The sequence below is a fragment of the Lissotriton helveticus genome, chromosome 8 (genome assembly GCF_964261635.1).
Source record: "Lissotriton helveticus chromosome 8, aLisHel1.1, whole genome shotgun sequence".
NCBI classification, from domain to species: domain Eukaryota; kingdom Metazoa; phylum Chordata; class Amphibia; order Caudata; family Salamandridae; genus Lissotriton; species Lissotriton helveticus.
Window position 1 is genome coordinate 1,169,719,212 of NC_136069.1, and position 144,179 is coordinate 1,169,863,390.

General features: G+C 43.0%; 1 protein-coding gene across 1 annotated transcript; it reads left to right on the top strand.

Annotated features, from left to right (window-relative positions):
• The first annotated feature begins 18,538 nt into the window (after positions 1–18,538).
• On the top strand, positions 18,539–110,157 carry LOC144771909 (protein-lysine methyltransferase METTL21C-like). Its single transcript, XM_078656146.1, has 4 exons — positions 18,539–18,640; positions 83,553–83,707; positions 100,599–100,716; positions 109,154–110,157. The coding sequence occupies exons 1-4, from the start codon at positions 18,586–18,588 to the stop codon at positions 109,564–109,566; spliced, it is 741 nt and encodes a 246-aa protein (XP_078512272.1). The 5' UTR covers positions 18,539–18,585; the 3' UTR covers positions 109,567–110,157.
• Positions 110,158–144,179: the final 34,022 nt, after the last annotated feature.

Genomic DNA, 144,179 nt, shown 5'->3' on the forward strand with positions numbered 1-144,179 from the left:
GGAACAAACCAGGCAGGCACCCCGGCAGAAATAGGAGGGGCAGACAGCCAAAAGCCAGCCCAGGGGGAGCCAGCGCAGAAGCAGCCAGGCCAAGCACACAGAAAAGCCCCCGGACAACACCAGAAGCCCCAAGCGGGAGCAAGGGAAGCCCACACCAACAGGAAGACCCAGGCAGGCACCAAGCAGGGAACAGACGAGAACAGGAGCAGGCAGGGCCAAAGCAGAACCGCCGAACCCAAGGCAGCACAAGCCCCCCAAGCGCAGGCAGAGGGGGCAGACCACCCCAAGAGCCCCCGGCAAGACACAGGCAAGCACCCATGAGCGGAACCAGGCACAGCCTAAGGGACGGGAGGAACAGGACCAGGAACCAGGAGCCCCAAAGGCGACCAACCACACAGAAGCCAGGAAGCGAAGAACCAGGACACCCAAGCGGAGCAGAGGCCACAACAGCCAGCCCGCAGCTGAGGCAAGGCCACAAAGGGAAAACAGCACGGCAGGCCGACCGGAACCAGGGGAGCCCACAGGACCCCACCCCCGCATCGGCCCGAGGAGCAGGAACACCGACCCACCACCAGGCGGGGTAGGCATCCCGAAGCAGAGGGGGAAACAGAACGCACCCCCCCACAGGCCGTCGCCAAAGAAGAGAGGAACGCCACGCAGCAGAGAGCAAGGAGCAAGCAAGCACGCAGGAAAACCCCAACAACACAGGGAACCCCAGGAGCAAGCAAAGGCAGAGCCAGCGAAAAAAAGGAACCAGCCACCACAGAGGCGACCGGAACCCACGCCAACCCGAGGCAAGCCACAAACAGAAAGAGTGAACGCCCACAGAGCCGCCAAGAGCACAGGCACATCCAGAAGAAGAGTACCAAAGGGAGCAGACCCCGGAACGCCTACCATTCAAAAACAGCAAGACCCGGGGCGGGCCAGCAGCAAGGCCGTCGACCAGGAACAAGCCACACAGGAGGCAAGCAGCGTGGACTCCAGAGACAGCAGCAGGACACCCCAAAAAGCAATACGGGACGTAGCACAGCGCTGAACGCAAGCCCCCAACAAACCCCGGCACCCCCAGGAGGCACCGACCCAGGGACAAGACACACGCCAGAAGGCACACCCGTCATCACCCCAGGACCGGCACCAGCAGGCGAACAGAGGACCCACCAACACTGGACATCAGGAAAGCAGCGGCCGGACCCGAACCCACGGGCAGGAGCGCCAGCGACACCAGAGGCACAAGAAGAACCACGGAGCCCAGCGCCTCGCAGCACCTAGAAGAAAAAAAGTGTGGGTGAAAACAGCCAGAGCGGGGGCCAACAACACAACAAGGCCCCCACCGCAAATGTAAACGTGACAAAAACACATACACAAGCAGCAAAGGGACAAGACACCCCAGCGCTCCATGCCACACAAGCATGCCACATACGCCCAAGGCAAAGGAGAGGCATAGGGGCAGCAAAGGCACCAGGCGCGACACATGAGGACACAGGAACATGCGTAAGGCCATGGGAATAGCAAGTGACCCGTCCAGAAGCACAGGACGCAGCGTGTCACCGCCGAGACCCAAACCCGGCACACAAGACAGGAGGGGGACTGCACCAGCTGAGAGGCGAACACCACACCCCACAGCAGATGACACAGGCGGGCCAGCAAAGGGAGGACCAACACACAGCAAGAATGGCGCCAATACCCCTCAAAGCATCGGACCAGAGGGCAGGTAACAGGACCAAAAGAAATGACCCACACACAGAGCCCACAGCACCACAGGGACGGAAAAAACACAGCCCCGGATAGCTGTCATAAACCCTCCAAATGAGACAACAGGAATGTGAACAGGAAACACCCCAGCGCTGCCAGCCAGGTGCCTGCTGCATTAAAGTAAAGGGTGTCCGTTCTGAGCTGAATCAAAGCAATTATGAAATAAGAGTTCTGTACTCTGTGAACTGTCAACACTGAATCTGAAATAATTCAGTGCAGGAGCTGCCGTGATTGCGTTGCTGGCAATACAGGACGAAACACAGAAAAAGCACAGCTTCCCTCAGCTCTAAAATAGATTTCCACGACGATATGGGGAGAAAGAAATAATCACATAGCATGAAAGGTACACGTACAAGTATTTCCAAATGTCACTTCAGGGCCCCTGAAACAGAAAGAAAACGGGTCACGAGCGCCAGGCAGAAGAAAAAAGGGACCCCCAAATCGGGACTCACCAGGAGTGGGGGCCAACCCCAGGAACAAGGCCCCCACAGCACCGCCGAGCAGAAGACCATCAGGAGCCCATCCAGCAAGGCACGGCACCCCGGCCAGGCTCGGGAAGCCGAGCCCGCGACCCGGAAGCAACCGGGAACTCCAGCACCAGCCACAAAGGGCTGGTAGGTGCAGGCAGCACACAGCAAAGCCGGGAACTCTCCAATCCAAACACTGGCTCCAGAGAAAGACTGACTCCAAGCAAGCCCGGCAGGCCAGGAGGCAGTCCAGGGAACCCCACGCCCACACAGCCAGGCAGCAGGGCGGGGGGAGAAGAGAAGCACCGCCACTCAAGCCCAGCAGGAGCAGCACCAGCACACCATCAACTCTGTCGACAGACAGAAAAAAAGAACAGGAGGTTTGCTGGGTAAGTACTGCTTATGTACTCCCGGGGGAGGGGCAGTATTAGTGTCCCAGCATTCCTCTTGTTTTTTCTGTCGGGAGATGGTCATCTCCACTTGTTAAGTATGAAGGTGTCGAGGACGGAGGGACCTGGGGGTAATTAGCTATCACTAGAGCTAAATGACTTTTCCCTGATCAAATGGAAAGAAAGAACAACCAACTTTTAGAGGCTTTCCTGAACTTGAGGATGGCTGGTTTGTATTTCAGAGAGAGTGGACGTTTGTTCCATCAGTTTGTGTCAAGCATACTCAAGGATTTACCTACCCAGGAGGCTTCCTGGAATTTTTGGACAGTCAGCAAAAATGGTCAATCAGTATGCTTTTAGTAAAATACTTTTAAAAAGTTGCCAAATATCTTACGAGCAATGGTCAATAGCTATAGAACTTCCATAAGGTTGAACAAACAGGAAGTGGGTCAGAACCACGTCAAAGACATGAATCAAGGAGGCTACATGTTTTCGTTCACCAAGAGCAGTCATGGCACTCGATGTTAATGGAATTTTCTACACATAAATCACACTCCAAAGGTAGGACAGAAAGTGATTCACAAAAATTGGATGCAATTTGGTCAGTAATATTATTTTCTTGCATATAGCTGCAACTTATGCTTTTTGTATTAAACGTTCTACTTTCCAGAGACTGGTGGTAATACACCAGCGAAGATATTCCACTGTGGCAAAGATTGTTATATGAGGAAGCACTGTGGCATTATGAAAGTTAAACAGACATTCCTCTGTTGAGCTGCTGACAAAAGTGAAATATGGAGTAAAATGTGTGGACATGTTTACCACATGATTAACTACAATTACTTACATTTGTTAGGATTTGAAAATTTGGCTAACCAAATCTCCAGTAGCAGTGTTTCAGATAAACTGTGAGGTATAAAACAAAACATTTCTGAATGCAATGAGAGACTGGAAATAGAGGAAGGCCTTTTAAAGTCAAGTAACACACTTGATAAGCATTACGGCTAGTTTGATGGACAACCAATGAACCTAACTCACCTATGAGCATTGCCAAGGGCATCTCCACCAAAGCAAGGTTTTTGAAGTGGAAATCATCTGAATCCGTTCTACTACTGTAAATGATCACCAACAATATTGTTGTACAAGAATATCAAGGACAGAATATCAAGGGCCAAAATATCGAAAGGTCAGTGAATATAGGAAAGTATATATTTCCTATTCCTAGGTCCACATCTAAGTACCTTGAAGATATATGTATGGGTAGGTACATACATCAGGAATTAGGTATAAAAAATCTAGACTGCTAACTGTCAATGTTTTTTTCTCAATATTTTGATTCCGATATTTTGTCACATCGATATTGTGGATTTGCTATTCAGGGTGCACACCATCCGAATCACCTTCAGTGACTTTCAGGGCGGGATATTTCCACTATCCTGAGAAGCCCAAATCCACAGAAGTGAAGCTGGACCCCCAATCTCCCAAGAGGTAGCACCCCACTGAGCATATATATAATATCAGGCGTTAGTTGCTCCCCCCCCCTGGAGAGAAAGGAAATGTGTGAAGAACCACCAAAAAGGCAGAGGAGACTGCAAAACTATCTTCACTGCGGGACGGGTCTGAACTCTGCACAAACAAAAAATAATAAAGGAAGGAAAAGAACAAACAATGTTTTAGTAGGTCACCAAGAATATGAGCGGCTTGCCTCTAAGTTGTTACTATCCTTCCTCCCCCTACACGTGTAAAACCAAATACTCACAAGTCAGGCTCTTTCCCAGAAGCGGGCAGTATCTGGAGTTAATGTCACTCAAAACAGATGGTGGCACACGAAAGTTCAATCAAAATTTAGAGAGGCTTTTCTCCTCTGAAGGTTGAGTTTACTTGAATTCACCAAAGCAAAATAAAGAAATATGTCTTCATCAGTGCAGTGACCTGATACATGATATCTCTCGAGAAAGATCAGGAGCTGCAATTTCCCTCAATCACAGCTGTGAATAATTGGAACGTAATACAAATGAAAATACTGAGGTTCTTGGACAAGGCACAGTTTCCTGAGCAACCCTTGTGAGTTTAGAGTCATTTTTCTGCCAGAAATTGGTCGAAATAGAAGGTTCTGAGTAGGAGGAAAAGTCTGTAAAACTGGCAATTTTGGTCACTGTGGGTCTTTAAAAAGTGGTTATTCAACATGAGGCACAATCCAATTGACATTTTGAATCATTTTTTTTACAGTTGAAAAAAATCCATTTTTTGATGAAAAACGATGACCCCGGACCTGTCAAAATTTCTCCAGATGGTTAGAAATGGTCATTTTTTAATGTTTTCTCATTTGACTGTAAATGACTATTAAATGTGAATTATCTCTTTTGGAACTAAAATAAGTGTGTTTAGAGTCATTTTTCTGCCAGAAATTGGTTGAAATAGAAGCTCCTGAGTAGGTGTAGAGCTTTGCGAGTTAGCCAACTCGATACGGGTAGGGGCGTAACACAGGCCTCCGCAGCCCACGCGGTGCGGGGGTGCCCGAAGCTCTAGGAGCCCCCTCTGCACTGCACTCTGTCCGGAGAGCTCCTAATTGAGCCCGGAGGGGAGCCCTCTACATACCTTGCTGGGAGGCCCTCTCAATTTTCGTTACGCCAGTGGATACGGGATAAACCAAACGCTGGTGGGTTGATAGGCAACGGGGAACAGGGGAACAGTTCATCGGCACAGACGCTGAGTACAGGAAATTACGTCACTCTGCACATTCCTTTGTGAAAGGAAAGAACAACTAGACAATACACGGCTTGTCCGGTGAACAGGATTGCTGGAAGGAGGAAATGAACGTAGCTACGTAGGGGCAAGGTTCCCATAGGGGCAAGGTTCCCAGCCAAAACAGGAACAGTAAGCCAAGCGCCGATATCCAGGTGCGCCCACTTTTTATACTCTTCTCCCCAGACGAGAGCGGCAAAGCCATGTTTCTGTCAACAATAGAGGAGATCCTGGTCGTTGCACAAGGAAGGCGCTACATTTCCCTAGTGTTGTTGTATGCCTCCTTGTGTTTTATATGTGCGTGCATTATGTGTACCTGCACCAGGCAACTACACAAGCCGCTTGAGGTGTAACAGTGGCTCACCTAGATGTCCCAGCATTATGCAGAGCCTGAAACAAAACCCTACCTGGAACTGCCATGCATTTTGCCTATCTATGGATGTCGAACTCATGTATGCAACGCGGACTGGAAGTGTGAACCTAACCATAATTAGACAATACTCCCTCTAAGGTCATGATAGCTGCTCATCAGACTCTCAGTATAGTGGTAAGCCCTTCAAGACACCTGCTCAGAGGAAAGCAATCATTTAGAAAGGAGTGATTTCCATACGATGCAGACTCCCCAATGTACACTTCCTCTCAGAAGAAAACCAGTGTTTAGAGCAGGCTGGCAATAAAAGCAGCTTAAGTGAATACAGAGTGCAATGGAATATTCTAAGCTGAATAGGGAGAAGCAGAAAGACAATCATTAGAATGTTGAAACCGAAGGTCCACATCAGCCATTAGTTTCCCTCTCCCTACGTGGTTCTTCTACAGAGAGCCTACATTCTAATGTTCTGATATAGCCTTAAACTCTGCAGCCTCTGGCTAGACCAGCAATTAAAGGTCTGCTCCAGCATTTTGTCGGCCTATTACATAGGAGAAAGACCTTATTGCTCAGAGTAGGCCGCTGCGGTAGATTCTAAGGGGTTTATCTATGAGAGCCCTGCATCACTTTTGCACAACATAAAGTGGTCCAGAGCAGGCATAACGAGGAGAAATGTTGTTATTTCTCCTTGGTTTTTCCTCTTTACCTTTGTGCTTCATTCTGCATTACACATAGAAAGAGGAAAATGCCTCTCAGGGTGTTTTTTGTGCAGGAAAATTTCCCTTCCTGCACAAAACAATCCTGCATGCAGCGCTGGCACCCTTGCAGCATAGTGTAAGGGTACCTGCTTTGGCGTTAGCCAGTAAATTGTTCACCAGGGAAGGGGGAAAGAACAGACATGCACGGTATTTCCGAAACGCAGGGCATTTCTGCCATTTCACATTGGCGTATGAAAGCGCAGCAAGAAGTCTTGCGTGCTGCCCTATGCCAATTCCCCATAAATTAGGCCTTAAGGTTAGTAGAATATTCTGCTCCATCAGAGTGAAATGTTCCAACAAAAATAAATACTTTGGGCCTCATTTATGAGGTTTTGACGTAGGGCAGAGCTGCAAAGAATCTTGCTGCGTTGCTCTATGTAAAAAAAAAGGGCAGCAATGAGTTGTATCTATGTGACACGACACATTCCTGTCCTTTTCCCAAGCACTGGCGCACACTGGGCTGCTGTGCGCCAACGCTGGCACCCTTGCACCATGGTGCAAGGAAGTGTGCCTGCGTTGTGGGGCTGATTTATTTCGTGCAGTAAGGGACACCTTCCTACACAAAATCAATCAATTCAGGCAACTTCATTTTTCTATGTGTGTGCAGTACACATAGAAAAAGGAAAGCACGAGGAGAAATGTAAACATTTCTCCTCCTTGCGTCTGTGGCGTTAGGTTCTGGCGCATTACCAGGTTTACAATTTCTCATAAATCTGGGAATGTGTCAGGTTCCATGGGTGTTGTGTGGGAGTAGGGTGGGACTAGGGCTAGGGTTAGACCTTTAATTGGAAGTAGCTATTTAAGGCTTCTGGTGTGATTGGTTGTTGGACCAGTTGTGGGACTAAGAGTAAGGTTAGGCTTTCTATTGGAAGTAGGGACTAGGGCTACCTGTACCATTGGCTCCTTGGACTTGGGTTGTGACTAGTGGTGGGGCTAGGGCCTTTATTGGACGTAGAGATCAGGGTTTTTGAACTGATTGGGTGCTTTGACTAGGGCTAAGATTGGCTGCAAGGTCCTGGTCTCTATTGGTTCTAGATGTTAGTGCTAGTGTTGTGATTGGATAGTGTTAGGGCTAGGGTTCCCATTGGCTGAAGGGGTCACCTGATTACTAGGGCTACAAAAAAGGCCAGGCTAAGGGCGTCTTAGCCCGGGCGTCGAGGATAAGGGTGGAGAGGACAAGGGTAGTTGCCTGTTTGGGCCTGTTCGAGTCTGGTCGGGACAAGGGCCAGAAATGCTGCCCTTTGTCTCATTTAACAATACCCAGCCCACACCATCCACAACCACAAACAAAGCAATACACTCACACCAAATATTCACCACGCACAACACTATGCACAGACTAATGTACCTGCATGCACCACCAACCTAACCAAACCACATCTACACACCCTACTATCCCAACTACCATCACCCACAAATAGTACACAACTCTATCCTATACCAGTAACCAATACACTCATTACTAACACAACGCCAATCAACACCATAAATAACTACATCCCACTCAGACACACTCTCCCTGCTGTAATTACACCTAACAGTCCACCTTTTATCACTAACAAATATATAGTGATCCTTCCGGATCACTGACAAAATATCGAGGGACAAAATATAGACTACCCAAAATGTAGATTCCAAAATATCGACAGACAAAATATCGAATTCCTATCTACAAACAGGTAAGTACCAAAATATCGAACCCAAAATATCGTTTATATATATATACTTAATAAAAATATCGAATTTCTCAAAAATAATGTAAAATTAAAAAAATATTTAAAATAAATAGCTAAAATATACTTAAAAATACTTAAATTACCTTAAAATTATTAAATAACTAATTTAACTTATAAAAAAAATATACAATCCAGTTTCAGTTTTTAACGTCTTTATTTCGAATTTGTTATTCATAAAAGACACACATAAAAAAATAAAAAAAAAATAAAAAAAATACAAACAGTGCAATTAAATTAACAAAGTCATAAAGTTTCAAATCAATACTAACAGACAAAAAAGAAGAAATGACAAGAATTAGATAAAAATTCCCAATTAAACATACGTATACAGACGTCAAGAAGGAAAAAGACTAAAAAAAATATATTAAAAAACTTACATATATACATTTGTATAAAAAAGAAAACTGGACATCAATTCTGGTCAGACCATAGTGTAATACAATTGCATTCTATTCAAAGTTATTCAAGACGATAAGTTTCGAACTGACTTGATCCTAATTAGCCAAGCCCATCCAAGGAATTTAGCCATTCCAATGGATAACCATTGAGCAGTATTTGTTCTCAGAATGTACAAAGCTTCGCTACTCACTCGGGTATTAAGTCTGGAACATACAGGTTTCAACCACTTACATCTTGGTTCACTATAAGCAGTACATACAAATACAAAGTGACCTAGTGTTTCTCTACAGTCAGTACAACAGGGGCAAAGGGGTGATTCTGTCTTCTGCCAACCATTAGTAAAACCCCTCAGTGGCAGTGTGCCTACACGAAACTGATGGTATAGTTTCCTGTCTAATGTTTTAGGAATAACATCCCAGTAGGTTTCTATATGAGGGACTGTTTTGTGAAGCAGAAACTGACCTGTCAAGTTCTGTTTCTCCGAAAGAGCAACATGTTCTACTTTTACCGTGGTCCAGAAAAGTAATTTGAAGTCTTTTTTGTAGGGAAAGTATGAGAACCCGGCTCGGACCAGAGCAATGGAAGGCCCATATTAATCAAAGTAATCTTAATTTGCTTAAACCACGGTATGTCACCTGCCCCCTGCTGCATTCTCACATCCTGTAGTTCTCGGGCAAACATGGCAAGTTCTGGGGTAGACCAGATGCGCCTCCACAGTCTCACCATCCTGTAGAGGGCTTGATGTTTAATAGAATGCAAGCCCATATCCATCAACAATGGTAGGATTGGTGTAGAAGGGGGGAGGCTGACAAGATTTCGAAGAAATTTGTTCTGTATCCTATCTAGGACAGCCAAATCCACACAGCCCCAAATATCAGCCCCGTATAAAATGGCTGAGCTAATTTTGGCACTATAGATTTTAAGAGCCGGCAAAACTCTTTTGGTAAGAGAACATCGCTGCTCTTTTACTAGACAACCGGACAAGCGGGCAAATTTCAAACTAAGCGCCGCCACTTGTTCTTTCCATCTTAATCTATAGTCTATTGAAACACCAAGGTATGTCATTGCTTCAACCTGCTCCAAGCTAGACCCATTCATGGTAACATGACCCCTCTTTGGTTTATTTTTTGTCAGGACCATGAACTTGGTTTTATTGATGTTAATTTCCAGATCATTCTCATTACAGAAGTCCACAAATTTATTTATAGCAACCTGTAGGCCCTTCTGTGTTTTGGCCAGTATAAGAGTATCGTCTGCAAATATTAAAAGGGGAAATTTAGTCCCACCCAGTGAAGGGGCATCAGTAGGAATATCTGTGAGGAATTTCACCACTTGGTTAATGAAGAGTATAAACAGGGTAGGAGCCAGCACACAGCCCTGCCTCACTCCGCGAGTCACGGGGAAGGAGTCTGTGACCTGACCCTGCCGCCCCCATCTAACTCTGGCAAAATTTCCCTCATGCATCCTGATGGTAAGATCGAGGAGTGCAGCAGGCACACCCATCCTGCTCAAGGCTGCCCACATCTTCGCTCTGGGGACCAAATCAAATGCTGATTTGAGGTCCACAAATGCAGCAAATATCGTGCCACCTCTCAGGAATACAGTTTTCCAAAAGATCATGACAAATCTTAATATCTGATCAACTGTGCTTGTATATTCCCTAAAACCCGCCTGCATCGGAGACAGAATGTCAACTTCGGACATCCATGAGTGGATTTTTCCTAACAACATTCGAGCTATAACCTTTTGAAGGGCATCAATAAGACTGATGGGTCTGTAGTTCCCTGCATCAGTTCTATCCCCTTTTTTGTACACGGGCAGGATCTCAGCCCCTTTCCACGAAATGGGAATTTCAGTCCCTCTGGCTATTGCATTCGCCAAGACTGTTATATACGGGACCCAATGCAATTGGTCATACTTAAAAAGGTCCGCAGGGATGCAGTCCATGCCTGGGGCTTTGCCATTCTGCACTTGATTAAGGGCTGTGATCGTTTCTAATTTAGTAAAGACAATGTAATCATGAAGTGGCACAGCAGACTGTACACTGGCATCTTCCCTATTGTTATGGGAGATCCGTTCTGTGACACTAAACTGCGCCTCAAAATACTTGACCCATTGCACAACTGGGACATAGTTAACAGGAACATGCATATCACCAGTCCCACCCCATTTTACAACCTCCCAGAATTTTTGTTGATTGGATGAGGTGCTTGCCTGATATAAGTCCAACCAACGCTGGTCATCCCATTTGGTTTTAGCCTCTTTAAGTACTTTCTTGTAGTTTACCCTAGCCAACCTTATGTCCCTAGCTATTTTAGATTTAATAGCAGATAACAAAGAGCTATGGGCAATACGACAAGATTTGTCGTACCACTTAGACTTAGTTTGCACTTTTATCCTTCCTTTGACAGGTTCGATAAAAAAAGATTTAATTTTATTAAAAAGAGACTCGTGGATCATCCCAATTTGATCAAGTGAACGTCCTTCATCAAATAAGGGTACTATCAAGTTTGTAGCAGCTGTAACCTCATTAGCAACTTTATTAATAATGGAGGGGTTGTCTAGGAACCTAGCCCATCTTACCCTTCTACAATCATTCGTAAGACCAGCATCTGCTGTGACGATGCTGGTTGCAGGGTCCAAAAACAAACCCTCCTGCAATAATAATTTTATAACCAGGGGGTTATGATCACTTTCAGGTCTGGTGACCACCACCATATCCTCCAATAATTTCCAGTACTCTAACCTTATCAAGAAATAGTCAATGCGACTCGAATGCAGGGAATTGTCAAATGTAACCATTCCCATCGTATCTGATTTAGTCCTACCATTTGCTGCGCGCAAATTCCATTCAAGGCAAAGACCTAACCACTGCATAGCGGCCTCAGTGACTTTTTTAACTGGTGGAATAGATAAATGAGGAATATTCCATAACTGATCAATCTCCCCATAACCCCCATCAACAAGGTTGGGAAACGGTTCAAAAGAACAATTAAAATCTCCTGCCACCATAACACAACTATCTCTGCTAATACTGTTCAATGTAGATTCTAATTCAGCTACCACTCTCGCGGGCTTCCCTCCTGGTTGCCCTCTTGCATAAATATTAATCAGGAAAAAAACCTGATTGCTTTTGCCACATAGTTTCAGGGCCAGAATATCATTGCTTGAGGTGGGGAGGTCTGTTATTGTGAGAGCTAGAGATTGTTTTATCCAGATGACCAGACCGCCCGAGGGACGTCCCTTCAATCCTTTACAGGCTAGTTTATGGTAGTTAAGATAGCCAACTCGATAGATGGGCTCTGTTGACCAACTTTCCTGCAAAACAATTATATCGTGTAGGTCTATAAAGGAACCCCAATCAGCCTCTGACATTTTCCCCCTCAGTCCCGCTATATTCCATGACAAGACTGTCAGAATGTGAGGTGATTTCTCTCCCATAAGAACAGTTGAGCTCTTAATTTCTACTGAATTCAAAGGTCTGGGTGTGCAATTTGAATGTGTATCCCTATCTGTCACCCTCTGTACTACATCAGTAGACCTTGGGGCAATCTCTTTTCCAGGGATTTTCAGGTTATTTAGGGAGTGGTTTACTACAACTTCAAGTACCCCAATACCTAAAGATTCTACATCTTGTCAATCTACTCCTTCCAAACCTGACAATGGTGCAAACCGGTTTGCAAGGCGAGGATAAAACATTGGGTAGATCGGAGTTTCAGGTTGAAATCTACCTCTAGACCTATCCCTTCTTGTGTGGTGGAATGAAGTTTGGGGTCTAGTTGCGTGTAAAGCAGGGTAAAAATAATGCAATGATAATGTTTGCACATCTCCAACTCTTCCAAATCTTGGTTCCCTACTAATAAGTTCAGCTACCCATGGCTCTCTAAAGCTAATAACCACACAATCACCCTCAAGGTCTTTTTTTCCAAAGCCTACCCAGTCCACCCTCCTTACATTAAGGATTTCGGGTTTTAGGTCGGGGGGAAGCGTACGATTTTTATTAAGCCAAAATATGACCTTATTATAAAGATCCTTGTGTGTTTCTCTCGTGCCACTACTGAGGGGAGCCACGCCGGTTAAGATGATAGTATAAGGCACTGACTCTGGAGGGAGATTCACACAATGCTTCCTTGGAATAAATTTGGGCTGGTAACTTAAAACCTGACTCTTTGCGGAAATTGGGTTTCTCTGATCATGAGAATTTTTAGCAGGCTTGAGCCCAGAGGAATTCTCCAAAGTGGTTACTTTCTTGGGAACAGGTACTGTTATATGTTGTGCGGGTTTGGGAATGGATAGTCCCGCTTTAGAGGTATTTTTACTATTATTATCGTTATTGTTATTACCCCCTATATTGTTAACCATAGAAGTAGGCAACTTAGTGGGAAGTGCAGGGGGGATCAATCCTTTTGGCACTAAACTAGCAAGAATTCTATTAGATGACGCTATATTATCTTTCACCAACTTATCTAAGGCATCCATTTTAGTGTTTAATAATCTAGTCCTTTCGAAAAGTGGTAAAAGAAGCGATTTAAGTAGTAACTCTGTCCTGGCCAGGAAAATTTCTTCTGAAATACTAATTGTAGGATTACATTCCTCAGGGTGGACAACCAAATTAGTATTAGGTGGCTGCGGGGGGGATAAAATAAAATTTCCCCCACCCTCGGTTTGGACCACTGCATCAGGTGAGTCTACCCTTTTACGCTTCCCACGATTATGGAAAGATGTATGTTGTGAGTTGGAAGGGGAGTCCATATGTTCAGTACTGACATTAAGATTTGGCGAATCTGAGAGGCCAGATTTCTCACTAACCAGATCTAGATCAATAATCCCACCATTTGATAGGTTATCCTGTACAGTATTAAATACACTTTCTTGGTTTGTCCCCGCTACCTCCACAGGATGAATCTCGGGAGCGGTTAACAACAATGACTCCACATTAGTATCATCACTGTTTGTAGTCAACAATGTAAGTGGGACGGGAGAGATAACCGCACTAATTTTGCCAAGAGAGGAACGCTTGCCAGTAATAATATCAAGCGAGAGGCGTTTTTCAACTAAGGCAATCTCCTTTTCCAAAATGGCAGTTGAACGTGTAAAAAATTGATCGATAGTCCCAGTAAAAGTGCCATTAGAGGTGGAGACCTGAACATGTCTTTCTTTACCCGACCTTAAGGTCATATTTCAAAGAGAGTGCAAGAAACTAAAATATCACCAATCTCAATAGACAATCAACAAATGTGCATAATATATACTTCCAAATTTAAGAACTCAGCCGCCTCTTAGTCTTTGGTTGGGTAACCAACAATTATAAAAAATATAAAAACCAGATTAAAAGCCTGAAATAGGAAGGAAAGTGTTAGAAAGGTGGCCCTGCCCGGCCTCCTGCGGCCCCGGACGGCCACAGACGGTCCCGCCCTTGTCCCGGGCTTCTCCCGGCGCTCCCGCGCGCTACCGCGCAGCGGTAATAGCAGTGTTGCTTTATCTGTCTATAGGGGAAGGGGAGGAGCAGACAGGGAGAGCGGCCCAGGTGTTCGCAATTGGGTCTGGCAGGCGCTCCTGGGAACCGTAGTCCCTGCGCAGCGCCTGCACTCGCTCGCAGCCCCGCCTGTCACTCGCCTGCTGTTGCTCCCGGTGAAAGTTCTTCCAACGCCGGTAAGATTCCCCCACACGCAGCGGGACCCGCGGAGCGGGTTCCGCAAGAAGTAGGAAGGGATGAGGGCTTCAAGTGCTGAGAGTAAAAGGCTCCGTCCTAGATGCTTCAGTAGACCAAAGTTAATGTCCCAAATGCTGCCTCCAGCACGCGAGTCTTGAGCGCAGGGGAGGGGGAGGAGCAGACAGGGAGAGCGGCCCAGGTGTTCGCAATTGGGTCTGGCAGGCGCTCCTGGGAACCGTAGTCCCTGCGCAGCGCCTGCACTCGCTCGCAGCCCCGCCTGTCACTCGCCTGCTGTTGCTCCCGGTGAAAGTTCTTCCAACGCCGGTAAGATTCCCCCACACGCAGCGGGACCCGCGGAGCGGGTTCCGCAAGAAGTAGGAAGGGATGAGGGCTTCAAGTGCTGAGAGTAAAAGGCTCCGTCCTAGATGCTTCAGTAGACCAAAGTTAATGTCCCAAATGCTGCCTCCAGCACGCGAGTCTTGAGCGCAGGGGAGGGGGAGGAGCAGACAGGGAGAGCGGCCCAGGTGTTCGCAATTGGGTCTGGCAGGCGCTCCTGGGAACCGTAGTCCCTGCGCAGCGCCTGCACTCGCTCGCAGCCCCGCCTGTCACTCGCCTGCTGTTGCTCCCGGTGAAAGTTCTTCCAACGCCGGTAAGATTCCCCCACACGCAGCGGGACCCGCGGAGCGGGTTCCGCAAGAAGTAGGAAGGGATGAGGGCTTCAAGTGCTGAGAGTAAAAGGCTCCGTCCTAGATGCTTCAGTAGACCATATTCTGTTAAAACATATATATATATATTAACACATTATTAATAAAAATACACAATATTATTACCGTAGGATAGCGTAGTGGTAAAAATGACTATTCCCACTCCAAAGAGTGCAACAGTAGGGAAAGCGTTGGATAGCGTAAGGGGTAAAAATTACTATTCCCACTCCAGAGAGTGCAACAGTAGGGAAAGCGTTGGATAGCGTAGGGGTAAAAATTACTATTCCCACTCCAGAGAGAGCAACAGTAGGGAAAGCGTTGGATAGCGTAGGGGTAAAAAATACTATTCTAACTCCAGAGGGGGCAACAGTAGGGAAAGCGTTGGATAGCGTAGGGGTAAAAATTACTATTCTCACTCCAGAGAGTGCAACAGTAGGGAAAGCATTGGATAGCGTAGGGGTAAAAATTACTATTCCCACTTCAGAGAGTGCAACAGTAGGGAAAGCATTGGATAGCGTAGGGGTAAAAATTACTATTCCCACTCCAAAGAGTGCAACAGTAGGGAAAGCGTTGGATAGCGTAGGGGTAAAAATTACTATTCCCACTCCAGTGAGTGCAACAGTAGGGAAAACATTGGATAGCGTAAGGGTAAAAATTACTATTCCCACTCCAGAGGGGGCAACAGTAGGGAAAGCGTTGGATATCGTAGGGGTAAAAATTACTATTCCCACTCCAGAGAGTGCAACAGTAGGGAAAGCGTTGGATAGCGTAGGGGTAAAAAATACTCTTCCCACTCCAGAGAGTGCAGCAGTAGGGAAAGCGTTGGATAGCCTGGGGGTAAAAATTACTATTCCCACTCCAGAGAGTGCAACAGAAGAGAAAACGTTGGATAGCGTAGGGGTAAAAATTACTATTCCCACTCCAGTGAGTGCAACAGTAGGGGAAAGCATTGGATAGCGTAGGGGTAAAAATTACTATTTCCATTCCAGAGAGTGCCATAGTAGGGAAAGCGTTGGATAGCGTAGGAGTAAAAATTACTATTCCCACTCCAGAGAGTGCAACAGTAGGGAAAGTGTTGGATAGCGTAGGGGTAAAAATTACTATTCCCACTCCAGAGAGTGCAACAGTAGGGAAAGCGTTGGATAGCGTAGGGGTAAAAATTACTATTCCCACTCCAGAGAGTGCAACAGTAGGGAAAGCGTTGGATAGCATAGGGGTACATTTTACTATTCCCACTCTAGTGAAAATAAATTAATATAATTCACATAATTATCAATTAATCAATTAATAAAAATTAATTATCAATTAAGAATTAATTAATTATCAATTAAAAATTAATTAACAATTTATTCTAAATAAATACCAATTAATTAATTAACATATTTAATTAATTATAATTAAATTACTTCCCACCCTATTCCCCTATAAACCCACAACCCGCTACAGAAAATAAACTAATTTAATTCACATAATTATCAATTAATCAATTAATAAAAATTAATTATCAATTAAGAATTCATTCATTACCAATTAAAAATTAATTAACAATTTATTCTAAATAAATACCAATTAATTAATTCACATATTTAATTAATTATAATTAAATTACTTGCCACCCTATTCCCCTATAAACCCACAACCCGCTACAGAATTAAATTACGCAAAAATTAAATAACATAAAATTAATTACTTAAAATTAATTACAAAAATATATACACTTTTCACACATATACTAACATACAAAACACTTTAAAAAAATCGATATTATTAAAAATTCGATATTTTTAATAAACTATATTATGTACTTCGATATTTTGACTGTCTATATTTTTAAAATCGATATTACATTACTTACCTTCAAAACGATATTTTTGATGTCTATATTCTGTCCATTCGATACTTTGTCCATTCTATATTTTGGAGTCGATATTTAGGTTAGTCTATATTTTGGAATCGATATTTTGACCATTTACCGATCCTTCCATCAGTAGATTTAAAAAAAAATTTTTAAATCCTTCACTCTTTTATCCCTCCACTATCCTTTTTCTATCAAAATTAACAGACTAACATGTTCACTTCTCAAATTCCATATTCCATATTCAACTATACTAATATACTGCCCAAATAACTGAATAGCATATCTACTACTCAAATTACTTCATATTTATACTATACTAATTTTCAACACTAATCCTTTATGGGTTCCGGAGTGGCGTGCTACTCGCCAAAAAAGCGCTTCATCACCCATCAGGGGTAACAAGTGCTATATGAATGCTAATCTTTCTTCCCCTTTTATCCCTCCGCTATCCTTCTCACTCCAAGTAACAGACTAATATCCACCAGTGAAATTACCTCATATTTCACCATATGAATTCACCACGAATCCTTTATAGGCTCCCTGAATAGGATGCGTCAACAAGCGAGCGATAAATAAATACAAACCTTTGTCCTACTCTATCCTTCTGCTATCATTCCAAATCCAAATAACTGACTAATCTATCCATCACTTAAAATGTACTTGCATGTTTCACTATACTAATTCAACACTAATCCTCTGTGGGTCCCGGAATAGCTGCTACCCGCCGAAAAAGCTCTTCGACGCCTCGTCAGGGGTAGTAAGTGCTATATAAATGCAATTACAATACAATACAATACATATTTATAAGGCCATGAAAAGTCAGGTAAAGTGGCTTTACCTGGCATTTTAAAAATGCAGAGGCACATTGGCCACCGGAACGTCAAAAAAGTGACGTTCCAGCGGCGCAAACGTGCCTTTGTTTATTCAAATAGATAACTCTCATTTCGGGGTAAGTAAAAATAGGAATATCCGTCGACATGCAAAACACCATTGGCAATGGTTGCCGCGAGAGGTTAAATGCGTGCTGAATGTCTTCTTTTTTTTTTTTTTAAAGTAGCTGTTACCACTGGGCTAATTGGAAGTTGGCAGGGCCTCATGTCTACTCCCGGATCACCCGAGATGCACCTAAGAGATTTCTGAAAGAAGGCAGTTGCGTCAGACTTCTGACAGAACCCTCTGCCGTTGCACCCTTGTACTGCCCCAGGCATAGGGTACAGGCGCCTGCTGCCAGATAACCGCTAGGACGGCGGCATGTAAGGTAAGGATGGCCTCATACAAACATGCGTCGTACGTGTGAATGAGAGACCAGCAGAAATACAGATCACGTCACGACGCGCCTCAGAAGCGAGGACTGGCCATCTGCCTTGTAAATATTGTAAACGAATATACGCCCATATTTCATCCCCAGAATAAATTTGGCAGGTAGTGCTGTGCAGCGCTATTAATTACAGAGGCGCGGAAAACATGCCTAACTCCCCTGTGCCCACCGTTCGCCCCCACCAACCACCTCCCGGTCACAGGCACTGTGACTACTAGAGAAAAGCCCGCAGGTATTTAGGAAATGCCAGGGCTTCTGCCGCTCGACGTGATCGGGAGCAGGTGTTGTCTGCGTTAGGTGGCGAGCTATAAAACAAGGGGGGAAGCTGCGATATGGGAGGGTAGCAAGCTGAACACCCATTGGAACGGGGCACGCGCACTGGTTACGTTGTGCTCTGCCTAGCAGTTCCTGTCTGCCTGACCGGTACAGCTATCTAACGATGGATGCTCGGCGTCCAGAAGAAGAGGTGAATGGTACTCAAGAGGCAGAAACAGGTCAGGAAAACCCCGATTGTGGCAAGGAGGCATGCCCCCCAAACCAGAGGGGTAATATAGATGCAGATCTTTTACTTTACCCTTTTTGTGCCCTTTACAGATGGTTGTCATGTTTATTTATGAATCGAATATTTTACTCTATTCTCTTAATAAGATATTATAGTTCATGCAGTTTTAGGTCTGTTGCTGCTATTACTGTGCACTTCAATGCTTTGAGTGAGAATACATGTCGAATGTTATGCATGGTGACAACATTGTTCATGATAAATGCTTTAAAAAATATTAACAGAGAAAATTGACATGGATTTTACTAACTAGTTGTTGAGATAATACTCGTGTGTAGTAAGAGTGTAAATGACATTCCTGGATACTTGCATTACTGCACAGCTAGCAGTGGCAGGAGTACGTTTTTTTCACAATATTATTAGTTTTAGTAAGTAGCCATTTACGTTTATAAATTGAGTTATGAGGCATATCAACATTTACCAGTATTTCTGAACGGTTTTTCAGCCTTTGTTCCCCACCGCCGAATTTTTAAAAATGTATCACTTCAACAACGGCTTCAGCTTTCTGCCCAAAATCTACTTTCTCATTTGTCTTTGTCTGTATTTCTCGAATATGTTCAGGAGGGACAAATCGAGAGCCGCTTTAGGCCATGGACAAAGTGGGCATCTGCCAGCGGTCACCACCTTGAAAAGTGATCAGGAAGTCCCAGAAGTCCCACCATAATGAGAGCGAGCATAAAAAAGTTGGGGCGAGATGTAGCAAAGGTTTTGCATCACTCGTACACCACACATGTAAATGTAAAAATGTAAATTGATACTTGTATAGCGCACTACTCACCCGCAAGGGTCTCAAGGCGCTTGTACGAATACCGCTGTGGAACCCATCCTGGCTTTCCCTGTGAGGTGTCCACTCCTGGGCACCCCCAAGGTGGAGGCCAGGCATCCTTAGCGTTGTGGGGGCCGTTGTGGAGATTAAGCAAGCTATTGCCCAGAGTTGCAGAGTGGGACTCCATGATTGGAATAGTCACCGAGGCGAGAATTATCAGGTCCGTGGAATTTTTGAGCTCAAGTCCCGCCGAGGCGGGGAATTGAACCCAGGTCCCGGGCTAGACCTCTGCATCAGGGTCCGCCGCTCTAACCATTGAGCCACACTTCTCCACTACATGGGGACGCAGAACAATGCAAAACTTAGAAAGAAATTTACCAAGCCACGCTGGGCCACATTGCATGGCGCTGCGTGGCTTTGTAATTCTGCGGTAATGCAAGGCAGCGCAAGTCACTGCCTTTGCGTTACTCTGCCCTAGAGATGCGTTCCATGGGTAGAGCGTGGGTGTTCCCACGCTTCCATGCATGGATTTTGGCACATCCCTAAATTTACTATGAGTGGTAGACCTAAGAATGCGTCAAAATGCTACACCCAGCCAGGGGAGGCGTAACAAGGAGAAATATGTTTATCTCCAAGGAGAAATATATTTGTTCCTCCTCATTATTTCCTCTTCCTATGTGTAATGCATTCTGCAGCACACATTAAAAGAGGAAAACGCTTCGGAGGATTGTTTTTGTGCATGAAAGTGTACCTGGCTCCACCAAAACAATCCTGCCTGCAACACATGCAGTCAAGAATGACTGCATTGGCGCTAGGCTGCAGATTGTGCACCTGCTCAAGTAGAGGACATGAATGCGCCATATAATGTTAAATATGCCACATTCCTGCTTCTCCCTGTCACGCAACTCAGCGCAGCAATGTGTCTTGCTACGCTGGGTTGTGGGACATTTTGATAAATCTGTCCCCAGATTCTTATTTACATTGAAGGCTGTGCACAGTTACTTCATAGAATCTTAGAATGCATGCTCAGCTGGCCCAAAGTTAACTCTTGTACTCTCAAGCAGCTGGTGGCAATTAAGTTTACAAATATTTTTTCTGTCATGTCGCTCTACTTCACCTCACATTTTCCACTTCACCACTCGTCTTTCACTTCTCTCTATCTCTACATATCTATGTACCTACCCCTTTATGCTAATTCAACTCGGTCTATGTCTACCTCACACTCTTGAAATGCTCCTCTATGTACCCCACCTCTGTTTACCTCATTCTCATGCTGTTGCATAACTATTCCCTACTCTCTGAGCCTATTGCTACAACGCCTCCCACTACCATGTCTCTCTGCCACTATTCTCTTTCCTCTAAAGCCGACTCTCTACAATTCACAGAGGCTTGGTTAGTGTGCCATTGGCCCTAGTGCAAGTAAAGAGAATGGGCCATGACTACTCATTGGGTAGAAAAATAAATCAATATTCAGGGTTCAGTGGACCCCTCACACCACTGGGCCCTGATGCCATTGCACCTGCTGCAGAATTGAAAACTACCCATGAACTTCACTGCTATTTTCCATCTTTCTTCCATGCATTCACCCTCTTCCTCTTCACCCTTCTCTCAATTTCATCTGCCTCTTTACTTCACCTCTCTTTCTACCCATCTTTAAAAACCTCACCTCCTCTGCCTCTCTTTGAGTCCTCTCTCTGTCTCGCCACTCTGTACCTCACTTATTTACCCAATTTCTCGCTATACCTCACATCTCTTTCATGACCTCATTTCTCTCTACCCAACTCTCTTTTTCTCTCTCAATACTGAACCTCTCAACTTCTCCATTTCATTATTACCTCATCTCTCCACCTCCGCACACTCTCTTTCTACATCTGTTCCCTCTTCCTCACCTCTCTCACTACATTACTCCTCTCTTGTTACCTCTTCTGTAGCTCTACTTGTACTTTTACCTCTGCCTCTTTTCTCTATCAGTCTCTCCTTTTGCTTGTCTATCTTGCCTTTCTCTGCCGCCCTTCTATATGTTGAATCACCATTTCGAGCTAACCTCTCACTCTTCCTTTCTCATCTTATGCATCGTTCTACTTCTACCTCTTCTCTCTGTCTCAATTACCCCTCTGTCTCCCTACTTCACCGCCTTTCTTTCAGCACCTCGTCTCTGTCCACCCTTCACTAGCTCTGTATATCTTTCACTCTGGGTCAATAGTCTTTGTCTAAACTGCCTTTCTATATCCCTTCCTATTTTGCCGCTCTCACTACCTCCCCCCTGGCCCTGACTACCTTGTATCTCTCTGTACTTCTCTTACCACCTCACCCCTCTACCTCGCTCTGCCTCTACCCCTATCTAAATCACCTCTCTTTCTACCTTACCTCTTCCTATATCACCCTCGGTATACACCACCCCCTCTCTCAGAATTTTCTTATTCCTATCTGTAGCTCGTTTGAACTTTCTACCTCACCCTAAAACTTTACCTATATTTCTCCTCCTCTTTATGTGCCTCTCTCTCATTCTGCCTCACTATCTTTTCTGACTGTTTAACCTTTCTCTATTTACCCTGCGTCTCACTTTACCTCACCCATCTCTTTACCTCCTCTCTATGCCTACCCCTCTCCCTCTACTTCACCTCTTGCTTAACCACTGTCTATTCCTCTCTATTCTTCTTCTGTCCTCTGCTCCCTTCCATTTCTCTTACTCAGCAGAGCTGGGCTTCACTATCTAGCCAGATAAGTACACATAGAAAGAGCAGGAGGAGGACAAGGCCGAGAACTAGAATTAGGGCCGTTTTCAGTTCAGCCGGGTCTGGTGGCTTAGTGGACTAATGCATCTACTGTAAGTTCCTGTATTCGACCTCATGGTCACAGATTCAAATCCCGGCAGGTCTAATCAGCCTTTCATCCTTCTGAGGTCGATAAAATGAGTACCATTGAGTTTGGTAACGATAAACATCTGTTATTCAGTGCCAAGATACCCATCTGGGTAAACTTGCGCTTTAAAAAACATAAACGTTATGTTAAGGAGGAAATGATCAAACTTCACCCAAAAGAATGATGAAGATCCTAGGACCTGTGGTTTGGACTAGAATGATAGCCTGTGGTTGAGATCAATTCAATCTATCGTTAGGTCACTTTGCTGTTTGTTGCTTTGACTGATGAAGAAAGAATACAGCGGTGAAAGGGGAGTTTTCCTGATTTTGAATATCTGGTATTCAGAGCTACCTTTCAAGCTCTATGTGCATATATATTATTTCAATATGCAATAGTTCACTAAATAATCACCAAGTCTCTCCTCCTGTGCCTTTTTTTAGAACTGGAATAATAGACTGGTTAGACATTGAGTTCCAGGTAAAGTGCTATTGCCAGACTATAAAAACTAGATTCAATTTAAAAAAGAAATGGCTTTACCAATGCATGTTCAAGCTTTTTGTGGTAGTATTTGACAGATGCCAGCAGTTTGAGCCTTTGGTGCGCCTGTATCTTAAACTGTAATAATCCAAAATTGTTTAGTTTTTGCAAGGGCTTGAATGATGTGAACATGGGTAATAAACTTGAAGTTTTCCCGGACAGGGGTCCCCAAAGTATGTCCTCCCAAAGGATCCAAAATCCTTAAGGTGGCAATGTTCAAAACACATATCACAGCCTCCAAATAATGCTTTTATTCTACTGGAAAGTAAATATTGCAGTTACAAATGTGACGCTAACCCAGCGCAAAATGTTTGTAACCCTCCCCCTTTGACTCCTTAAAATCATGCTTGCCAACCACTCAGCTACCCACACAGGAAAGGGAACAGGCAGAAAACCATTGAAACCTGATAGTTTGAGACTGGTACTTGGTTGTTTATGGGCCCTGCGCCCTTCAAGGCCTGCATTTTTTGGATAAGCGAGCCAGCATTGTACCTCTTATAGAGTGAATGTTTCTGCTAGAGCATTAGAAGAACTCATCTGGTCAGCAAAGCTTTTATGAATTGTCACTGGTCTATTACAGTGCAGCTTTCTGATTGCTGTAATAGGCGGTTACGCCATATGCACATGCACCACACATAAGTCCCAGTCCAGTTCTCTCAGCCATGTTGGGGTCAGGTACTGGTACTGACATCCATGTGACAGCCATTCTGGTCACCAGTCCCAAGCGTGGCTGGGTCACTGGACTGAGACCATTAACCATCCTATTACTGCACTACCGTAATACCACTCCCCCACCATCACACGATTACTTTGTGTTAACACGCTATCTTTGTTTGTCACTGCACTATCAACTACCAACAATGTCTTCATCATAATACTACTGCTTAGCACTGCATTAACCTGCCAAATCTGCAATCCCAACCATCAGCACAACACTTTCCCATCTCAGCTCTACACAATCACCAAGTACCAAACTACTAACTCTAGCACTACACCACCAGGCACACTTCTGCATTCAAATTCCAGCATTGTATTGGCATTCCATATAACCACAGTTGGGCCATAGTATTTGTTCCACTGTTCTTTCAAGACACTCTCCAGTGGGGATCATCAGGCATCCACGATTAGCTTCACTGTTTTCAGCATCTTGGTGCCCCACTTAATACACTTATCCAGACTTTTATGCTTATGCCGACGACATACAACTTAGATCCAGCTGTACTGGGGAATTTTTTACCCTATCTCGTTGCTACCCATCCTGGGAAAATTAGTGGAAAAACATGTCAATCACACCCTTTCACAGTTTTTGGAGGAGAATAATACCCTACACAAGACTCAGATGGGTTTCCAGCCACAATACAGTACAGATAAGCTCTTCTAGTGGTCACAGAGGAGCTTAATGGATTACTAGATCATGGGGGCTCTGCTGCAATTCTGCTCCTGGAAGCATGGCTTTCGACACCGTGGACCAACCCACCCTGATTCACAGGCTGAGGGAGGTCGATATCCAGGACAAAGCCTTTCAATGGCTTACTTCCTTTCTGATTGATAGATCAGTTCAGATTACGGAATCTACCTGTCAATTAGATACACTGCCGGTTTCATGCGGGGTCCCACAGGGCTCGTCTCTCAGGCCCACATTGTTTAACATATACATGCGCCCATTCGCGGAAATTGTGCAGGAGATTGGGTTGTCGATTGTGTCGTATGTCGCTGAGGGGCCAAACTCAAACCACCTCCAACTGGTACCCTGCATGGAAAAGGTGGCCAACTGGATGGCTAGCTGTAGCCTAAACCTAAACAGCGACCAAACGGAACTGATGACCCTGGGAAACAACCTCGGGCCTTGGGCCAGGTTTTGCTGGCTGGAAGACTGGGGAACACCTCCCGTCCACAAAACATTAATAAAGAATCTGGGCATATGGTTGGACTATAACCTCTCAATGGAAATTCAGGAAAAAAACTAGCAGCAGCCTTCTTTGGTATTCTCCAAATAATCCATAAAATAAAGGACTTATCCCAGAACAGGCACGGAGAACCATGGTCCAGGCCCTGGTGGTCTCACGTCCCTGTGTCTGGGATCCCAAAAATATGTTGTCAACAGACTGCAGATTGCACAAAATGTGGTGTCTAGGCTATTCTTAAAAACACCTAGACAGGAGTCAGTGAAAGCCTCCCTGAAACAGCTTCACTGGCTGCCCATTCAATCTAGGATCAAATTTAAGTCTCTCTGCCTGGCTCATAAAGCTATGAATGTCAGGGTTCCAGCCATGTTCATGACACTCATCTCCCCATATGTGCCAAAGAGATCCCTCAGGTCATCTTCTGACTGCCTCTTGAAGTCAGTGAGTATAAAGAGGTTAAGATGGGGAGTAAAATCCTTTTCATTCCTGGTCCCGAAGTTATGGAACTCCATGACTAGGGAACTGAGGCTGCTGGAAGATTAACTTAGCTTCAGGAAAAAACTTAAGACATGGCTGCTTCCATGATGATTCCCTCAGACTCTGTCGCTAACAGCTCTTCTCAGCACTGGGAAGCCTTTTGGCCATCATGCGCTTTATAAATCTACCAAACATAAACATAAACAGGGCCACCAGCGCAACCAGCAAAAATGTCAAAAACAGCCTTATAGCCATTTCCTCACTCCATGATTCAAAACATGATTCAAAAGGCCCTCATTTAGAGTTTGGTGAAAAGGAAAATGTGTCAAAAATGTGGTGTGTATCCTGTCTGCCAAACTCATGGTTCTACTGCTCTATTTAGAGCCAGGAGAACAGGCATGTTTCTGATGGTGAAGTCTATGCTGGCAGAAGCCTTTGACCAACAGCCCATTAGATATTGGGCTGTCAGGCAAAATGTCTCAGTCCATCCACCCAAACTACAGCGGACATTCAGGAATACATTTTCCTACGCAGGGCCACCATGGAAAGCCTGGCAGTTCTGAACCAGTAAGTAAAGAAATTTTACACATCCGTGAGGGTATCCCATTCTCTGAACTCACAGTTTCCGTGTTCTATTTAGAGTTGGTGAATCACCATGTTTCGGATGGTGGAGGCTACCCTGGTTCCATCAGTGGAAACCTTTGACCGAGAACCCGATGGATATTGGGTTGTTGGCCAAAGTCGCTCAGACATTCTGCTATATTTATGGCAGGCGATCCAACACACTTTTTTTCTGATCGGGTCCAGAACAAAAAAAAAAAGTAATGACCCCACACACACAGAGAAAATTCCCAGCATGTCAGGGACACTTATATTCTTTGATTTTCCATAACAAGCTCCCCTTTGCAAGTTTGTTTTTTTAGAAGAAAAACTTTGCTGAATGGACTTATTAAACATGGTGGCCAATCAGCAAAGTTTTAGTAGTGTCTTCAGTGAGATGATGGAATACCAAAGGCACTCACCCCCAGTCAACTGATCTGGGTTTAATCCATCCCCATTCTTTAGCTCACTCCACCACCCCAGTGCACACATGGCCATATGCAAATCCGTCTGACCGTGTGCCTCATGGGAACAGTCCAGCCCGAACTGCCAAGCCATGTCTTCCCTAGACCGGAAACAAGCATCCCGGGACCGGTTTCGGGTTCATAATCCTCATCAGACAGGCTATCTTGAATCCAGTGGTAAAATGAGCAAGGGACCCACGTCTGAGCATACCCTGCCAACTTAGGGCGAACAAAGCAATACCAAAGGGGATGATGGACAGAGCGTTTAAGCAAATCAAACACTCACCCCCAGTCAACTGATCTGGGTTTAATCCATCACCATTCTTTAGCTCACTCCACCACCCCAGTGAAGACATGGCCATATGCAAATCCGTCTGACCGTGTGCCTCATGGGAACAGTCCAGCCCGAACTGCCAAGCCATGTCTTCCCTAGACCGGAAACAAGCATCCTGGGACCGGTTTCAGATTCATAATCCTCATCAGACAGGCTATCTTGAATCCAGTGGTAGAGTGAGCAAGGGACCCAAGTCTGGGAATACCCTGCTAACTTAGGGCGAACAAAGCAATACCAAAGGGGGTGAAGGACGAAGTGTTTCAGCAATTCAAACACTCACCCCCAGTCAACAGATCTGGGTTTAATCCATCACCATTCTTTAGCTCACTCCACCACCCCAGTTCAGACATGGCCATATGTAAATCCGTCTGACCCAGTGCCTCATGGGAACAGTCCAGCCCAAAATGCCAAGCCATGTCTTCCCTGGACCGGAAACAAGCATCCTGGGACCGGTTTCGGATTCATAATCTTCATCAGCCAGGTTATCTTGCATCCAGTGGTAGAGTGAGCAAGGGACCCACGTCTGGGCATACCCTGCCAATTTTGTATTGCTTCAGTGAGATGATGGCACTGCTGAAGTCCCTGAGATTTCTGCATGACCGGTAGAGATCTCTATATATGGGGTCTCTATTTTGTCAAGGCAACAGAGATCATCCCTCCGCTGACCTGGAAGAATGGTGTACTGTGTGCCATAGTCTAAGGCAATAAGTATGAATTCTCATGCAACGTATGTGATTCTTTTCAGTGCGCACTTCTCCATTTGGTAGGAGAACTGAAGTTACGAAAACATGTAAACCGCTCATAATATTGATGCCCCTCTTGACTCGTCTTCCTCCCCTTAAAATCCCATTTCTACTTGTTTCTTCATTCTTGAAGTCTTTCATTTATTTCCATCTTCTTGCTGGAAATCCATCCGGAATACAGTAGCGTCCATGGGGCAAAATTTAGTAGCTAGTTTGACTCTCCTTAGACTGCAGGACATGTATCTCCTCAAATCTGACAGCTCTTTAGTGGCTGTCCATTAGCAAATGCTGCAGTTTTAAGGGCTCGCGTCACAAATTAAATTTTAAAATCTATTTTGGTACAAACTCTGCTATGCACAGATGTAGGTTTATGACTTTTGGCTATTTACAAAACTTACCAGTAGTACATCTGGAATGCTGCTCCATTCACAACTGTACAAGCATATTCCTGGAAAAGTCATGTGTACTGCGTGCATTAATGTATCCCCAATGTGAAATATACATATAGTACAGTTCAGCATTATCGAAATACAGCACCACTTGCAACTGCACAATGTTTTGCTCCATGGGGAAAATGTTGTGCCCTGTGGAGAAACGCCATCTGCTACACTTCACAAAGTTTGGAGGTGCTATGTTTCTTTTCCCACCTGGAAATAGATTTTCTCCACCCCTTGACAGCAACACATTTATGACTATTTCCAAGTAAGAAAAGTATAGGTAAGTTTGTTACTGCTCACAAGATTTCACGTTTGTGGGTGCTCACAGAAATCCATGGTGCACCACGCCTTGGACTATTCCCTCCCAACACTTTGCAAAGGTGTCAATCCTGTGTATTACTGCCTCATCATGATGTGATAGTACCCAGGAGTAAATTGATTTATGACTGCAAGGTCACCCTATCTGAATGTCTACCAGGTGTAAACACAGCCATTTTCAATCATAAAAAAACGGAGAGCCAGACAGGCTTTTTAGTCCACTGGGAATTTCACTGGTGGGCTGGTGGGCCGGTGAAGGCTGGCTTTGACAGCCCTGAGGTTTACAGGTGCCCTGGTCTCTTCTCCAAGATTAATTGCAAAAGGAACGGGGGAGAGAAAGCAAGCAGAGAGGGAAGAAAGAAAGAGGAGAGAAGAAGAGCAAGAAAATGGATCTATTAAAAGAGAGAGATAGCGTAAGTAGACAAAGATCCTTATTATGGTGGTACATGGACCACCGTAGTCGTGGTGGCGGTCCGACCACCGCCACACTGCGGACCGCCCACAGTATTATAAGTGTGGCGGTCGGACCGCCACTGAACTTGTGATACCCCAGCAGATCAAGGATCCTGCGGCAGTCTGGCAGCGGATCAAAGCCAAAATATGGTAGCAGTGCCACAGCGACACCTCCAAGCATATTTTGAGTTACCTCACTGCTACTCTTTTCATGGCGGTCACACTGCCATGAAAAGGGTGGCGGTGAGGCAACAAATAGGACCTCTGTGAACAGAATGCATGCAGTTGGGCACATGTTGTGCCCCCCTGTAGTTTTGCACCCCAGTTCTTGCACATAAAGGAATGCACAACATTGTTCATTCTTTCCCATGCAGAAACGTGCACTTGCGGTCCCGTGGCAGTGCTGTTTAAGGTTCACAATGAGCCTTTAAACAGCACCACCGTGGGACCTCCTGCCGCATTCCCACCTGCTGCATGCCTGCCAGACCACAACATTACTTGCAATCTTGAGGGCGGGTGGTGGTGAGTTTTGGTGGTTCTGGAGCGGGGCAGTGGGGTGCCGCCTGCTCTAGGACCACCGAAACTCATACTAAGGCCCAAAGGGAGTGGGTTGGTGTCAGCGTTTTGAAAGGGCTGATTTTTGATTCTTCAGTCCGGCCCACCACTTTTGAGTGCAAATGCCTTTGCGAATTAGACCCTAAAGCCCAGCTTTACTATGATTTTATGCAATACAGCACAACAAAGAAAACTTGCTGTGCTGCATCAAATGGAGAGAGCAGAAATGTGCCATATTTAAATGTTGCCTCCAACCAGCACAGAGACCCTGATCAACTCCCGACTAGCGCCTCCCCTCCGATTACCTAGTCACCTCTCCTAGAAACTTGGGGACTTGTCTCGAGTAACTATAAAATGCAAACTGTACATACGTGTCCTCTATCCTTTATATATCCTGCCCCTGACGCTCTTTACCTTTTGTATATTATTGTGATTCCAAGCCTATTGTACATTTCTATGATTCCTGTAAAGCGCTCTGATACCCTAATGGGTCAAGTTTGCGCTCTATAAAACACAAAATTAAATAAATAAATACATATTTACCAATATATGACGCATTTCTGCTCTCTCTCTGCACTGGCGCACACAGTGCAGCCTGGCACCAACGCGGGCCTTTTGATCCATGGTGCTAGAGGGCCTGCGTTACAGGTGGGATTGTTCTTGTGCAGGAAGGGACACCTTCCTGCGCAAAAACAATCCTCAAAGGCATTTTCCTCTTTTTATGTGTACTGCAGAATGCAGCAAACGTCTAAAGAGGAAATAACGAGGAGAAATAAAGCTATTTCTCCTCATTACACTTCTGTTGGGAAGGTGTACCATTTTGATGCATTTCCAGGTTTAACTAGCCTTAGTAAATCTGGGAATGCACTAAAATACAACACCCACACATTCACCCATTCACCCATGGAATGCCTTTCCAACGCAAAGCAATGCAAGGCTGTGACTTGCGCTGCATTGTGTGACTCTAGATTTACTACGCCACTCAGAGCCACTCAAGGTGTCTGTGCATGGCTTCGTAAATCTCACTGAAGCCTTTGCACTGCTTAGCATCGCCTTGAGTGACGTAATGGCTATGCAAGGGCTATGTAAATCTGGGCCGAAGTGCCAGATGTCTGTAGGGAAAGGTTTGCAATTACCGAACAGCAAATTTCGATGATTCACTAATTTGGTAATTGCAAACACCAATGTACTAAAGTGTGCTTTACACTTTCTGCGATTCCCATTGGGTCGCAAAAAGACCTACCACATTAATTTTCATGAAGTAGGTCTAAGTTTGCGACCCATTGTAAATCACAAAAATCATAGGGATGGTGACCTGCTGGGGTCAGCAGACCACCATGTCTGTGATTTATTTTAAATAAAGCAATCATTTTTTTAAAAATGCAGCCATGTTTCCTCAGAGGAAAACGGAACATGTTTCAAAAAGAAAATGAAAAGTTTTCTTTCAATTTTTTAAAAGTAGCCACAGTCTGTGGGACCACTGCCTGCTCTTAAGAAATGTTTTTACAAACATTCACAACGGGGAAGGAGTCCCTTGGGGACCCCTTCCTATTTGCAAATGGATAACCACCTACTTAAAGTAGATGGTAAAATGTGAACATTTTGCAACCGCATTTTGGTCGCAAAACATTCACATACACCACTGCGATTTAGTATTAGGAATTATACACGCTCCTTCCTTATAACGAATAGCAAGCCCAATTTGAGATTCAATAATAGGTTACAAAATCGCAAATAAGGCTTTGTACAACAAAAAAAACGTTTTTTATGTGCAAATGGCCCGATTCGTGCGACCTCAAAAAAGCTTTGTACACCTGGCCCTAAGCTTCTCTGCTTCCGAACCTTACATGACTTATGCCCATCTTTCTTTGTCAACACTGTTCGAAACACTATCAACCGTAGCCTCAGCCAAGATCCTGTCATCCCTCATGTGAAGAAAGTCCATCTTGGCCAGCCCATCCTTTCCCTTATCACTGCCAAGGCCAGTATATCTCTTTCCACCTCCATCAGGGCACTATGTTCTTATGCACTCCTTTGAAATTGACTAGAAACTTGGGGGCATATTACCAAGGCAGGCGAAATGAAATTATCGCCGCTTTTGTGGCCGTTTTCGGCCGCAAAGCGGCGATAATTTCATCGCCCTATTAGCAAGCTGTCGCTAACATCAGTTAGCGACAGCTTTTAGGTGATAGCGAGCGGTTTGGAGCTCGCTTTGCATGTCAGCGATATTTATCGCTAATGACATGCAAAGTGGGCGTACCCAACCTGTTAGCGACTGAAAGCAGTCGCTAACATCGCTATCGCCTAATATCAACGCAGGCGTAGCGATTAAAATATTCGCGCTAAGCGCAAATAACACCTACTCAGACCACTTCTTAGCCTGTATATCCAATGGGAGGTGGATATTCAGGATAAGTCCCTATTAGCGATAATGCCTGAATATCACTGAATTTCCAGCGATATTCACGCATTTCGCCGCTATCGCCGGATATTTTATCGCTTTGGAGATAAACGTTGCTAATAGCACGTTATCTCTGCGATAAAATCCGGTGATGCACGGCGATAAAAATGTTTTCGCTAAGCCTATTTAGCGATAAATATCGCTAGTTGTTGATAATATGCCCCCTGGTGCTTTACCAGTGTGCTGTCCGTATAACGTCCACACTTCGGGCTGTTGAGGCTTTAGGTTTCAGCTTTTCCTACTTGACTAGTGAAAGAACACTCTCTCCAGGGTAAAAGCTCAGAGGCGTTTTAAAGCATGGGCAAAGTGGGCATTGCCCAGGCCCCCCACTTTCCAAGGACCCCATGGTAATTATATCTTTTTCTCACTGTAACCTACCTTTGTTGATTTTTCTGTCACACCAGAGACGTTTTAGGGCGAGGGGCCCAGGGGCCCGGCCTTTCAGGGGCCCCCTGATAGAGCCAGGTCTGTTATCCATTGTTTTGCCCCCGTGGCCTTACATAATTTATAAAGAGATTGCTTTGAATACCGTTTTCCTTTAATATATTTTTTTATGAAGATGATGTGTGAGATACTATTATATACATTTTGCAGAGAAATGTTGTGTTTATGTTTAATGCAGCATCCATAGTAACATTTCTTTTAGATTAAAACAGGACCTCACATATGAGAAATGGGAAGGGGTCACAAAGATTATTTGCAGTAATATTATTGAGCTGCTGCTGTGTTATAATATTAAAAACACACATCACAATCCCTTAATATTAATACAACACACATTTAGACTGTGGGCCAGTGTGTCTGTGCACTGTCAGTGACCTAGCCAAAGAGGGAATGAAAAAGCTGAAATTTGATCGTACCTTCAAAGTTGTTCCGAACAGAGGCCCCCCAAAATACGTTTGGCCCAGGGCCCAACAGATCCTTTAAGATGTCCTTTTTCTCTACTTCTAAATCTGTCTCTGTCTTTCAATGATCCCGAACAGGAGCGACCACAATCTGCCTTAAATTCTTATGATGTCACTGTAAAAGCGATCTCATTAGCACCAGCCATATGAAATATAAACATTTAAGGAATATGGAATTGTGCACACACTGCAGTGCTTGTGCCACAAACGTTTTACAACTTTAGCCATTCTTATTTGAATAATTAAATTTGCATCAAGTCGTGATAGGTATCATAGAATAACCACAGGTGGTTTGGCTCAGATTAGTGCAGTAGGCGCAGTTGCACCTGGGACCCCGTGCATGACGACCCACTGCACACCAAATCAGTTGTACTTACTAACCAAAAATGATGAAAGGGTGGCTCTATTTGGTTGTTTGCACCGGGTGCCACGTCACACTTCCGAGGGAACAACATTACTTTTCTTGTATTACAAAATCCGTTTAAGAAATGTTTTCAAACCAAGGTTTATAGTGGTACGTGTCCTCTTTAAAAATGCAGATGCTTTTTATTGGTCTAACAGAAATAAATAATGTCTCCAGGCCGTGCAGCTGAATAAGTGTTCTAAGTCCCACAAACTCATTCTTGGGTGGCTGGGGAGTGCTCTTGCAGTGGCGCAATATGTTTACGACTGTCGGCCATGATGTGTTCTCTCAGGAATTCAGAGGGTAGTGCCCAGTGATTTCCAGTTTAGAAGGCCGTAAATAGGCGTGCGTAATAAACTTCTACGGAGACTCCATGCACGTGATGTACTTTGACATTACGTTTTTGTCACCTTCCTGATAAAGTCAAGGTTCCCTAAGGCACGTTTGGAAAATGTTTTCTCCACAGACGCAAAGGACATAATTGTGCACACGACGGGGTGGGCTCGTCATAGTCCAGAGAAAACAGTCAAGGATGTAAACCGAGAGACCTGAAAAAATGCAGTTGTGCCTCAATTTAGAACGTTAAAGCGATCTAAAAAAATCTATGTAATTGAAGGTCAGCCGTAGTTGGCTAAGAAATCAACCATCTCAAAGGGGCAGAACCAAGCCAGACGCCAGGACATCGCAGACTAGAAACAAACGAGCATTGACAATGCCAATGTGTCTCCCCTTTGAGACCTATTGGCTTTGCCAATGGGTTTTACAGTGCGTCATCGATGCTGTGCGCCGAGGCTAAGCAAAAATGGCGCTATGATGCAGTGGGCGTGTCAGCTTGAACATCTGTATATCACTTATGCACAGCCCTAAAAAATGTCACAAAATGGGGAGCGGAGTTGGTCTAACGGCTAGGGCTGTCGACCTCGAATCTGGCGAACCGGGTTTTAGTCTCGGCAATGATGCTCAACATTCTGTGAAGAGTAGGGTAATGGGTGTTGTGGTGGGCATTCCACCACAACATCCATTGATTTTGATGCTGCCCCCTGATCATAAGGGCAGCGTAAATAGGAGGCAGCGCCATAATTAGGACCACGAAAATCCTGGTCTTAAACAGGCAAAACAAGTAGAAATGCTTTATTTCTCCTCGTTTTGCCTTGTGCAGCACATGTGGAAAAAGCAAATTGCCATGGTTTGTGTATGTACAGGAAGGTGTCCCTTCCTGTACATAAACAAACCTTTTTTTAAAATGCCATCCATTCTGTCACGTTCATGTGTGCTGCATAAGGCAGCACACATGAAAGTGAGAGAATTGCATTTAGGATTGTTTATGTGCAGGAAGGGACACCTTCCTACACATAACCAATCCTCCCCTGCACACAGACACCCTTGCACTCTGGTGCAATGGTGCCTGCATTGGCGCGAAGATGTTAAACTTCACGCCATCGCAGGGGGAAACTCAAGGCTGCACCATATCCTTGTGAATATGGTGCAGCCTTGCTTTTCCGAGGTGGCGGAGAGAGGCGTTAAGCCAAGAAGGCTTACGCCTCTCTCCGCCACTTCCTTGGGAATATACCCCTGAATCTCCCCCTGCCTAACAAAAATGAATGTGTCCTCATGTAATGCAACTTGTGCTATGTAAAGCGCTCTGATACCCGATATCTTCCGGTCAAGTTCGCACTATATAAAACTCCGTAAAATATTACTGTTTTGCAACTGGAATTCCGCTGCAAAATGGTAATACAAATCATATCGATTCGGTATTTAGAAGGGATGCCCTAAACCTACCCCTTCCAAATATTGAATCGCAAATGCAAAATGAGATTAGGTAACAAGTGACCAAATCTCTCTCAAAGTGTAAAAGACTCACAAGCCAGTGAGAGCTTTTAACATCATCATCTGGGATATAAGCAACATACTTTCAAAAGCACTTTTAGTCTCTCCTTTTTCATTTTTTCTTGTTAAATAAATTCTTAACATATGAAATCATACGCATCATTTGAAATAACATTTTACATGTTACAGTGCATACTCATACATTTTTCTTTTTTTGCTCTTTTTAAATTATTTTTTTTATAATTTCAAAAAACGTTATTCACTGTTCATGATATTACATTCATAGGAAGATGGAGCTAATACATGGAGTGAGCCTGTACCCAAACCACAACACCTGCAGCAGTAATCATCAAAACATTATTTTCTCCTATTCCCTTTTCACTATTTCATCTCCTGATGATTGTACTCTCATTTATCAAATTCACATATCATCTATGAAGGAGCCATGATTTATAAACCAGAAATACATCTCATTCTATATAATCTAACCCGCAAAAATTGTGCAATATTACAGACAAAATACATAAAAAGATATTCATATATGAATAGAAATGTATAAATATGTCTGTGGGAGATTTCTAATAAATCATTATTATATATACATTATTGCACTATGTCACACTTTAGGTATAAATAAATAAATAATCAATTAATATCTCCATTATAGGTTCACTGAAGGAAAAAACTCTCCCTGTCGTGCAAAGTACTGCAAAATGTAAACAAATACATATACAAATACAAATCCCAACATTGTAAATCTCATCCACTCAATTGACAAAGGGGAGGACCGGGCTCATTTTATTCACACCCCCCATGGAGAGTCACTCAACACCTTATTGCTTAAATTAGGACTGTTAATCCTTGTGCCCGCAAATGATAGTGAGGGCAACCCTGTCCCGACCTTTGTAGGGAGGAATTCAGCCACTGTCATAGATCACTTATTGGTCTCCTAGAATATCAGCATTCTCTGTGCTATCCCGAAAATTGTAGATGTGGCCCTTAGTGATCATAATGGCATTACTATGTCTACATCCATCTGGGGGAAGAAGGTTCAAGCCCCCCAAAGGATTGTTGATGAAATAATCCCATGTAGGCCAAATGGCTCCAGGATTAAATGGTGCAGGGACAACTCAGAGAAGTTGCTGACCAAAATCGTGGCTGCGAGTCTCCAAGAGCTGCAGCGCTGCCTGGATGTTAATGCAGGCGCTGTATGCATCCTTGCTGACTTCGTGAAAATAAACGAGTTAACTAAAAAAGATTTTAACTATTACCAAGGTCAGTAGGTTAGGGGGTATTGTGGGTTGGTTCGATGGGGCCTGTACAAAGTCCCTACAAGAACTCAAGAAAGCACTTTCTAGCCGCCCCAGGGACAAGGGAGCCGTTAAATCCCTAAGGGCAAATTATAAAGACCATCTGATACGCAGGAAGCAAGAGCTACGGGAGGAAGCTTGGGACAACCTCTCGAAAGCGGCAGAGCTCCGGGATAGCAAGCTTTTCTGGAACACCGTGAATAGCCCCTTCCTTTTACAGAAGGAGGATTTCCCAGTACTATCTGCCCAGTTTAGTGAGGAAAACTGGGTCGCCTTTTTTACTAGTATCTTTAACCCGGGGGGGGGGGGGAGCCCCTTTATGTCCACGGGCTGTAGCCTGCGGCCCAAACCTACCCCTCAATATTACAATCCCAGAGGTGGTTAACACTATTCAGAAAAGTAAAGGAGGGAAGGCCCCCGGGCCTGACGGGGTGCCGATAGATCTCTATAAAGCGGATACACTGTTATGGGGCCCCCTTTTGACTAAGGTTTTCAATGCGGCAGTCATGGAAAGCACCCCTCTAACATGGGGCGAGTCTATAATCATACCAATTTACAAGAAAGGAGATAGAGGCGAGGCCAAGAACTATCGCCCTATCTCCCTTTTAGACTCCTCCCAAAAAATAAAGAGCAGGGTGCTTTTGTTGCGACTGGAGGAGTGGGCAGAGGTTAACGGCATCCTTGCAGATTCCCAATTTGGGTTTCGTAAGGGCCTTGGTACCATTGAGCAGTGTATCAACCTAGACCTTATTATAGGTAAATACACACGCGCCAAGCAGGGCGCGTTATTCCTCTGCTTTGCGGATCTCTCCAGCACATTTGATTTGGTGGACCACGGATTATTGTGGACCACATTATTAGATATGGGTGCACCAGCTGCAATTATTTATTTCCTGGCTAGATTATATAGTAACCTGTCGGCCCAAATCCGATTTGGCCAAGCGGAGGAATGTACCAATAACATCAAGGTTAAATCAGGTATTAGGCAAGGCTGTGTCCTTGCCCCTTTACTTTTCTCCCTTTTTATTAATGCCATGGACTCTGAGCTAAGATCAGTCATCGCTGATGCACCAATTGTTGAGGGTCAATCGATTCCCGTATTGCTATATGCAGACGACACAGTCCTACTATCTAGAACACCGGTCGGTCTGCAGAGACTAATGGACAAATTTTTTGACTTTATTAAGGGGAGGAAACAAAAAATTAATAACTCTAAAACTTTTATTATGGCTTGTGGGAAGAAGGTAAGGAAACTAAGATCATTTCAGTTTGAGGACCAAAAAATCCAAGTGGTAGATAAATTCTGCTATTTGGGCATCACTTTTAACAGTAAGGGCACGTGGGCACAGGAAATGCATAATGTCAAGGCTAAGATGGGCAGAGGCATCTTCGGTGTTTTTAAATTTGCTTCTAAATTGGGAAGTCGACGCATATGGGACATGTTGCATATCTATCGCCTTAGATGTGCTTCAGTGGCACTCTATGGTTCAGGTGTTTGGGGACATTATGGTCATGGAGATCTGCAAGTGGAGGAAAACAACTTTCTAAAGAGACTTCTTTGACTTCCAACCTCTGCCTCTACCGGGCTGGTTCACCAAGAGGTTGGGTTGGAATTCTTGACTGATCTCATAGGTTTAAGACCACTGATGGCCTGGAGATCTATCTGGGTCAAGGAGGAAACTGTCTTTACCAGAAGAATCATTCAAGACTGCATCCGTCTGGAGAAATATAATTTGATCCCATGGCTTAATTACGTCATAACAACATTTAGGGATACATTCGATTTGAATGTTTTTTTGGACCCTGTTAGTGCTACTGATATTTCCAAAAAGGAGCTCAAACATGTCTATCTGGGGGCTAAAGCCAAGTTACGTAGGGATGCCACTTGCCTGTATGTAACACATCAATTTTATTACTCTAATAATCAGGCAAGTCCCGGTTATTCTAAGTATTTAAATGTGGTTACCAAGCAATCCCACCATTACGTCCTTACCAGACTACGATTAGGTATTGTCCATAATCTGGTGGCTTTCCCCCTGATAAAAAAGTACACGTCAACACCCTGCCCATGTGATGGGTTTTCAAAGCAGAGCACTGAACACTTTTTGTTACTTTGTCCTTTGTATTTGCATCTCCGTATTGCCTATCTTAACCGCTTTTTAAAAAATATTTTGTGTCAACTGTTAAAACTGCTGTGAGGCTTTTATTTGCACTTGACGAACCGGATGTGTGTTTTTTCACAGCGATATTTATTCTGAAATCTGTGTCCGCCAGGAAAAGTATGGCCTTTTAACTACAATGCATTGTTTCCAGTAAAATTCACAGCCTTTGCTTATTTCGCCGCCCCTCCCTTTCATTGATTGTATGATTTTAAATTTTACTAAATGTTTCGTATTATTGACGTATTATATGTGCTTTTATGAATGTTTTTTTCAAATGATCGAATAAAGCTTTTGAAATGAAATGACTAATCATTTTATATATCCATAAATTATTCATAAATAAGCACATATTAAGATGAATATATACAAATGGCAATAAGAGCTATGATTCATGCAATTCATAGTACACCACTTGCCACTGAAAATACTATAACCAGTAACAATTTTAAGCGCCTCAATTATACTTGTACGAAAGAGGGGACAACATCTGACTACCCACTACTGTCGTAGATGCACTTCCATTTCTTCATCCCTATTTAAGCCTGATGGGAATTTAGTGGCGGAGATCAAGAATATATTTAGTTTCTAAGCGCCTGAGTTTCATCACTCTATTCACCCCTCTCACATTGGGGGCACTGACTCTATCAACTGCAAAGTAATTAGATAGCCCTGGATTATTCTCATGTTTCTCATACAAATGCCTTGCCACAGGATAACTAAAATCATGGTTCCTTATCTCACATTGATGTTCTAACATGTGTCTCTTTAGAGGAAAGATCGTACTGCCTAGATACATCAGGGAACATGGACGAGATAACACATATACACAATGGTCCGTAATCCAGTTGTAAAACCCATTCACCCTTCTCTTTTGAACATCTGAGGAAATATACTCTGAGGTATTTTTAACCACCTTACAAGCCTTACAGTGGTTGCATTTAAAAAATCTCTTTTTTGTAGATAACTAAGTATCTAGCTTAAGACTACTTGTAAAGTAACTGTAGATTGATCATCCCCCAGTTTGTTATGGGTTGTGATCTTGGTAATTCTTCCTCTATCACTGCATCCCCTTTAACTATTGCCAGTGTCTTTTAATCACCTGACTCGCTTTGGTTGACATTGAATTGAAATATGTAATAATGATTCTTGTTACAACCTTCAATTTTTCAGATCTTCCATTTTGATACAATAACTGATTCCTAGTTACATTCTTGGATTTTTTCTTAGGCATATTCACTGTATTGGAACTATACCCCATTTTCAAAAACCTTCCTTCCATTTGCTCCAATTGTTTATTATACTTTCGTTCCTGGCTACAAATTCTTTTCAATCTAAGTATTTTCCCATACGGAATACTCTCTTTTAAATTTTTGGGATATTGCCTTTTCAAGTGCAAGATGCTGTTTCCTGCTGTCTCCTTATGATAAACCAATGTATTATTTTTCCTTCATTTACTTTCAAAGATATATCTAAAAGGGTGATCTCACAGGAACTCACAGATGCAGTAAATTTTAGATTAAAAGTATTCTTGTTCAATTTTCCTATATACTCGTATGCTTTTTTCTTAAATCCATTCCATCATACAAATAAATCGTCATTGTCACGAGTCCAAATTAAAGCATTTTGCACATATTTTATCATCAGCTCAGGCCATCTGTTTCTCCCACCAGCTCATTGCCAAATTGTCAAAGCTGGGTGCGAAGCAGGTGCCTATAGCAGACCCGACCTTTTGTTGATACAGAACTTCACTATGCACAAATTTGTATCATCTGGATAGGCATCTGATTATGTTCCAGAAAACATGCTTGTCTGCTTTTCAAAAAATATTCACAAGAGCATATCCCATATATATGGTCAATTGAATAGTACAGTGCAGTCACATCCAATGTTATCATTAAATAGGTGTCTGACCAAACTAAATTATGGATCTTTGTTATAAAATCACCACTGTCCTTACAGTATGCTGGAAGACTTTTCACAAACGGGAATAAAAAGGAATCAATGTAAATGGTAGTATTTTCTAAAAAAGCTTTCATTCCATGAGACAATTGGTATCCCGGGGGGTTAGGTAACCTTTAATGTATTTTCAGTAATATATAAAATTAGGGAATCCTAGGATGTTCTGATCTTAAAAAATTTAATTCATCCTGCTCTAAACTTTCTCCATCCATCCATTGTTTCATCCGGGATGAGTATGAACTGACGGAGGCGTTATACACCTCCATAGACATCACTGCATAACAATCAGCATCCACCAATTGTCTTATCACTTCCTGCTCTTAGATATTTGAATCCATATTAATAACATTTTCTCCCTTATCACTGTTCTTAATTAGAATGGAGGTATCTTCCTTAAGGGATTGTAATGCCTTTCTCTGCTCTCCCATGAGAATATCGGTGTGTATTCCATGATTTTTCCTTAATCTCATCAAATCATTGATTACCAATTCATGGAAAACGTCTAATTTGTCATGGGGAATAGTAGGTATGAGTTGTGATTTAGATTGAAAGCCACTCCCACCAGCAGATCTCGTATCAGACCCCAAGCTCTCTAATTTGGTCCATCCCTATCTTGGGATCCCCTCCTTCACTTTCCTGGTATACGGTCTCCAAAGCAAGGAGCCCCTCAACTTCCCCAATCTGTAAATCACACGTGGGCATACTTTTTGAAATCATACTCCATTGAGTCTTCAATAATTTATGCGTTTGTTCAATTTTCATTTTTCAATGAACAGATAAAGGTCAATCCTGACATGTGCACAATTAAATCCAGAGGATGGACAAAAAGACAGTCCTAATTCCAAAAGAGAAATTTCATCTTCGGTTAGATTCCTTTGAGATAAATTTAGCACTGTCAATTTTTCTTCTCTGTTTTCTTCTTCTGGCGTATAGTACAATTGCTCTGTGTTGTTCCTCCCATCGCCTCGTCTGATCCTGTGCCTTCGTTTGCGTCTTATTTTTTCCCCTCCCTATTCCTCGGGGGTCGGTACTTCTTTGGTTTTTCGGCTTTTCTCTGCAAGTAGTATTTGCTGTGAAAACCTAAAATAAAGATTCTTCCCGCTTGATTGTTACCACCACCATGCACTGTGCTGACATCGGTGCTGGAACCGGTGGATATGAGATCTTGCCTTCTCTGCGAATCCTCTTAAAGCATCTCCTTTCTATAAATATCAACACTTCCTTGTGAATGTTTAAATTTGTCCTTCAGCGTACTCAAGTGTATCCCTTTGGAAATTTCTGTTGTCTTTTGCTTTTACCTCGTCTTAATGTTTTCACAGGCATGCCATCATTTTATGCTGTCATTCCTTTACTGCCTCTTGATTTTCCAAATTCTCAATCTCATCATTTAAGGCTCTCAATTCACCACAAATGTTTGCCAAATCCAGTTTTGCGTATTTCACTAATATCTCTATCATGCCCTTACTGGATTAGGCAGTAAATGCTGACCACTCCTCCGGCAATCCCAGATGTGGGACTTTATATGTGGGGACTGTGAATATTCTCAGGCTTCTAGGTACTATTGACCTCCAAATATCGCATCAGCTAGGTCAGCTTCAAACACTTGCGGATTCTCTTTTTAAATAATTTTTCCTACAAAATATTTTTTTGTTTACTCGGTATCGTACCTGGAGGCCCGTTTGTAACTCCACTGGTACTGCTCACTGGAACTGCTTCCTCTGTATCATCAAACACATGCTTCTCTGCTTCCTTCTGCTCCAAGTCGAAATCATTATTGACTTTACTGCCTGCTCCATTATTGCCGTCGATGCTCTTGTTTCACGTTCTCAGGGACCTACTTTCCCTCTGAGAATTAGCCACTGACACTGCAGCACTCTATCTCCATTTTTTCCCTGCTCAGAGGATTCCCCGTTGGATCTCCTTTCGCCGATCAGCCATTGCACTTGCACCGAAAGCTTCTGGTACCGCAATAACATTTCCTGGCTATACGTTACTTCCAACATTGGCAGCTGTGGCGGCGGGGGTCGCTCGAAATCACAAAACGTACACACATGCTGTGATCACGACTCATCCACCTACTGTGGTCCACAACTGGAAAGGCTCCAACCTACACATTCACATTTTTTTCTTGCAGAAGCAGGACAAAAGTGGGCACTCCAGACCAGGTACCCAATTATCGATTATGTATTGCAGCACATCTGCCGCTGACGAGTTTCAGATAATCCCAGCCTTTCTCAAAGTGTAAAAGACCCAGAAGCCAATAAGAGCTTTTAACATCATAATCATAGATATAAACAACATATTTTCAAAAGCCCTCTCAGTCTCTTTTTTCCTAGGAAATAAATTCTTAAAATATAAAATCATACACATCAACAAATTTCATATGTTACAGTGCAATTTTTTCATTTTTCTTTTTTTGATCTCTTTTTAAGTATTTTATATAATTTTGAAAAACTTGATTTCACTGTTCATGATATTAAATTCATAGGACGATGGAGCTACTCATATATATAACCCAGTGGCACTGGAAATTGATTTTTTGGTTTGCTTATAATTTTGGCACAATTGGGCGAATCTTCATGAAACTTTCCAGTATAAATGTTCATCCACCTCAGCTTATACCTGGAAAGGTTCGGGTGATCCTTCAAGTGGAGGCCGAGAAAAAGTGGAGTCCTAAATGCATTTTAAATTACAGTTATACCACAAAACAACTGAACCAAATTATACCAAATTTTGCAAAAGGCTAGATCTTGGTCCAGAAAGAGTGCTTTATGTGATTTGGTGTTCAGTACTTTTTGAGAAGCTAAGGTTGAAAGTCTATTTATACATAGAGATGGAGAGAGCTCTCAGGTCCACTAGATCAAATGATAATACTTGATTAGCTGCCACCACATTAACAAAGATGTGGCTGCAGTTATTTTGGAACTCCGGAACTTAGTCCCCTGCCCCATAAAAAGATTTAAAAATATGTATAGGGGAGCAGGGTAAGATACTATGGCTGACTAGGACTGGTGGGAACATTATTAATTTTCACAGCACCATGAAAAAAAGGCATACTCCTTCCTTTTTCCTTTTTAAACCCCACGGGGTGGGCCAAGGCCCAGTGGTTGCCTGTTTGCTTTTTCTAGGTTTCTAGGGGGGCATGTATGGAGCCCCCCTTCCTTTGATTCTGGAGGCCCTGGGTACCCCCACCCCTGTTGCCAGTGTGTTAATTTAAGGGGTGTGAGGGCAGGCCCCCCCTCCCGATCCGCCTGAAGGTCTCAGGAACCTCATCCCTAGGGGCAGAACTCCTTTTCTGGAGAGGAGGCATGGACCTTAGTACAGCTCTTGAGATCATATCCTCAGGGGGCGATTACATTTTTCGGGGATAAGGGGCATGGGCCTCCCTTCCTCAAGCCTTAGTTGAGCCCCAGGGACCCTATCACCCGGGGTGTCTTCTATGTCTCCCGCTAGAGGAGCACACATTTCCTTCTCTTCCCTGGCCATGAGTTTGGGCAGGGAAGAATATTTACTCCCTCTCCAGGAGGAGATCTGCTTCTGCAGCGCTGGGGCATAGCGGTTAATGGCTTCCACAAGCATCCCCGGTTGGGTGTTGGCTCAGGAACTGACAGGGGCCGCAAGGGCCTTGGGACTCCCTCCTGGCATCCAACAGATTTTAGAGATGTGGGTGTCCTGGGTGGAACCAGGACACTCACAAAAAAAAAAAGATGGAAAGGATATAAAATGAGCGAATTTATTATTCACTGCTCCCGAGAAGGAGAAACCCACAATGCCCTCCATGGGCCAATTTAAATGTATTTTGATGCATGATGGTGAACCAAATCTGGGAAGGGACATCATCAGCATATTTTTTCAGTGCTGTGTGGGGTTGCGGGAGTACAGCGGCCCCCCAGAAATACTAAAAATAACTAACCCTATGTTTCCTTGGGTCTATAGGACAAGACCCCAGGGAAACCTAATGATATTTTTAAGCATTCCCAGAACTGAATCTTTTGTTCTTTTTATTTGGGAATGCAGAGGCACCTTGTGGTTGGTCTTATGGCTGCAGTATGTGGCTTGAGGTGTGTAAAAGAAATATTCTGACCCTTGGTTAATATTGTTTTGACTACAAATGCGTTAACTGACAGATGTTGCAATGACCCTTTTGACAAATAAGCCTGCCTTTTATATATTAACAGTGACTTTATTAAAAAGATCCTAGAAATTCACTGAAAAATCAAAGGGTAAAGTGAGATTATAGCTAAGTGATAATATCAGTTGCAACATAACATGACATACCTCGATTGTGATATCAATACATCAAACATACTGGATGCATACTCTGGCATTTGCCAGCAGGCTTAGAAATTGTTAACAGCCCCCTTGATTATTCCGGTACCAAGAACAAAGAAGTGATTTGACAACCGTGCTCAGAAACGGCGGCGATAATTCTAACGCCCTTTTAGCAAGCTGTCGCAAACAGCAGTTATCGACAGGTTTTAGATGATAGCGAGTGGTTTGGGGCCAGCTTTGCATGTTAGCGATATTTATCGCTAATAACATGCAAAGTGGGCGTACCCAAACTGTTAGCGACTGAAAACAGTCGCTAACATCGCTATCGCCTATTAGCAAGGCAGGCGTAGCGATGGAAATATTTGCGCTAAGCGTGAATATCTCCAAATACTAACACCTGCCCAGACCAGTTCTTAGCCATGTTATCCAATGGGTGGTGGATAACATGGCTAAGAACATTTCGTCGCTAATGCGTGAATATCGCCGTATTCTCAGCAATATTCATGCATTTCGCCGCTATCGCTGGAAAATGTATCACTTTGGAGATAAACGTTGCTAATAGCACGTTATCTCAGCGATAAATTCCGGCGATGCTCGGCGATAAAAAAAATCGTCGCTAAGCCTATTTAGCGATAAATATCGCTACTTGTTGGTAATATGCCCCCCAGCTCTGAAGAAGACTCCCAGGGATACTGAAGAAATGCAATCCTGTAGACACCACTATAAAGTTGCATTTAGGGCAAGGAAAGAAACTACAAGAAAGGAGGCATGGGAACAGCTTGAGAAGGCAAGTGAAACTAAAGATGCATCCCTGTTTTGGAAAGTGGTAAACCAGCCTTATAGTGTAGGTGGACACAACATCAGTGCTAACCTAACAATACAATCCTCCACAAGGGTGACACAATTCACTAAGGCATTCCAACTCAAATTTTTAGAGAATATGGGCAAATATTTAGTAGACACCATCCCCATTCTAGGGATTGGTTAGCAATTGACACTCGCACTAGATGAGGTCATCTTGGCAGTAAGACGGTGTGCTAGCAACAAATCCCGGGAACGGATGGGGTCCCTAGTGATATTGATCTGTGGGCCCCACAATTAGTCACCGTCCTGAATAGTGCAATTGTCCTTGGTCCCCCAAAGTCCCGGTCAAATACAGTCATAGCCCCTATTTTTAAAAAAGGAGATAGAGGGGACTCTTGCTGTTACCACTCACTATCACTTATCGATTCCACAGTGAAAGTGATGGGTAGAATATTGTTAGACCACTTTGAGATCTGAGTGGCTGAGCGGGGTATACTAACACCAGTACAATACGGGTTTAGGACTTACAGACCAGTGCTTTAATCTCCACCTCATGATTACTAAGTACGTCCAGATCAAATCATATACAATGGTATGCAGCCAACCTAAGAGCAAAGTGATAGCATTTCAGAAAAGTGGCATTAGATTGCAAACAGTACTTACTTTCACTTACTTAGGGATACCATTCGATAATAAGTGCCCTTGAAAACATCTTACAAAAGTGAGATGCATGCGTTTTGATCAGAACAGAGCCTCCGTATTAAAGTTTGCAAAGAAACTGAGCTCCACGCCTTATGAGGTAATACTTATCATGTTTAAAGCCAGATGTATCTTGGCAGCCTCATATGGAGCAGGCATTTGGGGACATTGCAACCAGGCACAATTACAGACTGCTGAAAACAGTTTTTTGCGTTAACTCCTACGATTGTCTGGGAGTGTACCCGCCATTATATGTCATGACAAATTTGGCTTTAAATATCTGGGGGATATCACCAAGATAGCACCACATTACTATGGGTATCCACTTGGTATCAAACGGAAGCAGCACTTAGTAAAGCAGTGAACCTAGACTGCTTGGCCCTGGATAAGGCATGTCATATTCAGCCGCTACAGTATGTAAAGACGCAATTGTATTCAATTGATCATCATGATTTATAAGACAACTCCCTGAATCTAGATAGGCTCAGCAAATTACTCACCAAAAATGAACTGTTGGCTCTTATGGCAAGTAAAAGGGTGGGGTTAGAGGGTAGTAAAAGGTTGTTGGGGGCATATGCCCCATTAATGACAACCAACCGCATAGAACCTTGGGGTATATTATCAAGGGGTTTTATCTCCGCTTTTTTGGCTTTAAAAGCCAAGAAAGCGGAGATAAAATGATCTCCCTATTACCAAGCTGTCGCTAACACCAGTTAGCGACAGCTAATAGGAGATAGCGACCATCATGGGCCCCACTTTGCATGTCAGTGATATTTATCACTAATGATATGCAAAGTGGGCGTGCCAAGATGTTAGCGACTGGAAACAGTCGCTAACATCGCTATCTCCTATTACCAACTTTTGGAGATATTTGCGCTAAGGGCGAACATCTCCAAAAGCTAACACCTGCCCTGAGCAGTTCTTAGCCATGTTATCCAATGGGAGGTGGATAACATGGCTAAGAGCATTTGCTCGATAATGCATGAATATCGCTGACTTTTCAGCGATATTCATGCATTGCGGGCGTTTTTTATCGCATTTGCGATAAACCTTGCTAATAGCAAGGTTTATCTGCGATAAAAATCGCCGATGTGCGGCGATAATTTTTGTCTCTAAACAAGTTAGAGACAAAAATTATCGCTAGTTGTTGATAATATACCCCCTTGTTTGCTTAATATGCCTCGTTCACAGAGGTACTACCTGGAAAGGTTTTGTCTTAATAGGGCCCATCTGCGGATCTCATACCCATCCCAGGCCAGGCCTACAGTGATATGATCTAGCACCTTGCCCATGCGGCTCAATAACAACTCAAACACAGTTGCATTTTGTTTTTTTCTGCAATCTATACAGGGACGCTATAAATACCACACTGGTCCCACTGCTTAGATCTTTTACTATTAGATCATGCAGACCAGCCATGTTCTATCTCCAATTATTACAAGTTGAAGTAGTATCACATACAGTATATAGGTTTATTGCAGCCTCTGTAGGTCTCCGTAAAGCGGTTGGGAAATAATTGCACCGTACTAATTGTACCCCACTCCAATGTTAAAAACCCAGGATTGTTGTTGAGTAGGGTCATTTGAAAGTTTTTTTAACAGCATGTTTTTGACATTAATGACCGGGTATGATAAAATCGAATATGGTCTGAAGACAGTTTATTGTTTAAATTTTGTCTCACATCATAGTAAACCGTGGAGGTACTGGAATCAAAGGAATGGCTAAAAAATGTACTGTAACTATTGCACTTTATTGAACTGTTTCTGTTGTTATCCTTTGTTCCCCCTGTCTCTGAAAGCGTTCCTCTTAGAGTTACGGGCCATTGCATTTAGGGGGATTCCCCATAGGTCCAATGCATTGATAGTAAATGTATGCCTCACGATGCAGGCTTGGGGGAATTATCATAGTATATTTGTATTGCACTTTAATGCTGTCATTTTATGTGTTTTGCTGTGAGAGGTCCTCTGTTAGTGCTCCTAAAGTATGGTATCCTAAATGAAGGCGTATGATATGTTATGAATTTGATTATGCGTTGTACCCCATTGTTGCTGTTGTCGTAGTTCGATGACTCAGGTCCTTGTTACTGTCCTTGATTAGAGAATGTTTTACTTCTTGTCTTTAATTGTCTGCAATCATAATGGAATCTAGGATTGATTAAGTATTGTAACTACTGCACTTTATATTGTGCTGTACTTGTCTTTTAACTCGCCATCTTTGGCCGTGAAAGCTTTTATCTCAGTGCCATATGAGATTTAATTTTATGAATCCTGACTATGGTCAATTTATTGATAGAAACTGTACGTCATCAGGCACAGTTCAGAAGTCACTTATAGATATGTCAAATGGCTACTAATGATTGTAACAGAACGTATGCTCTTTGTATTCTGCAGCTAAAGCCTGCCATTTACTCTATTGTCAATTCCTCTCATACATTTGATTTTAAGGGCCTAGTATCTGACTATGAAGGCGCAAATTATTTCATTTTTTTTTTTTAGATGTAACAATTTTAGTTTAAGTGTTCCTATTGTGGCTATAATGTATTGTATTGTGTGCTTTTAAAGTTCATTACACCGAATAAAGATTTTATACTACCGCAACATAACATTTTACACACAAAAAACACTGAAATTCACCAATTATGGTTAAATGAAGTTACTATATTAACTCGCACCTTCGTCATGCGCTGCTTATACCCTAACATATTACATCAATCATGACATATTCAATCACTGCATTGATAACATCTCTGATGACATCTGAAATGACAACACTGTGCATGGAGGGCCCCGGGCAAGGGAAAGAGAGAACTACTACTATATATATATATATATATATATATATATATATATATATATTCACTGAAAAAACCATAGGTTATAGACCATATATAGTTAGGGAATAGCATTTAAAAAACCTTATTTTACTCACACAAAACCATTGAAATTCCATATATAGTTAGTTGTACTAACTATATATCACGCACCCGCAATCCACTGCTGATGATGTCACATATTACATCATTCATGACATGGTCAGTGACATCACTGATGACATCACTGATGACATCTCAAATGACATCACTGATGACATCACTGATGACATCTCAAATGACATCACTGATGACATCACTGATGACATCTCAAATGACATTACTGATGACATCACTGATAAAATCATTCATGTGATAATACGATGAACCTCTTCAGACTCTAATATAACCTTAGATACACTCAGTGTAAACACAGACTCACAGATTGTCACTCATCCATGAAGTTACACACACACCTAGACAGTCATGCAAACAATCAATCACACCTCCATTTCCTTAACTATACAGTTAAACACACCTTACTTATTCAAACATATACTAAAACATATTTACTCACTTATACAATCCTGGATACAAGTTCACAATGATCCATACAGCCACTCACACATTCACTGGCTCTTATGCACAGTTATTTATATATGTCAACTCTCACATGTACTATATTTTACATATGTACTTAATTTGACATGTAGCACTGAGATATCTATTCACTCACCAATACAGTCATGCACACAGTCAACCGCCCATACAGCTGTTTCCAACATGCACTTTTGAACCCATACATCTATGCACAGAGTCATACACTTCCCAGCCACCCATACACACACTCAGTCTCCCATACAAATGCTTGGGCAACCAATCAATAACCCATATAGTTACTCATATAGCTACTGATCAACACATGCAGCAGTTTACAGAACAACAGACATAATGATGCACAAATTAAGACAGTTTAGTCACTAACCCATGCACTCAGTGAGACACATTTAATCACTCACTCATACATTCAGTCATGCACCTACTAAATCCATCGTCCAGACACTTATACATCCACTCATTCATAAATATGTAAGACATATTTTAACTTTACAGAAAAATACAGTCACTGGATGTTGTCATCAGTGATGTCATCAGTGATGTCATTTGAGATGTCATCAGTGATGTCATCAGTGATGTCACTGACCATGTCATGAATGATGTAATATGTGACATCATCAGCAGTGGATTGCGGGTGCGTGATATATAGTTAGTACAACTAACTATATATGGAATTTCAATGGTTTTGTGTGAGTAAAATAAGGTTTTTTAAATGCTATTCCCTAACTATATATGGTCTATAACCTATGGTTTTTTCAGTGAATTTTTAAGGTTTTGTAAATGCTAATTCCTAACTATATATGGTCTATAACCTATGGTTTTTTCAGTGAATTTCATTGGTTTTTTAATAGCTAATATCAAAACCTTTACAATGTATTATTCTTTAAAAAGAAAAATATTTTTTACATGTTTTTAATACAATTTTTTTAAAAATGTTTTTTTGTTTCGCTCCCAGTACGCGTACCGGTTAGCTTCCCGTTAGCTCAATTCGGAGCCGCGACCCGGTACGCGAACCGGTAAACGTTCCTTTTGCGCACCTCTCGCGTTACAAAACAACATCGTGACGCGTCGCGTCAGCATGACGTTTCGCGTTCTCACGTAATACGTCATATGACGTGCTACGTTCGCGTACCCGGAAGCGCAGCGGTACGCGAACCGGAAGCGATCCGCGGCGCGGCGCCGACCGCGTAACGTAAACACAGCAGGTCATGTGACTCGGTAATAACACTTTTCATTGGTTCATTTCACTTTTGGTTTCCTAATGATGTAATACTAGGTCATGTGATCTAAAATGAACACTTTTCATTGGTTTAGAACTTTTGTTTTTCCCAAATGATGAAAAACCCTCCTTCTTTCCTCACTCTGACTTTCATCTTGGTGAGAGAAAGACCCTTTATTGAGACTTTGAGATGGCTTCATTAGTAGCTTCAGCTGGTGCTAACCCACCACCTCCACCAAATCCAAGAAAGAGAGGACCACCTGCAGAAGTAATTTTGCAAGAAGAGGAAGAACAGGAAGAGGAGGAAGAGGAGGAAGAGCCAAGGTTTTTGCCAGAGGAGCCCAGGAGGTACAATCGAAAGGAGAATTACATCTGGCAATTCTACAGAATTCCTGAGGGGCAAAAAAAAGTGAATGCACGCTACGTGTTTTGCCGTATATGCGGTGATAGATTGTCAAGGGGCACTGATAAAAAATACAGTTATGGCAATCATACTATGCATCGGCATATGAGTAGGTGGCACCCAAATAATTATAGTGCTGCCCAGCTACGTGACGAACAACAAAATCCCCTCCCAATGGCAAGAAGATCGGTGGTTCCAGAGGTGTCGGGACCAGAGGCGAGGGAGATGATTGCAAACATCCAAATGTTGTTTGGGCACGTAAAGCAAGTGTGCGTGGAATGTGGCGATTTCATCTGCTACAGAGAAAGTAGCATCACTTTGATTTTGCGAGCAATTCAAAATCATGTTAATGTTTGTACGAAACGTCCCAAAAAATAAATTCTTTTTTTTTTTTTTGCTCCTGTTGAGCCCTTTATAATGGATCGTTTTTGTTTCCCCCCCCCCCAAAAAAACCAAAATTTTTTTAAAAACGTTCAGAAAATACAAAAAAAGTAAAAAAATGTTCAAAAAATACAAAAAAAATTATAAAACAACAAAAACATTAAAAAAAAGTTCTTTTCAGAACTACCTCCCCATTATAAAAAAATTGGTAGAATATTTGGCACTCTGCCAACCTCTATTTCTCTTAGTTCGCTCCCCGGGGCGCTACCCGGTACGCGTACCGGCAGCTAACCAAAAAAAATATTTTTTAAAAAAAAAGAACAGTAAGTATAAGGTAAGCAAACAGACAGTTATGTGAAAAGAAAGACAGCGTTAGGGAGTAAACAAGAGATACTGTTACCTACAATCCACTGCTTATGATGTCACATATTACATCATTCATGACATGGTCAGTAACATCAACAGCAGTGGATTGTAGGTAACAGTATCCTTAGTTTACTCCCTATAGCTGTCTTTCTTTTGACATAACTGTCTGTTTCCTTCCCTTATAGTTACTGTTCTTTTAAAAAAAAAAAATTTTTGATCAGTCATAAACAGTGACATTAATAGAAACAGAGAGAGTGAACAAGAGTGAAGAACTATGGTCCTCCTCAGCCACCCTCAGAAAACCAAGGGGGTCAAGATACATCTACCGTGCCCCCTTCTACCCATTCTGAACATTATTTGCCCTCCATCTTGTATCTTGATTCGACCGAAACACAAAATGGTGGACTCCCATAACGCTGCTGGTTTGCGAACCGGGCAACTTCCCGGGAAGCGGTCCAAAAAAAAAAGTTGGGAAAGTAATTCACAGACACTAAGAGTAATAGAGATGGAGTGAGTGAACAAGACTGAGGAACTATGAGAACAGAGGGACTGAGAAAAAGAGTGGAAGGAGTTGAGTAAGTAGGTAATAGAGAAAGGAATGAGAAAAGTAGCAAAGGCAGGAAACTGAGGATTAAAGAAGTGAAGCAGTGGATCTAATAGTAGGTGAATGTGATAGAAATGTAACGAAAAGAGTACAACTATTTACCTTGTAATTGCCGTTAAATTAATCACATTTTATTTTTATACTTTCAATCTGTGAAAGAGAGAACCAACATTTGAAAAATATTAAAACATGTATTTAAAAATTACAAAAGACAAGGGAAAATATTGAAGGACAAATAGTTTTTCAACAACTTTGACACTGACAGAAGCTTCTGCTTCTCCAGGTCCTCTACACAATCCTAAAGATATACATTTTAAACTAACAGTATCTTGATGCAGATGAAGTGAGGCCTATCTTAAAACATGGTGCATCTTTTGCATTGCTCTTGTTTCAGAAAAGTGTCGCTTCAGGATGCCAATAACATGTCTCCTATCCAGAGATTTGTTTGAGGTGAGGCCTACTCAGAGTTCAAGATGAGATTTACACTTGTTGAAGTGTACAGAGGAGATAATATCTGTGAAAGTCTACCAATGAAGTGAGTCATGTCCACTGCACTCTTCAACAAAGTAGAAACCTCCTATGTTTCCCTGGACAGACCTAAACTTGATCTGCACAATGTGATTCGTAATGATAGGAAACACAGGTGATGTAATTGAAATATGTGCAATTTATTTTGCTCATTTCACAATCACATCACTTGTGTTTCCTTTGCTTAGGTATCTCATTGTGCAGATGTAGTCCAGCATATGAAAGAATACGTAGAAGTGCAGCACTGCATGCAATAAATTTAACACTTACAGAAAACTCACCTTCTCCATGCCTCCTACACAGTTCTACATATACATCATAAATGCAAACAGTACAGAATTAATTATACATGTTAAATGGTTTATTTTTGCTGTTCTCAGAATGTATCAAAATTCACTAAAAACAGTGACTTGAAGGTATTCATCATGTAACAGCGGGGAAAAAAAACACAATCAAAATGATTGTGTTTAAAAAACCCATACAACATCAGAAATTAAAATTCAGAACTCCTTAAAGTTAACTTACTTTCCATGACGTCCAAGGATGTCCTATGAACAGCTTACACTCTTTTGTGCTGTTATTACTTTCAGCCCGCCACTTTCTGAAAGAAAACCTCCATCGTTTTTTTAAAACACGTTACATGCAATAAATGACTTCTTGCTCTGTACCACTATTTTCCACAAGGCCAAATCTAGTCAGAGATATTTATAACTCTTGGATTTCTTGTAAGCCAATCCCATCATTTGGCATTCCCGCAACTTTCACAATTAAAATGTTGAAGATCATTTTCACAATCCTGGAATAGTAATATCTTCCCCTTCTTGCTCAGTCATGTTCTACATTTCCTATGACACTGATACTGCTTAATATGAAGCAGACTTACACTACCTCTATGAGTAGTACAATTATTTAATTCTCTACATCACTTTTAATCACAAAGCAATGTAAAACAGTAGACAGCATTGCAGACTTACATTCCCTCTACTCCATGTTTTGATTGGCTGCTTCAATTAGCTTATGAAAAGAAACAGTTTTTCTGAACTCATTCAAAGTGCACATATATCTCCATGATGTCCAATCCTATGATTAGAAGTTATGTCTCTGAACTACACTTATCCTCAAGGCCAAATTGTGTAGGAGCCATTAGAACTTCTTGAAATTCCACAGAGCACATCCTGAGATTATTTCCCTAAAATTTTGGTTTTAAAAACACCAGGTAAGAGTTTTTAAGGTCATACGGCAATTTTTTTTTGAAAATTAAAACAGAATCATTGCAGAATGACCAGCCATTTCTAGACTTTAAATAAGCTGTGTAATGTCCTGATGATATTGAAGGGCCGTCATGATATATAATTGCTGTAGTTACAAAAGTCCTTCCTGATATTGACAACTGCGAAGCTACAATTTTTTTTATTAAAGTTGTCAATTTTGTTCCATCAGGCCTACATCGTTGGAACATTAAAATGACGTACTGGCCATATGTTCGTATAAATAAAGTGGACATCATTTCAGATTTACATTGGCTACACTCCATGTTGTGATTAGCAGCTTTTACTAGCTTATTAAAGGAGACTGATTTACTGTCTGGCAAAGTTAAATATATAAATCTTTCTGAGTCTACACTAGTAGTACTTGATACCATACAGTTCTCGCAGTCATGCTGCCATTGATAAGAAAGCCCAAACAGCTGATCTACATCTACACCTTCAGCATGTAATACATCAAGCATATACATTAAAAACTCCTGACAATCTTGCTGAATATTTTGAGAGAATTGTGTTTGGCCTGAACATCTATCTAACAGATTTCTAATTTCAGACACACTTTCTATGTTTCTTCTATCAGTGGTACATTTCTCTAACACAGAATTTAACAAACTGCAAAATCTTTGATCAGAATTGACCACAATCTCTTCTTTTACATTTTTTAGAGAAAACAAAACATTAATTACTACATTAGCATAGCAGTTGACACCAGAACTGTTTTCAAACTGAAAACCAACAACATCTTCAACAGAATCCTCTTTGTTTCTGCTTGTAATTTTAGGTTCATCGACTTTTCGTCTTTTTGCTACAACCTCCCCAGTATTGGTCACATTTCTTCTTTTCCGGCCTACCACACGTTTCTCAAACAAAGGATACTGAGGCAAATGTGGCGCATACTCTCTTCTTAACCTATTGTATTCCTTAACACAATCTAGATCCGCACAAATGTTTGTGACATCACACTCAATCAAGTACAATCCCGATAAAGTTCTAACTCGTGACAATGCCACGTATGCCATACCCTCCTTGAACACAGAACTGCCAATATTCACCAATGCACAGTCTACACTTAAACCTTGCGATTTATGGATTGTCACCGCATATGCCAAGCAAACAGGAAACTGCTTACGGCGAACATATAAGTCTTTCACAAGCAAAAATCTAGCAGAGCAACGACCAATTAGCTGTACTTCCTCAATGCCATCAAATTTAATTTTTAAAAATTCAATTCCATCTCTATTTCTGTATTTTACAAAATCAACAACATTACCCATTGACCCATTTACCAGACCTCTTTCAACATGTAAATTCCTTCTTAAAATTATACGGCAGTTCAAGCACACATTCAGAGTCTTTTCAAAACCTGCAGTTTTAGATATAGTCTTCTCTAATGAATCCAATTTTGTTTTCAGATTCTCAGACAAAATAATTGTTGATCCCATATGCTCTACTCTGTCAATAGCTTCCAGTTTCACAATCTCTTGCTTTTCTAAATTCAACATTTTGTTGTTGAATTTGGCACATTCTGCAAGAGTTGGCATCAAACATATTCCAGATTTCTTATCAGTAATTTTCTGAAAAATATTCTCAGGCACAACATCTTGTTCTGGATACAAATTTGACAGTAATCGTGCATGTAAAGCTTCTTTCCCATGCTCGGTCACTTTTCCAATTCTAACATCTTGTAGAATAGTCTTGTAAACTTCATCCTTCGCCTGACGCATATTTTCATGCAGTTCAGCATAATTGAAGTTTAACCATATATTGACGTTGCCAATGCTGCCTAGGCACTTCCTGGTATCTTCATGCGTGAGCATTTTGAACACAGGTTGCCCTTTCACTGGTGTCAGCTGCAGAAGATCTCCGAAAACAATGATGTGTTTGCCACCAAATAACACATCATACTCTGTTTTGAGAACTTCTTGCATCCTCAAATGCACAAAGGCAAGCATGACATTGGAAACCATGCTTACTTCGTCAATGATAAGAAGTTTCATTTTCCTCAAGATTCTTGAAACTTCAAAACAAGCATCTCCAGATAGCTTGTGATATTCTAATTTGTTGTCATGCTCCACTGGCAGCATCAGTAAACGATGTAAAGTAATCCCTTTAATATTATGTGCTGCCAGTCCAGTTGGAGCAGTGACAACACAAGACAGCGATGACTCTGTCCTTTCCTGCAAATAGCATGAAATTGCTTTAATGAGGAAACTTTTTCCAGTTCCCGCTTCTCCACTCACGTACAGTCGGACAGGCTTCAACGACGTACATGAGCACTCTTTCTTATCATGACTTAATCCATGATCAATTTGCATGGTAACTTCGTCATATATTTTCCTCTGCTCAACGTTGAGTTGCCTTTCCAACTCTTCTAAGTTAACCGCATCCTCTTGAGCATGTGCCATGGCTCTTTCCACTTCATTCATAGCAGTGGCAGCTTCATTTTCAATAAGAGGTCCTCCTAGTGGATCCTGACTCAATGAAGCAGAACTCTGACTGTCCTGAGAACTGTCTCTGGCAATCTCGGCTGCAATCGTTGCTTCCTGCTCAATTTCCGCATTCAACATTTCTACATATTTGGGAAAAGCAGGACATTCTATGGTCTCCTTGGCGGCATTGAAAGAGTCTTCGTAACAGAGGAAATCTCCAAGCAGTTCCTCTTCTGCACGCCAAGGCTTGAAAAGTTGCAAAAGTGCTAAATAGAAAAACTCCTTTTTTTCAGGAGATTCGCCACTCAATTTTCGATGGTTTATCAAGTGGCATTTTCTTTGCTTGACCAGACATCCCTCACTTCCTATTACAGCATACACTCCTTTCTCAGTATCTTCTTTGATGTTCCTCTTGAACATGTAATTTTGCAGAACCTCATACAGACAAACATTCTCTAGGTGACTGCTTCGATTTGGATAATATGCATCCAACATGTTTGTCTTCAAAATGTCGGTACTGTTTGGCTCCTTTTCCGCCAAATACTCAATTTCCCGCACAGGTTTGAGAACTCGATTACGCGTTGCAGCAAGACCAAGACTCGCCCAAACGATACTCCTGGACTTGGCATAGAGACTTGCTGAAGACAACCGGTCAGAACATTCGTACGCTCCGATTTCTCGATGCGACAACATCTTCAGACTGAAACTGTACAACTTCTTGCTGAGGCTCTTTTCATGGGAAATGTCCTCCCACATATCCTTCAATTCTGTCTTCTCTTTTTTGGTGATGTAAGACGTCACATACCGAGCCACAGCCATACAGTTATCAGCCACAAACTGTATATCCATGTTAGCATTCCACATGGACAAAATCACCGGGTTGTAGTCGTTGATGTACTTGGACTCTTCGTTCCTCTTCAAATTGTAAGTGTTTTTAGGTGATTTCTTCATCACATTATGTCGCAGCGAAGACATCAAACTGTTTACTCTTCCTTTAGAAATCACCGGTCGTGGAAAGCCGAAACGACATTTGGTGTAGAACTTGTCTTTGTTTCGGAATTTACGACGGCAGTACTTTCCACATCGATGGCTTTGGAAACGCAGAACTTTTTCTCTTAGGCTTTTCTTCTCCTTTGCGTTTGGAACAGCACACGTAGAATACTGTTGGATGAAACTCATCACTGAGTCTTCTGGATCCGTTCCAAATTTAGGTGCATCCTTGATCCACAGCAACATATGTATATGAGGAGCACCTCTTGCTTGGTACTCCTTTCTCCAGAAGAAATCCAACACCTCTCCAAGAGGTGGATTCTTCTTATTCATGATGAAAGACATCATAGCTTCAAATCTATGATTGAAGTACCTACATACATTGACTGGATCCAAAGAGCACAGTTCTCCGGGTGTCTTGAATTCGATGTTTTCTACGTTAGCATTTGCCTCTCGTAGAAATTGAAGTAAGTCTTCCCAGCCATACTCGGCACAACTCAGAGTGAGGAACCATGTGGGAGTACCTAAGTTCCTCAGCATACATTTTAAATCACCATGACGACGGTACCAGTACTCATTAGTACCACGCTGACACGCCATGAGATTAATCAGGTGAGAATCCAAAATACTATCTTGGACATTCACTTTATCCATAAAATCACTTGCCGAGATGTTTTGCATGTGTATACCACTTTTCAAGATGTGGTTCACTGCATATGACAGTCCAGACAGATCGCTTTCAAACAGGAGATGAAACAAATAAGGAATGCATTGTCGAAACCTAGCATCTCCTGCATACAATCGCAAAGTCCGGTATTCAGAAGCAGGAATTTGATGAGGTCGCTCATCATATCTTCCTCCCTGACCTGTTGGAAAAAGCTGTGGGAAACACCGAGCTTCCAAACTTTCCTCCCAAACACTAATGGGACTCCCTTTGGCTTGTTTCATTTGAAACAACTCAATAGCATTCCCCATGACTTCCTTCGAATGCAAAGGATGAACACTATAATGTTCATATATTTCCTCACTAGTAGAGGGTTCTACTTTCTCAATTTGACCAGCACACAAATCGCTATCCTCTTCCTCACTTACTTCCTCTTCTGCAACATATACATTCTTATAGTATTTATTATTTTTTTTCAAATACAATGTTGCCTTTTTAACTTTCCTAACATCTACTAAATCTTGCCATATTTTCTTATTCTTTGTCGGAACCCCATTAACTAAGATAACCAGAGGTTCCTCTTCCACTTTTTCTACTCCAATTGTGTTAATGTTTTTCTTGAAATCTAGAGGCAAATAAACAACTCTTCCCTTTAATCCTCTCTGTAAATCTGATGGAGGCAATTTCCCTGTCTTTGGCTCCATTCTTACAATAGCCTGAAAGGGATGGATACTTTGAATCAAAATAGATTCATAAGTATTTAAGTCCTTCAATTCAGAAGGAATCTCAACCAATTCCAGATTATTATGAACTGCTCTAGCAGGCATCTGGTTTTGTTTTAATTTGTTACAACAATAAGTACACACACGTTGATCCAATCCCAAATCAAAACAATTTTCTACCATCAAGTATGTTGCAAAATCCTTCCATTCACTATTATTTTCCCTTTCACTTTTTGCATATAAATCCACTAACTTAGTCTGATTCTTATAATAAGTGCGTCTACAACACACACAAGTGAAATTAGGCCTCTCACTTGATTTCATGTCAAACGTCGCAATTTCCCTCTGGAAATTATCTGTACTGGAAACATGTACACTATCTTCCAAATGACCCTCTACTTCTTGCTCAATTTCAACATTCTCCTCTTTACTTCCAAAGTAACAAAACTCAATTTCTTCACATATATTCTTCACATCTATTTCAGAACCATGCAAAAGAGCAGCGCATAATTGTTTCAGCATAATTGCTGGACTCTTAGCATAATACAACAGTCTAACTAACTTCCTCACTTTGTTATGATGCACTGCTAGCATCCTGAAATGATGAAAAACACTCTGGCATACTCTCCTGGATAGACAAGCCAGTGAATGACCATGCAAACCTGTCACTTCTCTTACTCTGCAAGGATCTAATTCTTGCAACAACCTCATTTTCTGCTTCAAACTTTTTTTGTTAAATGACCGTACAAAATCACAAAGCAAATTGATGGAATCCTGTCGCACACTGCAAATACTACTACACTTCCAGGTGTACACAGGACCCTTAGCACGTCTTCCTAAAACCTCATTACCTAACAACTCTTCTGCCTCTGTTGTCACAAGTTTTTCTTTTTCAACTGGACAACCATCTTTCACTTCATAAGCACGACCACTGATGTCAACTGCATGCACCAAATCATTATCCTGGAAATAACTCTCTTCATTAAAAAATGCCTCACAGCTTGAACTATGTGTCCATTCTCCAGAAAAAACTTCACAAAAATTACTACGATTAACTATTCTCTTCCATCTACTATTTCTTTTGAAATCAAAAATTGCCTTGTTTAGCTTCCTAATTCTATTGATTATCAAAATAAATAACTTACGTTTAATTTCAAATGCCTGATCAATAACTTTCTCAACTTTTTTTTTCTCTTATAAAAAACTAGTTTCTGTTGACCTTTCTTAATATTTTTTAACAAATTGCCAATTATCCTGTTACGGAACATTCGTTTACGAATCTCCCTAAACTGTTGTTTCCTTCTACTATCATGCACAGATTTATCTCTTGCTCTAGCAGTAACATTTTCATTTGTCCTTTTCTTTCCATTTGATTTACTTCTCGTGTTATGGATTGAAACATTTTCTGTAGTAATATTTTTTTTATTACAAATATTTCTTATGAAATATTTAGAGCTCTTACCCGGTGCTTTCTTCGTGGCTTGAGAAATCTTTTTGTTAGAGGACTGCTGCGTTTTTTTTTTCTCCTGCTGTCTTTGACGTTTTGCAGCCTTTATCTGTCTTAGTATTGTAGGCATATTGAAATCTTGAAATGATCTGCAGTTGAATCTGAGGAAAAATATAATAAAAAATGTTAATAAACATTATTATCAAACAGTAAATCAGTAATAGTGATCAAAAACATAACACACTACTTGACATTTTAATTTGAAGATTTTTTAGTCATTGCCATTTTTACAATACAGAAATACCAGAAAAGAAATGACATTTATATTTATGTTACCTATGCTATTTTATATGTGAATCTGATCTAATTTTATGAGCATATTTTAATATTTTATTGAAGACACTACACATAACCTGTTTTTGAAGGTGTCTTTATTTTTAAATTAAACGGTTTACCTTTTTACTTTTTATTGATTATAAATTTTAAAAATAAATGTTTATAATTCCAAAGGCTCAAGCAGGTCAGCTTCCCATCCTATATCATATAATTCGGACAAATCTGCATCCTCATCACGCTCTTCTTCATCCTCAGGATTTAAATCATCCAATGGATCAACATCCACTGATGTTTCAATTACAAGTTCAATGATGAGGTCAAAATCAACTGATTGCAGATTGTCGCTCATGTTGAGGTTGTCTTTATCTTTAAAGAAAGATAACAACAATGAGATGTTGCAGAGTAAGAGACAAATCTCACAGATTATAATAGTAAAATTATTTAACAAGAGTAACATTTTGCAGCTATTATTTAGCCATGTCCAGCGATGCTGAGCAGGTGAAGCCTATGTCTAATTTTTCACTGAACAGGACTCATCTGTTCTTAACCTTGGATAAGCCTCAACGACTCTGTGTCCCCTGCACATACTCAAATGTTAAAGTGCAGATTTATATTAAATGGCACATCCCCAGGCATGCACCAGTTAATGTGCACCACTGCTTTACCACCCATGGTGTGCCGCATTTACAATCAGATAGGAGAAAGCTGCTTCAAAACCCTGCGCCTGCTTGAAGCTGGCATAGGTCTTGACGCAGCATTGTAGAGATGGGGCACCCCTGAGCCTTGCTGGAGCTGCATCGCACTTACGATACAACTCCAGCAATGCGCCACCTTTACGGCACAGATGCGTCACGCATCTGTGCCGTTTTTGCCCCATGCTGCGCCGCATTGTAAATGCAGCACAACATGGGTGGCGGAACAGTGGCGCAGGATGACTGTCACATCCCTGGTGATGCGCCACTCATCATAAATCTATCCCTAAGCTTCTTATCTTGTTACAGATGAACTGCCATATGTATCATCAAAATATTTTACATTTTCTAAATAGCGAATTTTAAGGAATAAATAGCGATTCTTTACCATTCCTAATTTGCGATGAGCAAATTGCTAATTGCAAGTTACCCATTCATTTCCATGGCCTAGGAGGCTAATATGAATGAAGGTTTAATTTGCGATTAGCAATTTGCTCATCACAAAGTAGGAATTTTTCCAAGGGTGCAGGGGTGTCTCAAGAACACCTGCTGCACCCCTGAAAAACAAATTTAGGGGCATATGGCACACATACATGCCTTAAGGGCATGTGTTGGCGTCATATGGCACCTTTTCTTTTTTTGAAAAAAAGCTTTTTGAAAAGAATTCACAAATTACCACTAATTTACCACAATAGTTTCCAAATCCTTAATGTCATTTTTTACATAGTTTTTGTTTGATACATTGCATTTAAGTAGTCACAAAATTTACAAATGCTTCAGTGCAATCGCAAAATAAGGAATAGCAAATTTTGCTACTCCTTATTTTGCATCAAAGTTGTTTGATACATACCATTTGTCTAATTAACATTCGCAAAGGCCGAAATTCATAGAATTTTGATCTTTGCAAATGCTAATTAGCTTGATACATATGGCCCCAAGTGAGGCCTGTCTTGCGACATGGTGCATCTTTTGCATTACTGCTGATTGGGTTTTATGTGGTACGTTTTTTTTTACACTATGACATATCTGCCTAAATGCATCAATTTTTAATGTTGTCACCTCATAGCAAATATTATGCACCACCGCTGCATCATAAAAGTGACGCACAGTGGCAGAAAAAAGGCATACACCTATCATAAATCTATCCCTAGCATTTTAAATGATTAATCCAGGATGACAATAAAGTGTGTCCTATCCAGAGGTTTGTTTAAGGTGAGGCCTACTCAGGATTGCAGATTAAAGTTACGCTTGATGAAGAATACAGAGGAGATAATACATATAAAGGACTACCAATGAAGTAAGTAATGTGCACTTTATTGCGCCAGTCATCATAAATGTATCCCTAAGCTTCTTATCTTGTTACAGATGAACCACCATATGTACCATCAAACTATTTTGCATTTCCTAAATAGCAAATTTTAAGGAATAAATAGCAATTCTTTACTATTCCTAATTTGCAATGAGCAAATTGCTAATTGCAAATTACCCATTCATTTCCATAGGCTAGGAGGCTCATAGGAATTAATGTTGCAATTTGTGATTAGCAATTAGCTCATCACAAAATAGGATTTTTTTCAAGCGTGCAGGGGTATCTCAAGAACACCCTGCTGCACCCCTGAAAAAGAAATTTGGGAGCACATGGCACACCTACATGCCCTAATGGCATGTATGGGCGTCATATGGGACCTTTTTTTTTTTTGAAAAAAATGCTTTTTGAAAAGAATTCGCAAATTACCACAAACTAGAAGTTGGTGGTAGTTTCCAAATCCTTAATATCATTTTTTACATATTTTTTTTTGATACATTGCATTTAAGGAATCACAAATTTTGAATTATTGACATTTTAAGTAATTTCCACATGTGCAGTGTTTTCAAAATATAATTTGAAAATCGTTTTTGGGGAAAAGTAATGGTTTGCAAATTTATGACAAGGACATAATGGTGTATGCTTCTCTATAAGGCATTTCAGTATCTCTAATGTCATTTTTCCCATATTACATTATAAGACCTTTCCCCATGAAGCACATTCCTTGTAAATATGCTCCCACCTGTGCATTGCAAATTTAGATTTTGACTGTTTCAGACACATAGCCATGTTGAAAGTGACCCAAAAAAATTGCAAACGTTTTAAAATAACACATTCATGTGTCTTAAGGACATTTTAAGTCATTTCCCCATGGACAATGTTTTCTAAGTGGCACAAAAGAGGTATACACCTATCATAAATCTGTCCCTAGCATTTTAAATGATTAATTCAGGATGACAATAAGATGTGGCCTATCCAGAGGTTTGTTTAAGGTGAGGCCTACTCAGGATTGCAGATTAAAGTTACGCTTGATGAAGAATACAGAGGAGATAATTTATTGTAAAGGCCTACCAATGAAGTAAGTGATTTCTACTTCATTGCACCAGTCATCATAAATGTATCCGTAAACTTCTTATCTTGTTAGACATCAACCGCCATATGTATCATATAACTATTTTGCATTTCCAAAAAAGCGAATTTTAAGGAATAAATAGCGATTCTTTACCATTCCAAATTTGCTTTGAGAAAATTGCTAATTGCAAATTACCCATTCATTTCCATGGGCTAGGAGGCTCATATAAATGAAGGTGCAATTTGCGATTAACAATTTGCTCATCACAAATTAGGAATTTATTCCAAAGGTGCAGGGGTGTCTCAAGAACACCCTGCTGCAACCCTGAAAAAGAAATTTGGGGGCATATGGCGCACATAAATTTTAACAACATTCCTTTACCTCAACAACGATTTTCAAATCATAACTTCAAAACACTACACATGGGAAAATTACTTAAATTGTCCTTAAGACACATAAAAGCGTTTTTTGATTGGCTTTCCTGCATGGTAGGGTCACTTTTAACATGGCTATGTAACACAAACATTCAAAATCAAAATTTTCCATGCACAGGTGGGAGCATATTTACAAGCAATTTGCGCCACAAAGAAAGGTCTTACATTAAAATGGGAAAAATAACATCAGGGACAGTCAATTGCCTTATAAAGAACCATACACCATTATGTCCTTCTCATGAATTTAAAAACAATTCCTTTTTCCCAAAAACGATTTTCAAATCATAATTTCAAAACACTGCACATGAGAAAATGACTTAAAATGTCATTGAAACACATGAAAGCGTTTTTTGATTGGCTTTCCTGCATGGTTGGGTCACTTTTATCATGGATATGTAACACAAACATTCAAAATTAAAATTTTCATGCACATGTAAGAGCATATTTACAAGCAATTTGCGCCACAGAGAAAGGTCTTACACTAAAATGAGAAAAATAACATCAGGAACAGTCAATTGCCTTATAAAGAACCATACACCATTATGTCCTTGTCATGATTTTATAAACAATTCCTTTTCCCCAAAAACGATTTTAAAATCATAATTTCTAAACACTGCACATGGGAAAATGACTTAAAATGTCATTAAAACACATGAAAGCGTTTTTTGATTGCCTTCCCAGCATGGTTTAGTCACTTTTAACATGGCTATTTAACACAAACATTCAAAATCTAAATTTTCCATGCACATGTGAGAGCATATTTACAAGCAATTTGCGCCACAGAGAAAGGTCTTACACTAAAATGAGAAAAATAACATCAGGGACAGTCAATTGCCTTATAAAGAACCATACACCATTATATCCTTGTCATGAATTTAAAAACAATTCCTTTTCCACAAAAACGATTTTCAAATCATAATTTCTAAACACTGCACATCAGAAAATGACTTAAAATGTCATTAAAACACATGAAATCATTTTTTGATTGGCTTTCCAGCATGGTTGCGTCACTTTTAACATGGCTATGTAACACAAACATTCAAAATCAAAATTTTCCATGCACATGTGAGAGCATATTTACAAGCAATTTGCGCCACATAAATCATAATTTTCTCCTTAAAGCACACTATTCTCTATCTAAAGTAAAGAAATATTTTCTCACCTTAGCAAATACTTTCAGTTTGAAAACAGTCTAAGAAACACACCAATTTGTCTTCAGCAGAGCAAAAGGTATGCACTCCAGAGTCTGCAGCTATCAAAAGCACAGAAATGCTGTAATTCTTCACACATATTTCTCATGTCACCCAATCAAAACTCTTCCCTCACTTTTTTTCAAATGAAAACCCTTCCCCCTCTGCCCTTTCTGCCTATTTTCCATAGCAACCACCTCTTGGAAAAACTCTGGTGTTTGCAAGTTCACACAACAATGTTGCAATTGAACTCTGAACTCTCAGTGCACCTGCATATCCAGTGCTTTCTTTCATTTAATGATTTTTTATTGACCACTCAAAATACATCTTTCAAACAACACATCTGTACACCCTAACTTTCTGTTTTCATCAATCAAAATCCACCAATCACTGTTACTACTTCATGAACACAGAAACTCCACAGTTTTTTTCATTTCAAACTCTCATTTTTTCAACTGCCATTTCATTGCCACACTTCATCTGACTGCAGGAGAACCTTCTCTCACCATGTTTTCTGTCTGGATTGTTGGTCATAGTTATATTCACTGGGCTCAAAGGTACGTTGAAAGCAGGAATTTACCTAACCTCAATTTACAAGATGTGGAAATTAAGTGGTTTGGCCACAGAGGATTAAAATGTCACCAATTGATACCATTGGTGAAAACCTTTATGCATTTGCCAAAACCTGACCTGTTAATTGTGCACTGTGGAGGTAATGACTTGGGCACTTTGACTGGTGTAGGTCTGGAAATGCTTTTAAAGGACACCTTTGAGCAATTAATGGCACTTTTTCCTCAGACTGCCTTGGTATATTCAAATATATGCCAAAGACAGAAATGGAGGTGGTCAAACCAATTTTGTCCACAAATTGAGAAGTCGAGGAAGCATGTAAACAAATCTGTTTCAGCTTACATGAGAGACCATGGAATGGGCTCCCTGTACAACAATAACTTGCGTTACTACATGCAAGATATCTACAGAGGAGATGGAGTTCACTTCTCAGATGAGGGCAACAGAGTTTTCACTCTGAATTTAAGAATGTGCATTGGTACCTACTTATAAGTACCTAAATGTACCATAAACCCAAAAGCTCTTCTCAGAGCTACCCTACATCTAATCAATCACAATTATTATTTTACTCTAACTTTTTTCACTAATTTTCAACAAAGTACACTCCCTGGGGCGCTACCCGGTATGCGTACCGGGAGCTAACCTCGCGAAATTTTTTAAAAAAATGTTTTTTTTTCGCACATATAAACCTCCTCAGCCACCCTCAGAAAACCTAGGGGGTCAAGATAAGTCTACCGTGCCCCCTTCTACCCATTCTGAACATTATTTGCCCTCCATCTTGTATCTTAATTCGACCGAAACACAAAATGGTGGACTCCCGGAACGCTTAAGGTACGCGAACCGGGGCGCTCAACGGTTCGCGTACCGGGTCGCTCCCTGGGAAGCGCACCATCAAAAAAGGTGGGAAAGTAGTTCACAGAAAAGCCACTTGAGACAATTTCACCAAATATAGATTAGCTCATACTACATACCAATCCCTACCATTTTCACAAATTTGATTGGAATTCCATTTAGCCATTTAGCCTGTAGACCTCTCTAAATACCGTGAGGTAAATTACTTCACAAAACACATCTGAAATGTTGGAATTGACAACCAATTAAAATGTTACTTTCATTTTCTACTTTTTTTACCTGACATTTGATTGGTTATGTACCCGAATATATATAAAGGAAGAGAAGGAAACACAGCCATTTTGACTACTACTTCCTGGTGTACATTTCAATAGGATTTTCATTAATAACTTCAACTTCTTTTTAAAGGTAAGTTGTTATTTTTATAACTGAAGTATATTTTGCACTTTAAGTTAATATGGCAAACTTTTTCTGTTAGTTATATACTATCCCTCTGTAGTACTTATAAATTTAGATACACTTTTTTATATTCCTACTTCCACTCTGATAATATACACTGCCCAAAGATAAATTCTCTGTTAAAAACTGCCTATCTAAAAATAATCCCAACAGTGCCCTACCTCTACTAATATATATTTTTTTTATGCAAATTTCAGGGAAAATGGAAAGTGAACAAAACATTTCATTTGAAATTGTCCTTCCAGAGTCCAACACAGAAATCATTGATCCAAATGAGATTGAATTTATGGATGAAACTTGGGACCAAGAACTACTGCAATGTGTACAAGCAGTAGATAACCTCCTTGCAAATGAGGACATTTTACAACCTCAGAGACTACAATCTATATTCCATGATTATTATGAAATTTCTGACAATGAAATGTTAGAAAGTTTAATAAATTATGAAACACAATAAAAAAAGCTTAAAAAATAAAAAAAAATAAAAAAAATCAACAAAACCAACAATCAATTAACATACAGCATTTGAAAAGTCTATCATTCATTTTTCATTGTGGTACGCTCCCCAGAACGCTTCCCGGTTCGCGTACCGGGCGCTAACCACGAAAAAAAACAAAAAAAAAATTTATTTTTTTTTGCTTCGCGGGGCCCCTTTAAAACCTCCACATTAAACCTAGGGGGTCAGCGAGGATCTACTATGCCCCCTTATAGTTATTTCCCCCTTTGTTTTGGCCTCCTCTTGTCTCTCGATCCTACCGAGAGACAAGATGGCGGCCGCTCCGGACTGTTTAGAATGTTGACAGACACCGGAGAGCCAATCAGCTTCGCTACGCGAAGTTCCGTTACGCGTCAAGTACGCGAACCGGGGCGCTGCCTGGTCCGCGCTTACAGATATATATCTTTTTTTGAACGTTAATTTCTCAAAATCCACTGCAGCACATATATTGAGACCTACAAAAGGCACATCGGGCTACCAGTCCCTACAATTTTGCCAAGTTTCGTGCAAATCCATTCAGCCGTTCGGGCTAAAAGTGAGGCTAACCGCCTATGGAAAACTCAATGTTAAAAACACGTTTTGGGACCCCCCTTTTTTCTCGGCCCCCCCTGGACCAACTCCCCCCAAATTTCCAGGGGCTGCTCAGAAACAAAATGTTCCATTTTGCTGAAAATTTCAGCCAATTCCGTCCACAAACGCCAAAGTTATTAGACATAGAATTTTCAAAAATCCCATAGGGAAAAAATCCTAACTATATATACCTACTGGCGACCGCCAGTAGGTAATATATATATATATATATATATGAAAAGCTCCTAAACTCCCTCCCGTCCTGGAAAGAGGATGAAAGCACTCCAGGTTTGACAAAAGATGTTTTATTCTTCACACGGCAACGAAGAAAACAGACGCGTTTCGGGCAGTAGTCCTTCCTCAGTGTCGCCGGCATTAAGTCAATGACGCTTATTTGAAGCAAATCATAGAAACAAAAGGTGGACTATAAATACATACACCATCTAGTTTTAGCGTTTTTTTTGGCGTTTCAAGCAGTGATCAAGAATTGGGTTAAGCTTGGCAGCCATATTGGACTATGCATAATAACAGTGGATATATATGCTGAGTAGAATTGATACATGTCGTAATACTCTCAAAGCAGTTTTTCCATATATATCATTACAAAATTGATAAAACAGTCATTAGCATAGTACAGACTGATTAATTACCATTGCCAGAAACTTTCATGTATATCGCCGTGGATCGGCGTTGCCCTGGCAATAAAACCCAAGAGAAATAGTTCTCGCAGCCCAGTTGCCACAGTTGCTTCCAAAAACATAGGAGATACAAACAATCTAGCCGTGGATCGGCATGGCTCCGGTAACATGTGAAATGTTATCCGGAGAGTAACAGGTAAGGTAGCACATCAGATAATATTTACAAATCAACATTGGAATCATCATATATATATATATCCAGCAGAATCCTGTCACAAACATCCATATCCCCTAGAGATTTCCACGATGGAAAGAACAGGCACAGACCACAGATTGGCTCGTGAGTAAGGTGCTATTTTTATTTTCACCACAACCTTCCTTGCATGACGCGTTTCGACCGGGTCACCCCGGTCTTCATCACATGACGTCCCTACATATAGGTGTGTCTTAAATAGTGCTTAAAAAACAATTAGCCACTCCTACAAAAATATTGAACATAGAAAACATCTTGCTGTGTGAATACAATCAATAGCAAAAACGCGTTTAAATCTGCAACATAAATTTGTAAACATTACAGTCATCGATGGATTCCTCAGCAATGATACTGTCAGTAAATACAGTGACAAACTACAGTATAAATGAAAACCAAGTAAGGCCAAGTGGCTTCAATTACTTAGCGCTAGAGGAGAAAACCTGATAGTAAACAACCGCTTGCTAGGTAAACATAGACAAGTTAAATACAGTCATGATCAAAATTAAGGAGTAGAGGCTAACTAAGTGCATGTGCTGAAGTTGTGCTAAAAAACGTGACACAGACTATGTGTTAAAAAATATGATTACGGGAAGTCTTAGACAGGCGGTAATTGTTGACATAGTGCCAGACTTAAAAAAAACATGAAAATCTATAGATAAATCAATATAAGTGGATGACAGATATTTCATAAACTACATGTATAGTAAGTGGTGGTTAAAGCATAAGTGGTGTATTAACCAGTCACGTAGTGGGTTCAACAATGTTGAGGACGCAAGACAAGGAAATCGCAGGATTTGTGGAGTTAAATAGTTGCATAAATACTTATCAATAATCTGTCAACATCTGAGGATGTACAAAATATGCAGAAAGTGCATCAAATGCCTAAAGTGCATGGGACCCCCGCACCAATGGAGGGCGGTCCCAATTCACGGGAGGATGGCGGGCGGACAAAGTCCACCCGCCATCCTAATGACCCCTTAGTCTTTTGTTCATATTCATGCCTGCCAAATATATGCACTTGTCACTTTAAGAGAAAGGTAAGAAAAGTTGTAGTGAAGCTGTGGAGCGCGTCATGTGATCAAGGCCCTTCTGGGCTGAAACGCGTATTGTCTGACTGCGGCTAAAGGAAAAATAAAAAGAATTTTCAGCACTCATTTAGGTGTACGTGCTCTAGTCTTTGTGGGAAATCTGCAGAGGCAAGGTGGAGAAACGCAGGATATATTATCGTGACTGATTTGGAACTTCAACACAATCCGTTCACTTTCAAACATTTTCTTCATGTTTAAAAGAACTACATATTAATACTTTAACAACTGTGTATAAATACATTAAAATGATTTTTTATGATTAACATGGATCCACTTTTGGGTAGAACAACAGCACAGTTTTCAATGTACTATTTGATATTTTAGTACACTCGTTCCTAATGGATGTCCTTTTGAAAACTCGCATCAGAATCTCTATATAATACACATTGTGCAAAACAGCAAATCAGTTATCACCACCTGTAAACAACCTTCATGTAAACATTTTGACTGCCAAAAGTGCTCTGTGCATAGTGCAATAACTTTCAAAGGGCATGTGCATAACCATAATGTGAAAAAAAGGTTTAAAAAAGATAAAAACTGTAAATTCGGCTGGGATGGCGGCTGTAATAATTGATTAATTTATGATTCATTTAGCTTGTAAAAATACTTGCCCTTAAAAAGTTAATGCAATACATTATTCTAACCATATTTATAGACAAGTGTAGAGGTCTTCCGTAGCATTCAGGCCGCCCGGATACTTGAATCTAAGTCAAGGATGTATCGGATTTCCAATCAATGTAACATCCTTTCACGATTACTTCCTCTCCTGTTAGGTGGTACGGAATCAATCAGGTAGTATTTCATGTCGTTCGGATCAGATTTGTGGCCCTCACCAAAATGCTGCGCCACAGGGTATGCATGGTCTTGATTTTTGATGGCTCTTATGTGCTGGAGTATCCTTTTGTGGCCCTGAAGTATAGTACTTCCTACATATCGTCCGCCTCAAGTACACTCCAGCACATAGATAACATGGTCAGTCCTGCATGTTAATGATTTGGTGATAGTACGTTCCTGATTGCCAAAATTCATCCTGTATGTTGTTTTATTGGTGCCGTATTGGCAGGCTTTACACAACTTGCACTTATAAAATCCTTTGCTGTGTGTGAGCCAAGTTGTTCCGGTTTGGTTCTCAAGATTACTTTTGACCAAACTGTCCCTCATGGCGGGTGCCCTACTGTATGTAATGGACAAATTATTTGGCAACGTGTGGCCTATGGTGGGATCATTGAGAACTATGGGCCAATTTATTTTGATGATATGTTTAGTAGCCTTCTCTTGCTTGTTTAACTTTAAGATCATTCTAAAAGCATTACCACTTTCCCTAGAGTTAGTCTCAGCAACAGACTGATTATTTTCTTGTGTCTTGAACTTAGCAAGTAAGTCAGATCTAGCCAGTGCGTTGCTTTTGGTGATTGCCGTATTGATGCATTTTTTGGGGTAGCCTTCAGCCAGAAAAATTGCTTTGCTAGCCTGTTTTGCTGTTCTTGGGTCATCACTGTTACTGCAGTTTCTCTTCAATCTTGCATCTCACCATAGGGGATGCTTTTTATAAGATGTTGTGGGTGGGAGCTGGCAGCATTCAGCACTGAGTTGCCTGCAGTCTGCTTCCTATAAGATCTAGTTTCTATCTTGTTATCCTTGACATACACTTGGACATCTAAAAAACTCACCATCTCTGCACTGAAGGTTGCAGTAAAGTTGCAGTAAAGTTGAGATTAATTTAATTGATGTTGAGCCTCTTAATGAACTCCTGTGCACTTGACAAGGTCCCCTGCCAAATTACAAAAAGATCATCTATGTAACGCAACCAAAGTTTATCATTTTAAAAAAAATACATTTCATGAGTGATTTTCAGCACCAGCTCCTCCCACCAGCCAATATTAAGACAGGCATAGCTGGGGGAGAAGCTGGCCCCCATTGCTACCACTTCTAGTTGTTGATAAAGTGCATTTTGAGACATAAAAACATTGTTATAAAGACAAAATTCCACCATATTGACTAGCATTTTGTTATGTTGTTGCATTTGAGTTGGTCTGCCATTAAGGTAATGTTGGAGGGCCCTTAGTCCATTTTGGTGGTTTATGCTAGTATACAACGAAAGACTTAGTAATAAGTAGTCCTCATGCCATACAAAATCTTGAATTTCGGTTAAAAAGTCACTTGTGTCTCTAATGTAGGACGGTAAACATGTTCAGGGAAAAAAACAAAGGTTAAAGTGACGTTATCGTGAGGCCCTGTAATAATATAAAGAGTATTGTTCAAAAGAAAAAAGACTGGATTTCACCAATTATATTTTACTGAGCTAAATATAATTTGCGCCGCACCAGTCACTGCTTATGACCTCACTTATTAAATCACTCATGCCATGTTCCAAGACATCACTGATGACATCTCAAATACCAACATTGACTAAATCACTGCAGAAATTATCCAACTAGTGTGACAGTTTGCTATATGCTTCTGACTCTGAAAGGTATTTAGTGAGCTACATGTAGAGTACATTTTCAATAGTTTCTGTACTGCTAATAAGTGTAACCTTTTGAAATATGCTTGGCCTCCTAATGAGGCGTATGTGTATGGAGGGTGTGTTGCAAACCCTGCAACAGTTTTATCCAGCACATGCTGTGAGGTAGGAACCTACATACTCATCACAGAGTTGTGAGCACAGTCGGATTGCCCCCCCCCACACTTTGTACTTGAGAGCACAGAACTATGGCCACACCTAGTGCAAACCCAGTCCACCACTGGACTCCTGTAAAACTTCACACTTAAACTTGATACCTGACTTGTGGCAGCCCGGTCCGAAAGCTGAGACATTGAACCAACATCGAAATGGTTGATTCAAACCTTTTCAGCTAGAGAGCATCTGAGCAGGGCACTTCCAAGAGGGAGGATTTCCACAGAGATTGGGAAGACTGTCCCTAAGGAGAGCATTTTTCATTGACAACAAATCCCAAGCTGGTCCGAGGCAGCATTCAAAACAACCACAAGGAGAAGGGTGGGAGGTGGGACCTATCCACTAGAAGCAAGGGATTCCAGAATTGCAGTAGGGGAATAACTGCTACTGTTTGCCACAGACCTCGATTGCTTCAGAACATTGTGTACATACACAATCTGGTTAATAAATGTGCAGTATTCCTTTGTACCTAGAGTAAAGAACTTTCTCTTTTTAAAGAGAAAGCACTGGTTGGACATTAGTTTTTTGCATGCTAATATCTATATGATGAATACCTAAGCCCAGATGTATTAAGTCTTTGAGTTGTCCTTGCATCACACAAGACTAGAGTAAGATTTACAAAGCCACGCATGGAGTCATTTTTGGCAGCTTGCGTGACTTTTTAAAGAAATGTAATGCAAAACATCCACCTATTGAATTTGAAGCAATCCCAGGTTTAAGTAAATCCCAGGGGCCTTATTTATGAAGGCCTTGCACCGCCGGTGCGTCACTTTTTCCCATGTTAAAAGTGACGCACCGGCAGCGCAAGGCCTTCATAAATATGGCCCCAGGTTTACTGAAATCAGTAAACTTGGGATTGTGCCAAAATGGTGTGCCACCCCAATCATGGCGTCATGAGGATAAATATGTTTATTTCTCCTGGTCACTTCCTCTTTCTATGCTTGATGCATTTTGCATCACCCATACAAAGAGGAATTTGTTCTTAGAATTGTTTTTTGTGCAGGAAGATATCCCTTCCGACCCCATGCCCTGGAGCCATTGATAAAGCTAATAGGTCCAATATTTATAGTTTGATGTTCTGACCCTTTGACAAAGTCAGTTGGTCTGTCTTACTTAAAATGACACCCTTAATATTGTAGCATCTAAGTCAGCCGTGGGTGCCTGTGTCGATGGCACGAGGCTGGCCTGTCTATTTATGTGCAAAGTTTTCCACCCCGACTGCAGAGTCTCTGCAGTCGTAAACTTACTATTAACTCATAGTTTGTAAATACAAAATAAGCAAAATTACACAAACATGTATGTTTAACTTTGTGAATCAGGACCATTGTGTTTTAAAATGTTAATATAGTGTTTCAAATATAATTGAATATACTGTAGATCATGTATTATTTTGTAATGACTTTGTATGTTTTAATTTATTATTATGTTAGGTTTAGTTGTCTGTAATCTTTGTAGTAGTTGCCTTATAGTTTTGGTTATATTTTTTAAGTTTTTTTAAAAGTTTATTTTAGGTTTTGTTAATCATTGCTAAATGGTTGGGTTTGTAAGGGAGTAGTGTGGAAAGATATTTTAATATATAGTTTCATATTTTAAACTTTGTTAAATTTAACTGTTTAATTAGAGAATAATTACTTAAATTATTGATCAATTACATTATTCAGTTGCATTTTTTAGAAAAGTGATTTCATTGTGTAATCAACTGGATAATTAGAATATTAGCTATGTATATCTCTTAATTCTTCAATTATTTGATGATGATTTGTAAATTGTTATTTCATTTTGTATTTTAATTGGTAATTTTTGTACAAATCATGCTAATTATTTTTTTGATTGAATACTTAATGTATTATGTTTTAATATGTTATATGCAGTTTTTTTTTTTAAGATTTGCTATTTTTTTATTGTGATTAAATATTTTTAGTATTATTCCACATTTTTTGAGTGTAGGGAAGTAGGTTAGTAAGCATTTTACTTTAAATGCTTTTACTGATTTTGATTGGTGAATATAGTTTAACTTGGTATTTATTTTAATCAATTATTTCAAAATAGGATTTTTGGGGTGTTTATAGATATTTAAAAACAAAATATTGTTTTAAAAAATATTATCATTGATGTTTCATTATTAATTTTTAATGTGATTTTTAGGAAACATTTTATGACAATTAATATATTTTTTTTCCAAAGTTTCCGTATTATTGCTTAGTGTATGGTGGAAATATTAGATCTGCCCACCTCCCCCAAAGTTCAAGACTTTCCAACCAGTTGCTTAGCTTAGAGTGGGGAGAGTAAATATCACACCCCTAAACTCCAGCGCTTTTCCCTATTTTTGCTTACGTTGAAGAGGGAACAGTAATTATGAACTTCCCCACCCTAAGGTCCAACACTTTCCCTATTGTTGCTTAGGATTGATGTGGAGCAGTAAATCTGACCCTTCCAGAGTCAAAAACGTTGACCCTAGTGTTACAATGGTTGGAGTAGGAATAGTAAATCTGACTGCTCCAAAGTACAGTGTTCACCCTCCTCTTGCCTAGGTTGAAGGGGAAATAGTAAATCGGACTCCTGCAAAGTCTGATAATATCACCAATGCTCCTTAGGTTGGAGACTGGATAGCAAATCTGACTCCTCCAAAGTACAGTGCTTTCCTTTTTGGCACTTAGGTTGGAGGAGTAATAATGAATCTCACCCCTCCAAAGTCCAGCACTTTCCCTACTGTTGCTTCGGTTGGAGTGGGACTAATAAATCTATCCCCTCTAAAGTCCAATGCTTCACTTAATGTTGTTTGGATTGGAGTGGGAATATTAAATGTGACCGCTGTTCAGTCAAACTCAATCCCTACTGTTGCTTAGGTCAGACAGAGTATAGTACATTTTGCCCCCCCCCTCCCCAAAAGCCTTGTGCATTCTCCACTGTTGCTTAGTTTGTAGTTCGATTGGAGTGGATAATAATACATGTATTCTTCTAAAGTGGAACTCATTGTTTTTTAGTTTGAAGTGGGAGTGTCAAATTTTATTCCTCTGAATATAACTTTTTTGACATTTTTGGGAGTTTTTTTATGTTAACTTTGTTGTATTTATGTTTTCAGTTTCATATTTATTTTAATTGAGACTCACTGTTTGATATTTATTTGAATGTATTATGTTTATTACTTTGGATTTAGGTTTAAAAGATGTTTCCCTTATTTGGTAAAGATTTATCTATTTGTATTAATGGTTGCAATTTTGTTATATTAGTGTTTGTGAAATTTGGTCATTTAAAAGAACCAAATGTATTCATTATTTGTGTTTTTTTATTAATAATGTTCTGATTTTAATGTACAGCTTATTTTTATTATAATGTATTAGTTTTTTTGTAACTTTTTCAGTAATATGAGTTTTAATATTGTGTCAGTTGTACCTTACATATGTAATTATTATATTGCTTAATTTTCTTTTTTTAAATGTCTAGTGTGCATATTTTGAGAGTTTACATTGTTTATATGTGGTTTATAATTTTTATTGTAGATTTCTTTATTTAAATGTATTTTAAAGTATAATATTCTTAAACAATGTATTACCTTTATGTTAACATTTTTATTGTACAAGAAGTGAGGAGTGTCCCCCGGGCTCCTCGCTGGTCCTTGCATCAAGGTTTCATCAAAATCCACGATGCTTACTCCCGAGCTAAAAATGTGGGGGAACTTATCAAACATTCCAAAGCCACAAGTCAAACATTTAAAGGCACCAATCCTTGTTGGAACTGTAATCATTGTAACAGCGTAATCAAAGGCACAACTGTTAGTCATCCTATGAAAGGGCATCAAATCAAGATCAGAGCTACAGCTACGTGCGATACTTCCAACGTCATTTATATGTTGAAGTGCCCATGCGGCAAAATCTATGTTGGGCAAACTGAAAGAAAACTCAAAATAAGACTCACGGAACACAAGTCTAACATAAGAACTAAACATACCAAATCTACACTAGCTCAACACTTTCTTGAAGCGGGACATGGAATCAGCCAACTACGTTTTTGTGCACTGGAAACCGTCACCAAGGAATCAGGCAAAGACAATCATAATGAACTTTTAAAACGTGCAAATTATTGGATTTTCACATTGTCCAGCATGAAACCCAATGGACTCAATGACCGAGTGGAATTCTCATGTTACTTATAATCCATTATTGTAAACCCTTTTTGGGTTTTTCCTAAATGCGACTTTTGGGCAGTCCTGTACACCCCATTTTTATATGCACTTTTATTTTTATTTTTATTTTTATTTTTATGTTTTATTTATGCATATCCTGCTCTTTACTATGACGATCCAATTTACTGTTGTATCGTAATTTTCCACAATTATGGTGATTTCTTAAACATCTGACAGTATGATATGTATCCCCTTTTTCCACTACGACGTAATGTCACTCTCCACATCTATCACGATCCGAGACATCCATTCTCAAACATGTTTTCATCCTTACATCTTGCTCCGTAGTCCCGTTTCTCTGTTTAATCCATCTCTATGACGCGTTATACTAACGTCACGGGTAACCTAGTAACCGCCTATCTCTAAATACTTCCGGGATTTGACAATCTGCTCGGACCCGGCACACGAACACGTTACCGATATCCAACTCCTCCGTGCACGACACGGTAAGCTTTCCAGCAACCGGCACCTTCGCTGCTGGGTGAATTGTCACACTATAACTTTTCGTTTTACACCCGCGTATCTAACCTGCGTGCCCTGGTGCTCTCGCTACTCTTGGGTTTAAATTTCACTGTCTCCTTTTTTTCAAATATTTTACCGTCAGTTTTTCTATTTATTTACTTACAACCTTTATACTCGGCACCTTGATTTTTTCACCGTTTTAGACATCCCTGTTTTCACCATCACGTCTTTTACTCATATCAGCTCTGTAACGTTTTTTCACACCCAAGGTCCTTTTCTTACACACATTCCGTTTTTCTTTTCTTCATTGACAGATATTTATCCCCTGGAAGAAGGCATCCTAGTAATGTCGAAATGCATTGGGATTTATATGAGTGCATTTTCGAATAATGAAAGACACTTGTGAATTAATGAAGTTCTTGTGAATATAACAAGATTCATGAAGCAATAATAAATAAGCATTGATAAAACTTCTGATTTTCATCGTGGATTTTGATGAAACCTTGGTGCAAGGACCAGCGAGGAGCCCGGGGGACACTCCTCACTTCTTGAGCAGTGCCACCTTTAGCATTTCAATACACCCCCTGTCGGAGGGTGATACTCCGGAGCACCTCACAACCTTTGAGATTATTTACAGCAGCGCTGTGCGTCCATCTATACCCCATTTCAACATTTTTATTGTATACATATGTATCAATTATTTTCAAGTTTTTATAATTTCAAATATTTTCAAATATATACTTACCTATATATTCTCAATACTTAGTACCATGATATTTTGTAGATGATATTTTTGTAGTTCATATTGTAAGTATGTAAACCCAGTATTTCATACCACAATATTTATGCCTCAATATTTGTGTAGTGTGATATTTTTGAGGTCGCCATTAAGTCATAAAAGCAATGAATGATGCATAAGATGGATATGTATGATCAATGTGATACGGACATTCTGTGCAGTAATAATGTATGATGTTAATGAAATAATAAATGTTGAAAAAAAACAGGGGTTACACATCCAAGGCCTTGTTTTGGTGTGCATTATAAACAATGTTTTATTAGTAATTCTGCAAACAGAAAACAACAACTTACCACCATCAGTAGCAGTAAAACTGTGACATCATATATTAAACAAGTCTTTGTAAGCCTCACCCAGACTGCCCAAATTCTGCCTGCCATCATTCCCCTCCTCCTTCTTGGGAAACTCCTAAGAAGTTATTGTTTTTTTCATCTCACTGTCAAAATGCAACACCTTGAGCTCTGGTTAGAATTAAATAGCAATGTTTATACTACTGCACTCAAACAAATGGCATGATATAAACTATACATGCAGATGCCGAGTTAATACTCTACAGTAGAGAGAGGATAAGGGCAGTATGACTCACTTGAGGCTTCGCCTCTCGTGAGTCATGACTGTCCCACACGCAACAATGGTAACAAATAAGTATGGAGCATTCTGTTCTTATGAACACATACTATTTATCTTTTTATGTACTTATAAATATTCCCTAATGAAAAGCAAAAATTGAAAACGAGTTACGGTTGACTAATATGTTAACAGTGGCTCATGAGTGAAGGGGCTACCTTCAGCTCATGACCTTTTGCCACCATCAACCTTAAAAACAGGGTTGGTGGTTAAGTAACAACAATTAACAGAATTGTGAATTATGTTTATGTGTGTAAAAGGTTGTATGATGTTGTGACTTACAGCTTGAAGTAACAGTATAAAGCACTTTTGGCTGTGTGAGTGCCTAATGGTCGAAATGTCGGTGGTGGTCAGCTTGTACTAAGGTGAGTGTTTGGCTATATGAACATAGAAGTGTTGGTGTGTTATGGTGCCTGAGTGGGTGTGTGGAGGTGGGGGTATGGATGCATTTTGATGGGTGAAGGCTTATGAATATGGATGTATGCTTGTTTTATAGGGTATGGGCCATATATTGATGATTGGTGGTTGTATGGTGATATGATAGAAGTGAGCAGTCACAAATGATGTTCATTGCTTGGCCTATGATGGTGTTTTTTTTACTGTCTGATGTAATTAATGATATGTTATATTGTGAGGTCTTATATTTTGTTGGAAAAGATGTGTGAAGTGGTAAAGAGTGTGTGCTGGGGTTAAGGTTGACTTTGCAAGGTGAGGTTGAGCCACGAGATGAAGGTAGCACCTTAATGCATGAACTGTATGTAATGTAATGTAAGGGGGTTTTATATAGCGCGACTATCACTCCAAGGAGCATCTTGGCGCTTCGAGAAAGCCGGCAGGGGTAAAATGGCACTAGGTTAGCTATATCTCAGGTGGATCGTGTCGCTTCATATTAAACTCTTACATAGCGTGTCAGGTAGGCTATATATCCAGGTTTTTAACGATTTTCTGAAGACTACTTCTGAGGTTGTTTGGCGAAGAGGCAGGAGTAATTTATTCCAAGCCTTAGAGCCCAAGACCGCCAGTGCCTTTCCTCCCCTAGTTTTTAGCCTAAAAGTGGGGATGGTAAGAAGATTGGCGTTTAAGGATCTCAGATTCCGTGAGGGTTTATAACGCTCAAACATCGACTGGATGTAGCTGGGCCCCTTGAGTGGTAGGCCCTGAACGTAATTAAAAGAACTTTAAAAAGCACCCTCTTATGTATCGGTAGCCAATGGAGGACATCCATTGCTGCTGTGTATGACTTTTCATTGTTTATGCTTGAACCACTGTTAACATGCTAGTTAACTTTAGGTCCTTTTCAATATTAGGTTTTAAAGGGATTTCATTGATTTTTAAAAGTAAGTTGTGGGATTGATGGCGGGTGTGTTTGGTATAGGTATGCGGGCACATGATGATGGTTGTGTGGAAATATGGTGGTGGGTGTGTTGGCGTATAATGTTGACTGTCCATATGAAGGTGGGAGTGTTGTTTATAATGTTGGTTGTGTGCACTTATGAATTTGAGTATGTTGGCATAGGTTGCTGCTGGTTGTGTTTAGTTATGATGGTAGTTGTGTTGACTTATGATGGTTGCTATGTTGATGTCTGCATTAGTTTAAATGATTGATGGATGTCTTCTGCCTCTGTCACGCTGTGTGTCCTCTGCTTCCACTTCATCCAGTAGTTGGACCCCTCACTACCCTCCAGCCCCTGTATGTGACTTTGTACCTCCTGGAGACACTCTGCACCCCCAGGCTCACCCCTCCTGGTTCTTGTGTGTCACTCTGCCACCTATAGCTCTTCAGTTTGCTCCCACATCTACCTTGAATACCATCTGTGTATTTCCCATCTACCTGGCATTCTCTCTTAGTGTTCATGCCCCCTGCAGCCCCTTGGTTGCCCATGTCCCTCCTGGAACCCTGTGAGCTGCCATACCCCACAACAGCTAAACCTCTGTCCACCCTTCTGCTACCCTATCACCCCTCTAAGTGTGCTCTGCCTGTCCTGCGACCCCACCATATGAGCTCCCTGCCTTAATCCAGACCCTTTGTGTGACACCCTCCTTCCCCTCTATGTTACTTAGGCCCCCTGTAGCTCTAGTCTACTCATTCCCCTTTCAGACACTCTTTGTGCCCCGTAACACCTGCAGACTCCGCAACCCCACAGCCTCTCTCTGTACCCCACCTCTTCTTCATGTGTCCCCATCCCCTGCAGGCCCTATGACTCTGCACCCATACACCCAGAGTCCCGACCTGTCAGTTCTACATATTAATGTGCCTCCAAACTCAGGGCAGAACTTGTATTCTGCTTTTACTTGTCTCTGTAGCTCGTCTCTGTTTCTGCCCCCGTCTGTAATGCCCCCACTCCCTGGGATTCTGTTAAACCCCTTACTCTAGCAACACTTTCTTGTTAGGAAATGTATCCTGACGTTCGTGAACTTAAGGTGGGATTTTATTTAAAGGGTCAGTAAGGAGCTTCTTCAAAACCCATAAATCCCCAGACTCATTTATATTGTAAATTTAAACTCTCAAGGGAGGGGTGGCAGTAAAAAGAAATCTGCGCCTGCTTTCACCAAGGGCAGGGGTAGTTTGAGCTATCGCCTCTCATCTTGCCCAGTGGAGGGAAGGGGGGAGTTTTGCTGCTGCCCCTTCTCAAAATGACAAAGTGAAGGGCTGGGGAATTTGTTTTGTATCCATCACATAGGGACCGATTAGGATCGCGGACAGACCTGCATCCGTCCGCGACCCCGGAGGTGGAGGGAACGTCCGCAGGGGCTGCGGCGTTCCCTCCAGTGCAATTAGGATGTGACCGCCACCCTGGCGATCACATTCTCAATATTTAACATTGTGGCGGGTGCTGCTTGAAGCAGCACCCGCCGCAAGGTTAAATATGCATGCTTAGCATTTGCATGCACAAATCGGCAGGCACCGCGCGGTGCCTGCCGCTTCGTGCATGCAAATGCAGGGGGGTACCATAGGTACCCCCCATGTGCAACCACCACCCCCCTTCACCAAAAGTCCGTATGCCTTTCCACGGCGGAAATGCCGCCTTGGAAAGGCATAAACATGCAGACATCCTAATATGCCTGGCGGTGTCTGATAGACACCGCCAGACATGTTAGAGCTTTTCTGCCGCGGTCGGAAGACGACCGCGGTGGAAGAGCAGCGGACGGTCTTCCTGAACCCCCAGCCATCCTTATCTGGCGGGGGGTCTTTGAAGGCTCCGCAGCGGTTTTTCCGCATCCCCCGGGCCGGCGGACACTTCCGCCGGCCCGGAGGATGCGGAAAAACCGCAATTCTAATCGTCCCCCTAATTCCTTTACTGTGATGAAGGAGGTATATAGTGCCCCCTGCATTGCCCAACAGCGAGGGGGGCATAAATATTAAAAAACAAAAAGCCCTGAAAATGCCAAGTTATAGCTAACTGAGTAAATCATAATTTGACGTGCCATAGATAGATGGCAAACTCACAGCCCAAATCCAATGCGCAGTACCTCAGAACTTTACTACCAACAAATAACAGGACATCATTACCTAACAATATATAACCAAATAAATACATTACACTGTATTCATCGTGATGTCATCAATAATGTGAATAGAGGTCTGATTGTCCACCACATGACTCTGGTCCCTTTCACCAAACTCGGATTTTAACTCCGCCCCCTTTTCACACCCGGCCTCCCACGACCAAATGTGCATCCTGGAAATGTATCTCCAAATGTGATGTACATTTCCAGGAACCACTTTGAAAGTATCCCTGGCATGCTGGCCACAGTCCAACATACATTTTTGTGTTTCTGTGAAAATCTACTATGGCATACATTGTGGTCTTTCACTAAAGTGGCACCACAAAAAATAGTAGCTGACTAGCATCGACAAATCAAGAGACTACTCTGTTATCATCTTTGCAGTTCCTCTCCCTTGCACATGGTGTTTTTGATGACAGAGGCAGCGGCCACTACATCATTGAGGAGGCAACCCCCCCCCCCCAATTTAAAGGGTCAGGGGTACCCAGAGATGGGAAGATGGTGCATCCATTTTATTTTGGTCACTGGCCTGCTACTGCCTGATTCCAAATCAAGTTTTTAGTCTTTATTACACTTTGCAACTCTGAATCTGTTTCCAAATCAGGATTGCTCTACAATCAGTCGCATCAACAACTAAGCGTGTTTAAAATGTGACCAGCACAGCACCACCTATCAGAAAAATTGTTAAATTGAGCCTCAAAGAGCAATGTTAGAGAGTCTCACATGCAATTACCTTCACTCAGTATTATCTGCCAGCAGCAGCCGGCACAGTTAAGCGCGTGGGGCGGGGCAGAGCGCGGCGGGGGTGGGGCAGACAGAAGACAGAATTGGTGGTATTTATCTGTTTAATTATACCTATTCTGTTGTCTGTTGGAAAATATGTGGTAGCTTCTGTAATGGAGTTGATGAAAATCTAAACCTCTTTTACTCTTGCAGATATCATACAGTACTCCAAGCTAATTCCCCAACCAGAAAACCCATGGACTTCCAACTTCTACTTCATACCCAATAAAGACAGTTTCTGGTATGCAGGCTATGAAATCAAGATACAAGAATCCTTCGATAGCTTTGGAGCTGTTGTGTGGCCAGGAGTAAGTTTAACATTTTTCCTACTGTCTTATACATTTTACAACTAAAATGATTTAAACATAGCATTTGTAATAGGGCAGTGCCATAACTATGATGTTGGTTATCTCAATAGTCATTTGATAGGTTTCACGTTGCTGGTTGTGAATTGTGTTTGTACTGAAACTTAGGTTTTTAAGGTTTCTAAATGTATACTTCGTAACTGTAGTGTGTTCTATTGAAATTAATTAGTTACAGTTTTACTGTTAAAAGCAACATTTTGATATTTTCTAACTTTAAGAAAAAAACTGTCATTGTCATCTACATGTCCTAAATACATTTCCAACTGACATTGAACAAATGCATTTGTAGTGCTAATCCTTTATCTCAACCCTTAACCTAAACCCAAACTTTTATATTTAATCCTATATCCTTAACCTGTTACGCTTCATGCTTTAAATGTAACTCTGTGCCAATAACTAAATTCCTGTGCCCTTAACCATAAACCCTTCACCCTACACCCTATATTCCTAACCCATAATCCATTAGCCATAACACCTATTCTCTATAGCACAAAACCCTAACCCGATGACCTTAACTACTATACCCTTAACCCCTACTCTGTAACACCTTAACTTTATATCCTAAACTTTTCATCTTTAACCTCATACACCTAACCCAATACTATTAACCCCAATACCTTTAATTCCTATAACCTAACCCCAACCCTTAACTCCTAATCCTACACCTGTAGCTCCTAACTCTCAACTTCTAGCCACTTAGTCACATAATATATGTAAATGTATTGTGATTTATATAGCGCACGTATCACCCGAAGGCATCAAGGCGCTTGCCTTGGGAACCCGTCCTGGCTTTTCCCTGTGAGATAACCCCAACTGGGTATCCCCAGGGTGAAAGCCAGGCATCCCGCAGCGGGTGGGCCGCCGTAGTGGAGATTAAGCAACTATTGCCCAGAGTTGCAGCGTAGGACCCCATGATTAGAATAGGCACCGAGGCGAGAATTATCGAGTGCGTGGACATTTTGGGCTCAGGACCCTGCCGCGTCGGGAATTGAACCCTGGTCCCGGGCCAGACCTCTGCATCAGGGTCTTCCGCTCTAATCAGTGAGCCACACTCCTCCACTCTAATATCTAATATATACCATAAGTGTTATTTTCAAAGTTTAAAGGCAACATCAGATTAATAAAGATAGAGGTGGTCAGTGACCCGAATGGAAATAATGTTCTTGCTCTCAGGCTGGACCTGGGTATGAAGTCAATTGGGAACTCGCTAGCATTAAAACCAATTTTATATCAGGTATGAATAAGGACAAACCAGGTTTTGCTAAGTATTTTAAAGACTTCCATGAGATCTGGAAGAGCAATAGTTCGAAAAACTTGCTCTCGTTCCGCCACATTGCTAACACTTGACCAGCTCTAGACTGTAAGGAATTTTGGACTAACCCTGAGGAAATAACGCTGGCAATTGTGCAACATGTTAAAGGCAAATATTGGTGTCGCATAAAAGCGAGGCAGAGGGGAGAACCTTTGAAGTGATTGTCGAATTTTTAATTTTCTTCACACTTTGTACAGTACATGGACCGGCTTTTCCTTAACTGAAAAGGTCGCCATAAATCAGTTTTAGGCTGGGCACAGCACTTAGCCAGCTTTGAGCTTTATCGAAAATTGAACTGAGAAAAGAATGGCTTTAACCTCCTGCAGTTGTGAGCAAGAGGGTGACAAAACTATATTGCACTTTATGCCACATTGCAACATGTCCTTCAAATCAAGGAGGTTTCACTTACAACCTCTTTTTATTAGATTTAACATCAAACACTATAACGCTGCTTTGTCTTTATGTCTCAGAGCTGACTGATAAATCTTTCATACCAGTAGCTTCTTACATCTATGCCCCTTAGAAAGTCACTAGAATTGACTTCCCTGACGTACATCCTCCTACATGATCCATTAAACCTGAGGGAAAGAACAGCAAAAGGCCCTACTGGAATAAGAAAAAAGTATGCACACCCCTCTGGAGTACAGAATTTTTTAAAATAAAAACCAAAATGGCATATCATCAAGGCAGCGTAAAACAATTATCGCCGCTTTTGCGTCCATTTTCGGTTGAAAAGCAGCGATACTTATATCGCCTTATCAGCAAGGTCAGGCTATCGCGTGAATCCTTGCCTTAGCGCCCTTTCCACCAACGACCAGCTTTGCATCTCTAATGAGATGCAAAGTGGGCGTACCTTGCCAAACTTCCATGGAGAATGTCGCTAACTGACATTACTCCAATCAACAAGGATATCGCTAACCTGCTCAGCAATATTAAAAGTAGAGCTAACCGTGCTTAACGTAGGTTTCATTATGCCTGCTTCAAAGCTGACTTAGCCATAATATCCAATGGGAGGTGGATATTACGCCTAAGTCCACCCTGCCCTATCAGCAAGGTATCGCCTGTCGCAGTGCGATTATCGCTGGATTTCCAGCGATAATCGCACAGTTTCGTGGCTAAAGCTTGGATTTCTATCGCTTTGGAGATAAGCTTTGCTGATAGCACGCTATCTCCGCGATAGAATCTAACAATAGCCGGCGATAATGATCTTAGCGCTAAGTGCGCTTAGCCATAATTATCGACGGTTGCTGCTTATATGCCCTGAAGTTTAAATAAATTGTGAACAGAAATACTATTTTTGAGTGAACGCTGGTTACAAAGCAGATATCATTCAAAAAGACACACAAGAGAGGCACATTGAGTATAATCCTGAAGGAATATGAATTTTATTAGACATCACGATGTGACTCCATTTAAAATGACCTGAATATTGTTGATGGCTGGAGCAGTATCCTTACTGTTTTGATTTGCCCCTAAATTTGGCACTTGGGCTCGTAACAGAGAGTTGGGCTTTTATTTCTAGACCTGTGACTATACATATTATGAAGCTTGCCAAACAATATTTGTTTCGCTTTCTTGAGTAACCACTAATGCATTTGTTTCTCTGCAGTCTTCCTTCAGTGTCGACTTTGCAATAGCAAGTTTTTCTTTTTTGCCCGTTTTTTAAACTAGGGGCCATATTATCAAGCAATGGTAATACATTATCGCCGCTTTTATCGGCAGGAAACTGCCACTGAAGCGGCGATAATGGGCTTGATAATATGCCCTTGTGAATTCCCATAGAAGCCCAGGTTCTGGTTTTAACCTGGGCTTCTATTGGAATTCACAAGGGCATATTATGAAGCCCATTATCACCGCTTTAGCGGCAGTTTCCTGCCGATAAAAGCGGCGATAATGTATCGCCCTTGCTTGATAATATGGCCCTAGATTTTTTATTTATGAAAAAAAGCTGTTCTCCAGCCTTCTATTCTAGGTATATTCACCCACATTATTTCTGGGGTCAAAGTTTTGTTTACTCTTCTAAATGTTTATAGAACAAACTGACTTGGTCGATGTGGAATATATTTGTGTAAATAATCATGTTATTGAGACCCCACAGTGACCCCACATTCTATCAATTAGCCTACAATTTTGCTTTTAAACTAAGGTGATTGTATTCCAAATTACAGATTCATTTAATTGTGGGATAGTCGGCCCTAACCAATGATCCGGGATGCACTAAATCGCCATCTTTAACAATCAAATCAAAGTGCAGGAGTATGTACACTGTACCTAAAACAACAAGAATCACTACGTCACTTATTACGCACTTCCACCTACCTGCTGAATGAACGTAAATAGTGGCACCATAATGTTTATAATCAATTTGGTACCAGAACGTGTCGGCAAGCAGTAATTTTTGTACGTAGGGAGAATTTGAGCAGTGACTGTACATCTCATAAAATTTAGGCTAGTGTGGATAAGTTATTCACTGCAAAAGAGCCGTAATTGGGAATATGTGTTTAATTTAGGAAGCATTTGTTCAATGCTAAATTATTCCGTTTGGGGTTAGGCAGCTAGCAATACAAGACTTCCATATTCATATGGGAAGATTACCTCTTGACATATGCCTGAACTGTATACAAACTTCATGCTATTCTTTCCCACAGGTCTCGGCTGCTTACAGTGAGTTTTATTTTACTTGTGGTTTTAGAATATGTAGAATGGTTTTAACCCCTTCGACGCTGATGACGAGCTGGGCTCGTCATGAGGTAGCCTCCTGCTACGCTGATGACGAGCCCAGCTCGTCACGTAAAGTGCGCTTTGAAAAATCTCAGAGTACGAGCGGAATTCCGCCCGCACGCATGCGGTTAATGTAGCCTAATAGCCTTATAGCCCACCGGCCATTAAAGTCCGGATCCAGTGTTTCGGTGAGAGCCCTTAACAAGGGAGCGGGACTTTAACGGCCAGTATAGCCGAGCCACGGACGGCTATAAGGCTATTAGAACATTCTGCCACTAGAGGGCAGAATGTTCTAACAAATAAAACAAAGGCCCCTCGGAGCCTGAGGAGTTTTAACTCTCCTCGGCTCCGGGAGGCCTTTGTTCATAGCAACAGCTGTGAACAAAGACAACGTGGAATGTTGCTCTGCAGACTTTTACCGGACCGTAGAAGCACGGAGCTCTCCATTGTATTCAATGGAATGCTCCACATTCCAATGTTCTAATGTCTTTTATCAGGGGCAACAACTGGCTTTTTCCACCTTTGCTGATAAATGTAAAAATTGCATTTGGGTTGCATTTTGCCGAAGCTTGGCACTTTTTTGAACACGCTGTACTTTTGTTACAAGGAATTATATGGTTTTTATTAACTGAAATAAAAGATTGACTTCACTTAAAAACATATCAAAATAGATATTAAAATATAACACAGAGCCTTGGAGAGCCTCTACTTATATCTTTTAATATTATAATATGTGGATCTCCAAATCCACTCAATACCAAATTAAGATAAAAGTATATGATTAAATAAGTATATTTCCAAGTGTACAGTTTTGTCTCAATTTTTTCTATGCCTCAGACAAACTGCATTGATTAATACCCAATAACCCTAACTAGAATGAATACTATCACTTCTCTTCATAGTACTTATTATTTGGTGTTGAGTCCGCTGTAGGAGAACATTCCGAAGTCGGTTACCTTGAACCAGGAGTTTATTTTAGTATTGGGAATAAGAGTGTTTAACAATTGGAAGGGAGAGACCGTCTATGCGGTAGAGTTGCCCCATATACGCGCCATTGTGAATACTCCGGTATTCTCGTTTTGGTAGAAAATGCCAACTTCTAGCCAAATCGGGATTACAAGTGGCACAGTTTTACCATACTCAGTATGCCTGGGGTGTAGTATTCCCACAGATAAATACTTTGCAGGAGATTTACCAAAAAGTCACACAAAGCAGCACAGCCCCCCGCGAGTCTGCGCTGCATTGTGCGACAGCGAGGGAGCAGGAAAGCGCCATATCTTCAGAGATATGGTGCTCTCTCCTCTTTTGCGCCGGTGCTGATTTCAGCAGGCGTGCGTCACGTACACACCTTAGGGCCATAGCACAAGGGTGTTTGCATTAGTCTAGCATAGGTTTTGTACAGGACGCTATGTGTGCACAGGTGTGTGCACAGGTACGATCTGTAGCAAAAAGGGGCAACACAAGAATCTCTGACCCCTTCTGTAATATTGTAATATCATAGTGCAGTGATGGTGCAGAATGTGAGCACATACCTATTGCTCCACGGGAGCGTTTTAAACAATATGGCTCCTTATGTCTGACAGAAGCATGGCTTTCTAGAGACTGGCTGGCCAATGTTAATAAACAGATACCCAAAGCTTTTCGTAAATACTCTTGCAATAGGGGTTGAGGTGTGTAAGTGAGCATTGCTTGTTTCCTTAACTCTTACAGTAGATACATTGTCCCTTGATGTGCAATACACATTTTTAGCAATTTTTTTGTTAAATTAAAAATATGCTTTAAAATTTTTATTGCATCCATTTCCAAATTCTTTTTTTGCTGTGTGATGCAAACCTATAGTTTATGTAGGACTGCAGCCCTCCACATAGGCTCAGATTTACCGAGGCTTTGTGCTGGTGCAAAGCAATGCTAAGTGACTCACAGCAGCACAAATGTGTTTTGCTCTGAAAAGTTGACGGCACAAAAACTGCTTTGAATTGATTTTAAATGCATCAAGTAAGCGTACCTTGAGCAGATCACTGCAAACACCCATAGGTTTTTAGCACTAATCCTGACCTACTAAAATAGCCAGACCAAGCTTGGCATAAAAATGTGATGCCTATGTGATGCAGATGTAAATAGGAAACGTATTCATTTCTATAAAAACACACATTGAATGTGTGCTGCTGTGCACAACAAATGCCCAATGTGTGCGATTGTACTGCATTTGTGTAGGCAAACACATTTCCAGTACAAATCCGATTCCAGACAGTGCACATTCACTTCTACACCATGGTGTGAGCCTGTGCATCCCACTAGGCAGCCTGGTGACAGCGCCAGTGCCAAGGAGGACAGCAACAACAGACTATCGTTAGTAGATGTTGCACTGTATTGTGATTGCCCCCTTGCGCAATACAGTGCAGCAAATGTTGTTGCTGCGGTGCATGAAAAGTCAGTCTTGGCAGTAATCTCATAAATGTTCTTTCTCTGATCACTTCTACACCTAAGATTCCGTTGTACACCCAATTTTCACAAACAGTGATTTGCTCTCCTCTGGAGATCTCATTCTTTTCATTTGAATCCATCATTTTTGCATTTTTTGTCATTTAACACACCATAATCGACCTAACTTTTCAATTACTAGCTATAAGCAGCAAGAAAAAAACTGGGAAACTACTGGATTTGGTAGCAAAAAAAATGTTGCCCCAGAGTTCATTTAGCCTCGATGAACACCGGAATTGTAGAGAATCAAAACAGCATATTGTGGCTGAAAAAGTTTCCAAAAATCTGTTCTTTGTCCACAGAATTAGCAACATTTAAATTAGATGGTCAGGAGCCCCAGCAATTTACAGGCACATATCAAATAGACCATTCTTAGGAAAACAATTTGAGAAAATATTGTTTACTGTGAGACCAACAGTCCGGTTTCAGACGACAATCAGCCATCATATCCATCAGGGATGATCTAAAACTCACAGTGGACAAAAACGAAGTAGCTGCCTTATTACTTCAGGAATTATCAGCTGCATTTGACACTGCTCACCACCAAACACTACTGCAAAGACTTCACATTATTGAAATCCATGAAAAAACTTTAAAATGCAATGCTTCTTATCTCACAGATGGACAAAGTGTAGTCTAACTACCCACTTTCACATCACCTCCTCACACACAGCACTGTGGCATTCCTCAGGGGTCCATCATATCCCCCCTATTATTCAAAATCTACCTAACACCCTTACCAAATCTGATTAAATCATACAACCTCACCTGTTACCACTAAGTAGATGACACCCCAATCATTTTAAAAATGGTTTGCCCTGATGACCTCTACAATTCAAAACTCGATGACTGTCTTTATTCCGTAAACATATGAATGATGGATGACCATCTAAAGCTCAATACTGCAAAGATAGAGATTATGCCATGTGAACATGGGCAAAACTACCAGCCTATCACCATATGGCCCAGGGCACTTGAAGCCTCTACAAAAATATCAAGAGTGGTTAGAAACGTATGAGTAAACATGTATTCAGATCTATCCTTGATACTGCATGCTAACAACATCACAAAGAATGCCTTCTACACAGTGAAAGCACTATGTTGCACTTTCTCAGGCCTTGCATACCCACATAAACTGCAAGCCATCCTCATGCTCATAATCCCCAGGCTTGACTATGCCAACAGCCTATAACTTGGCACACCCGCATTCATACAACTCATCTCAAATGCTCCTGCAAGGCTTTTTCTCCTCCTTCACCAGAGAAAACATGACTCCAGTCCTGAAATCACTATATTGGCTACCTATAGCTAGAAGGACAATGTTCAAAAGAAAGGAATTCTATACCTACAAGTTAAATGTAAACAATACAAACCAAACTAAAGTCTGCTCTCCAGGCTTACACCACTTATCGTTATACAATGATACCAAAATCCGTAGGAGGCACTGCTTTCTCAGTACAAGCATCCAAACTCTGGAACTCACTACCAGGCAGCATTAAAAGACCCATGGAGCATATACACTTCCGACCATAACCAACTGAAAACTCGGTTATTTCCTAGATAACTGTGCCACCCACAACCTTGAAAAAGAGACTAGAAAACAGTTGCACCATCAAGCTTCAGTTTACAACTGACAAAGTCAACCAGCAAACTGCTTTCTTTATGGAGATAAGCAAAAAAGAGCTGACCTATGGTTCGCCGTGGCATTATATAGATATGTATCATCATATAGAACTATTATGGCTCACAATATTGCCAAAACCATAACATGCTGTGGTCAGTACAAACTGTAACTGTAACTTATACCTCTTAAATTCCGCATAAGACATGTCTGCTATGAGGGTTATTCATCACCATCTCTGTACAGCCAAAAAAACAAACATAACCAAATAAACAGGCATGGAATAACTGAAGAGATCTGCCACATACCACTGGACGATTTGTGGGACTTTAATTTAGTTCATTAACTGCAGTTCCCAAATACCTATTTACCAATACAACCTGACCACTTGTTTACATATCACAAATATACTGCGATATTGGATGATAATGAAAATAGGCATCCTAACAGATACCTCCACTTTTCTGTCCCTCCAACTATGCCAGCGCATGACCACAATTATACGCAAATCCTAAGATTGGAGATCCAGTGTAGTTAGTAGCTAAGCAGGCTATATCATATGATCCCATAACATGATGGCCACCTAGGTGGCCATCACGAATGACATGAAAACAATTCCCATATAGGATGAAAATAAAAACGGCATCCTTCCAATCACCCACCCTGGATGGTGTAGCGTGCTACTCATGGAGGCAAGTACTTCAGCTCCCCACATAGCGGAAGTAAGTGCTACATAAATGCTGCAATACTGCAATACAATACATTACAATTTTGTCCATAAAAGGCAAAATATGTTAAAAAATGCAATGGAACTGTAACAGCATATGCAGTAGGTGTTGTATTGACACTAAATTCCAACATATGCACACAACTTAGTGAAGCCTTGTGCAAATTAAAAACACTAGAGACCTAATGCATTTCTCATCCTCAGCTAGCCACAGCAAAGAAATCTAGAACATCCTTGGGGGTCATCATTCCTTTCCCCCGCTAAACCCAGGCCTAGTCCGCCAAGGACTAAAAGTCATCTACAGTTGCCAAAGGTCCGCTGGGGTTATTCATTCACTGCGGATGTCCTGTCTGAACCCATATGGAGCAAGGCAAACAAAAAAAATTATTTTGTTTCATGAGATGTGAAACCTCCTGAGGGTAGGAAAGACAAGGTCAGCCCTGTCTAGGCTGCAAGGAGATGCGCATGTGACAAGATTCAATTGCATACTGCATTATATGGCAGGTACACTGCAACTTCACCACACAGCCTCAAGAGAAGTCTTGATGGAAGTTCCACTTGGAACCACTTGTACATGCTTAAAGGTGCATCAAGAATAATTCATATGACTTTGCCCCAAATTGTCCAATGTCTGGTAGCAATGGAGGAATTCCAATAGACCATCATGGGGATGGAGTTAGAGGAATTGTATACGAAATCTCACGCTGAATTTTTATCGATCCTAAGACCTAGTATCTAAACTGACCATGGAGTGCCTTTTCAATACCCGATCCAGTGCCCGACAGGAGACTCTCTTCTCTTCAAACAATACAGGTAAATAAATCCATATAAAATATTGCATTTAGTAGTTTTTTGCGGAATGCGCAATGAAATCTGGGGTATGATGTCATATATTAACTATCCAGTTGGACGCGCTCTGTGCTCAGCCTACCTGCCTAGTGGCATGCATACATAGAGTCTGAGGTCCTCTGCATGGTGATATTAGTAGTTGCTTGTGCATTTTGAGCAATAGTTGGTCAAGGGGTGGGAAGGGCAATCGTATTGACAATCTTAAAGACTTCTATACTTTGTGCATTGCTTGGTGGACTCTCTGCTACTCAGGAGGTGCTGGGCTGAGTTTGAGATATTCTGGTAAAAGAAAAATCTCAGTGCTGTATTCCAGATGTGAGAGTCATCCTTGACTCCCACCAGCAACTTTACTACAAATACATAAACATCCATCCTTCTTTGGAACATTTTCCAATATATGATTTGTTCTAACTTCGTGCTTATACCTGTGGTTGAAAGCCTCTACTGAAAGGCTTAACTCTAGCTGCCCACAATTTAAAATACACCCTTTCTCTCTCTAAACAATATTGAACGCTTGTACTTGCTATGAACTTAGTCTCACCAGATCTTATAGAAAGTGAAAGTGTCACAACAGTTTCAACTGTTTTCAAGTTCAACATTTTCCCATGGTTTTACAGGTATCCACAATTGATTGTCCAATACTGCGGACCATAAATAGAGACATCCCATTTTAAGTACGACCATGCCATGCACCGTACATCAGTGTGGCAACCTAATTTGCATTTGATGAATTCATGATTTATCCTGTCTGGCTTTAATGAGGTAACACATGCAAACAGCTTTTATTCATTGATGTATTTGCATGTGTTACCTCAGTAAAGCCAGACCTGTTGGCTGTAGCGCTAATGCAAATGATGATGGTGGTAGTAGTGGTTGTGGTACTGGTAGTGTTGGGGATTATGGTGGCAGTAAAGGGGTGGTGGGGTAATGTTGATGGTGATTGTAATTTGGAGATAGTAAAGCCTACTGTGGTGGTAGCTGTAAAGCTGGTAGTGGGAATTAAAGTCGTGTTAACAGTAGTGGTAAAGGTAATGGTACTGAAGTGGGGATGGTAATACTGATGGTGCTAGTGGTAATATTGGTAAATATGATCCTTATGATAATGATATCTATGGTAGTAGTAAGGGTGATAGTAATGATAATTGTAATGGGTGCAGCGGCGGAGGTAATTATAGTGGTAATGCTGGCAACAGATGCAATGGTGGTAGTGTTAATGATATTAGTAACGACTTTAAAGAAGCAGACCTGTGTGAAAACAAAAAAAGCACTTAGGTACTCATCTAAAGGTCAAGTTTGTACTAAAGAACTGACACAAACATTTAACATATTGCAGTAAACTGCAAAAATAATTAATTTCTTTATTCAATGTATCCAAGAGATGAAAAATTAAATGCTTGTTGATTGATTTACTTTTATAGACATTATATAGTTTCTTGTGCATTCCAATGCAAACACTGGAAAAGGCAGAATAACACCAACAGTCAATAGCATAACGACAGAGGGTAGTACTTGTAGTATTCTGGTGGCGCAGCTACAGCAGGAATAATTGGAGGCACACAGTATGTCTGCTGTCGTGGTCTCTAAAACTGACCACACCTATTTACAACGGGCTATTTATTAACGACCTGATGCGTACGTCAGACAATACCAAAACCAATGAGGCCCTCGCGCTGTTATCCCGCTTCCTCCTCCTTCCTGCGTCCCCTATGGTGTTGCCTCAAACATCACAACAAGACAGTACTCATCTGGGTGGATCCAGAGCCCCCCTGCATGTATATTTTTTAAGACTTGGTAATAATAAGCTCTGTGGACAGCTATGCTGTCAAGCCAAACCTAATAAGGATAGTTTAAGACTTTCTTGCACAGATCTCTAGTCAAATTAAATTTTTAGGGTCAGTTATGTCCTCTGCTGCATTTCATTGCTAACTGGTTGCTACAGGCAATCAATCAATCAAGTGACTTTTAAAGCGGGATTTTTCACCCTTGAGGGTCTCAAGGCACTGGGGGTAGAGGAGGGGAAACAGCTGGCCCGCCGAAGGCGCTGTGGTTCAGTTTAAGAGCCAGGTTTTGAGGTTTTCCTGAATTGAGGCAGTGATGGTGAGTGCCTGAGGTGGAGAGGCAGGTTGTTTCAGGTTTTGCTGCAAGGTAGGAGAAAGCTCTTCCTCGGGCCGTGGTCTTGCAGATAGGTGGGGTGGTAGCCAGGGCCAGTTGGGCAGAACGGAGGTCTCTGGTGGGTGCATGGAATGCGATGAGGTGGTCAGAGTACGCTGGTCCTGCATCTGGTAAAGCTGTGTAGGCGTCTGTGAGGAGCTTGAAGGTGATTCTTTTGTTGATTGGGAGCCAGTGGAGGTCGCTCAGGTGGCCGGAGATGTGGCTGCAGTGGGGGATGTTGAGGATGATTCTGGCGGAGGCGTTCTAAATGTTCTGCAGTTTCTTGAGGAGTTTTTTCTAGGTGATGCCGGTGTAGAGTGTGTTGCCTTAGTCAATTCTGCTGCTGATGAGTGCATGGGCTACACGCACAGTTACACGTACAGTACAAGTATATGTGTATCTGATCTCTCTTCTCTTGGTCACTCCAACTGTGTCTTGCTGCCTTAATTCCCATCCCTTGCTTAATATAGACTTCAGCCCAAGCAGCAATGGCATACCAGTGGTGATTGGTGACTTGTATCCGAGCCAGGGTGATGACTCCTTTCAGGAAATCTATTTTCCTTTCAAGATCTTGTCATAAGGGTTAACTTGGCAAGAAGAATGTCTTCCTATCCGTCTGACTATGAGGTGAAAACAATATTAGCATTTTCTGCACCCTCCCTTTCAGGACAGGATAGTGGAACGCCAGAAGGCTGTGCAATGCGCATTTATGCAGCATATGCCAACGCCATTTTCAGGCTGAAATTCAGGGGCTACAGGCATAAAAAGAATGAATATGATAGCCGGTTCATTTGAAGAGGAGTCTGCAGTTCTAGTACACGAAAATCTGACTCATTTGGATTAGGAATGTTTCACAAACATAAGCACAATAGACTGTCGGTGTAGTTATAAAAAGCTACCCACGACTGGGTTATTTAGCATTTATTATAATTTATTAATACGCAAGAAATTATCAATCAGAAATTTCTTTCTGATTAAATCCCCGCACGTCTTTCTGCTTTATCGAGTCTTCCAGGGCAAAATTTACAACGTGTTACGATTTCAGCCACGCCACAAATATTCGTGAATGCACTTGTGCAGGGAACATTATATGCTGGTATTTTGAACATCAGGCTCACTACCTCATCCTGGCAACCTGCCCAACATACGCTAGCTAGTCACTTGGAATATTTTTAGCATGGCTGAAATCGTCACACAGTGTTTTTAGGTGTCCATTAACTGCAGTGGGTTCAGACTTTGATATTTGTGCAGGACTCATTATAATATGTTGTGTTCCATCAGAGCAAAGTAAACCATAAAAGTTGTTCACCTCGAAGTTAAAAACCATTAAAAATGGAAATTGGCAAACAAAAGCGCCTTATGGCTGAAAGGGCTCTGGACTCCTCTTTTTATCAGCAAATAAAATCCATACAAGCAGAATATAAGCAAACCTTATGCAAGATATTCAAATGTAAAGACATAGTACATTTTGGAATTTCATTAATGAACTGGACCACTCGAGACAGTTAGATATCAGAAAATTGAGTCAGCACCGTGGCATGAGAGCTCCATCTATTGGAATTATACCCTGATGGCGATACAAAATCTCCATTGCAAGGGAGACATAATTAACATTGACACGCAAAGTATAAGATTTGCGATAAAAGAAGGCAGATGTAGTGGTGCCCCAGGTCCCAGTGGGATAGCCCACTCAGTGTTAAAGGCTGATTTGGATTTTTGGTCAACCTGGCGAACCCCCTTCTGCAAGCAATAATTTCAACTGTCCTTAGTTACAGACTTCTTGCAAGGATCCTGTCTCTGCCCACTTTTCAAAAAAGGCAATTGTTTGGACCCAACCCGCTACCGCCACATTGCCTTATTATTGCATAGAGAAAGCTATTAAAAGAATTAGAAGCATGGATGGAGGATAAACAAATGATTCCATTTTACCAGTCAGGTTTCAGGTCAGCACTGTAACGCCTCACTCCGCCACTTCAGAAACGCAAGGCTGCACCATATTTACAAGAAAACGGTGCAGCCTTGCATTTTCCCCTGAGCTAGCTACACTTAGCTGCCTAGCGCCAATGCAGGCACCCTTGAACCATAGTGCAAGGTGTCTACGTGCAGGGGAAGATTGTTTATGTGTAGGAAGGTGTCCCTTCCTGCACATAAACAACCTTTAAATTTCATTTTGTCATTTCTATGTGTGCTGCTTAATGCAGCACAAATTCAAGTTACAAAATGTCATTGTTTTGAAAGATTGTGTGCAGGAAGGGACACCTTCCTACACATAAACAATCCAGGGCGTTTTGCTTTTTCCATGTGTGCTGCACAAGGCAGCACACATGGAAAAAGCAAAAACAAGGAGGAATAAAGCATTTCACCACGTTTTGCCAAGTTAAGACCAGGTTTTGCCTGGTCTTAATTTTGGCGCTGCCTCCTATTTACAACTCCCTTATAACCACCGCAACACCCACTGCCCACCCCTTTCACACGAAGCATAGCATGAAAGGGGGCCTTATTTACAAGGCAGCGTTAAGCCACGTTAAGTGGCTTAGCTGACTTGTAAATAAGGCGAAACCCCTATCGCCACAGGAACGTCGGAAAAAGGGACATTCCCGTGGTGATAGGGGCTTGTACTCTCATTTGAAGATTAAGCTTACTCTAGATGAATCTAAATCAAAGGTAATGATTTTTGGGAAATATGGAAGTAAAGCCTCGAAAAATGGTATGTTGGCCCAGCAATTGTGAGTTACACTGCTGTGTATAACTACCTTGGTATCTGGTTCACAGAAAAATGGTCTCCTAGGCATCGATTAGCAAACTTAAGGTAGAGAGAGGCTGGTCTCACCTTTGGATTATGCAGACTTCAAGCCAAACTTTAAAGCCCCCCATCCTCTATAACCGTAATGGTAAATAGAGTGAAACTATCCCCAGCCCTGACCTATGGACATCAATGGTTGGATTGTATCCACTTTGGACCAGGTGCAATATAGTGCATATAGGAAACCTTTCCATCTGACAACTAGCTGCTCGACGGCACAGCTGCACTTGGAGTTTGGTTTATAAAGGCAAGATTTAGCCAGCAAAGCAGACGTCGTAAAATACTGTCATCTGGTATAAATACGATTCGTTCATCCATCTCCTGTGGTCAGTAGGGAGCAGAAAACCTACTTAAAACAGATACTGCTAACGAAAAACGTAACCACCTGCAATGAAGCTGCAAAGCACTGTTTGAATACAAAGGACATAACAGAACTCTGTTGATATGCAAAATATTTACATATTGTTTTTTTGTTTTTTTTTAACTCCTTGAATCTCCTTCATGCTAGCTAACCTGGGGCCATATTATCAAGAAAGGGTGATACATTATCTCCGCTTTTATCGTCAGGAAACTGCCGCTAGAGCAGCGATAATGGGCTCGATAATATGAACTTTTGAATTCCCATAGAAGCCCAGGTTCTAGTGTTAACCTGGGCTTCTATGGGAATTCACAAGGGCATATTATCAAGCCCATTATCACCGCTTTAGCGGCAGTTTCCTGCCGATAAATGCGGCGATAATGTATCGCCCTTTCTTTATAATGTGGCCCCTAGTCTTTCTAACCTTTTAACTTTTTAGATGAATTCTAGTCATTGATCACAACTTAGCTATATATGTGTTGTAAGTAGTTTTTGTATCTGTGTTTGTAAGGGTTTTAATTAATCACTATGGACTTACTATTCTGTTACGAGCCTTGAAGAGTTCGAGAGGTACTCGGGTGTGGTGAATTTGTGCATCAATGGCTAGCAAAGTAGCATGGAAAGGAACAGCTTCCATCAAAGCCAAACTGCTCCCCTCCACAGTGCTCAGAAAATACATGTGCACATGCCACCATCAAGGGCCTCTTTTGTTTTATATCCAGTGCTATGAAGCAGCCACAGAACCAACACATAAAAATAGGGCAAGATCAACTTGGAGGCCAGCATCTCTGTGCTAAAGAGTGCCATAGAGTGTGTCACATGGCTGTTAAATCAGTGGTAAATCAGCCATAAAAATTAAATGAAACCTTCCCTTCTAACATTCCTAAAGTGTATTTATATAGCTCCTGATATCATAGTTCTGTCAGTTCTTGGCACTGAAATTAACAGGTGTTCCTATTACAAATCTCCCTTCTACTAGAGTTTTTTTGACCTGCTGAGGATTAAAAGCAACCGTGGGATTCATATCCTATCAATTGCATATCGCCCACTGATGTCTGCAGTTAGTTTTCAACACACTGAGCTGTCTTCTCATGCATAATGGACACTTCTAGTAACTGGAGTTTTTACATGCATGCTGAGAGGTTCCTGCTGCCAATCTTCCCCATGTTGCAATGAACTGTGAAAAGAAGTTTAATTAAATTGGCTTAAATACAGCCAACCCCCCCTACATAATTATTAATAATCTCCATACATTCTAATTGCCTGACCTAGGTGAATGACTGTTGCCAGGTGCTGGAGAGGGACAGCTTGAAAAGCAGCCTTGTTAAGGCGGTTCAGCTGCCCTTTGAAAGGCTCACTTTTTAATGGTGTAACCCTGAAATATTTGACCCAGGCACATGATTTTATGTCCAAAAATGGCTCATCATTCTAAATATTGACTTTGGGTCCTCCGATGAACAGTATGAAATATGCAAAATAAAGGAAGAAGGGGGGATTGGGGTTTAATGAAAATCTGGCACCTTTCACGTGTTTCGACTACAGATTTCAGATGCATATTTATAAGAGTACCTGAATCGTGTAGGACCTAGATCAGGTGCCCTGAGATATCATGAACATTAGAATATGTAATAGATATTTCACAGCATTTTTAAAAGATTGTAATGAAATTGTAGATTGCTATTTCATATGAAGTCCATGTTCGGAAATTACTTTGTTTTTGGTATTGCCATAAAATAGTTCATCGGTGTCTTTGCTTTACAGGTTAGAAACATTCCAAGAATAACCCACTTGAAATTTGTTGTATCTTTCAGGCCATGGCCTTATGCCAGTATCTAGAAGACAAGAGAGAAGAACTTGATCTCAAAGACAAAAAAATACTTGAAATCGGCTCCGGAACAGGTCTTTTAGCCATTGTGGCGAGCATACTAGGTCAGTATAAATAACATTCTAAATCAATGTAATTTTATTGATTGTTACCCTAAGGCACATTGGGAACCATCATGTTTATTTATTTATTTGCAAAGTTTTATGTAGCGCTGGGTAGACCCGGAGGTATCAGAGCACTTTACATGTGGGTCAGAGCTTTACAGGATACATAGTTACATCAATTTCAGGCTTCACGTAGAGACATAGGAGAAAACCAAAACACAAGATGCGGGGTAGGGAAGGAAACACAATGGGGCGACGAGGAAAACAATGTCAGATGTCCGGCTGGGTAGGTATCGGCAGAGGGGGGGAGCCAGAGGCTAAACGCCTCTATAGCTGCATAGGACAGCTCCACCGGGCATCAGCTAAGGTTGCTTGGGCTCCGAGGTAAGTAAAAACAGTTATGGTATCCGTCCAGGGCACTTCGTCAAAGTTCTTTGAAAGGCACCGGTCCTGGTGTTACTGGTGTTACTCCAGGAGATCAAGCCAGCTTCCCAGCAAGACCCACTAGCGAGGAGCTCTCCTCCAGTGGCAGCAAGGGACGTGCTCCCTGGTCTCAGTCAAGTAGCATTGATACTCGATGTGGCCGAGATGGTTGGTCATCATGTTAAGGTCAGGCAGGGTGTAATTTCTGGGGCATCCAGTGCAGCCGTGCCAGAATCATCTCGCCCTCATTCTGCTTGGAGGCCACTCTGCCCACAGATGTTTCCTCGTCAGTGACTGGAGGAAGCCCGCTGGGCTGCTCCGCAACCACCACCCGCAGTGCAGAGGGTCTGCCATTTCGAGGACAGGTACCACTGTCTTCCGAGTCCCCCGCCATCTCCTACCTTATGCGTCAGCTACTTCTGCCGTAGCCCTCTGTCACGTCGCCCTGTGGGTGTATGCAGCTCAGATCGGAGTCAAATATTCCCCCGATGAGGTCCTATGGTTGCTGAGCCCACATGCTTGGCCGGCTTTGTACGTCACTGCACTTCCTCGATACCGCCGCCCCTGGGGCACACCAGACTCTGATAAGTCAACCTTTGCAGGAGGGATTCCACCTTTGACCTCGCTCTCCACACTGTTACAGATTCCGCTGGTGTTGCCGAGAACCTTGCGGTGTCACTACTCCTCAGAATCTGCTCTCACGGCTGGATTCCTCCATCTTAGCTGGCGCTGAGTCTCTCCTATCAGACTTGTGGGGCTCAGATCTGCTCACGGGGCATATTTAATGTTTTGCCTCACAGGTCATAGATCGCCTCATCTCCATCTGGGTCCACCGGACGTCAGGAATATTCCCCGGTCGGCTGATGCCACGACAGCAGAGAAGCTGCAGGCAAGGCTCTTGCTTCAGCTGTAGCGATCCACGCTGCTGTAGGGATTTCATAGGCTGCCATCTTGCACCAAATCCCGGGTCTCCGCTAAGCGTCCACCCTACTTCCCTTCGGCAAGTCTCTTGCACTTCAAATCGGACTAGTTCGAGTGCTGGCTATCTCTCGCGGCGATATCTTCACTCATTCTGTGAATCTAATGCCTCGCATTGCAGGATTGTGCCAGATGTTACTCCCAGGCTAACGGAGCTAACCTAGGGAGCGGCCATCTTGTCCGCCGCCGCTACGTCATTTTAGGTCCAGCCCTGCTAAAGAAAAAGACTATGTGCCTGATTTAGACTTTGGTCGACAGAGTATGTGCCATCATTGGTGGCAAAGAAAAGTCCCTGGCATGATGATGGACATGCACCCCTGCCTTGAATACCCGAGTTGCAAAAATGTCTGGATCCCTGGTGTTGGTTTTTATTGTCATGGACGAACACAGATCACGTGTGTGCACAATGACAAAGGGCTGTCTCATGTTGCCAGAGTGGTTGACCTCCATCACACAGCTCTTGGTCTTTATCCGGGAACCACCTCTATACCACCATGGCATCATTTTCTTCTTTCTCTGACTGTTTAATTCACAAGAATATCATGAATAGAGAATGGTATATTTGTATTTTTACTGGTTTTGAGATGTTATATACAGTATTTAGAAAGGAATGTCTGACAAAATGTCGTTATACAAATTATCGACCTACAAAAATATTGCAACAAAAATGTTGATTACAAAAATATCGACATCCTATCTCCAAAAAGGTAAGTACAAAAATATCGGAAAAAAATATTGATGTCAAAAATATTGTAATTAAAAAATATCGTTTTTTTTCATTAAAAAAATATGTAATATAAATCAAATAATAATTATAAATGTAATATACATAGTTAAAAATATGTTATAATATTTAAAATGAATAAATAATATACATAATTAAACAAGAATAATAATTATACATGTACATATAAGACATAATATATACTTCCTTAATAATAACTTTAAAAAATAATTGTAATAACTTATAAATAAATGAAAATATTACAAATTACAAATAAATGTATACACATAAAATATTAATATAAATAAAAATTAATAAAAATGTAAAACAAATTTTTATAAAGTAAGTAAATGTTGGATAGCGTAGGGGTAAAAATTACTATTCCCACTCCAAAAAGTGGAACAGTAGGGAAAGTGTTGGCTAGCGTAGGGGTAAAAATTACTATTCCAACTCCAGAGAGTGCAACAGTAGGGAAAGTGTTGGATAGTGTAGGGGTAAAAATTACTATTCCCACTTCAGAGAGTGCAACAGTAGGGAAAGTGTTGGATAGCGTAGGGGTAAAAATTACTATTCCCACTTCAGTGAGTGCAACAGTAGGGAAAGTGTTGGATAGCGTAGAAGTTAAAAATAACATACTTATAAATAAGTAAATATTTTAAAATATTAAAAAAATTAATTATTAAATAAATATAAACTATTTACAAATACCAATACATAATTATTAAAAACATAATTACTAATAAATAATTAAGTAAAAATAAATTAATAATAAATACCAATTAATAATTATTCATTACTAATTAATAATTAATTAACAATAATATCATTAAGAAAAACAATTAATTAAAATAAATTATTACTTAATTACATTTAAATTACTTCCCACTCTATTGCCCTATAAACCCATAAACCGCTACAGAACATAATTATCAATTAATCAATTAATTAAAATGAATTACCAATTAATAAAAATTAATTATCAATTAATAAAAATTAATTTATATTTCCTAAAAATTAATAATTAATTTAGTATAATTAAATGACTTCCCATGTCTATTCCCCTATAAAACCCATAACCCGCTACAGAACAAAATTATCAATTAATCAATTAATTTAAATGAATTACAAAATTAATAAAAATTAATTAGCAATTAATTAAAATTAATTTATAAATCCTAAAAATTAATAATTTATTTAGTATAATTAAATTACTTCCCACCCTATTCCCCTATAAACGCACAACCCGCCACGGTACTAAAATACAAAATGTACTTAAATTACATTAAAAAAAATACATATTAAAAACATAATAATATACATAAAATTATATATATATCGATATTAGTAACATCAATATTACTAACATCGATATTAGAAACATCGATATTACTAACATCGATATTAACAAAATCGATATTACTTACCTTCGAAATTCTGTCCCATCGATATTAAAAATATCGATATTACTTACCTTCTATATTCTGTCATTTCGATAATTAAACATCGACATTATTGTATGTCGATATTTAAAAATCGATATTTTGTCTGCCTACCTTTAGAAAGATAACTAGTTTGTTGGCACAAGTCAAGGGCCATGGATTGAGTCAATGGAATAAACAAACAAAATATTTGATTCAATAAATAATGCAATATATCAACTCGATTTCAGTTATTGTTAACTACGTAACATTATCATGTCATACTTTGTGGAGTTATGCAGTAATTACACTACGAGACTGGGTCTCTCATTATCTTTTCCAAATATGACGACGGAGTACCCTGTCTGCCAAACTGAAGGTCCACCTGTCTAATTAACAGATGTGTGGACCTTAAATACCTAATCAACAGAGACTACTTTTTGCACTGAGGTAAATCAGTTGGTATGGGGGAGTACTTTACTCCCGCCATACTGAGGGTCCTACGCCAGCCAACTTTTTAGCAATCTCTGCCACCCCAGGGTCATCTCTTAACATTGACATGAACTGCAATGGTTTCTGTCAATGTATTATTTATGAAGGCCTGCGTCACTTTTGCGCCGCCTTTGCTTCACTTTTAGCGTAAGTAATGCACCATGTTGCGCCATATTTACGAAGTGAATCATCTAGGCAGATGCGTCACTTCGTAAACCCCTGCGCTACATTATACCTGGGTCAGGTATAATGCATGTAGGGTGTGCGTTCCCCCGCAAGAAAGGGTCCCACATAGGATTGGCGCAGTGAAATCTATAAGATTTCACTTCGCCACTTCTAGGACGCCAATGCATCAAAACCTAACGCCTGCCTCATGGCAGGCGTAAGGGTGGCGCAGGCCCTTTTACATGGGGCTTGCCCCATGTGAAAGGAACATTTCTCGAGTTGCGTCACGCTTCCGACACAACTCCAGCAATGCGCCATAATTGCGCTGACAGATATGTCAGTAATACTGACGTATCTGTCATTCCTTGTGACATGATGCGTCATACAGTAAATATGACACATCAATGGTGTCGCAAGGAGGGTGCACTGAGAAGTATTGCATTGCTGTTTTCACCCAGCGATGCAACACTTCTCATAAATGAGGCCCTAAAAGTTTACCATCTAAATGATGGTACAGTCCTTGACATTTTTACCATGCTTTTGTATTTTCAAAAACAAAATCCCCTAGCGGGATTTTTTTTTAAAACACAAAAACTAATGAAAGGTCACACCACAGTAATTGTCTCCCATGGTGTGGGGGTCATGTTGCAGTTATCGGTGTCCCTACCACTTGGTTTCACCTTTTACGTGGCGGTAATCGCCAGTGAAAACTGGACATTCGACTGCTCGCTGTAAATCGGGTTTGCGGTCGAATCACCAAACCTCCAACGGCCCTTACTCCATCGGGCCATCGGAGGAGTATGTCAGCGACAGATACAGTATAATCTCTGTTGCTGACATACTTATTGTAGGCCGACCTTTAGTTTGGTAGAGAGAGTACTCTTTCTCCATTGCGTCAGAGTACCCTCTCCACAAATCTCTAAGTCAGCCCCTATACTTTTTGTATGACCCAATGGAGTAAGGGTCGTCAGAGGCATGGCCATTCGACTACCCACCCTATTTATAGTGGGTGGTCGAATGGACAGTTTTCACTGTCCATCACTGCCGGGTCAAACTTGGCAGTAAAGGGCAGGTAAAAGTGCAAAATGACCCCTACACCATTAGAGACAACTCCCATTGTGTGAGGCCCATTTGTTTCTTTTTTTCTTCCTCAAACCAAGATTTTGTTTTTGTAACTCCAGAAACATTGAAAAAATGTAATGGGAAGTATCTTCATGTTAACGGAGCCGTCTGTTTAAACCTCCGGTCCGGCGGACATCTCTAAATTCGGATTATGGTTACTTTGCCAGAGAGGCTGAGTATTTTACTCTGTCACCCTGACAAAGTAATTACTGTACTTCAAAGTCTAAGTCAGCCACTAAATCCAGACATCATTCTAATCAGGAAATCCACTCATTGGTGGTAAGTGCCCATTTCTGGTGAGATACTGTTTCTCCCAGATGGTCCATGCAGGGTTTACCTGGGGCTTAAGGAAGGTGGCCATCCTTATTCATCATTGCCTTCCCTTACACATAAAAAAACATGGTGGATATTAAGGGGCATTATGTAGTATCTCAATTAGGTGGTTGTCTGTTGCTTAGATTATAAGAAAGTTTGGGTCTCACATAGCGAGGCCGAAGTTCCCTTGGTAGATTCTTCAATGCTCTCAGCCTGGCAGATGTCTGGCGAGCACTTTACCCCAAAGAACAATGTTTTACATGTTATTATGCCAATCATAAAATGCTTTCAAGAATAGAGTACCTATTGCTGTAGAATGCTGATGTGAAGAAAGTAGTTAATATTTGGATACTGACCTTATCAGACCACACACACTAATCAATGGTGCTGACCATAGAATTGAGACCTGTGACAAAAAGGTCTGGCTGGCATCTTAATGCCTAGTGGCTAAATGACACAGAGTGTAAATCTCACATAGTAGAAGAAACAAGTATTTTGACTGCAATCGAGATACAGTAGACTAATCTGGTGTACTCTGGGTGACTTATAAGGCCACTATGAGAGGTGAACTCTTTAGCTATACAATGGGAAGAAACTGAAACCACCAATAACAAATAATCTGAACAAATCAGTCACGTTACTTAAGTGATTGACTAACAAGATACACTGGCCACTGATACCAGTAATATTGCATGTACGTTTGCATCATTCTATAGGGATATTTACAAGCAGAAGGAATCTCCCATCTCTGAAGATCTAAAAGAGCTTGATGAATAATCTTTCACTGAAGTGTCTAACCTCTGAGAGTGCAAGCTCTTGGAAGATGGCATTACAAGTGAAGAGGTTCTGGCTGTCAAGGGTCAGCTACAACCAGGTAAAACCCACAGGGTCCTATGGGTTCCCTGATTAATTATTATTGAAAGCCTCTCAACCAAAAAAGTGAATCTTATTAAGAGTTTGCCGGAGGAGGCGATGATTATTGGAGAGCTTCTGTTTGGTTGGAGACTAGCAGAAATTGTGGTGAGTCCCAAGCTGGGGATGCCACTGAGAGGTGGTCCTCTTAACGTCTTAACTCACTCCTAAATATCAAAGTAAAGATCTTGGCAAAAACCCTGGCTAATCACTTGGTGTAATTAAACTGCTCTCTGGTTTGCCCTGACCAGTCAGGATTGATGCCAGAAAGAACTACTAGACATAACATATGGCATCATTTATGATGCCTTGACCATGGCGATTCAAGTGGACGCCTTTTGGTGCCTTTCATGGATGATATTGAGAAGATCTTTGATATGATAGTGGATTGGAAATATTTACACTGTTACACATAAACACTGACGCTGTCTCTAACAAGTACGGTAGACCTTGATTAGGCTGGCCGGGTGACAACCAAGCCTGATATCACCAGGTGGCCCATGGTTGAGCCCCCAGTGTCTGGAGACCTGGTGAAAAAGTATGGATCATTGTATGACACTAGAGTTGCCGGTTTACCAGGCTCGGGGATGTCCACAAAAACATTCCAAAATATGGGGGGACTGGTGCCTGTATAGGAACATACTGCTGGATATTTGTTCAAGTTAAAGCCAATCTTTAGCTGCTCTTACAGCTTAAGGAAATAGGTGTTGGGCGATCTGTGTTGGGCGATCAAGCCTTCCATCAATGTCTAATGTTTTAAAAATTTCATCTGACATTGATTATTCACAGTGTTTGCCACCTTTTGCCGTGTGTTTCCTAAAAATCTTGAATTTTAAATGTGTCAAGTGTGTGTTTTCAGAGTCTCTTCAGAAACGTATAACTTTGTCCAGACACAAGAGAGCACCCATTATAAGTCACAGCAATGCAGCACTCCACGCCTGAAAGGGTATTATGTTGACTTCTACTGGGTGCTCTTTTGTGTCTGGACTAAGATATACCTCTCTGAAGAGCAAAACACGTGCCAGGGGTTCCTTTTATTCATTCCACGTCAGCTTGAATGGTATTTTACAAATCCAAAGCTGTAATACTGTGCCTGGAGTTGTAGAAGTCTTTTGTCATTTTTCAACTCGGCATGGATGACACTAACTAATCCTATGCTTAAAGGCTTTGGTGTAAAAATGGCAAAATACTTTGCCACTTTCTAGCTTGGCATGGATGGCACTGTGCTAATCCTATGACTAAAAACTGCTAGAAAAGCAGACATTTGCGGCGAGCAGATTCAAAGTGTCGCTGGTGTTGTGGGTATTCTATATAGGAGCTGCACCCGCCTAAATATGGGAACTACCCAGGGTTCCTTTCATGCTTTTTGCATATATATTAGTAAATGTATGAATGAGCTTTGGCTCCTCTTGGAGGTCCAGTACTCTCTCACCACATGCTTTTGCCTATTTTGTGTAGCATTCCACTTTCCAGAAAGTCCTTCTACCAAACTGCATGAGGGACTATGATTGTATGACACTAAAAAACACTTGCTCTATAAACATCGACATCCAGCTGTCACACATGAGTTCATAACTTGCAGTGGAAGAATAATATTTTATAATGATAGAGGCACGGAATATGTTTGAACTTATTTAGTTATCTTTCTTGGAATGATATGGTTAAAAGAGTTTGTAATATCTAAAAATGTGGAATGAAACATCTCTTTAGGTTTTGGGATAAACTATGTAGTTTTGTATGATATGTATCGTTTTTTTACATGTGTGCTTGTATGCGATAAATGCTGATAATACGGAAATAGTACCAGCCATAACAATTATTTATTTTAGAAAAGTTATTAAAGAAAAAAGAAGCACCCATATTAAACAATTCCTCTTCTTTTATTTAGGAGGGTGTGTTACAGCAACCGATATGCCAGATGTGCTCGGCAATCTGCAATTCAACCTATTGAGGAATACCCGAAACAAAAGTGTACATAAACCGGAAGTAAAAGAGCTGATGTGGGGAAGTGACGTGGAATGGGCATTCCCAAGAGACACCTGTCTCTATGACTACGTTTTGGCTGCGGATGTCGTCTACCACCATAACTTTATGGATGAGTTGCTGTCAACCATGAAGTATTTGTGTCAGCCAGGGACAGTGTTACTATGGGCAAATAAGTTCAGACTAAACACAGATTTTGAGTTTTTGGAAAAATTCAACGCTGCATTTGATACAACAGTGCTGGCAGAATTTCCAAGCCTGGAAGTGAAGGTGTTTAAAGCCACAGCAAAAGTGGAACCCTTTAGAACAAAGGCATAGGTCATTAACGGTGGAACTTAAAATGGGAGAAGAGTTTATAATTTTATAATGTGGATTCAAGAGAGGGAAACATAAACAGGATTGTGTAAATGTTTTTGTGTGCAATATTTTCCACAAAGTGCTCTGCCTTTACAAACCACAAAATTAAAATGGTAAGTTCTTATACAACAGCAGTGCCAGTGGAGGGCAACACACCTGTAGGTAGAAGGATTCATACTGAAGCTAAACAGCAAGATTTGAATCAAACCTCCCTCTAGAGTCTGACTCTGCATAAGCCTCTCGAAACTTCAATCCCAGACGAACCATTGGAGCCAAATACAGCCATATAAGGACCAGTGACACATATATTATACTCCATAAGCATATGAAGTAAATCGTTGCATGAAAGTGTGTTGTGCATGGTTAGCGGAGTGTTCTTTTTTAGTCTGACCTATGAGTAGAATTTTTTGATGTTATACGTGATGCTCGGAAGAGTCTTCCAGATGCCATAGCAGCATGAAATAGGATGCAATGAGCGTGGGATCGGTTCGCTGACTGCTTATGCAAACCAGTATAATGCACCGCCTGAAGTTACTTACACCATGGTTTGACAATCGTCCAGGTCTTTATTGTCACTTCTAAGTAATTGTTGATGTCCTCAGCTCTCTTCTGCAACATTTCTCTGTCTCTTTCTCCTCTCCCTCTCCCTCTCCCTCTCCTCTCTCTCTCTCTCTCTCTCTCTCTCTCTCTCTCTCTCTCTCTCTCTCTCTCTCTCTCTCTCTCTCTCTCTCTCTCTCTCTCTCTCTCTCTCTCTCTCACTCTCTCTCTCGCTCTCTCTCTCTCTCTCTCACTCTCTCTCTCTCTATATATATATATATATATATATATATATATATAAAAAAATATATATATATTAAAAGATAATGGATAAAGATCCATGAATGTTTGCATAGCTTTAATTTTGATCAATTAATGAAGAATTCCTCTACATCACATTGCTTTTAAGCACACTGCTTTCAGGACTGGAACACGATCTAGATTATGACGGAAGAACAGTTGGAGTCTATAAATAAATATAAATATATATGGATCTTTTCGTTTCTAATGTCAGAATGTCTTTTGTCACGAAACTGCCATTCTCTTGAAAAGTGTTCTAATGCTTCGTTTGCACTATATGAAACTGCAACGATAAATAAACAAATGTGTGCATAGTGTCAGTTTTGATTATGTATAATATCTGTATTTGTTACATTCTGTCTACTAATACCAAGCCATGAAATAACTGAACACAAAGCACTGACCTTTGATGTTAAACAGGAGAAAGATGTAACCAAATTGTGTGATCCAAGGTAAATTGCTTTACTATTTATCGTTTTCCTTAACCAACCAATTCAAGAGCACACTGAAGTAATTCAGTTCAGCAGCAGTGCAAAACAAAATCTCACTTGTATATGATTATTAATAAAATAATCTTCCTTAATATTTAATAACAATATAGACCAGCGTTTCCCAAATTGTGGTCGCAGACCCCCAGGGGTCCGTGAGACATTCCCAGGGCAGGACTCGAGTGCCTGTCGTCGTAATGAAAAATGAAACGCCCATACGTCCTCACAGCAAACAAGAGCTTTGAATATTGGCGCAGGGGTCGCGAGACCACAACAATACAATCGGGAGGCGGGGGCAGCAAATGGGCAGTGGGCAGTCAGGGGGCGGGCCCCAGGGGGCACAGCGGCTAGGGAAACGAGTGGAACAGAAGGCAAAAGGGGCACAAAAACAAGGAAAAAACGAGTGGCACAGAAGGCAGAAGGACACAAGAAAACAAGTGGAACAGAGGGCAGAAGGGCACAAAAAACGAGGGGAAAACGAGTGGAACAGAGGGCAGAAGGGCAAAAAAACGAGGGAAAAACAAGTGGAACAGAGGGCAGAAAGGCACAAAAAACTAGGGAAAAATTAGTGGAACAGAGGGCAGAAAGGCACAAAAACGAGTGGAACAGAGGGCAGAAGGGCACAAAAAACGAGGGGAAAACGAGTGGAACAAAGGGCAGAAGGGCAAAAAAATGAGGGAAAATCGAGTGGAACAGAGGGCAGAAAGGCACAAAAAACGAGTGGAACAGAGGGCAGAAAGGCACAAAAAACTAGGGAAAAATTAGTGGAACAGAGGGCAGAAAGGCACAAAAACAAGTGGAACAGAGGGCAAAAAGGCACAAAAAACGGGGGGAAAACGAGTGGAACAGAGGGCAGAAAGGCACAAAAAACGAGTGGAACAGAGGACAGAAAGGCACAAAAAACGAGGGAAAAACGAGTGGAACAGAAGGCAAAAGGGGCACAAAAACGATGGAAAAACGAGTGGCACAGAGGGCAGATGGGCACAAAAAACGAGTGGAACAGAGGGCAGAAAGGCACAAAAAAACGAAGGAAAAACAAGTGGAACAGAGGGCAGAAAGGCACAAAAAAACGAGTGGAACAGAGGGCAGAAAGGCACAAAAAATGAGGGAAAAACAAGTGGAACAGAAGGCGAAAGGGGCACAATAACGAGGGAAAAACGAGTGGCAGAGAGGGCAGACGGGCACAAAAAACGAGTGGCACAGAAGCAAAATACAGAATACAGAACTATAGGGGCAGCTAAGAACAGAAGGCAGAACGGGCAGAGAGGCACAGGGGCAGCGAAGGGAACAGAAGGGAAAACCGGGCAGAGACACGGGGCAGCGAGGGGTACAGAAGGAAAGACCGGGCAGAGAGAGCACGGGGACAGCGAGGGGAACAGAGGGAAGAAAAAGGGGCACGGACCACATACAGGCAGCGGGGAAGACAGACAACAGCAGTCACAGACACAACAATGAAAATACAGGCAATACAATAAAAGCAATAAAGCGTTCAAAGGCACATGTGTATAGGTTACCATTACTTGGCAGGCAGGTAAAAATAGATGCAGCCAGGATCAGCAGTAGGATTTTCGTGCTGCTGTCTGATTGCTCACTTTCCACAAGCCCTTGGGTGAATTATGTGTGCTGTCAAGCTTTCATATTCAGACATATCAAGCTCTTATTCTGTGTAGCCTTTGCAGTATGTTGTTGGCAAGGGACGGGGCAGTGGGCATCCTAACAGGAGAGGGTCATGTCAGGTGCCACGTGCCACACGAGGCCTCTCTGAAATATGCCTTAACTGCACTGCTCACCCCTTGGTGGTAAAATGTTGTTCTGCTGTCAGTGACTAAAGATTATATCTAACAGGGGTTTATGGTAATTGGCATAGCATTGTTCCATGATCTCGCTGAAACAATATGCCTCCTGTGCAGATACCTTCCTGCCATCTCTTGCACTTCCATGATGAACTCCTAATATAGACCTTGAATTTGCTGAACTCATCGCTTTGTGCACTATCTTGTTAGAATTTTCACAATATTGGTTGCACCTTGGGGCATGTCTTTATTATAAAATGCTTCATAATTGTATAATATTTTAGACCTTCTTAAACTGTGAATAGGTAAAAATGCTAATAATTCACAATCATTCAACCTGTTGCTGTAAGGAAGGGTCACCACTCCAAGGCTCTGGAATGAGAATGTAGAGGTGCTGCTATGGCTGAGAGCAGGAGACTTGTACCACTAAATAATACACTGCTGCATGCATACATGTCCATGCCAATAGACCCAATTCAGGCTGTCTCCCTCTTGAAATTGCCTCTGCTTCAAAAGGCGTTATTAAAAAGAAATTGAAATTGTACAAATTGCTTGGGGGTCCCCGGCTTCCAGTAGAGATTCAGTGGGGGTCCTCAGTAGTCACAAGTTTGGGAACCACTGATATAGACCATATATAGAGAGAATGTGGCAAACTGACACATTTTGGTTAACTTGTGGCAACGTTGTTAGTGCATTAGGGTTTTCTTGAACATTTCGAGTTTAAAAAAATAATAATTTCAATACATTTCACTCGATACAGTGATACACTTGGATGTACTTAAGGGTCAATCAGAAATATTGTCTTTTAAATTTTAGATTCTTACCACAATATGACATTTATTGCTTGATTTACTTGCTGAATCCTTTGGTGGTTTGGCTTGTGCTTTGGCTCTAGGAGCCAAGCCAGATCCCGACCTAAACTCTCTCAATGAATTGGGGAGGGGATGTGGCCTAACGGCTAGGGTGGTCGACCTCAAATCTGGGGAACTGGGTTCGAGTCTTGGAAATGACGCTCAACATCCTGTGATTCTGGGAAAATCACTTAATCTCCCCGTGCCAAACAAAAATGAATGGGTCCTTAGGTAACGCAACTGGTGCTCATGTAAAGCGCTCTGATAACTTCAGGTCGAATTTGCGCTATATAAAACTCCGGAAAAAAATATTGTGCTGGCTTTCCAGGATTGTAGCTGTCACCAGCGTGTTTCCCCTCCTAGGAACTGCACCCAAGCCAGAATATACCCAGGGATTAAGAAGAGTCAGATTCCACAGGGTAAAGCTAGCCCTGAGGCAGCCAAGTATCCCTCCCTTGCCAGCTTCTTTGATCTTTGTAGGAGGGAAGACACTGAGCAAGAACAGAAGGGAAGGTGTTGACAGCAAGCAGCAGGAGGCAGCAATAGGAGAGAGGGTGGTCTGGGAGCAGCACAGAGCAGACACACAGTGAGGTGTGGGAGGGAGGAACAGAGGTAGATTAATTTTGTGCTAAAGCCCAAATACTAAAGAAACAAACAAAAGTAATTATAGCCTCCTGATGTCAAAAGTGTAAGAATACAACTCACCCATTTGGAACACTATGAGACAGAAATGCACCTTTGTGGGGCAAACAGAATAGGGAGGAAAGTAATCGAATCAAGAGCATCGAAATGAGACTGACAACAAAGAAATCCGATCATGAGCAAGTAGCTAACCATAGCAAAGGTCTTTGTAATGTAATGTATTGGAAACAATAGGTCTGGCCAACAAACAGTTAAAGCTGTTGGAGCTGAGACCTAAATAAATTCTTCAATCTCCCTTCAGCCACAGTCAAATGTAATAAATCGGCTTTAAAGGAGATTATGAAGGCGTTTAAGTCAGAGCGACCAGGATTGTGCTAGTGGGTTGTTCTGCTCCAGGACCGGTAATTCCTATATTTACTTTACATCTAATCCCTCTCCTAATTAAGCAACCTCTTTGCATGTCCTGACAACAAATCCCCACTATGCATGAGCTGTTTGGTAAACCATGAGGCAACCCAAACCAGTAGAGGTAGTTTCTAACAACCGCAAGGAGGAGCAGGACTGGCAAAGGAACCTGTGAAACCAGAACTGGTTCTGTTTGAGGTACAGACGAGCTGATGATGTGCTTAGGTGGCAGGTCCCTCAAACTAAATGATAAAGCCATGCTCGTCTACTTAAATAGAAAAACATTTCCTTGTCTGTAGGTCTTTGTTTAAAGCTACCAGTTGCAGCCATATGTGGAAATGCTGGGACTTGTTTGTAATGGGAAACATCCGGACTATGAGGCCAGAGCCACTAGTTCAGGAAGCCCGCAAGCCGAACAACGACTTGCCCGAACAACGACGTTGCCTTAACCACGTGTGTGCGGTGTTAAAGCAAAGTCAGTCTAGTGTTCAGGATGGGCGGGGAGAAGAGGAACGTCAGAAAGCAAAAAGGACAGGTAAGAGGGGTTCGGAGTTGTTTTTTAGAGGTGGGGGTTTGGGGTAGTTTTTATGGGTTGGGGGATCGGGTAGTTTTTAGGGGATGGAGGGGTTTGGGGTAGATTTTAGGGGGTGGGGGGGTTTGGGGTAGTTTTTAGGGGGTGGGGGTCAGGGTAGTTTTTAGGTTTAAATCTTTTTATTTGAAATCTGCACCTGGAAGACAAGTCAATCAGCGCAAACATTACATCGTCAACAGCAATCATAAACGTATGAAAGGTAAGGAAAAGTCTAAAGAAAGTGAGCATAACAATCCAATACCTTCCTAACCCGTGGCAGCGTTGATACACAAAGGATATTACACCGTGCCAACCAGGTGGAAACCCCCCTTCCCTCCCCCCAAACTTTCCCTGCCCTTCCCTCCACTCGCCCCCCCCGTCCAGTGCTCGAGTTAGTCTCTCCCGGCTTCGTCTCGCCAGATCTTGACGCAAAGTTCCCCTTCCTCTCCCTCATGAGGCCTCCCCCTCTGGTCCAGTGAGTCTCAACAAGCGGAGATACCGTGGGCATGTAAGTTCTCTGAATTCTGTAACCAGCAATGAGCGGAACGGCTGCCATAGATCGTCATATTGATCCTTGTCCCCGGCTAAAGTAAGTGACATCTTCTCCATCCCCAACACACACCACAGTCGATGAAGCCAGCCTGTAGTGGAAGGGACCGTAGTAGTGCGCCAGTGTATTAAGATATTTTGTATCGCAGAGCCTAGGGCGAAAGCCATTTGGCGTCCCCTGCGTGAGCGTAGAGGGTATGTCAGGGGGTTAGGAAGCTCTAGTATGATGTAGGCAGGGAAGCGAGGCAGTTCGGTGTGAAAATGTGTGTCGATGTCATCGATTACCTGTGTCCAGTACTGTTGTATCCGGGAACAGTCCCACAAGATGTGTAGTAGTGTGCCCAAGTGTCCACATCCCTTCCAGAAGTTTTTATCTTTACTGTGGTCCATCTCATTTATCCGTTCCGGAGTATAGTACCAATATGTGGTTACCTTAGTTAGTGTCTCAGTAAGTCCGGAGTGATATGCTGAGTGTCGTGCTCTGTAGGAGATTTGGTCCCATTCTTTGTGGCTCAGGGCCCTGCCTAGTTCCTTCTCCCAACGTTCTCTGTCTGGGTTATAGAGATGAGCTGGTTGTGGTTGAAGGAATTTGTAAAGATCAGATATTAATTTGGTGTCTGAGGTGCGAGTTAGGAGCCATCTCTCGTATGGCTGATAGTGCCGATCGGCCTTCTCCCTCACCTGTGGCTGGAGTGCCCAATGTCGGACTTGGAGGTAGCGCATCCGCTCCATTTCGGGGAAGTTTAATTCTTGTCGGAATTGTGGGAAGGGGAGCACCCCGTCTGGGCATAGATGTGACAAAGGCATCGACATCCCGCCGTTCGCCAGTGGGCGTAAGTCCCCTTGACCATGCCCGGGGTGAAGTCTGGGTCTTCGACTAGGGGCGTAAGCGGCGAGGGAAAGGTAGTGAGGTCATGTACGGTATCAGTGGCATCCCACACTTTCAGTGGGACCCGCGTGACGAATGAAGCGTAAAGATAAGCTGGTCGAGCGGCCTTGTTGAGGAAGGGGATTTCCTGAAGTGGGCGTCCCGCTACTGCTTGATCCTGGAATACCCAGTGTTTTTCCGACTCCCACTTGCTCCATTCCACCAGGTAGCGTAGCTGTGCTGCCTGGAAGTACTTGTGCAGGTCTGGTATGCCCAATCCCCCCGCTTCAGGAGCTAAAGTGGTCAGCGCCCTCCTCATTCTCGGCTTCCGCCCTTGCCAAATAAAGCGGGCGAGGTCAGACTGTGTTTGCCGGATCCAGCCTGTGGGTGGCTGGAGCGGTAGTGCGCGGAAGAGGTACAGAATTTGGGGTAAAATGGTCATTTTGACCGCTGCTATTCTGCCCAGCCAAGAGAGGGGGAGGCTTTTCCATCGGCCCAATTCATCGCGTATTTTCTTCTGGAGTTTATTATAATTGGCTGCTATCATGGTGGGGAGTGTGAGGGTCAGCTGGATCCCCAGATAAGGCACTGCGTTTGTCGCCCATTGGAGGGGAAAGATGGTCTGAAGCTATGCCTTGGTAGGGGGTCTCAGGGAGAGGTCGAGGGCCAACGATTTGTCAGTATTCATTTTGAATCCGGCCACCGCTGCAAAGGTGTCTATTTCTGCCATGCACGCAGGCAGGGCCGTCTGTGGGTCGTCAAGTGTAAGTAAGACGTCGTCTGCGTAGAGGCTGATGGTGTGTGTATAGCCACCAAATTTGATCCCTGTCGCCTTTTTTATTTACGGATCCTCTGGGCGAACGGCTCCATATATAGAGTAAAGAGCAGAGGCGACAGCGGGCATCCCTGCCTCGTGCCTCTCTCAATGTCAAAGCTCCGTGAGCTATAGCCGTTTACTCTGACCACAGCTGTAGGGAATTTGTAACAATTAAAGATGAGGGTGCAAAACTTCTCCCCAATGCTGATTTTCTTCAGGACCATCTCTAGGTACGACCAGTGAACTCGATCGAATGCCTTCTCGGCATCGACCGCCAGCAGCATACATTCTCCAGGGATTCAGGAAGTCTTTTCTATGAGGTGTGTAACTCTCTTGGTATGATCTACTGTTTGGCGGTCCGGTATGAATCCCGCCTGATCCGGGTCTATAAGGCCCGGTAGGTAGGGGCCCAGTCAGACTGCTAGAATGCTCGTGTACAGTTTGAGGTCTACATTGAGTAACGAAATGGGCCTGTATGATCCGCATTTGGTTTTGTCTTTCCCAGGTTTGGGGATGACTGAGAGGGATGCACGTAAAAGGTCCTGGGGAATGGCACCAGGTTCCGAGAAGGTATTAAAAAGACGGGTGAGAATCGGAGCTAATATTGTGCAGAATGTTTTGTAAAAAAGGGCTGTGAAGCCATCTGGCCCTGGGGCCTTCCCGGCTTAATTTTAGCTATGGCAGATATCACTTCCTCAATGTGGATTTCTCTGTCGAGGTACTCCGCCTGTGAGGGCGCCAAAGAGGGAAGCGTGACCGAGTCAAGATAATCGGCTGCCGCCTGACTGTCTAGATGGTCACTGGTATAGAGAGTCGCATAGAAGTCCCGAAACATTTCTGCAATCACTGCGTCTTCCGTGACTGTAGACCCGTCGGTGCAGGAGATTTCTTTCACCGTCTGTTGTTGGCGCATGACTCGGAGCCTACTCGCCAACAGCCGGCCACATCTATCCCCTCCCGTGTAATAGGCATGTCACAGCCGTAGGGCTGCGTATTCCGCCCGATCCATATCTAGGGCCGACAAGAGGTGTCTGGCCACTTTAAGTTGTTTCCATATTCTAGGAGCCCCTGTTCGCTGATGGATTCGCTCCAACTCCAGTACCTTCCGTGTAAGCTCGTCCCATTTGTGTTGTCTGTCTTTATTCTCTGCCGAAGAGAGGGCTATAAATTCTCCTCGGATCACCGCTTTCATTGCTGCCCACTGCGTCGCCCGTGTTGTGTCACCGTTAGCGTTGTGTAATTGGTAGTCATGAATAGTGTCCTGAATGTGTTTTACTACTTCTTTTCTATGTAGAAGAGTGTCCCGAAGACGCCAGCCCCTGGGGGGATTTGAGGTAGGCGGCAAAATGAGGGTGGTGATGACTGGTGCATGGTCTGAGAGCGAGAGTACCCCTATCTCCGTCGAGGTGGATAGAGCGCAGACCGGGCCAGAGACCAAGAGATGGTCTAGCCTAGCGTAGGGTTTATGAGCATTGGAATAATAAGAGTATTCTCTGTCGTTTGGGTGCGTGCGGCGCCAAAGGTCGTGGAGGTCAAGCTCCGCCAAACGGTCTGTGCAGCTGGCGGAGAATGCTCCGGTCTGGGGAACACGTTGAGCTGATCTATCCAGGACTGTGTCAAACACCATGTTGAGATCCCCCCCTAGTATGACGTGTCTATCCGGAGTGACTGTGCCGTCTGTAAGAGCTGAGTGCAGAAAGCGTTCCTGGCCGTCGTTAGGACTGTAGATGGACCCGATTGTGAACATCAGACCTCCCAGGGCAAAGCGGTACGCTAACAGTCTCCCCCTTTGTTCTGCACACTCATGTAGAACCTCACCTTTAAATGTCTGTGCTACTAAGATCGCTACCCCCCCGGTCTTGTTAGGGCCCGAAGAAAAGAGCTGAGTTGGGAACTTTCGAGACCGGATTCTGTGACGATCGCAGGCCACTAGGTGGGTTTCTTGTAGTAGACAGATGTCTGCTCGGGTGTTCTCTAGCAGGGACAAAATGGCACGCCGCTTAACGGGATTGTTGAGACCTCGTACATTCAAAGTTAAGATCTTAAGGGCTGTAGGTGGCATGATGACCGTTGGGAACTGACTTGCTAGTCCACACACCCGGAGGGATGCAGGGACGGGACCAAGACTATTGTGAATAGAACTGAGCACTGGACTACCCACCCCCACTCCCACCCTTACCCACCCCCCACCCGGCCAGCCCCCCCAACCCAACTTCCCCCACTCCCCCGCCCCAACATCAACTAACTGCCCCCCAACCCCCACGCCCTCCCACCAGTCCCCCCCATAACAACCCCGTAGAAAAATACTACTCATAGTCTCTGGCCTACCGTAACAGAGTTCAGGTCCGTAGATTGCCAATGTGAAGGGTAACGTGGCAGCGGCTAACTCCGCGGCTCCCCTGCCCTTCCCCCCAGACAAAGCTATAGCAAGAAGGCATACCCCTCGATAACAACATCTTACAGTTCGGTCGCTGTGTTGTCGGCCACCTCCTGCACCGCCGCCTCCCGTTCTCAAGCGGCCGTGATGGGGTCAGGCCTCCGAGGAGACCTGGGGGATCGTCGTCGTCGCACCGTCTGCCACCCCTCTTCGGGTCGTTGCATGGGCCCGTTCTGTGGTCTACTCGGGGAGGCCTCTCGAGATCCTGCCTCTTCCGGCATGTCAATGCCTAGCAGTGCACACGTGTCTCGGAGAGATCTGAGTTGGTGTAGTGACCCCTTCCACTTGAAGATGAGGCGAAACGGGTGACCCCAGGAATATGGCACTCCGTTGTCTCTCAAAAAGTTTGTGGCGGTCCTGAAGGCTTTGCGCTTCTGTAAGGTAATGGCAGAGAGGTCCTGGAAGAGGGCCACAGGATCCCCCCGGAAATGGATTGGTTTTTCAATCGGGCCTCTCTCAAAATGCATTCCTTCAATGAAGAATCAGGGAGGAAGGCCAGTATGTCCGGAGGGGGGCTGGCGCTCTTCGCGCCAATCCGACTCTATGTGCGCGGTCAATACGAATGTCAAACTCCCCAGGCTCCCCCAGGACCTACCGGAATAGCTCCTGCAGGTAGTTGACAACGCTGTTCCCCTCGGATTTCAATGGGACACCCCGGACCCGTATGTTGTTCCTCCGAGAGTGGTTCTCGAGATCCTCCGAGTGCGCTTGTAGGTCTACCTGTTGGTCCTGGAGATGGAGGATCTCCTGTTGTAGCCGTTCCACCTCCATGCTGCGGGTCTGGTCTGCCTCCTCCACCACGACCACACGCTCCCCCAGGCCATCCACATCCCGGCGGAGCTCCTGTTGTTCTCCCGCTAGTTCCTGTTTCAGGGCCTGGAAGTCGTCCCTCAGGGTGTTAAAGAGGGAGGCTAGGAAAGCTTTTGTGATGGGGCCAGTCTTATCTTCTTGGCTTTGGGGGCTGACAGGCGCCTTCGGGGATGATGTCACCTGGGCCTTCTCCCCTTTTGGAGCATTTTTGTGGAGCAGATCTACAATGTTGCGGGATCCTTGGCGCCCCGTGTGAGCCATGTCGCCGGAGTTTGGAATCGATTATAGTCCGGGTGGGGTACTCCGGGAGGCCGCAGGCATCACCACGGCGATGTCGGGGTCCAGACTCAGTAGGCCCGTGGGTCTGCGGTGAAGTCCGAGAACTTGTTGTGCCTGAGCAACTGGGGTTTTCGAGTATTCCTGTCCATTCGTGCGGGCTGAGAACCGGTCCGCTCCGGGGCCGTTATGCTCCCGCGTTCAAAGAGCTGAAGCGATGTTGGGGACAAGACTCTCTAGGCCCGTGGGTCCGTGTCGGAGTCCTAGAGCTTGTGAAGCCTGGGCCACTGGGCTCTCGAGTAATCCTTCCCGTTCGTGAAGGCTGCGAACCGGTCCGTGCCGGTCTAGGTCCGTTATGCCCCTTCGGTCAAGGAGCAGATGCCTCGGTGTCCGCACCGAGGTCCAGGGTGCGGGATGTGGGAGCCCTCCGTTCGAGCCCCCAACCCCCGTGGCTGGCCTGCTGGGGCGAATGCTGGGTCCGTGGGGGCCGCCGCTGCTTCGCCGCGCCCTCAAGGGAGTCCCGTACTCCTCCGGGGGCCCCCAGCACGAATAACAGCTGCTGGATGTCTGCTCCGAGTGGGCCGTTGGTGTTCGGGCGGCGACCACTCCGGCCGGAATATGGCGCTGTATCGGCGGCCGCCGGTGCTCCCCCACAGTAGGCCTGAAGCCCGGGCCTCGAGTTCCAGCACTCCGCCGGAGAGGACGAGCAAGCCGGAGGCGCGGGTGTCACTCCCTTCGTCTCGGGAGTAGTCACCAGTCCGGCAGTGCGCGGGGTCGCGCGACCGCTGACGCGCTGCAACCCAGTCTATCCCAGGCCCCCGGTCGGCGATATCGGCCTCTTCGGCACTGGGGCCTGGTTCTCTGGCTCCGCCGCCGTCAATTCCGCTCACCTCTGCACAGGCTCAGTCTCTAGTCGACGGGATCAGCCGCTGTCCACCTAGCCGGGGGGTCCGATGTCTCTCTGGAGGGCTTGCACCCACTCCGGGTGAAGAAGCCGCCGCACCGTGTCGCCGTCCCCGGAGGCAAGGCCCCAAGCCGGGGACTCAGGTGGCTCAGCAGCCCGCCCAGCCGCCAGCCAGCACCACCACCGTCAGCTCCGGCTTTATGTCGGCCCCACGAAGCCCCGGCCGTCCGTACGCCGCTCCGAGGGCGATGGCAGCCTTGTGCAGTCCTCCGATCGCGGTGTACCAGACCGAGGGGCGCAGGAGTCACTCCAGGCGGCGTACACCCACGGCCGCCATTTCGTTGCTTTGCGCCGGCAGGAGTTCCCGTTGTACGCCTCCCAGCTCCGGCAGGCGACCTCAGGCAAAGAACACCGGGGCAAGGCACTGCAACTCCGGTTGTGAAATACGTGATTTCAAGGGGCAGATCACTCTATGAAAAGGGCGATTTGGGGTTCAGGGCCGGGGAGCCTCGCAAGACGCGTCTGGTCAGGCCGCCATCTTGGCCACGCCCCCCAGGGTAGTTTTTAGAGGGTGGGGGCGTTCCGGTAGTTATTAGAGGGTGGGAGTACAGGGTAGTTTTTAGGGGGTTGGGTTTGAGGTCGTTTTTAGGGGTGGGAGGGGTTAAGGGTAGTGTTATGGGGTGGGGGTTTGGGGTCGTTTTTAGGGGTGGGGTTTGGGTTGTTTTTAGGGGTTGTGGGGGGTTTGGGATGATTTTTAGGGAGTACAAGGAGATCAGGGTAGTTTTTAAGGGGTGTGGAGGTTCAGCATAGTTTCTAGGAGGCTGGGGTGATTTATGGGTCAGTGGAAGAGGGAGGGCGTGGTAACGTTAGCCATAGATAGCGGTTTACCATGCATGCCTTTACCATGCATAAAAATACGTGGTAAAGGAATGCCTAGTAAAGCAATTTATGGTTAGGATGCGGTCGTTGTAGGAACCGCATTGTAAAGGTAGGCGTTGCAGAGGAGCTTGTTGTTCCGACATACAACCATTTGGAATATGTCTCTAACATTAATGTGCTGATGCCCAGTGGAGATAAAGGAGATTGCCCAACATGCTCTTTTTTAGTATTTATTCCCAAGAATGGTGAAGACTAGGGAAGTTACAAACATTATTTGATATAATGTTTCCTAGGGCAACTCACAAATCAGTTTTATTGGGGATTCTTCTCCTTAAATGAAACAAAAAGGCCCATTTTGATTTATACGGAAACTCATCAAGGGGTGGACAGGATCTCTTAATTAAGGCCAAGTAGGCTCTTCTTGTCATTGAATAGCTAGGCCCACATTTATCAAGCTTTTGTGCTACCCTTGCGTTGTGCAAGGCGACAGAAGGACATCGCAAAGGCTAGAGTAATATTTACAACGCCACACAAGAGCCAATTTGCACCGCCATGCATTTCTTTGTAAAGAAATGTAACGCAACACAGTGGCTTGTGCTGCATTACGTTACATTTGAAGCTTGGAGGCATTCCATGGGTGGAGCATAGACGTTCCCCCATGCATCCACCCATGGATTTTGTATCAGAAAGCTACAACTTCTCCAGTGAGGCATGACATAAATATCTTTATTTCTCCAAGTTGCTACCTCTTTCTATGTGTGATGCATTCCACAGCACACACAGAACATTCCTCTAACAATCATTGCTGGGAAGTAGAAGGAGGTTTGTAAATGTAGACTGATCACTTTTATATTGTTTATAGTAGTATTAGGGTGTCGTTTATGAGGTCAAACATTTGCCCGGATTCCATGTGTGAAAATGACAAAATAATAAATGAATGCACTCACAAAATGTGCTGCATAGAGTCACATAATTTACCTTTCTCGACTTAGTCAAACCCCCTTGCCCCCCATCATAATGTAGTCATCCACTGTCCCTTAGTTCCAAGTGGTCCTGCATATAGTCTGCATTGCTGCTTGGCATCGTGCCCATCACTTGAGACCTCCAAGTAGCCCACCCAGGCTCATGCCCCGGTTCTGGGCACATGACAACTCCAGTGGGACCAGGGGTCACGTTCCTCATCATCCAATTCTCAGGACCAAAAGCAGCAGGATGGATGACGTCCATATGCAGGGAGCGCAAAGAGGACTGTCCGCCATGTCACAAATGTGTAGAGCCACCATCCACACCAGGCGCTCAAACCGAATGCAGATAGTCCGTCTCCAGATGTGAGTGCCTCCTTGCATGTATTTTGGGGAGACCCCATACGTAGGGATGCTCCGCTTTACTTCGAGGCCCTGGTGGCTGGCTAGGGGCAAGGTGGAGGGGCCCTCGGGGCACCAGCAGTGCCCACTTTCTCTCTAGAAAGTGGTGACTCCCTTAGAGCAAAGTGGCATTGGCAAGAAAGCATCTGTGGTGATGACATGGGCACTCTGTGAAGAAACTTCTACCCCCACAATCTTGTTGCAATGGGCTTCAAACTTCCCCCAAAAATCATTTTGGCAACTGTTTTCTTTGACAAATTTGGTGCTGAACGGTCAAGGAGGGGCTAAGCAACATACAGGTACCCATTCAAACAGTCAGTAGAATTGTAGATTGTTTCTTGTCACCCTTGAGGGTATCCATGCGCTGACAGGGTCCAGTTGATTAGTCGAATAGCCAGGTCTTAAGGGACTTTCGGAACTCTGAAAGAGATGGGGAGGTCTGTAGATGAAAAAGTTAGCTCATTCCATGGCTTCGCTGCCAGGTAAGGAGAAGGAGTGACCACAGCATCTGCTATGTCGGATGCGAGGGCGAGGGTTAGAGAAAGGGATCTGACCGTAGGTGTCTGTGTGCATTATCCTTCAACCTTTCACAAGGAATTTATGGGCTCACAGCTGAAAAAATGTTGGAAATCAGCAGTTGGCCTGAATCATGAGACTTGGAAATAGACCTTTTTTTAATGGGCTGAGTATGAAAGTATATTTTGACTCCCGGATGCCAATAAAGGTAGGGAAAAATTGTAACCAATTGAAGCGTGGGACACGCTGTTTTCAATACTGAAGTGAATGACCATTCGGAAGAAATTTAACCTCCCCGTTAGTAGATTAAAGACAGAAGACAGTATATGTACTCTGGGACTGACGGAATTATGTGCTTGTCTGCCTCCCCGTTGTTGTTTGCTGTACCAAACCCCTATCCCCAATTCATGCCTGATAGTATGTGGAAATGGAATGCTAAAAAACTGCAGATCCGTGATAGATCTCCACAGACAGTTCAAAGTTATTTTTTTTTCATGTTCACATAGCACGTCAACATGTTACTAAAATGACACAATATCATAAATGTGATTTAATCTGATGAGAAGATAACTTCGTGTGCCTAAGCGAAATGTGGGATGGTTACCCAGCTCGATGTACCTGCATTTGAATTCTATACAGAGTCGATTTAGTAGGAATTCTGTATACCCATTATGGCACTGTCAAGAGTTTTGAAACTTACTCGGAGAAACAATTCATTATTGTGTTTCAATAAAAAAAAAGTACAAAAAATGCTGTGAAGAAAACTTTACTGAATTTGCGAGACAATATGGGATAGGTCAATTCGCTGCATTTTGCGGAATTGAGAAATCTTTGGCCAGTGTTTCGGTGAATGGTCTCCATTCGCCTTGGATGGCAAAGAGTCCTCCTTCTAGTGCATTGGCTGGCGTTTGGCATCCTCCTGGCCTCTGCATGTCAGAGAGGAGCAAAGACCAGATGTGCGGCATCAGCCCCGCCCCCATGCCCCCCTGTCCCGTCAATGGCTGCAGGGCAATGGGGATGACGAACGCTGGGTTCGGCAAATCCTGGTGGAATCCATTGAAGCTCAAGGAGAGGCGCAGGAAAATGGAGCTGGTAGACCAAGACCAGGCATAAACTGCATCAGTAAATAAGTACTATTGTGGGGCCCGCAAGGGCCAATCACAGGGGGAACACCATTACACACTAAAAAATGTGGTACTATATATTTCGACGGAATGACAACCACTGTGATGACGAAGCAGGCTAGCAGGGGCGGCCTTAGGCATGTGCAAGCTCTTCACCTGCACAGGGCCACCAAACCCCAGGGGCCACCACGCCAATATATATCTTTAATATAATAATCCTCGGAGGATGGATACATATTTGCGTGGCAGCCCCTGGCAGGGATTTGGCGGCCTCCGGCTCTGTTCCACTTCCAAACACCCTGACCCCCCCCCTCTTCACTGGCCTCCGCGCTCCGCCCCACCCGGACCCCCTCTTCCGGGGCCCCCTACCTACGCTCCCTGCCCAGGGCCCCCATGAGCCTAGAGCCGCCCCTGAGGCTAGTGAGTTAATATATTGACTGAAAGCCCATTTTAAAATCCACACACATCTATTCACTAAGGGGCAGATTTACATAAAAGTTACGCAGCACGGTAAAGCAAGTCATTTTTCTGCGCCGCGCTGCGTTAGTTTCGAAGCACAATAATGCGACATACTAACAACAATATGTCACATCTCCGTGCTTCCCCCTGCGCTGGTGCACAAACTGCTGCCATGAGCCGGCGCAGGCACCCTTGCACCATGGTGCAGGGAGGCCTGTGTTGTGGGGAGATTGTTTTTGTGCAGGAAGGTGCCCCTTCCTGCACAAAAACAATCATTTGAGGTGATTTCCTCTCCCAATGTTTGCTGTAGAATGCAGCACACATTGAAAGAGGGAAAAAACGAGGAGAAATGAAAACATTTCTCCTCATTGCACTTCTTTTCACAACCCCTAGGGCGGCGTAGCATTCTGACGCCTTTCCAGATTTATGAATCCTGCAAAATCTGGAAATGCATCAGTGGATATGGGTGTTGCGTGAGAACACCCACAGCAACACCCATGTCACGTCCCTAACACGCAAAGTATTGCATGAAAAGGGGCGATATTTACAAACACACGTAAAGCCACGGATGGTGCCTTTATGTGTGCTTGTAAATATCAGGCAGCAGGTTGCCCTGCCGGTGTGTCACGCAACGTGACGCACCAGCAGCGCAATGGGCTTGTAAATCTGCCCCTAAATTCCACCTGCTCTGACGATTATGTTATGCCATGCACCATCACTAGTTTACACTCTTTAGTCAGACTCAATACACCCTCAATATTGCGCAAATTTAATTTTCGTGACTTTGGACTTCTTGCTCTCCTCAATAAAAACTGCTCCGATTCCAGAAAAATAATACTGACATAATTTGTTTTACCTACTGTGACCCCCTGTCTCACTTTCCTTTCAGGAAAAATATCCTCCAGAGACATTCACTGTATAGCTAGAAAATAACTCCCTTGCGCAGTTGGAACGTCACTTTTTGGGAGGTTCCGTGGCCCAGGAGCCTGCTCCATATTTACGAGGCAGCACTAAGACACTTCTTTTGGCTTAATGCTGGCTCAAACATATTGTCCCCTTGAATGCAGTTTTCTGCGTTTAAGGTGCATGTAATGGGTGTTGCTGGGGGCGTTTTAAGCAATATCCATGGCATTTTGACACAGCCCCAGATTTACGAAAAATCGTAAACCTGAGGCAGAGGCAAAAAAGTATGCCTCAGTAGGGGAGGTGTAAGGGAGGCACAACGAGGAGAAATATCTTTCTTTCTCCTCGTTTTTCCTCTTTCTATGTGTGCTGCATTGTGCAGCACACATAGAAAAAGGAAAAAGCCTCTTTTGATAGTTTCTGTGCAGGAATGTTTCCCTTTCTACACAGAAACAATCATCCCTCAACACAAGCACCCTTGCACCATGGTGTAAAGGTGCTTGGGTTGGCGCAAGGCAGACCATTGTGCACCGGCGCAGGGGAAAAGTACAGGAATGCCATATCTCATATCTCATAGATACGGAGCATTCCTGCCCATTTCTTTTGCCGTAGGGCAGTGCAGCAGAAAGGCCTGCTGCACTGCTCTATGGCAAAAACACATAAATGAGGCCCATAGTCATTCTAGACATATTAACCAGGGGGCAGCCCAAGCTGCAGAAATGCAAAACCCAGTTATCTAGTGTTCTTAGATCGGTCACCAAGGGTTGTTAGAAGTTCCTACTTTCATTAAACTCAAACCTCATGGGAATCTCACACCTTCCTACATGAAAGGCACAAATATGTCCACATGGAGACATTCAAATCTTCTACTGTTGAACCGCAGCATTACTTTGAGTTCCCTATTGTCAACAATCTTTAACCTCTACATGGAGCCCCAAGGATCCTCCTTACTAACCACATCATCTCCATACATTTTTAACAACAACAAACAACGCATTAGCGAGCATCATCCAGATGCCAATGTTTGCCATCTACGTGAAGCTAAAAGCCCCACAGCAACAGAGGGATCCATTCAACCAACATCTTCTGTGGCAGTGAGAAACACACTGAGGGTGCAGTGACATCATATACAACTTCTGGTGTTATCACTTTCATTTGCAGCTATGGGACCTCTAGGTAACTCCTTTGTGGTATTCAAGGAAGGGCAAGCCACAATTGATAAAAGAGATGGTCATTGGGATGATAAGGAAGCCGGACTGAGTAGGAGTGTGGTTCACATAGGCTATTAGCCATACTAAATACAGACATAAATGTGGTGAATAAAGTCTTGGCCAAAAGATTGATCAAGATCATGGAAACATTTAGGTACTTGGATCAATGAGGTTTTCCACCACATAGAAGTATGTTGTAAAACTTGGAGCATATCATCAATATTATGCAGAGTTTAAACAGGCTGGAAGTCCTGTATGTGCTGGCTGTGCTATAGAAAAACCTTTAGATGCACCGGGCTGTACTACATGTTGCGCATGTTGGAATGAATTGCTTTCGGCCCCATTTTTCTGGTATGAATGCATTTGCAACTCGCTGACCGAAGAGTGAGGGAATGGCCGAGACGGGTAGTATCTGATATCTGGCCTACAGAGAGGGGAACTAAACGAGGCTACGCTCTGTGTTGTATACTACAGCAAGTGCTGTAGGACAGAGGCATATTAGTGGGAAATACCATGAATGTTGGGCTGTTTTATGGTAAATATATTTTGATATTTTTGTTAGACAAAATTATATCAGTACCACTACTATTTATTGCAAGAACTGCAATACTTTGGGCTGGTATAAGGACTTCACATAAACAGGACAATAGGTAAATGATTCCTCTTGGGGGCTTGCAAGAGTTAGAAATAAGCACATATTCTAAATTCGGTATTCAGTGAGAACCAGTCAGCTTCAAATGCTTAAGGATCAAAATGGAGCAAAGAGTAGAAGAACACTACAAGCAGTATATGGGCAGCGTAGTAACCGACTCAAAGACTATTTGGAATAAATTAGCATTTTCGCGATGGGTATTGTATTGCAACATTTACATCGCACTTACTACCCCTATGTGGGGGCTTTGAAGCACTTGCTTACATGGGTAGCACATCACGCTACAGGATACAGGGTGTAGGGTTGGAACTGTGTTGTCTTTGTTTTCATCCTGTGTGGGAAGTGTTTCCATGTCATGCATGATGACCACTGCGGTGCAGTTATTGTGTCATAGGATACAACACTTAGTAGTGTGATGAATAAAGAGGTGTGAGGGAGTGGCACACAGTTTATGATTTTCAGTAAACTGGCAGCTTTTAGGAGCTCGGGAGGTCCCTTTATAGTGTTTCTTATGATCGTAATCCACTTAGCTGGTTACTGCACTGGGTTGTCCATTCAGAGATATTTTGTTTGAGGTTTATGGTCGGGCATAGTTTGGGGGGAGAAATGGTGGAGAGATCTGCTGGGATATACTTTGTTTCTATCAACTATAATCTGATTGTCACTGTGAGGTGTCAAGAAGCAGTCATAGTGGAGAAAGTCTAAGGCCAAAATAATCTTTCTACAGAGATGGCTATATTCCCTACAGGAAAGAATGAACCTGCTACCAGTGTAATTGTTCACGTTAGACCAAGTGTAGATTTAGTTGGTATGTGCGGGGAAACGAGTTAGTGTTAAACTGAAAATAAAGAAACTACAGATGAGAAAAAGGTGGGTTGGGACTAGATGACCTTGACCTATATTATATCACAATACACTCACAACATGGGGTCCAATGGCTTGATGCACAATCTAATTGGGAGAAGGCGCATCTTAGGGGCATGCATAGTGACACACATTTGTGGGAACTATTGGTAATGCAGAGTCCAATACCTCAAATGCGTCCACACAGAAGACAGTAGGAAGGATCTGGGAGAAGGCAGTGAACAAGATAACAAACAGGGCCTCATTTGCGTTGTCTGTCCCATGATATGCCCTGCAGTCTTAAAAAAGATCAACAGAGACATGGAGATGACATAATGGAAAGAGCGGGGCTGCTTAACACTCAGGGACTCATTTAGGAGGCCCTACTGGCACTATTGCGCTGCCGGAACGACACTTTTTTGACGTTCTGATGGTGCAATGTGTCACTGGCATATTTATAAGGCCACATAAAGCCATTTTACGTGGTTTTTCATGCCCCTTTCACGAAGAAAACTGTGTGAAAGGGGCGTTCCATGGGTGCTGCTGGGGGTGTTCCCAGCAACATTCATGGCTTTTTGTCACTGCCACAGATTTACCAGAAATCATAAATCTGAGGCAGCGCCAAAAACATACGCCTCCCCAGGGGAGGGGTAAGGGAGGCACAACGGGAGAAATATCTTTATTTCTCCTCGTGTTTCCTCTTTCTATGTGTGCTGCATTCTGCAGCACACATAGAAAGGGGAAAAAGCCTCTTGTGATTGTTTTGTGCAGGAAGTTTTCCCATCCTGCACAAAAATAATCACCCCCCACAATGCAGGCACCCTTGCACCATGGTGCAAAGGCCCCTGCTTTGGCACACGGCAGCCCATTGTGCGCCAGCGTTGGGGAAAAGTAAAAGAATGTGCCGTATTTATTAGGTACAGCACATTCCTGCCCTTTTCTTTTGCTGCTGCGTTACCCTATGGCAAAAACCCATAAATGAAGCCCTTTATGTCCAAATGATAAATTTGGAAAGTTTGAAGACTCTCAAGGAACCTTTAAAATCGTACTGGGGCAGTTTTTGCAATATGCAAACCTAACATGCTAGGCCAGAAAGGTCTCATGAGTTTTGGCAATAACAAAAAACCTTGACAATGACGTACAGGTTAGCCTCAGGAGTAGGCAAGTTGCAGGCGCCTGGCGACTATTGGTGCAGCCAGTACAGTGACACCAGGGCCTAGTGCCCTGAAGGGCCCATTGAACCATGTAAATTGCTATATTTTACTATACTGACAGCAGTCAAAAGGGTCTTTTTCCTTGCTTGCACCAGGGCCTATAGCATCATTGCTGCACAACTGGCAGATTGCTAATAAATATGTAGCACTACAGCAAAACAAGGGGAGGGTGTTGCATATGGTTAAATAATAATGGGAGGACGTCTGTCCTCAGCCTATAACAGATAAAGATTGAGGAAAAGCATGCCTTCAAGTCAATAAAACCTCAAGGAATGCCAGATTGAAACTAGTCCCTCCAATTCAACAAGCACTTGTACAGTACACTTGACCTGTCTAAAAATGCACATGGTGTTCCTGCAATGCACCTTAAATTGTCTAAGATGTTAAGAAACTGGTGCTGGGATTTTGCACAAGATTTGTTCCTGCAAGTTTATACAAGATTTTTGGAGTCATGTTCTAGCTGAATTACATAAAATAATCTGAAGACACTGACTGACACAGAGAGGACCGTAATTAAACAATTGGGCAGTGCCTAATTTGAGCCGTTGTTTGCCAGTGCTCTGCACCGGCACTTAATTCTCAACACCGGGTCATCACACTCACCACCTGGATCTGAAGGTTTTGATTCATCGACCTCCTTCACCTCTACAAGGCTCCACCCATTACCCTGGGAACCCTCTATGATGTTCAATCCAGGAAGAACAGGGCGATTCTGCGTCCATGAACCTATTATAGTAGCAAACTACAGGAGGTTACCCATAAACCCGTAATATTATTTAGTAATCCTTGGAAGTATCAGACACCCAGAAGTGTGGTCCTGGAGTGCATTTCACTGGCACTCACTAAAAACTTTTTCAGGTATAAGACCACCCTGTACCTTCAAAGCCATGGGACCAGTATGGGCAGTACTTTTGCCCCTAGTATAGCGGGCCTGTACGTCCATCATTTAGAAACCAGTAAGATCTTAAATCCAATAAATCCCTTCAGAGACAAGATCTTGACCTGGAGGCGATACATAGACAATGTCTTTGTAATCTGGGAAGGTGATTTACAGTCAGTTTCTGACTTTATGGCATGGCTTAACAATCAAAACACCTTCCTTAAATTTACGAGCTCTGTCTCCAACGAGTCCCTGGTGTTCCTTGATCTGAACATATACCCTGAAGCAGGCACACTTAAGACAACTACCCACTTTAAGCCGACTGCCAGGAACTGCCTATTGAGGTTTGACAGTTTCCATCCTCGCAACCTACGAACAAATCTACCCTATGGCCAATTCCTCCGCCTCAGGCGCAATTGCACTGATGTTGCTCAGTTTAAAAAACAAGCAAATGACCTCAAAACAAAATTACAAAACAGGCAATACCCAGATCGCATAATTGACACCGCAATGAAGCGGGCAAGGAACAATAACCGTGATGCTCTCCTTGAAGACAAGATAAAAACAGATAGTGACCAGAAAAGTCAAGTATGTGTGACAACATACAACACACACTCAAATGAGGTCACCAAAATCATCAATAATAATTGGCGAATCCTGAACTGTAGCCAACTAACTTTTGAAAAAACTATGTTCACCCACAGACGTGGGAGGAATCTCAAAGACATTTTGGTCCACACTCGCCCAAAGGAGTGCCAACCATCTACACCCTCAATACATGGAATACAGGGACATTTTCCATGTGGGAGTTGTAGTAGTTGCCACCTCACCAGGAAGAGCAAACACCTTACCTTCAAAAATGGAACGACATGGGAACAAAGGAGTCTCACAACCTGCAACAGCAGAAATGTAATCTACATGATTACATGCCCTTGTGCATTGGAGTACGTGGGAATGACTTCAAGAGCAATCAAAACGCGTATTAATGAACATAAGAGCAATATCAGGTGTAAAAAAAGTACTACGAAAATGGCAACACATTTTTTGGAAGCACAACACTGTGTCAACGACATTAAATGGACAGTGATCGAACAATTGCCAGCAGATAAAGGCCTGTTCCAAAAGGAACAACATTGGGTCTTCCGTTTGGGCACACATATTGACGGACTCCATGATGACATCCCTTGGGCCCAAATCATCTGAATTACTACCCAGAATCTGACTAGAGGTTTTATTCATCTCATTTCATTGCCCCTTAGAAATAACTGAATTCCGCTAAAAACTACAGCAATGAGATTTTCACCATCTTATGCCGAGGTATTTCAGTTAATATATGGGCCCTTAGACACTCAGGAACTACTTTTTTTTTTTTTTCACCCTTAGCGTCTAAATAGATATTTCAATACACCGGGACCTTCAGTTAGAATCCTAAATGACAATCGGGATTTAATTTCACTGAGACGATCTTCGTGTACACTCTGTGCGCCCGATATGTTCATCACATTAGACACAACAGCTGGGCGTTTCCTCCGGTTGGGCTCAGACAATAGAAACTAGCACAACGTCTGTTTCTTGAGCATGTGCGGCCCCCAATGTGCTACCGCGCATGCGCATTACACAGACACCGCTAGGTCAACATCGCGCTTGAGCCTTTCAGACCCGCCGGCCACAGCGCAAGTAGCGGGTAAACGGAACACCCATATTAGGCTATTTCCGCCAATTAACTCACCAATTAACCTAACAAACGGGATCTCCAAACACTATAAAAACGGCCCCCAGGGCGCTGCATAGCATTCACCGCGGAGCCGGGTTCGGGGGATCAAGGACATTACAATTGCTGTAATTTGTGAGTAAAATCTTGGTAAAATGATGGGGCCATTCTTCTTCAGTCTGTAAGTACCGACAACTGCTATACTCTGTATTATTTCCAGGAGCCATTGGGCCAGAGCGACCCCCAACGTTGTGGAGGCTCATGGGGCATTGAACCTGGGACAAGAAGTATGCCTCTCTACCCTCTATAACGTGACTTTTTTCACCCTATAAAGTTATGTCCCAAAGGCAAAATGAACTTAAAGCCCTAGAGTGTGTTTTCTATGTTATGTGTATGTACGTACTGTACTTTGTCCTCTTTTTTCCACAGGGTCACCTGCACTAGTAGTATGACATCAATTTTGTTTAGTGACCCTCACCATTTATTATTTACAGGTCACTGTACCATGTGTAAATACTAAGGAGTTGATTTCTACTATTCGTGGTCTTCTTTTTCCTTCCAGGTGACTTGCATATTGGCAACACTTTATTCTATTTGTAGGAACATTATAATACTACAATTGCACTTTTTTGTATAATACACTTTTTACTTAGAAAAACGTGAGTAAGGTGGGGTGTGGTGCACCCTGTCCTGAAGAAGGAGTTGATCTCCGAAACATGTTGAGGCACCAAATGAGGTACTGTGCTTAATATCACAAAATTACCTCACTCTGCATCCATTTTAATAGTACCAGCCCGGGGGCTCATTAAATTAGTTCTGACATACCCCACGAGCCAGGCACTTTTTAAACATTCACTAACTCACATCGCCTCACCACATACTCACACCAAACCCTCACATGCACCACACATAGTCTATGTATCAGTGCTCCCGCGTAGTCGTAGGTCGCAGCACGCCGCATTCCGTAGAGGGGTGAGAAGACCCCAATGATGAAGCATGACACCAAGGGTCCTTTTGGTGTGTGAGGGGTATTTTAAAAACACTATGTGCTCCCCACCACAGTAGGGAACACGTCTCCCTATCAGGTGGATTCTTGTTGTTTATTTTCACCCCTGTCTGGTGCCTCGCGTTATGGGGAGCGGATTGAATAAGCGACCATTGATAAGAACCGGGGCAGTGGGTTGGATATAGAGCAATTGGATCCAAGATATAAATAATTTAGGAAACCCCATGTGCTGCAAAATTGCAATTAAGTAGTGCCATTCGACCGAATCAAATGCCTTGGAGGCATCAAGAAATATTGCAGCTACCGGAAAATCCGGGGCATAGTCTCCATGAGGGAGAACAGTGTGCGAAGATTGTGACTAATAGACCTGCCAGGGACAAATCTGGCCTGATCCAGGAGTATAACTTGCGTCATCAACAAGGATAGTCGAGTAGCCAGCACTTTGGCCAATATTTTTGAGTCGCAATTAATGAGCGACAGGGGGCGGTAAGAGTCACATAACGCAGGGTTCTTCCGGGGTTTCAATAAGGACATTATTACGACTTCACGCATCGATCGGGGCAGCACTCCCACCTCAAGCGATTCCTCAAATACTTCACATAACACCTGGTCCATAATGTCTATGTAGCATTTGTAGAATTCTGCAGGCAGCCCGTCTAGTCCCGGCGCCTTCCCATTTTTGAGGGACATTATTGCCTCCCTGATTTCATCCAGCTCCAGTGGAGTACTGAAGAATGTTCTATGGACATCGCTTAGCCAGCAGAGCGCAATATCTTGTAAGAAGTCATCCAGGCCTTCCACCCCTGAGTTCTGTGTGGTGTACAAATGGGTATAGTGTTCCGTAAATAGTTCTAGTATGCCCTCGGTGTCCTGACACAGCCCCTCGTTAATTCGGCTAAGTTCTAAGATGTTGGTACCAAACCGCGGATTCCTGGTGAGTTCTGCCAGCACTCTTCCGGGCCGCTCTCCCTCACAATAGCGCCGCGCAACTCAGTGCCGCCCCCGGAATTTAGCCTCTCTCGCAGCCTCTGCTTCATAATCTGACAATTTAGCCCTGAATTCTCCACACACCGCCCCGCCCTCTCCTCGTAAAATACGCGCCTCCAATCCCCGCAGGTCGTGCTCCAGGGCACGAATCGTACGTTGGATATCACGTAAGACCCCAAAACTTTTAGAGATGCAATATCCTCGGACCGTGACTTTGAAGGTCTCCCACACTAGCTCAACGCTATCCACTGACCCTTTATTACGAGGCAAAAAAGCTGCAATCTCATCACCTAGCTCTGTTTTGAATACTTCATCCAGTAATGCGTTACACTGAAGCCGCCACGGCGGTCTAGGCACATCGCACCCAGGGACACGCAATTGCAGCAGAACAGGGCAGTGATCGGAGTACGTTCGGGCCAGGTGAGTGGCCATGACTATATTTGGGCCGAGCCCATGGGAAACAAGACAATAGTCAAGACGTGCTCACGTACCAGTGTAAGAAGTAAAGTGTGTGCCCTCCTTCTGCAAAGGGTGGATAAAACGCCAGGCATCAATCAGACCTCCCTCTAGCGTAATATCCTGTAGGGCATCCCTGGAACGTCTATTATACTGTGCATTACCATCAGCTCGATCCAAACTAGGCACCATAGCAACATTAAAATCCCCCCCCCACACAATATGCATGGACCCAATATTAACAACACGACCCCATAAGGACAGAAAAAACGCTGGTGTATCAATATTGGTGGCATAACAGTTCACAATGGTAATAGCGTCAGTACCCAGCCTACCCCATACAATGGCATAACTTCCTGCAGTATCCGTCAATTCGCCCAGGACCTGGAATTGTACAGTTTTTTAAATTAGGATAGCCGTGCCCCTGGCATAGGTAGAATATGACGAGAACAGCCGTATAGTTGCCCATCTATTAGCAAAAGTGGTTCAAGCATGTGAATGCAGATGTGTCTCCTGCAGTAAGGCAAAATGTACTTAATGACGCTCCAGATATACTAATATCTTCCGGCCCTCTCTAGCATCTGTCAAACCTCTGATGTTCCAGGACATTATCGCAATAGAGGAAGATTCCACATTCACCGCCATCTTGCACTGTGCATATCACTTTCCCAATCTGTAGCATTATTTAACCTGTTTTTGCCTCCCATTAGTAACAGACACCTGGAACTCATTGTGTACCATAGGTATCAGTCGATAACAACCATCCCCAACTTCCCACCCCCCTCCCACTGAAGCATCCCAAACATGCCAGTCAGTCTCCACCCCTCCCCCCACCCACCCACCAACATACCCAAACCATAAAGTAACAGGGGTACGCCCATGGGGGTCTGCACTCCAGATGGCGCACCTGAACCTTGCTATAAGTCAGGGGTCCGTCTACTCTCAGTAGTCCCCAGAATCAGCAAGGGTGTCCGGTACAAGGTATCAATTACTGTACTTTCTACTGTCTCCAAACTTAGCGCTTTACATAGCAATAACATACAGAACAATTCCAATGCAATAATCAATGGTATACATTACGGTGTTCCGCATATCGAATCCACCTAGGGCCATTGCGTGTCCTTACTCCATCAGCGACGCCACTACCTATGTGGCTCTGCGAGTCAGCACCAGGTCATTCCACGTCTGATAATGGCATCTGTGCAACGTCATCCTGGTCTGCAGGGGCAGTTTTCCGCCTTTTCAGCTCTTTAAGGAACTTCTCCACCGATTGTGGCGTCATGTGGAAGCTTTGTTTACCCTGGTGGGTAATCCGTAGCCGCGCCATATAAAGGAGGGCATAATCTACTTGTTCCTGGCGAAGTTTCTGCTTCACTCCATTGATTTTTTTGCGTTCCTCCTGCACCCGAGCAGTAAAATCCGGAAAAATGGTGAATGGCACTTCAGAGTAGTTATGTTGTCTCTTGTCCCTCGCCACCTTCAAAACAGAGTTGCGGTCCCGGCAATTTAACAGACGGGCTATGATGGGGCGAGGAGTTGCTCCAGGGGGAGGTCATGGTCCCAGCGATCTATGACCCCTCTCCACTATGAATTGGGCAGGTAGAGCTCCCTCGTCAGTGACCGCCATGAGCAGTTTTTCCACGTACTGTTCAAGTCGCCCCGTGTTTATACTTTTGAGTATCCCTAAAATGCGGATATTGTTGCGGCGACTCCTGGCTTCAATGTCCTCGTTCTTAGCGTCTATTAAGCGCATGAGTTTGTCCATTTGGGTCACCGCTGCTTTGAGTTGCTCCGTGACGTCTTCATAGTCTGATATCCGCTGCTCTGCCTCTTTGATCCTAGTCTCGTGACTGTCCAGCTTATGGGTGATTCCCTCTATACGGGTCGTCAACGTGTCCACCTTTGATGCTATGGTCGCAAACCCTTGCCGTATTTCTGTAAGAATGGCCTGCAAATCGCTGCCGGCGCCAGGGCTTTTACCAGGCAATGTCTCCTCCTCAGCAGGCTCCTCCCTTGCCGGTGTTTTCTTGGGAGTTCTTTTGGCCTCGAAGGTGAGACGTTGTTGGCGGGAATCGAGGCGGCCCATGGTGCCCCTGGAGCGCCGATCTACAGCAAGAAATCCGTATGCCACAGACAAGACGCCCTACAGGGTATCTCAGAAGTACCGTCCCTCTGGATGAGCAATGATCCGTAGCCGTGGCAACTCCAGCTACGGTAGTGCGGAGTCCAAACAGAGTCTGCGCCACAGGTAGCTCGGCCGACTGCCAGTACAGAGCTACCTCGTACCTTTCTCGCGGTATTTGCGGATGCGCAGTGTGTTCAAAGGGACTTGAAGGAGGTGTGTCACTACCCGGAGTATCAGACCTCTCAGCCGATCAGTGGGGCATTTGCAGAGCACCGCTGATTTGTCACTTCACCTGATCCAACTTAAGCCTGCCGTCTTCAGGATCGCATAGAGGGTGCAGCACAGGCAAGGACCAGGCCTCCCAACAAACACAGCCACGGAGACCACACCTATGTGGCCATATGCAGCTGCTGTATCTCCTGTGGGGTCTCACTTGGCCGCCGTAAGACGTATCACAGGGCCCCCGGCCATATCAAGGCCTCCAAATATGCGGCCCCAAGTACGCAAGCCAGTCTGTTCCAGGGCCTCACAAAAGTCTAATGCACAGCGTCTCCTGACGCAGGGATAGGTGCAACGGAAACGGCTCTATAAGAAAGCAATGCCTTCCCCGCCTCCTCCTATATCTCCAGCTGTTTGTAACACGGGCGCAAGGGCCCCCCGGCCCATGCACAGCGAGGATTCTCGGCCGTCCCTCAATATCCACCCGGAACAACACCTGCACCTGCATTAGGTGCAGGAGCAGCATTCAAACACCCGTCCTACGCTCCACACACTTCCCAGGGCAATTCGCCATATGGACACTGTCCCCCAGGCCACAGCACACCCAGAGCAACAAGGGACTCCGGCGTCCAGCGCTCCGCCGGTATTTTAATGGCAGGGGTGATACACTATGGCCACCTCCAGAGACCCGCACTGCTTCTCACGGGGCAGCTTCCCACAGCCTTACCGCACTGCCGGCCTCCAGGCAGCCCACCGATCAAACAAGGCGCCAGGCCAACTGCCCATTCACCGCCACCATCTACCACCGGCAGGATCGTTCCCTCAGTGTCGGCGTCGCACAAAGCCCCGTGCGGCCTGCACGCCACGTGGGGACTACGGTGCTCTCGTAGCGGCCACCTCCCGCCCCCAGCGCCAGGCCAGCTCCGGGCTGTCACCGCTGCACCAGCTTCTAGCGTCTCAGAGATCGTCAGCAGCAGCCGTCGCCAGCAATACTTCTCCGTCAGCTGCACCAGCAATTCCGCCGACTTTGCCCACTAATCTCTGCACAAAAAAGGAATGTATTCCCAGGATAATTGAAGTATAGGCGACCGGACTGCGGGAGCCTCACTAAGCGTCGGCCATTCCGCTAGTGTGCCACCTAGCGCCCCAGTTCCACCTATTTTTGTCAGTGCCTCCGAGGTGAACAGGTGGACCGACAGCAGATTCAAAGTATACACAGTACACAACATTTGAATCAATATACACAGTACAAAATCACAGAGGAAAGCTAAAGAACATCAGCATTTCCTATAAATGTACGAGATAGAAAGAAGAGACAATGTAAAACAACAAGCCAAATAAGGCATGCTTTGAGGTATACAAAGGTGGACAACGGGGAGGAGTTTGGATTCAGTGAGGAATCCACAGGCAGATACTGTATCCACCAGAAAAAGTGTTACCAAAGGTAAGTAACTCATTCTTGTGATGGATACATCTGCCTGTGGAGTCCTCACCTTATGAATAGATTCCCACAGCAGTCCCACTCCCGGAGGAGGGTGTCTACCTTTCTTAAACCAAAAAGTCATGCAAGACAGAGCGCGCAAAATGGCCCACCCTCCTCATCTCAGAATCCAAACAATAATGCTTTGCGAAAGTGTGGAGGTAGGCCCAGGTCGCTGCCTTACAAATGTCCAACACAGGAACACCTCTGGCTAAAGCAGAGGTGGAAGACTTAGCCCTCGTAGAATGAGCTCAATTACCCTCAGGTGGTTCCTTACCAGCAAGGGCATAGCAGATCTTGATGCACAAGATGATCCTCCTGGATAGAGTGTGCTTGTGCACAGCTTTGCCTTTTGAGCGTCTAAAGTAGCCCACAAAGAGCTGATCGTCCAAACGTAAGTCCTTTGTCCTGTCCAAATAAAAGCTCACCGCTCTTTTAAGGTCCAGGCGGTGACGTCTCTCCTCCTCCTTGGAAGGGTGAGGGGGAGGATAAAACACAGGGAGAGTTATGGACTGCCCCAGATGAAAATGAGTGACTACCTTAGGCAGAAAAGCAGCCCTGGTCCTGAGGACCATCCTTTCAGCATGTATGGTCAAAAACAGGGGTTTGAACTAAGAGCTTGAAGCTCACTCACCCTCCTTGCTGAGTAATGGCTACCAGAAAGACTGTTTTAAAACACAAAAGCCTCAAAGGACAGCTATGAAGGGGTTCAAAAGGGGAACCCATCAAAAAAGTCAAAACAAGATTAAGATCCCATTGGGGCATAACAAAGGGAGTAGGCGGAAACCTATTGGTAAGGCCTTTGATAAATCTCAAAACAATAGAAGACTTAAATAAAGACGGCTGATTAGGTAGACACAGAAAAGCCGATAAGGCCGACAAATAACCCTTAACCATGGCCACAGCACAGCCCTGCTGAGCCAAGGAAAGAGCAACCTGAAGAACATTCGACAAGTGGGCCTTTAAAGGGTCAATGGATCTCTCTCCACACCATTTAACAAGTCTTGACCATCTGTAGAAGTAAATGGACTTGGTGAAGTGTCGCCTGGCCGATAAAATAACATCCACCATGTCAGACGGGAGAGAGAAGGAACTCCGGTTGCCCCGTTCAAACTCCAGGAATGAAGGTGCAAGCTCTGGAGGTGGGGGTGTAGAACCTGCCCCTGCGACTGTGAGAGGAGGTCTGCCCTGAGAGGGAGACGGAGCAGAGGATGCGATGAAGAAGATCTGTGTACCACACCCTTCTTGGCCAATCCGGGGCGATCAAAATGACTTGGGCCCGGTCTTGGTGAATATTCCTCAGAACCCGAGGAATCAAGGGTATGGGAGGAAACGCGTAAAGGAGATGAGAGCTCCAACTCAACTGAAACGCATCCCCATACGCCCCCTGCATCAGAAACTAGAGACTGCAGAATGACGGATAATGCACGTTCTCTAAAGTGGCAAACAGGTCCACCCGAGGAGTCCCCCACATCCGGAAGACGTGTCGAACTATCTCCGGATGAACCCTTCACTTGTGGTGGGCAGAGAACTGCCGACTGAGACTGTCCGCATGCATTTTCAACACCCCGGCCCAATGATTCGCCATCGAGCAAATCCGATAGTCCTGAGCCCAAGACCAAACCCGCAATGCCTCTCTGCAGAGACGGTACGACCCTACTCCTCCCTGCTTGTTGACGTACCACTTCGCTGTAGTGTTGTCCGTCAGGACTTAAACCGACTGAGCACGAAAGGAAGGGAGAAAGGCCTTGCACGCCAAATGTATCGCCCGCAATTCCAGAAGATTGATATGAGACAATCTTTCCTCTGGAGACCAATGACACTTGATCTCCAGATCCCCCAGATGAGCACCCCACCCTAGGGTGGAGGCATCCGTTATCACTATGGCCATCGATGGAGGAAGATGAAAGGGCTTTCCTTGAGACAGATTGCCCTCCACGCTCCACCAAGACAAATCCACCGCAGCTTCTCAGGAGATCCTGACTGACTCCCTGAGATCTCCATTGTGCTGATACCACTGCTTGCGGAGACACAACTGGAGCACCCTCATGTGCCAGCGTGCATGGTTGACCAACAGAATGCAGGAGACGAACAGACCAAGCAGACAAAGGACCTTCAGAACTGGAACAACTGCTCCATAGTGGAATAAAGGGATCATCTCCTGAATGTTGAGAATTCTTTGTGGAGGAGGAAATGCTCGACACACAGTAGTGTCCAGTACCGCCCCTATGAACAGGTTGCGCTGAGAGGGCACCAGGTGAGATTTGGGCACATTGATTGAAAAACCCAAGTCGAACAACAGTTGTGATGTTACCTGCAGATGATGAAGCACCATCTCTGGTAACTCCGCTTTGAGCAGCCAGTCGCCCAGATAGGGGAAAAACAGGAAGCCCCAACCTTCTGAGATGAGCTGCCACCACTGCCATCACCTTTGTGAAGACTCGAGGTGCAGTAGTAAGAGCAAATGGGAGGACCGCAAACTGGTAGTGCTGCGACCCAACCGTAAAACGGAGATACTTCCTGTGCGACTTCAGAATGGGGATGTGAAAATACGCATCCTGTAAGTCGATCAACGCCATCCAGTCCTCTTGCTGCAGGACCAGAAGAGCCTGAGCAAGGGTCAGCATCTTGAATTTCTCCTGCTTCAGGTAGAAATTCAAGACCCTGAGGTCCAGGATTGGACGTAACCTGCCGTCCTTTTTGGGGATCAGAAAATACCAGGAGTAGCATCCCTGACCCCTTCCCTGCACTGGAACCACCTCTATCGCACCTTTTTGTAGTAATGCAAGAACCTCCTTCTGCAGAAGAAGCAAATTGAACTTTGAACAAAAACCTTGGCATGGATGAGGAAATTCCCAAAGGGAAGGGCGTACCCATTCTCCACAGGGTTTAAAACCTAAAGGTCTGTTGTGACAGATTTCCAACCTTGTAGAAAGTGAGACAGCCGGCCCCCTACAGGACCCACATGATCCAGGATGGGGGATCTAGGGCTGCTTTCCTGCGGTACCAGAGGGAGTGGAGGAGGCAGAAGAGGAGGAGAGATTGCAGGCAGAACCACGTTGGCGACCTCTGGCTCTACCTATATAATTTATAAAGTGGATTTTGCTGCTGCTGAGGATGAAGGAAGTTGCGAAAGGAAGACCTTCCAAAGCCTCGCTATTTCTTGTAGTTAAAACCTCTCAACTGGTTCTGCAATCCCAAGGATTTCGCCGTGGCTCTGCAATCCTTAAACCTTTGAAAGGCCGAATCTGCTTTTTCCCCAAAGGGCAAATCAACAAGAGTGGCCTGGACATCATGGGAAAATACAGAAGAACGAAGACAAGCCTGCCTATGGAGGAGCCCATAACTCTGGCTACTGAGTCAGCCGTATCCAGACCTGATTGAATAACCTGTCTTGCTACAGCCTGAGCGTCTGACAGAACCTCCATAAAGTTTCCCCTCTCCTCATTAGGCAACTTTAGGGCCAATTGTTTTGCCGAGTCCATCAAAGCATGTAAGTAACGGCCCAACAGAAAAGTGGCATTGGTCGATTTCAGTGCCATGCTAGAAGAGGAGAAAACCTTTTTAGCTGTCTTTCCCATCTTTGAGTCTCTGTCAGCTGGGGCCTGTGGAAAAGCACCTGAAGATTGCTTGGAGCAGGATGCCTGCACAACCAAAGTCTCTGGAGATGGTAGAGAAGAGAGACAATCTGGATCCTCTGGTGCAGTCCTATACCTTCTAGCCACAGCCTTAGGAACGGCAGGTGAAGAGACTGGTTTACGCCAAACCTCGAGGATAGGATCCAACAAAACTTCATTAAAGGGTAACAGAGGCTCAACTGTGGAGGAAGGTGAATGCAAAACCTCTGTCAACAAATTTGGTTTATATTCAGCAGTAGGTAACTGTAACTCCAAAAGCTCCGCAGCTTTCCTGATCACCAAATGGTAGGGAGCTACCTCTTGAGGTCGTGAAGCCCTTGTAGAAGAGCGGTAACTAAACCACTTGCCTCCTGAATTCCCTCGAATTTATCCAGAGACTCCTCCAACTCGCCCTCCTCTACTTCCTCTCTACGATACTACTCCTCTTCTAAAAGCCTCTAAGCCTCACTCCGTGAACGAATCCGCAGACGCGGCGTCAGTGGTGTCGTACGCGGCGCCGACTGCTCCGGATCTGGCTCCGAAGGAGGCACGAGATCCACACGAGGCCAAGAGGAGGGCTCACCAGACAGCGCCGAGGATTCTATCAATGGCGTCAAGACTCTCGGCACCAGAAATTGCCATGACGGTGCAATCGGCATGAAGGGCATAAAGGGTGCCTG

What these genes read in the sequence shown, in the direction of transcription:
- LOC144771909 (XM_078656146.1), top strand. Translation starts at nt 18,586, where the DNA reads ATGGATGCTCGGCGTCCAGAAGAAGAGGTGAATGGTACTCAAGAGGCA. An exon ending in TACTCAAGAGGCAGAAACAG is followed by an intron (nt 18,641 to 83,552) that starts GTCAGGAAAACC and finishes TTACTCTTGCAG; the next exon opens with ATATCATACAGTACTCCAAG. An exon ending in GAGCTGTTGTGTGGCCAGGA is followed by an intron (nt 83,708 to 100,598) that starts GTAAGTTTAACA and finishes TGTATCTTTCAG; the next exon opens with GCCATGGCCTTATGCCAGTA.